The sequence below is a fragment of the Apis florea genome, unplaced genomic scaffold (assembly GCF_048593485.1).
Source record: "Apis florea isolate Af1SG1 unplaced genomic scaffold, ASM4859348v1 contig_3195_pilon, whole genome shotgun sequence".
NCBI classification, from domain to species: domain Eukaryota; kingdom Metazoa; phylum Arthropoda; class Insecta; order Hymenoptera; family Apidae; genus Apis; species Apis florea.
Window position 1 is genome coordinate 1 of NW_028256722.1, and position 144,179 is coordinate 144,179.

A 144,179-nucleotide genomic window follows, 5' to 3' on the forward strand; every position below is an offset into this window, starting at 1 on the left:
ACCCTTCTATCTATAAAAAAGTGAACGGCAGCAGAACGTGCCCCCCTCGAAACCAAGTGAGTTTTTATTCGAAACATTTTTTAATATCTCGAAAAATAAGCGAAATACATCGAAATATGTCGATCGATTGTGTGGATACTTCCGAAAAGTTTCAAGAATTTGACGTCAATTCCAAGAATTTTAGAGATAAACAGAACTAGACCCAAGTTCCAGGAATTTTAAAGATTCTGAGAACTCGACGTCATTTCCAAGAATTTCAGAGATTCCGAGAATTTGACGTCATTTCTAAGAATTGCCAAAATTATAGGAAATATTTCTCGAACTATCTCTTGTCATATTATGTTCTCCTAATACAAAATCGAATTTTTGGCCAAAATTTTTTTAGAATATATGTCGATAGAAGATAGGGTTTTTTAGTTTGTTTAAAAAATAATAAATTTTATAAAATTTTATATATTTTATACTTACCTCAAATTTTTACCATTTCTATACTTACGTATACTTGCCCCTGTCTATCTCTCTGTCTTTTTTTTTTGGTTTTCTATAATTTTTTTCAACAGTTTTCTTAATACTAAAGATTAGTTTGGTACTTACCTTTTTTACACTTACCTCTTAAAACAAATGTTGCTATCTTTCAATTTTAATTCTATGAAATTCTATGAAAATATTCTGAGTATCCCGTACAATTTTATGCCTGGAATATCTCGTTTGTTTTTTATAATGTTAAAAAATATGAAAATTGAATGGTTTCGACGAGGCTACTTTTGATGTTATCTAGTTTATCGTGAATAGACACATAAAGAATTTACGAAGAACAACTTTGCTTTTTTCAATAGTATCGTATGATTATTAATGCATATATCGATGTATCTTGGCATTCTCTAGAAGAAAGTAATAAGCCAATATATGTCAAAAATTTATTAATTTGGAAGATAATTTTATGTAATTAAATATCTACCAAACTAATAATTTTTAGCTATAAATAGCTTAGTAATTTCTTATAGAGAATAATAAATGCTGTATTTATTTCTGCATTAAAAAATATACGATTATATTTAAAAAAAGAAAGTTGTTCTTCATAAATTCTTTATAAATCCATTTATAAAGAAGATAAGTACATCATATTTCGCCCCTTCTGAAACCGATTAACAATTGTCTAAAACATTTTCTAACATTTTCAAAAACAAACGACATATTTCAATTAATAAAATTAAAGGGAAACTTTAAAATAGCCAATTTTTCTAAATTCTCTACAATTTTAAAATAATTATGACCTCTTGAAAAGTCACTGAAACAAAAGTATTTTGTTTATTTCACAAGAAAAAAAAATGGTAACATAATAAAGAATAAAACGTTAATTACCTCTTTTATGAAATAGCATTTTCAATCTTTCGAATCCAACAATCAATTTCAACTCCGCAATATCACTTTTGCAATAAAAATCTGTTTGCATTTGAAGATATTCCTCCATATTAATTTTAGTAGCTTCGATATTCGATTATCTTTCTCGAAAATCCCTGTCGAGGGACGAGGACGCTTTCCAACGATGGATGAATGTTCCTTTCCAAGATATTAAAAGGGATTGGCAGACAATTTTCGTTTCAACCTGAGAAATGCTAAGTTGCCAGGTTTCAATGCGGTTTCATTCATCATCGAGCAGGAAATTTAATCAATAGCCAAGTTCTAAGAAAAACAACTCGGTTGAAAAGCGAAACGGATAAGTCACGATGGAAGAGCAAATTATGCATATGGAATACCGGAGAGCAGAGGAAGAAAAAACCGTCCGTGCAATTGAATTAGAGGTTTAAATCGCGTGATTGTTAATATTATTTCGATAGATCAATGGAAAAGGAATTCTAATGGAATAAATGAAACAAGATTTTTGCTCGAGATATTGAAACGAAAGAATTTCGACGGAACGAGCTCGCGAAATTGATATCTCGAAGACTTGAAATATGAAATATGAGATTTCAAATTCGATAGAATTGGTACTATTGGTATATCGAAGAAATTTATCATCGTGTATCATATTCTCTTAAGTTATTGTTTAATTTTTGGATATATCGTTCGTATTCCTCGAATTTTTGTTGCGCTTCGTTGAATTTGAACTTGTAAATTTGTAATTTGATATTTTAAATTTGTTCGTGCATGGTATCAAAAGAAAATTTGCCTGCTTCGAGAATTCTGATTTTAATTAAAATTTGTGTACAAATTTTTTTAACAAATTGAATTCAATCTCTAAAGATTTTACTAGTTTATATTTTAAATATAATTTCATTCGAAAATATTTCGATATCTAAATTTTACAAAATAAAACAAAAATTAATTTCACATTTTACACAAAATTTAAAAACAAAAATTTTCGTTCATTTTAATAAAAAGAACTAATGAGATAAACTCACGTTACAAGATATATCCGATTATACTCTGTTCTTTTCCATTCTTCGACTGCTTCAAATTCCCTTCATGCAATCCTACAACCACACCAATCAAATATAAATCCATTTAAATTCCTTTAACCACGGAACCACATTCAAAACCACCACTCGATCATCATTCCCCCCCCCCCCCCATTAGAAAGAGAAAACTAAACCCAGAAAAGGTGGAAAAAAAGAAATCAAATTCCACCACTAACAAGAGAATACTACTGTTCGAACATTTAACTAAGGAACCAGACAAGATATACAAGAGATAGTACCAGAAACCAGATGATAGAGAGATGATCGAGTGTTTGGTAAACATTTCGTTCGAGGTAAATCGAAGAAAGGATCCGTGGAAAAAATGGATTTGGAGGGACGAACGAGTCGAGAGACAAAAGAGGTTTGGAACAGAGAAGGGAAACCAGGCTTCCATCTATGTTCGACGTGACGTTAATTAACCCTTAGCCGCGCGGGAGAATATCCTCTCCTCCTTTTCGACGAATTGAAGTAGAAAGGATGGGAGAATCGCGAGAAAAACGATCTCTATGCCTCTCGTTTACGAAAATATTCGCGTGAGACGTCGAAACAAAATGTCAAAGAAGTCAGAAAATCGATGTAAAAAGAATAATTGATGGATTCTAGGGATGATTTCAAGCAATTTTTTCCTTTGCAAGAATTTTCGTCTCGGTTTTGTTAACGAGTTATTAACGAGAAACACTGGCCAATTACAAATTATAAATATTTTGTCTGACGCTTCGATGGTATATATTCAGTGCTATTGAAGAAAATTTTTAGCCTTATTAACGAGTTGTTAAAGAGAAACACTAGCCAATCACAGAACGTGTGGATATGTTGCGATGTGACGATAGTGTTGGGTATGTGCCGCTCACGAGTCGTCAAGCTTGAACAAATAATTAATAATTGAAGCAATGTATCGGTAGTATATATTCAATGCTATTGAAGAAATTGTTTAGTCTTGTTAACGAATTATTAAAGAGAAACATTAGCCAATCACAGAACGTGTGGATGCGTTGCGATGTGACGATAGTGTTGGGTATGTACCGTTCACGAATCGTCGAGCTTGAACAAATAGTCGATACTCAATCGTTATCGAAAATTTTTTGCAAAGAAAGAAATTTGAAATCATTAATTAAATCTTATCGATTAATTTTTGGAATATTTTGTATATGCTGTGATTGTCAATTGCAATGCAATTAGGGCACGAAAAAATAAATTCAAGAATTCTAGAATTTAAAACATTTCTATTTCGAATAAAAAGTACTCAATTGTTCTTTGTGAAATATTACAGAATAATGAATAAATATGTGAAACTAATAACACAATTCTCTTTATATGTACAATCGGAATTTAACTTTATCCCTTGACATAGTTTGTTTTCTTACGATAGTTAGCGAAGGGTAACTGTGTTCCTGATACCTTGAAACTTCCCAATTTTTATTATTCCCGCGAACGTGCTCGCATTTCAGAATTCCTCGAGTTCTATGCACGTTGCACAATTGTGTGGATCTCAACGTGTCACTCTGTTCTGAACTGAAAGTTGGCAAGTTTTGAGATTCGACTGTATCAAAGAGATCGAAAATAAAACTTTCGTTTAAAGTGAAACAGATGAAATTTAAACCATGTGCGAAAGAATAATGAGTATTTTAATTCAATATGCTCTTGAAAATTCAAAAAAAAAAAAAGACTTGCAATTTTTCGATTGTAAATTAAATTGAATCGAAAAATAATTGAAAATCATAAATTACTTTTTTTTTAAATTTACATTTTCAATTACAGTTGATATATTAAAAGTGTAGAAGGAGCAATAAAAACAGGATTGCTCGTATCTTTATCCAACGATAAAATAAGTAATTTTCAATATTAAATCACGTCCAGCTTGAGAATATCTGTGAAAATTCAATATCCTTGTTCGAAAGTTTAATTCTCGATAGTTACGAGGGGGTTAGAACCGACTTTAGCTCCCTTCGAATATTTTTCCACGGCGATCATCCCTGTGAAGGGGTTGGAAAATGCGAATTTGTGGATGCAAGCAATTTCTGAACGCACCGATAATCCCTCCCGCGCCAAAAATTCAATTTCCACGCTACCTTCATTTTCTTAGAATAATCGGAATAGGAACGACGTTTGGAATTTCAAAATTTCCGAATATCCCGCTTCCCGATAATAATTCTTCGATTCCTATAGAAAAGTAGCGAATACGATTGCCAGTAAGTGTAGCTTTAAAAGTAAATTCAATTTTCTTCGCAAGTCGATTCTCCAAATTCACGAGAAAAAAAAGAATTCTAATTCAATTTTTAATTTCGTCAACGATATGTGAATAGATGAATAAGAAGAAACGCGAAATTTTAGAACATTAATGATTCCTCGAATCGATATAAAACAAAAGCCAAGAATTTATATCTCGATTATCGACGATGAATGAACGTCGATGAAAATATTCCTGAAGCGAGATATGTAAATGTTGCAAGGCAGAAAGAAGGAGTACAAGTCAATGATAATCGCACAAAGAAATCTCGTTTTTGAATCGAGTAAAATTTATTTTGAAACACAATATGAAAATTAAATTTCATTGCATCGCAATGATTTCTTGATGGAAAAAATACGTAATATAAAGAAATAAACTAAATAATTTTATCGATGAAAATAAAATTATATTTGTGTTTATTATTTTTGGACGAGATCGAAGAAATTTCGAAGGAACACGGAAAATACAAGGCTGTTGATGCAACAGTAACCCAGAATCGCCGGGGGATGCAGCTGGAATTTAATTTCCCTTTCCGCGTTAACTTCATTTCGTTGGAAGTTACCGGTCTCTAATTGCGTCATCTTTTCGATTCTTGCAACTTTTATCGTTTACCTTTTTATAAGCGTCGAAAAAAATCTTTCGACAATACAAAATTTTCGTAATTTTCCAAGTATATATACCGAATTTGATTTAATTTAGAAAAAAAGAATTTTAATATTTATATGAACGATTTCATATAATTATTCAATTATTCATACATACATTTGAAATTCATCGAGAGATAAAAATTATAATAACGAAAGGAATTGGTAATATTATCACGGATCGAATTAATTTGACGTGAGATTAATTTATGCATCCCCGATTACAAGAAGTCTACAAACACCTATAATGGTCGAATATTAACATGCAAATTGGATCATTTCTCAATCAGGAATTCCTTTTGGTCACGTAGATTTAAAAATTCATAAGAGCGATTTAATTCGTCCTAGTTCTCGTATATGTAAATAGGACGGTATACTTTTTAATACAAATGTCTATACGTTAAAAAAAAAAAGGAAAAACGCCTGAGTATATCTTCTATCGTGTAAATTAATTATTTAACATAGACGAGATATTTTCAACGGATATTTCAAACATTAAAATTTATATTTTTATTAAATCATTATGACGTATATAAAATCTTACGTGTTATGATTAAATATTAAAAAATCTGTTTACTCAATATTTAATGAATTATATAATTTTTCCATCTGACCTTATTGAAATTTATGAAACTACTAGTATCTAGTTTCTTTGAATTGTAACGATTTGTCCGCTGTAATACTCCTTTTTATTTCTATCCTTTTCAATTATTCAAATTTTGCCATATCTATAAAAAATTTGTCCAATTAATGTTAAGAATATACGCACACGTCAAGAAAAACTCCCTCATCCGTAAAAATCCATCTCTACCAATGTTATACCCAAAAAATAAGTTTCTTTCGAACGAATTTCTTCCAGACAATTGACCTTAATCCAGCATTTCTCTGGCCGCTCGAACATATCCATCTCCCAAGCTTACGAAAGAATCGCATTTTTCAAAGAGGGAGTTCTCAGAATCTTTATCGATGTACAAGAGCGTCCGTCGTAACGCCGTTAGGGCAAAATTATCTCCGTCGAAAATCAACAAGTGCGCCATCTCGAAATAAAATACGAAATAAAATACAATGGAATCTCAATTGCTGGAAATATCTTAAAATAACCGAAACGTTCTATTAACAAAATATCTTATTATCCGAACTGATACAATATTTGCAACAATGAACGCAAACAGATTTTTGTATTTTATTACGACAACAAATGGAAATGAAAATTAAATATTCATCGTTATGATCAATCGCGTATATATAAAATATTTTAAAAATCTTAACTGGATCTTAAGTGAGGATTGGTGAGATGATTTCAAACAACTTTTTCCTTTGCAAAAATTCTCGTCTCGCCTCTGTTGACGAGTTATTCGCGAAAAACATTGGCTAATCAAAGAGCGTCATGACTACGGTAGCGATGGGTATGAACCGTCGACCGTTTCGAACAAATAACCTTTTTTTCTTAATAATTTTTTCAAATTCAACAAATACGTAGCATGAATTAATTATAAAACTGTCATATCGTATATTTTTTTTCAAGAAATTTGTTCGTTCTATCCTCTTGAAAATTGAACATGGATTTTCCTTCGATCTCTGTATTTGGATATTTTTAAGAGTAATTGTGCACGCATTTGGCGTTACAATTACAGTTTATAACGTCGCTCGATTAACAGAATAATCGAAGCAGAATAATCGATCCGCTTCAAATCTTCGAAAACGCATTCGAACTCGAATGGTCGAGCAATTATGCGAAAATTGTCCTCGAATCTTTCCATCCGACACAGGGCAGAGCTAATTGCGCTGGATTGCCAATTATGGCAATTTCAAGGTAGTCGTTTCACCACGACAACGAGAACGACTGAGATTTCCCTTCGAGGGAATCGCGGCAGGGATGAATTTCGAAGGGGAAGGGAAAGCTTGGTAAATTGTCACTCGCTTAATGCTCACCAGGGTACGCTCTGATTGCGAATCTCAGTTAACAGGAGTTGGTTAATGCAACTATGCTGCATTAACATTGGCAATGAGAATCCCAGGTGCGCCTAAATGGCTTTGGAAACGCGTACAAGTGGATGAATTGATTCGGATTAGGCGTAGAATGATTTTTTGACACCTAAGATTGAGCTCACACAGAAAGAAAATTTGAGTGAAAACCGATGCATGAAATTTATCTTCATTGTATTAATTTTCGTTTTATTTTACGTAAAACAAGATATACAAATTTTTGGAGAAATAAATTTTTGTTAATGATATCATTTTAAGAATTTTGAAACAAATTTGAAAAAGTGTTGAATATATATGTGTTTGAAATGATTTGTATATAAATTGTGAGAAAAAAAATGAAAGTGTGTAAGAAAAAGTACATTCAAGTGGAACAATCAATTTTGAAATTTCTTTCCCACTTAACCCTTTCAACAAGATTGTCAGTTATAACAGACACCTGTCAAGCACACTAATCCCTATCAACAATACCTGATAGTTTAGAATAGTTGGACATATCAATTCAGCAAACTGGTCGTTGCTGCGTTGACATTTCTATTTAAGAGTCTCTCATAACATCAAAAACATTCAATTTTTTGAAAAAAACAACTTCTATAAAAATTTCGCGAATGAATTTGAAAAAAGATTTTTTTAAATAGAAATTCACGAAAATGTTGAATCGATCTTCTTGTTAAAAAAAATATATATATTAAACTCGATTTATCAAGGAAATTGTAAAATTGTTTAAAAATCGCAGTATACGATTTAATCTTTCCGTCGACTGTTCGTTGCTCGAGTTTGAATCACTTGTCCCCCGCGCAAGTGATTTATTACACGATTGGACAACTATAAATTTCTAGAGTAAAAGATAATCGTCGATTTCAGTCTTCTTTAAGCTTGGCGAGAAATACTTAATCTCTCTCTTGAATCAGAATTCAATTAGAGGATAAATATAAGAAAGAGAGAAAGTATGGAGGGAAAGAAATGTTTAATTGGAGAAGAGTATTATCGGTATTTGGAGTAATGGATTTTGGAGAAGAACGTTCCTTTAATTTCTTAATACGGTTATATTTCTCTGATCACTTGATTGAATTATATTTCAAACGAGGATTAAAAATTCTATTAAAGCATATTGGTTTTAAATATTAATTTTTCTTAAAATACTTTTCTACTTTTCGATAACACAATTTTTTCTTCTTCCTTTTCTTCTTCTTCTTCTTTTTTTATTTTCATGTTAATAAATATATAAACCAAATATAATCTGCTGATCACAGAGACACGAGGGTTCCATATCGATACATATATCGCAAAAGTGTCAAATACTCCGTTTCACTGCGAAATGAAAGGGATGTTAAGCTGAAAGAGAAGTAGCGAACAAGGTATCGATTTTCGAAATTAACGTAGCTTGTTACAACAGTGGTATCGAATTTTCTCCGTATCGGAGAAAGAAAAGAAACGAGATAGTGGAAGTCGTTGAATAGTTTTCACGGAAAAACCGATCCTCCTCTTTTCTCGGCTTGAAACAAGATAAGTGGATCACCTAACTAGAGAAAAAAAAAAAAAAAAAAAAAAAAAACAAATCGTTATATTCACGCGAAAGAAATTTCGATTTTCCATATATAAAAAAAAAACTTGAGAATAAACTAAAAATTTTATTTATATCTAAACCCGCTCAAGAAACAGAGGGAAACGCGCCATTGAAATCCTTTTTTGTTTTATCTCGATATCTCAATCCGTTGCCGAGATATAAAGGCTCAAAGTTTGCACAGTAACTTTAAGACAGCGCGGTGATTATGAACGGGCACGCGATCCACTGACCTACATTTTTTTCCTGGAAACACGCGTATTACACGAATTCCAAGAATCGCGTCTGTCGCTTGTCTGCAATTCGGGGTAGGTCAGTGAGACGAGGTGCGAACGAGAGGTGCTAGTAAACAATAAGGATGGAGATAATAAACGATTAGAAATTATCTTTTCTTTACACGACGATATCTCGGGAACCGGAAGTCGTATCGAGATAAACAAAAGTGCGTTTTAAAGGGGAAGGTTCAGCGATTCTAACGATCGTTCACTTGTCGACCGGAAGTAACTATTTTCGGAGTTACAGCTGTTCAAAATTCGTCTAATTTTAATAGGGTTTAATAGGATTTGAGCGTATGATTAAAAATTATCTTTTCTTTACACGATGGTATCTCGGGAACCGGAAGTCGTATCGAGATAAACAAAAGTGCGTTTTAAAGGGGAAGCTTCAGCGGTTCTAACGATCGTTCATTCGTCGACCGGAAGTAACTATTTTCGGAGTTACAGCTGTTCAAAATTCGCCTAATTTTAATAGAGTTTAATAGGATTTGAGCGAATGATTAAAAATTATCTTTTCTTTACACGATGGTATCTCGGGAACCGGAAGTCGTATCGAGATAAACAAAAGTGCGTTTTAAAGGGGAAGATTCCGCGGTTTTAACGATCGTTCACTCGTCGACCGGAAATCATTATCTTCGAAGTTATAGAGGTTCAAAGATTTTCTAATTTTAATCGCCTTTTTTAAAATTACATGATCGAATTCAGAGATACTTTTGCCGATTTTTCGACTCGAGAATAATTAAAAAAATCCAAGAAGATAAAACCAGAAACGATTATCTCGAAATCAGTGTGAACTCTCTAGACAAACGAAAAACGCGTGACAAAAGGGAAAGAGTTACAACACGAATAAGAATTTTCAAAGAGCAAGACGATTCGATATTGGCCAACACAATCAAAGAATTGTTCGCGAGTAAATAGAAGATTATGTATGGATATTACGTTCTGTGCGCGTCAATCAGAGCGTCGAGTACGATCAAAGCTGGACGAGGATAAGCCGAGCTTAAACTCGAGTCACTTCCAGATGCACTTGGGGCATGGAGTGTTCGCGTCTCGAACCGAGAATATCGAGAAAGAGAGAGAGAGAGAGAGAGAGAGTAGTATCGAGTATAGAATGTCTGACAGATTGTTGGCATTCACTCTCGCAAAATTTTTCTTTGATAAGATTCCTCGTGGTATAATCTTCGCGTGATTTACTCGTTATAATGGAAATATGATACGAGAACAGAATTAGATGATGTTATATGACTTGATTTTGAAAATGTACTATATGAGACTTCGATATATGATCGGTTTAAAATTGAGTATTATAAATGTATATTTTTATCTGGATATTTTTCATATCTTTTTGATTGCTTTTTTTAATTATTCCATGATTTGATTTATGAAATTTATGGAATTCTATCTGGAGTTTTAATTTAATGAGATGTTTCAAGAATAATTTTTTACTCTACTTTTATATTTTTCTCTAAATAGTAGAAATAGAGAAAGCATTACTGTTCATAGAAAAATTTAATTTAATTTTATGAAATAATATTTTTATTTACTTATCTAAAACGATATTTTATTTATATTAAAAATATCTGCAATAAATTACTTCTTTCGTCAAATTTCACTTATAGAGGGTTAATAAATATTGGTTGCATACAGACACATTTCTTTTTTACAATTTTTGCGTTTTACACGCACAGAGAATCGGGAGAGGAGGCCAAATAAGTAATTTGTTTTCATTTATTAGGCTACTTTTTTATATTACCCCATATTTCTCACCGTAATATCATAACTGAACTAATAATCTCGTAGAAATCACTTTTCTCTCGGAGAGAAAAATACGTGTGAATTGGTGGAACGTACGTTACAAATATTTTCTTCTTAATTCACTTAATTCGGCTTAGTTTTGAAAAAAAAAATTCCATCCGCATTTACATAAATTCACAATGATTCACAACTAGTTATTTTAATATATTCTTCAGAAGAATTCTCAACCCAAGGTACATTACTGAAGATATTCTTCCGAATGGATTAACAACATGGAACGATTATGACTATTTTTCAAGAGAATGTGCCAAGATCAATAATTTCCACATCCTTCCTCGCTCCATTATTCATGAGATTGCCATCGAGATTGAATCAAAGAAATAAACTTTATGGAATTCAATATTCCATAAAGATTTATCACCAAAAATTTTTTTCACATCCAGAAAATATTTATACAAATAACAATCATTATTTTTAAATTTACAATAGACAAACGAATGAATCAGAATTTTAAAATAAAGATCCTAATAATCCCTGTATCCTGTATATTTCGAAACTTCGAAAAATCTAATCTAAAATGGAAAATAATCCTTATATCTGTATATAAATTTACAAAAAAAAAAAAACCAAAAACCAAAAACTTAATAAACTTTCAAAAAAAAAAAAAAACTACTGCAAACTCCTCTTAAATTTTCATCCTAACTGATCCCAAAAATTTTATTAAACACCTTCGATCCAAATAACAAACAACGATAAATAACAAAAAATCGATAATCATTAAACAATATTTCCATTTCTCTTCCCCTCTCTGTCAATCGCAATATTGCCCACACAAAAGATCGTATCCGTATCGAGAAGTGACGTTCATCGATTTTCACGACAACGGCGAATCGCGACACACACGTGCGACTGCGCGATTATTATGATCTCGTTGCGCGCCCTCCGTGATCCCCCTCCCCTTATTTATACGAGCCACGATTAACCACGCGTGTTTAACCAATCGCGAGTTTGATCCCACCACCACCGCGTCAACCAAATGTTATTTACCTTGTGGAAACGTTTTATGTGCTAATTAAGTCGAATTGCTCTTCTATTTTTATTACGAGGTTGCATTTAATTTATTTTAAAAAAATTGGATAATTTAAAATTCGTCGTCGTCGTGAAATTCGTAAACATCGAATCGATTCACTTCGTTCAGTTTTGGCGAATTCTTTATCTTATCATTTTTATCATTGCAAACTGTTGTTCGGTTTTTTTTCCAGAGAGTAAATTTATTTATTTTATTATTATTATTCGAGAATTGATCGGTTTTATCATAAGTAATTAAATAACAAAAGTAAGTTTGATGGAATGAAATAAAATATTGTTGAATTGTATATGAAGTTTTATCAAAGCTTATATTACGATTTGAATATTATAAAGTGATATATTTATTTTTCTATCGATTACCTCCGATCGTTACAAAATAAATTCTTTTCGGGGCAAGTGGATCCGTATCTCAAATAAAATATTTAGAACACGAGAGGGATTTTATCCCTATTTGCCTGAATTCTCGTTATCGTTCTTTTTATACAAATGCGCGAAATAAAAACTTTTTCTTTTTTCTTTTTTTTTTATACACAATATACACGGCTCCGTGCATCCCTTTCTCTCTCGTTCAGACCTCATTTACGAAATTCTCAAGCACGAAAAAAAAAAAAAATAAAATAAAATAAAATAAAAATTTACGAATGAAACGAACTGCTCCACGTGTGCAAATATACACTCTTATTTTTATGCAAAGCTTCATTGTTCAAAACAATGAATATTACATAAAATTAAAATAATTATATTCCTTTCCATGCGTATATACGTTACTTCTCCTTTAACGTAAAATACAAAAAAAAAAAAAAAAAATCATCTTAAAATCCTGAAAATAAAAATTAATCCAAACGCTCGTTAAATTATTCCAATCACGTGCAACGAAACATTCCCACGAATATTATCAATAACATATTTTCAATTTTCAATGTTTCGCTTATCATAACATATCGTCCTTTCGACGATGATTTATCTTCTTAAAAATTATCCATTTTTCTCAGATCAATATAACTCTTATAAAATTGAAACTTCATCTATTTGTCCTGTAAAATATTCACCCCTTTGTAATCTCTATTCTCCGTTATCACTGTATGCTCGATTACTGGCAACCAATGCATCAAAGGCATCGGCTTTGGAGGAACGACAATGACAGATACACGCTCTGATCGATCGCATTTACGCGTAAACTTAAATTCGACGGGAGAAAATGTCCATTATCGAAGGACGAATCAATTTATCATTTAAACATTTTCCAACGCACTCTCGTAAAAATTTGATCCAAATTTTGGATATTCGAATAATCAAATCACTCTCACATTTCATTGAATTACTTTCGTACAGATATTCGTCCACAATAGGATTATCATCCACAATAGGAGTGCGAGGAATCATTTTCAATCCGCCGTTTTTAACCCTTTGCACTCAGGCGAATTCAACAACTTCAAACGATTTCCCATTCGTGAATTTCTAACTTAAAATGATTTCACGCATAAATTAACGCATAAAACTTTTATATTTTAATATCTTACGTACCTTTACGTATAAAGAAATTTGTCGAATATTAAAGTCTATATTGTTGTTTTGTGCGATATTTTAATAATGATGTAATTATCAAGATGCATCTTCGACTTGGTCAGGGCACGTGTCATAATAAAATGTCGTTTGATATAATAAAATTGTCTTTCATCTTTCTTATTTTATCGAGAACAAATCTTAGAATAACGTGCTCTCTCGCGTTCACTGTCTATTATTCTTATTTTTCATCCTCTTATACCACATCTCTATTTTCCCTCTCTCTAACGAACAGAAATAATTTCGTTATTCAATAACGAAAAATCAAATTCATGCTTATAAAACCCCAAAAACTTTAAAAATAATATTTCTAATGTTTGCCACTCGACTGTCAAACTCGAACTAACGCCGAAAATTCAATCACAATCTAATTTGAAATAAAAAAAAAATCTAACCATTTGATAGTATATTATTCTACACTTTTATAAGATTATACGTAAAGAGTTTAGGAATCTATTCACGATATTTAAAAAAAAAAAAACCAAACATAAATAAATATTGTCGCCGTTCGAATCGTCGATCTAAGTGGTGCCGTTCGAGCGCAAAGGGTTAATCAAAAATTGGCCAATTATTTTCAAATTCAGTGGCCCAAATGATAAATTATTTGGATCGTCGTGAATTGATTATTATACGAGAGCGGTTCGACGAAACCGAATTTTCGTTTCCGTGGTTAACCCTTTAACAGCGGTGTTAAAATATTCGTTGAATTGATTAACAGAGTTTGACTCTACTGGATGATCGAAGTAGCGTAGATTCATTCTTATTTAAATCTCTACCATACAGATATTCGCGCAACGTTTCATTATGCAATTTTCCGACTAAAAATTAATCTAAAGCCTCTTTGCGCCACGAGAACAAGACATCTCGCGCTGCAATATCGTTCCTCTCGTGCTGTACAACACGAGTGTACAACACAAATTTGAACTAAAAAAACGCAGAATATTTTTATCGAAGAATTTTATCGAGACGAGCGAGATTTAATCAAACACTGCATACAAAAATACTGGATAAAAATACACGATTATTTCTCGATTGTTTCCACGCACGACAAATTATCTCACGACGACGCCAAAGGCGACGCGAGACTAAATATCCTTCGACATTCGAAATAAGAATCGAATTAAAATCGACTTTCGTCGTGGTAAACAAAGTCGTGCGAAATTGCGTATCGATATTTTACCGCGAAATATCTCCTCTTTGATTGCAAAATTAGATAATAACAATTAATATTACGATTAATATTATTTAAATTTGATCAATCTTCTTTAGAATGATTAAATTCATTTCCACCATTAAAACATTCTCATGTGGAAATTCCATTATTAATTAAAAATCAAAATTTAAAATCAATCCTTTTAAAATTTCAATATGGCAGAATAGTGCGTTGAATTTAATCTTCAATTATAAAGTTTCAAAACTTTCATTGAAATTAATCAATTTAAATAGATAAATTTATTAATATTTCTACACGATTTATATTTATATTTCAAACTCATTTTATGCTGATAATTTAATTTCTTTTCACAATATAATAATTATTATTATAATTTCAACTTTAATTTCAATTTATATTATTTTAGATTATTATAAAAATTATAAAATTATTTGATCCACGATTATTCCTCCACGCACGAAATTGTCTCACGATATCAACGACGTCAAAGGTGACGCGAGACTAAATATCCTTCGAAATAAGAATCGAATTAACACAGTAAACAAAGAGAAAACGCGTATCGATCTCCTCTTTGATTGCAAAACCAGATAACTCGAAGATAACCTCGTCCAAAAAAATCGCGAATTAAATTTTTTCCACTCTTCTTTTCTTTCGACCAAACCACAATCACGCCCCTTTTTTAAAACAAAACGTAAAACCATTTCATTTCATTCTCCATCGAAAATTCACGACAACCACGCCATTCGTTTCTTTTATTTTTTTGTTTTTTATTAAAAAAAAGATGCACAGGTTGTTGGCAAGTCGTTCGTTCCCCGTGTAAGTTTACTCATTTCGGGAGGAAACCGCGTTACAAGGCGGAGCTGTTGGTTGCTCGAACGAGAAGCGGTTGCAGGGGAAAACTGGGAATTGTAATAATTTATCAAGTCGAGACAGTGACGCGAATGGGCTCGTATATAGTCGTTAAACTATTCGTTGGCGAGAAGCAAGTTTTAAGAGGCGAGGAGAAGAAGATGAAGAGAAATAAACTGGGGCGGAGAAACCGGTTTGAATAATTCAGAGAGAGAGAGAGAGAGAGGGAGAAGGTTAGAGAAGATGTGCAAAATGTATAACGAGCTTAATGAACGGGACGTCTATGGGAATTGGCTTTGGCGAGAATTCGAGGAAATTTCGTTTTACCACGGCGCTTTACGTTAAATCTCTCTTTCTACTGTTCTTTTATTTATTTATTTATTTTTTATCGCTATTAAATAGAATAACGAGTTTTTTGAATAATATTTGTCACGTTTGAGATTAGAAAATTTAGGGAGGGGATGGATGGAATATCGATGGGTATTAAGTTGTTATTTGCAAGAGGGAAGAGATGGATGGAAAATTTAAGAGAGATTTCAGAGAAGCTAAAACGATTAATTCTTCGAGTTTACAATCGATTCGTTTTAACGGATGAAGCCGAGATAAAACTTTCACTCTATCCCTCTATGTATCTCTGTATTTCATAAATTCACTTTCATTAATTTACCACTTTTCCACGTTTATCTTATCGTTTCATCGTTGTATTGCTAACAACTATTACTTCTCACTGTCAGTTTCCAGTTGAAAGTTTTTAAAAAAAAAAAAAGGAAACTGTAATCAATCACAAATCCTTATCTCTCATAAACGAGCAAATTCCATTTATAAAGAATTATGAAAAAAAAAGGGGAGGAGGGGAGAAAATATGGAAGAATAAAAATGATACAGCGGAAAGAGAACAGTGTTTAATTTACAAACAAAAATTTTCATAAATTAATTCCAGCTAATGGAGCTCGCAATTTCCACGTCCGTCGTAGACGTAATTTCAACGTTTCATCGCGTTTGTCACGAAGCGTTGTAAAACCGAGCACCGCGATGCAGGAATATGACAGCCGACATCGAGAGTTGATGAGTCAAAAAAGAAAGCCTAAACGCGGAAAGTTCATCCTTTTTTGCGATAAGCGACTTGAGAAACACACCTGTGTTTATTTTCATCAGATATCATCCTTCCATTTGAAATGAGAATAATTAAGAAAAATGAATTTATTCGAATATTCGAAAATAAGTTATAAGTAATAGGTTTAATTTAATATCGAAACAAATTAAAGAAATTTTTTTTATTTCAAAGGAAATGTGGATAGATGTGAAATTGTTACGTATTTTGAGAAATAAAAATTGTTCTCGAGAATTTTCGATTATGTATTAAACACAATTTTTCTTGTCAATCAATTGAAGTAATAATAAGAACGAAACGAGGAGGCGTTTAACGAGCAAGTTTGACAAGTTTTGTTGAAATTCTTGAATTTTTGGTATCTTTATTCGAGTGAAAAAAAATTGTATTTCTCGCGTGAAACGTAACGAGGAGGCGAGATCAAATCGTTTGTGAAAATTGATAGCTTTCGTTGGATTGTTTGAGAGTAAAAACGAAAAAATGCAGCAACAGGATATTCGAACAAGGCTATAGATTTTGTTCCTTTGTAACAAGGAAACGTTACACCATCTTTGTGAAAAACTTTTGGTGTTGCAGATTATAAGTATCACTACAAAGGAAAGGAAAATAAACGATTTCTTTCTTTCGTGGTATTAAAAATTCAAAACAAGATGTGCTTCTATAAACTATTTCCCAATTTTAAGAGTGAAAAATATTCTGTGCACTAATCTTTGTTTCCATATAAAATTCAATTCACATTTAAAGATGACAAATTGTGACAAACAAAAATAAGAAAGATGTAACAATGATAACAAAAAATTAAAATAAAGAAAATTAAGATGATAAATAAAAATAATGGAATAAACAAAAATAACATAAAAGATCGTGATAATTTACAACAACAAAAAAATTAATTCCTTCCTTGATTAATATTTTTACGAGACATCATTAATCTTCGATAAGAGACCGACACTAATTAATTAAATCCTATTGATATTCCTGCCTCAAGGCAAACACGAAAATTCCTTCAGATTCGATTCACCAGTGTCTTCATCTTCGACTAATTATACCTCTCAAATGAGATTGATCAGAGAGACGGCCAATTTTTCCGCGAGATAATATTCATTATGCAAATCTCGGTAACGAGACCATAATTCTATTTATTTTTCGAGCAACCATGATGATAGACCAAAGAAAATTGAAGAAGTTGGAATATAATAACAATCTAATGAACATGATTGTTAATATTCTCGCAACGAAGCAATGACGATGGTATAAAAATTATTTTCCTTTTGATACATCTTTGGAATTATAAAATATCGATGTACGTAAAAATATTGGAAACGATAAGAAATCGTGTTCAATCAAAAATTTATAGATTAAATGGTAAATTTGAAATTTATCAAGAATGAAATTTATTTCAAGATCTTTAACGTAGCAGTGTTCACGATTTATTTAAAAGTGCTATGCTATACGTTTGAATTAAAGAAAAAAAAAAAATTATTAAGTTATCTTTCGCAAGAAAGTGCCAACAAAAGTAGAACATTATTTTGTTTCGATAAGAGCTTCGAGCTTGTTGTAATATTATTATTCTCGAATTAAAAACTTCCTTTCGACTTTTCGTCTCGTATTACAAACCACTTTTTCTTTTGCTCAACCAAGTTAAAGCAACCTCGAATATCGAATTAAAAGAAGCAATGGATAATAAGTTTTAACGAGTTGTGTGATAAAAAATTGTAAAGAAAAAAAAAAAAAAAAAAAAACGTAACTCACGTGGAAGAAATGTAGAAACTTTGCTTGTTGCACTTTGCCCACTTACCTGAAACAGAAGGAAAATTTATGTAGTTAAAAATATCTTTTAATACCTAAAAAAAAAAAAAAATATACAATTTTTCAATTCGATTAGAAAAATCCAAATCGATTCAGAATTTTACACGAATCTACGTCGAAGAGAAACACGAACATTATTTTGCACGATTGCAAAAATCGAACGATCCAAAATCGATTCAAAATTTTACACGAATCTACATCGAAGAGAACATTATTTTGTAAAATGAAGAGAAAGAATGTCAGCGCAAAAAAGAAACGTCGTTTTCTCACGCAAACGTTCAAGGAAACTTTTCACGTGAAAAAAAGAGGCAGAGAATCGTTCGCCATTTAAAAAATTTGAATATCGTGATCTCATCTCGTTGCGTCTCGCCTTTTTGTCGCGTTTATGAAACGATGTGAAGCGGAGATTAAGAGGAGACGGGGATTATGAAAACGGATTAGAGATATATTTTCTCGCTTCGTGATGATATTGTAAAATAATATCTTCTGGGTGTATAAATTACATCTCCTGCACCCTGGCGGCAGTTAACTGAGATATTTAATACACAGAGAAAAGAGTGTGGAGCACATCCGTAATTACACTTGATATTTTAATATCTCAAACTCGTTTTTTCTTCGTCCCGATACGTAAATGTAACAATACTTGCGCCTCGTAAATTCTATTATGTTATTAAATTATAATGGTTGAAAATAAATAATTATTTATCGTGTATTAATGGAAAATAGATATCAACAGACAAATCATTATTCAAACATTCAAAAGATCTATATTAAGTACTTATTGTTACAATTATATGAATCCATTTATTGGCACACTTAATATATTATCTTCTTTGATTATCCCCTAATATAGAAAAAATACGATACGCTTCGTAAATTCCATTATGTCATTAATAATGGTTGAAAATAAATAATTATTAATCGTGTATTAAGAGATATCAACACCAGACAAATCATTATTCAAAAGATCTATATTAAATATACGTACTTGTTGTTACAATTGTATGAACTCATTTATTGGCACACTTAATATATTATCTCTTTCGATTATCCCCTATATAAAAAAAATAAAAAAAAATATATTAAAACACAAATTCACCTCTGTCAAACAAAAATTGAACTGTCTCTGTATTTCTCTTTAAATTCTCGTACTACTCTTCTTTTTTTTTTTTTTTTTTTTTGATCATCCTCTAATATAAAAAAAAAAAAAAGAAAATTTCACAAGTTTTTCAAAATTTATGTACCATATTTCACGTAAAAATTTCCTAAAAGGATTCGTCTGATATTTTATTTACAATTACTCTCAGATACACACACACACACTCTGGGTGAAAACGGGTGTCTCCTATTTCCACCCTCTCCGCTTCATTCGAAATAGGTTAAAAAAAATCTGTAAGCGGGTCGAAAGGGGAAAACTATCATTTTCCTTTGTTCGTAAATTGTCGAACGAGCCCACGAGATCTTCCCTGGGGCCGATTCATTGTCACCAAGTACAGACATGGAAACTGCATTACGTGGGGGCGGCTTTTCACGGAATAACGTGAATTTAAACGAGCGCAGCCACCCAAAAATATCTATGTGTCCCACGGATTTTCCAACGACATAGAGAATCGTTTACCAGTGTTGCGTACATCAAAATCTACGGGAATGAAAAAAAAAAAGAAAGAAAAGAAAGAAATTGATGATTGAATGGAAGAAGAGGATTTATTTCAATTAAAGAGAAGCGTTTTCTTTTCGAGCATTCAAATTTCTCTTTGAAAATATTGTCTCTTTCGTTTTTGATCCTATTTCAGTTTCCTGTTCATCGTATTTATATTTCTTCTATCGTATCGAATTAAAAATAGTAAGAATTTGAAACACGGTATCGTAATAAGCTTGAATTTATTTCGTCTGAGTCGAAGTAAAATCGATCGAAAAATTATTCGAGATTGATATCCTGATACCCTTTGTTAAATGTCTTTTAATAAAGATATTTAAAAGTTAAGATTTGTACTACAAATTTAAATACTACGATATGATACAACAATATGAAATTCGTATAATAATAAAACTTGTATATCGAAATTCAAACGACAATGACAGAACGAGAAAGAAGAAAGAAACGAGAAAACAATTAGAAAGTGGAAGAAACAAGAAAGAAGGAAGGAAGGGGAATGCAATCAAAATTCTATTATCAAAAGGAAGGATTGAAACATAGAATTTTTTTTTTCTCCAACAACTAACCCCTATAATTTCCTTTCTTTTCGAACGACTTCGTTCCAGTTCCTGGACGGACGGAAGATTAAAAAATTGCGCGGCTCACGGGCTCGCAATAACTGAAGAACGCCTTAAGCCGCGCAAAATAAAGTTTCATTATTCTAAGAATTAGACTCATAAACGTGTCTACTGGATCTACTTTTAACTGCCATCCTCGAGCAAACATTCGACGCGGATATTCTTTTCAAATTACGTGCGAGAAAGGATGAATTTGCCGTCGTCCACTTTTATCCTTGTCGAACCATCTAGCGTTTTAATCGCTGAATTTCTAACTCTGAATTTTATATTTACGTAGACGCATAAATAAAATAATTTTCATTAAACGTACGTATTTTTCACGTTCAAAAATCCGTGTAAATATATATATCGTGCAATTATATGTTTGTAAAAAAGTGAACACGAATTGAATAAAATTCCAATAACACCGATCATCACAATCTCATAGTACTTTTACTAATTTTGATTGTATCAACCACAATTTTCTCGTATCATTTTTCTTCATCTGTCCATATCACTTAGAAGAGAGAATAATCCAAAAAAAATTAGCCAAATCCAGTTCGAGATTCCATTTTCAAGGATTGGCGGAGCGAATAAAGGGAAAACACGAAAACGTGGAGGGGAAATAAAATAGAAAGCCGTGATATTTATTATTACGATCGACGCGGTATCCTTCTCCACACATCGAAACCTGATCTCATCCCAGCCTATCCAATTCCAGCCACTTGTTCAATTCTTTCTCCGCGAAATTCGTTCCGGGGCGATGATTAATGCCTGAAACGTGGAACGATATTACGATATGTTACGTGGCCCCGATTAATCCAATTTCTCGTCTCGAATTTGCCGACCAAGGATCGATTATTCAGCCCGAAGAGTTCGATCGAGAACTTGGCCACCAGGCTAATTGTAAGACGCGATTATTTAGTCGATGATACGAGGCTTGGGGGCCTTTCACTACGATTTTCACTTGGCTGGCGGCGATTAAGGGGCAATTTGTGATTATCAACTCGAGGAAATCGTGCAGTTTCCTTCTTCGGCTCAACTCGACGAAAACTCTCGAAATGATATATGTTTTACGTGATTTTGTTTAAAATTATTATTATTATCGATATTACAAACGATTGTGAATGTTTGTGGAAAATTTAATGAATAATTTAAAATCTACAGAACGAATAATAAAATATGCAAAGTGAGGTATTAAGATTTTTATTTTGCTTCTAAATTTTAATTTGCACGAATAATAGAATTGGGATAAGTTAATCGATTATTTTTCAGTAATTGAAAGTCTAGTGTCTTTTATCTAGCATTAAAATTTATGCAAATAATATTGAAAAATTAAAAATTTAAAAATTTGTATTAATTTCTCCTGGGAAGATCTTATTATTAAGGAATTATCGATAAGCCATTTTTAAAACAAAAACGTGAAAATTGATAGTATCGTTAAAATGAAAAATACACGATTCAAGTAAAACAAAAAGGTATATTATTTAGTCCGAACAATAACAAACAATAAACACGAAAAATAATTCCAATAATTCCATTTCATCTTTCGAAATTTCTTTGCATCATTCCGAAAAAAATATAAATATGCATTATTCCAACAAAGGCCAGCAATGAAAATATCGAATAAATACGCCAAATAAATGCTGAAGAGGGAATCGAAAGTAGAAGACATATTTTTGTTTACAGAAACAATATTTGCGACATGGATGCAGAGGCAAAATTTATTATATATACGATTTGCTGTATTTTGTTTTACATGATGGAGACAGGATCGAAAAATGGCATTACTTTGATTTTATTCCCAAGAATTTTAATGAACGTGGAAAGAAACAAGATGGAATAGAAGTAACTGGGACACCTGTGTGATTCGTAGATTTCTCATTAACGGCCCGAAACCGACACCTCTGTTCCAAAAAAAAATGATGATATAAAAATTTAAACGCGCGATACTTTTAAATTGGACACAAAAAAGAAATTTCATCTCTTTTAATTTAAGAAATATTAATCGTGGAGATAAATTATCGTTCCCCTTTTTTCAAAGTTATATTTTTTAATAATAATAATTTTAAACGAATGTATAACAAAATTTGTCGAATATATTCGAAATTTTATTCGATCGTCTAAGCGAAAAAAAGTTACGTTTAGAATGCGAGAAACGAGTTTACTTTGATAAAAATAAAATTCCTTTCTAGCGTAAAGAATTATCCAACGTTCATCTTTCTAAGATTATAATAATTGATTTTTGCACTCGAAAGGCATCGAGGCCAATAATTAAACGTCGAAAGCATAAAGAGCATCATATTTAAGCATCGAACTTCTGAAATTCTGAGTTTCAAAAATTATCAGGATTCTTCCAGAAAGGGTGGATCTACAATCTTCAAAGCGAGAAGCAAACAAGAAATTTCTCGAGAAGTCGATCGATTTCCTTTCACGAAAATCTGTTTTCGCGTAAAGAATTAATCTCGTGGCCTGCTAGCTTCTCGTTAATCTACGCGAATAAAAGGCCCGAGCTTCCTCGAGCACAACCATTTATTTCTCCTTTTTTTTTTTTTTTTTTTTTTTTTTTTACATTTCCCATCACAGCAACTGCTATCGAACTAGGAAATCGGTTGACCAAGTCTGAAAGGCAAGTTGGACCAAGTTTTATCTCGCAAGAAATGGAAATTTCCAAGAGAAGAATGCATCCTTTTTTTTTTTCTAAAGAAGAAATTTTCAAATTTGGTGTGTAAAATTAATTGTAAAATTCGATAAATCTAAGATCTAAATTCAAAAGAGCATAATATAGATACATTACATATCTATTTCTATCTGATTCTGATTCTTATATATTTAAAAAAAATCAGAAAATTTAAGTCAATATTATTAATATTGTCACAATATTAATGTGAAAAATATTATACAAATTAGAAAAGAAGAATTTTGTTATAAAATTTATATTCAATAAAGAATATATTTAGCTATTTTGAAATGATGGAAAAGTTTTGAACAATGCTATGTGAACATTGTGTCTTATCAAAGGAAACGAGACCTGTCCGATATTCGACCCCTTTTGTAGGGAGAAGAATGTAGAAGTGCATTGCATCGTGTTCGAATTCGCATTGAAAACTTATGAATTCGAGCTATCTTGGGTAGTAGATTCGATCGCAGTAAAATATTCGCATATAATACCAAGCACACGAAATGACTACCCTTTGATCTTATTTTTCATTTTTCATCGTGACGCCGGTTGGATATCGAGGTTAATTAACAATACAGATAATTAAGGTTAATGAGTGGATGCATTTAGTGGATTCGTGAAACGATAAAGCTTATTGTTCGTTTTATTCTCTGTTATTAATTCGTAATTAAACAGTAACAGATGTTATACGAAAAATTTTTTTCAAAAATTCACGGTTCGAGTGAGAAATTGCTTGAATTTCGAGTGTTAAAGATTATTATGAACAATTATAATCTGTTATATAAAAATGTGCATCAAACACGTTTGTGAAAATATTTTAAAAAACATAGAACATTTATAATTCTCCTAAAGATTTTTCCTTTTCGTCAACGACTTATTAAAACCAAAAAAAAAAAAAAAAAAAAAACTGATCAGAGTATTACATTAGTATTACAATATACCATATATCCATATTTCTATTCTACAGATCAATTCAAAATAAAATTTGTAAATTTGTCTGTACGAAATTTTGGAAAAAAGTAGTCTGCTGAAAGTACACAATTGAGAACACGAATGTAAAGATAAAATTATACGTAGATCAAGTTGTTGTAAGATAAAACAATCGAAGATCCATTGAGATGCATCTCGAGAAGAGGACAATTTTTTGGGCTAGGACACGTTGGATACGGGGAACAAAAATTTCCCTCGGAATGGAAAATAATATTTGCCTGGCAGACGTAGAGCTAGAATTTTCAAGTATCCCCCGACATTCCGGGGAAACAATAGCGACTCCACTCAACGTCCGGTTATTTTCCTTCGAGCTCGCGGCGGATGTCAGTAGCAGCTTTCCGCCTGTGTCATCTCGAGAGGGACCGGCATTAACGCGATGAGCTCGAGAACGAAATATTTAATTTTCGCGAATCTGCTTGGAAAACTTGGGAAACCCGCAATACAAAAATCGACGGCCCCCGAATGAGACACGCGTGAAAGTGCGAAATACAATTGTAAAACACAAATTGTATCAAAAATTATGTTAATAAAGAAAGAAATACAAAGATATTTGATTATTATTTTCGAGCCTTGATCATAGAGCGAAAGATTAACATTAATATGTTTGCACGTTTTTGAAACGAAGTTTCTCTAATTGAAAACTAAATTTTCCCCCTAAAGTTTCTGCTTGCTTGTGAAAATCTAACGAATTTTGTAATTAAAAATTTATGGAATTTAAATAGTGAAAATGTGGCGTACACATCGAAAGAACGCGGGGATTCGTAGAAAGCGGGAATATAATTGGCGGGAAAATCGATAGCGCGGGAACGCACATGTGCCATTAATGCAAATTTACGTCCGACTATTTTCCATTTCTCTGTTTAATCGGTGTCACGTAATTTTTCTTTCTCTCCTTGTTACGAGATCGAAAGGAATTCGAATGATTTTATCTGGAAAATTGTTTCGATAAAACATCGCAACATTCGTGAACATTACGTAAAAATATCCGAAATGTGCGTAATATATATATATAAAAAAAATATATATATGTATTTGCAATGAAAATCTATGATCTAACATTATAACATTATTCCAGTGCAATTTTCAAGAATAATGTCACCACAAATGAAACCATATAATACTCATTGATTTTCAATTATTATTACCAAATCTGATAATTTTTAAATTACATTTTATTTTAAAATTAATTTTAAATACATGAGAATTAGTAATAGAAATAATAGATAAAAGTAATCCAATCTTTTAATATACAACATTCACATTATTATTCGAACACTATTAATTAATTCAATACAGAATTATTTAACGTTCAATACATGTTTCGAGAGCTATTTTAGAATTTTCCAATTAAAGAAATAAAAAAACCTAACCTCAATTCATCGTTTACCATACGCACGAGAATAAAATAAAAGAAAAGTGCACAGTGGTGCCCTCTTAATTCCTCGCCGTTACTTATTCCTGAAATTGGCATGGAGGTTCCCTACATATAAATGGATATACGATATCGAGTATTATTTCTGTGGCTGGTTAAACCACAAATTGGACAGGAGAAGATAGTAACGAGGCAAACGATCGTTTCGTTATCGTTATAGAAATGAATGCGTGGTGGCGTTTCGTTTCTTCACACGTGCTTGTGATAAAGAAATTTGGAACAAATGACCGCGATTCCGATCACTTAATGAACTTGGATCCATCCCGATCTATTCTTATCGACCTTCAATAAAATGAATAATAAAATTTCATTTTCGTGCTCACCATTGATAACGCGTGTTTATAGTCTTGTATAATTTTGTAATAAAAATATGTAATTATTTGTATTTACGTGCACTTTATAAATTTATTATTCTGTGACGATTCGATGCATTTTCGAAGAAAGATGAAAAAGAATTTTTCACACAATGCACAATCTTCCATTTTGTTGCATTTCCAGATTTTCGATGCGATCTCGAATGCGTTAAAATTAATTAACTTTCCAATTTTTGCACCATTTCTTCCTTTTTTTCAAACGAAGAAAATCGAATGGAAGCATCGAATTCGCAGGAGATATTTCGAAATTTTAAACTCTATCGTGTCCTAAAATGTAATCATAGTTCAAATTAGACACGTGAATTATTCTATGGTCCAATAATTGTCCAGAATAAATAATCGTTCGAATGATCGGCGTTTCAATTAAGCAAAGTTTGGATAGTCAATATTTTAACACTGAATGAATTAAATGAAAGTTTTTGAAGTTAAATACATCTACCATAACGTCTGCCAATTTTATCCTCAATTTTTATAATTTCTAAATTATTTTTTTAACATTAAATATAATAATACAACGCTATTTCACAGTGTTATTTTTAAAAACAAATAACAAATTAAAGCATAACAAATAAATAACGAATTATTTCCCATTTATTTCCCACAGTTGTAAACGAAGAAAATAACTTCTTTAATGTCTAAGTTTATTTTCGATATAATTCTCAATCATAATTCAAAGGAAAAGAAAAAAAAAAATTATTCAGATAAATATGATATTATCGATATTTACTCGAAAGAATTAAAGTTTCATTATATTTCCCGATTTGATAAAGCATTATCTGCAAATCAAATATCATAAAATATTCAACAAAATCGACATCACGAAAATATTAAAGATTCCAATATTATTTCAATATTTTTAAAAATCACGCTGATAACTTCTTTTTTTTTTTATCAAAAAAGATGAAATTTTTCAATACGTACGAATTCTTATTTTTTTTTGAATAAAATCTTTCTTTTGAAGAATGAACTTTATCAAAGAACAAATAACACTTCAAAGAGTACGAGACAAAGACAAATTGAACAAGAGAGTTACACTCATACGACAAATGCAATCCAGTTTCGAGCTTCATTAATATGCTTGATTAATAATTTTCATCGTAATATTGATCTTATTCTACAAAGGACTTATTATTCGTATAAATACGATAAACCATATAATACATGTTGCATTAATCTTTTCAAAGCAGAAATTTATAAAAGTGAATGAATACAAATTTTCTAAATTTAATTAAAAAGAAAAAAAAAATACATCGCCTTTTATAAATTTGTCAGTAATCGTCAGAGAAGACGATTTGAAAACATATTTGAACAATTGCCAGTCACAAAAAAAGGAACAAAAATTCTTCAGCCCGGTGAAATATCATCGATTATTTACCATCATGCAATCCAGCATCCGGAAGAACGTTTCGCTTGCACATTTATCTTCACTATCATTTATCCGAATGATAAATTTACGTTCGCCAAAATGGAAGAAGAGATTTTCTATTGGATTATAAAATAATTAGAATTTATCATATCTATCTATCTCCCTTTCTCACTTTCCTTTTTTTTTTTTTCATTTTTGACGCTTTTAACTTCTCAATGTCGTTACAAAATTAATAGATTCGCGGTTAAGATGCACTCTCACTTAATCAATGTTGAAAATTAAAAGGAAAAATGCATCGTACTACAATAAGAATATTACTTGGAATAAATTTTTCAAAATTTATAAAGAAAAAAAAAAAGACGAACTTTATTTCGTTAATCATTTCCTCGAGTAGACTTAATAAAGCAATTAAACCACCATCTATTTTCCCCTCGTGTACCAATCGAAAATAATGGCGCGAATTTCGAAATTCGACATTTCGTTTAAACTAATAATCCGTTTATAATTACCGATGTAGGCCAGCAAAAAAATCGATATCTCTGGTCGATGATGTTCGAAGGAAAGCGAACAGTTGCGAAACACAATGGAAGCATCGATTGTATTTTGTTTCGTCGACTTTCAAAGTGCTCGTGACAATGGCTCTCGTGCAAATTTCGCGCGCGTACAGTTTATCGTCGAAACGAATCGAATATAGGGAGGGGAGTGTGGCGTACACAATTTTCACTGTACGAAATTTATTTATTTTGAAACACGAACGAGAGAGAGGCGCCGACAATATCACATTTCGCATCACATTTGAATACATATTTTTCTTTTTATCTCCCGCAAATGTGTCGATCCGTGCAGGCTACGTGCGGTAATTCTGATTCATGTGGATCATAAAAATTGCGATTATATATCCTGAATTAACCGGTGATGGTATTGTTCGACGTGAAAAAGATCTACGCGAAAAGTAAGAAACTTTGGCAGAAAATTATACGTGTCGAGAAAAATGCAAATGGGCACAACAGAGGGAAAGAGGCTGCACTTTGCCTTTTCGTCTATTATCTTGCTTATACTGTCTCATCGTCACCTAGCTCCCTTACATTTCTTCCGCCCTCTTTCTCTTCGCTGTTCATCTTTACCTCTTTTCACAAGTGCAACAGTCTGTTGATACTTTTCCCTCGTTTTTTCAGTTCTTTTTCTTCATAAAGTATTGTTCGAATCAGCGTGTCATCAACAAAAATTTATAAATTTGTAAGGAAAGTATATTTGTCGAAAAAATACCATAATTCTGTTTAATATCTATTATTTCTATCTAACATTTGAAATGCCCAAATATCCATTGCAATATTAGGCAAAAGATAAATAAAATAAAATATCGTACGTTAAAATATTCAGAATGATCAGGAAAGGGGAAAAGAATAAACCTGAACCGCGAGAAAGTGGAAAGAAACAACGAACGAGATACACGTTCGTGGCGTATATGAAATAATACTATTCCGAAATTTATGTATGAAATTCGATGGAATCGTGTTATTGGTAATATTTGAATATCAGTCGGGTTTCGATAGAAGTAAACTCGAACCTATCCGGGGAAACAGGGGATTTTTCTGCAACGTCTACTGATTTGCATAATAAAAGTGATGCGCCTGAGCTGTGCACGTATTCGTGTCGACGAACACACGGCTCGGCCGAAAATGAAAGCTCCCGGAAGCGAGGATGACGTTCGATCGAAGGATTCTTTTTTCTGTTTCTTACGAAATTTAAATTCTTTATACAATTTTTTAAAAAAAAAAGTTTCTTGCGAATTTCTCTCTCATCATCCCACGATAAGGGATCTTGCTTTAAGGATAAAAAAATTTGCTCATAAATTTTCTTTATTCAAGAAATGGAACAAAGTAAGAAAAGTTGAATTACATGTTTCTCGAAAAGATACCAATTTTCTGATAAGCAAAGGATTAAGAAACAATAATCCAAAATGACTATGCATACTAAAAAGAAATGCTTGATAAAATTTCCTTCGCGTTACGTACATTTTTCTAAAAATATTTGTGACGCGAATGGAGAAGACAGAAAACTTCCACAACATGTATGTTTGCGTTATCGAAAAGAAAAATTGACAAAAACCAACTTCGAACCACCGTATGTTAATTTATGTCGAAGAAAGAAACGAGTATTGTTTTTTTTTTTCTCAATATTTAATTCAACTCGTTAAATTAAAGTTGGAGAGTTTACGACGAGTTGAAAATTTCCAACTTTTATCATCACATCTCTAATAAAAATTATAAGATTTCATTAATTTTTCATTCCTCGAGGTTTCCAATTCCATTTCCAAGTCACTTCCACATTCAAAGATGAAACATGTTCGAATCGTGGACTATGAATACACGAATTCACTTTTTCATCCTCTTCGAGACAATGGAAAAAATATATTCCCATTTAAAGAAATATCCGAAAGGAAAATAACTCCGGATGGAATATTCCTTCTGCCTCTCCCTAACCATTTCCATAAATATAATCTCTCCTTGGAGGAATATTTTCACACAATATTTTGCCCCGAGAATATTGTTATTCATTGGCAAATTTCATTTATCGTATATAAATTTCGCCAAACTATTAAACGCATTCGATGAGATATAAATAATTCGGTAAATTTAGGCGAAACATGGAATAATCTAGATAAAAGATAACCTTCGATTACGGGGTAATTAAACACGTGTTGCGAATATTAAAACAAAGAACTCGGTTATGCGTGCGTTAATTTTGCATGAATTGTTTCGAAATTCATTTTATATTGCCTGCGATACGTGTTTACGAGTTACAATTTTCGAGGGAAGGTGTCAATGTTGTCGAACAATGAAGGTAAAAGATCAAAAAGAATTGAAAGAAATAAAAAAATTATTATAAATGAATTTTGTTATATTTTATGCATGATAATTAATAATAACTTTTTACAATGTATTTTTTTATTTTTTACAGAAAAATTTTGCTTGAAATTTAATAATTTATTAAAAATTTGTTTGCGTTGCGTAATGAAACCCAAACAAATTAATAAATATAATATCTTCGTTACATTCTCTCAATTTGAATTTCGTTTCAAATGAATTTTTCTTTCCAAAGAAAATAGATCATCGAAAATGTTTTCTTATCTTATTTATTCAACGTATTCAAAAGTATTAATACTTCTATGATTCACACCTTCGTAAGAAAAATATCATAAGTCGACAATTTTTAATTTCTATTGTATTCCGGGAATATTTTCTGCTCTACCATTCGGAAAAATGTCACATGTGAGGTTCAATACTACAAATGTCAAAAGTTGAAGTTGAAGTTGAAGTACTAGTGTCATGAAATGTTGCGTAAATAATCAATTTTCTGAAAAGTAATTTATTTTTTTTTTTTGTTTTCGATTCACGACACTTTTCTTACGCCAATACCAAAGTGCATCAACTTTTTTTGATATCCTAGTAAAAATTTGATATTTTGATCACCGAGAAACTAATTAAAAAAATACATTTAACACGTTTTAATCCATTCTTAAAATATAATCGTTTCCAAAAATATCCAAACACTGGTACAATTTGTATAGAGAAATTTATATTGAAGAAAAATAAATTTTAAATGTAAAAAAAAAAAAAAAATAATAAATATTCGACAAAAATGATAAAATCGTTTCAAACAGAAATAAAAAGTAGCTTGTTGAAACAAACGTAACACGAGTATCCAAATCGATTTAGTATTAACTTAATATGTTATTCCTTGAGCAAATGCATCGAGAACTTCAGAATGAACAGTTGCAATTATCATGAATATAGCATGTGTGCTAAGTACTCTCGGAGAAGATTAATGATTACTTAACCAACTCGAAGGAAAAATGGCTTCAAACAACCGTAAATGGTCATAAAGCTCGAATAAGGGAATTCATTAAGCAACAGAAAAAGAAAGAAAAAAAAAAAAAAAAGAAAAGAAAAACGTTGATGATACATATATCAACAAAACCTAGTCGTTTAGTTTGAATAAAAACTATAACATTTCCAATAGTAGCTTAATGATTTTTTAATTCGAAATTAAGACTTACATAATTAAGTTCTTTGGATTTTTTTTTTTTTCTTAACGAATGGAAGATTTGGAAGAAGATTTTGTTGATTTTGTAACAATCGAATAAATTATCACGTCGTTTGGAAAATACACGATGTTTTGATTTTTGAAAGTGTGTGGATTCGGTTAATCTTTCGTGGAAAATTAGTATGGATCTTTGTTAATATTCGTGACACGAGTTTAATTATCCGGTAATTGAAAAGCAAAAACGGGTTATATTTCCACGTCGGATTTTATTCAGGGAAATTTTGTTTGTCGCTTTTACGATTTGCATAATTGGACGAATTCAATATCGATTGCTTTTATCTATCTAGCATTGTTCTACGTTGTTTGTACATACAAATTCAAGAGTTTGAAAATTTTAAAATTGAATAGAATAATCGTATCGATGATTATTCCTTAATTTATTTCTATATTTTTATCGTTGATTGTTAAATTAGATTTTTGCGAAAATCAAATTGAATGATTTGTGAAGATTTAATATAAAGTAAAATAACAATTTTTCTTTTCCTTTGCAAAATATATATATATATATTTAAAACTAGATTTAAACAACTAAATGATATGATTTATGATTTTCTTTCTGAAATTCATTTGCTGGGAAGAATAACAATAACAATAATATTATATTTTCATGGAATCTTTAACGAGTTTGTTGTAAAATAATATGACAAATGATGGAGGATTAATAAATCGCATCCCAAAGTGAATAATCTGATTAATCACCTTATTATCTTATTGTAATGTCAGAAAGCAAAGATAATTTCTCCAATTTCCTTAAATTGATAAGTGCTCTTTTCCCCTTTCGTTTATGAAATTCATCTTCTTGATCATCGATGATCAATGACATCGACTCTGACGACAATTTTGATAATACGTATATGTTAATTAATTAAATAAACTAATACAATTGCTGTTAAGATTTTCGAGATCCACGATTAAGATTCATTTCTGTTTCAATTCGATCTTATAATTTTTTTTCCTTTTTTTTTCAAATTCGACGACACGCATAAACGTTGTTCCATCGTCCATTGTATTTCTCGGTGCAATATTTTACTGCTAACTCGATCATTCCGTGCTCGAAATTGCTGTGAATAAAGATGGATAGATGAGGGGAGATGAAAGGGGAAAGGACGAAACGAAACGAATGGTTCGTCCAACCGTTGAATTTCTATTCGTTTCCTAGAAATTATGGATTGTGCAAATAGACACGGTGCAAATACAGTTCCGCTTAACGACTGCGATATATCTCTGTTATCGACCACTTCCGGCTTGATTTTTGCCCGATAAAAAGAGGCCGGTGTAACAGTGGTTGCCAAATATTTGGGGACAGCCCAAATCTTTCTAATAATTCATTTAACCGAAATAACGATGGATGGACTCGATTATATCGAAAATGTTTGAAGAATTCATTCTACACAAATGAATTAAACAATTATTTAATTAATGCACACCTATTTGAATATAATATTTAGAACATCTCACTTCGATCCTTGGATTTAATTTAATATTATTATAGAAACTCTGGTCTGCGGCCATTTTGAATATATTCTTTTTATCATTTTAACAAAATAAATATTCTATTTGTATAGCTGTTAAGACAGTTTCCTTTCGTAATTTGTCACAAAGAATTTTGAATAAAATCTATTCTATTCTACGAAACCGTATTCGAAATGGATGTTATTTATGAAAGATGCGAGTAATCTTTAAAAAAGAAGAAAAAACATCCCCTTAAACTAAGAAAATTCGTCGACTAACTTCCTTATCCAAAGAATCGGGTTTCAAACGATCCATAATCGAAATCAATGGACACAATTTAACGAGGGAAAGAGGCGAAATAATCCAGTCACGATTCGCGGATCCCATTTAGCGGATAGAAATCGCCCTCGTCTCGCCAGAAATTAATTTACATTTATCCCCTGATTACCAGCGTTGATTAAAATCGGGCTTAGCTTAGGATCTTGTCCCTGCTTAAAATGTCCCTCTTCGACCGCTCCTCGCTGCATCACACAGGTCATCGATTTCCCCCATTTTTCGAGTCTATTTAACCCAGCGTTGTATCAACAACTCGAGTTCAACCGATTCATTCATCCCTTATCGACTCGAATTTCTCGCCTGAGGACTGAATAAATCTTGATGAATGAAACGGACGAGGGATTCTCATGGGTTGATTAAGATCAGACATCTAATCGAATATTGTTTAAATGCAGTGGGCCAAATTGACTTAAATCGAGTACTTCGCGGAAAATTAATTTGTTAATTTTTGATAAAAATATATATATAATTCGTACAATTATCCCTAATTTATCCTCGATTTAACGATTTCTACTCGAAAAGAGAGAGAATGTTAATTTAAAAATTTACGAAAAAACACAGAGAAAAGATCGACTGACTGTTTCGTATCATTAAAAGAGAATTATCTCGAGAAATATTTCGCCACGGAGTAAAAAATTCGTGTAAAATTTTGTACTCAATGATCCACGACTATCGCGAGATGCAAGGATGCCGACCATTCATCCTGCTCGACAGTCCATTCCGCGATACCACGAAGATCGATCGACTGTTTTCAATTAAGAGTTTCTACGGGGCCACTGATATCGATTGCCCGCCGTATCGAGATTCATTGACGAGCAAGAAGAATTCGAATGCACCCTGGAACGAAACCACGGGGAAGAAAAACTTTTTCTTCGAATTTGAAAACTCGAACGGAACGCGTGGATAATATAATTTGGAAATTTTTAACGTTGTTATGTAATTGTACAAGTAATTGTACAATGGAAATGTAAACGACTTGAGAATTTTAAGCAGTGGAATAACATGCGCTGTTTTACAATGAAATTATGCAAAATATTTCCTTTTTACGATTTTAAACTAAAAGAATTAATAAATATGGCAGTTACAAAGAAACTTGTGATAAATAATTCAACGATGATATGTAGAATTGTCAAATTTGATAAGAAGATAAATTTGGAATAAAATTTCTCGAAACCTCCATCAAACGTTCAAAATGAACTTGTAAAACAAATTCTGAAGAAGAATATAAAATAAACCACACGCAAAAATTATTATTTCAATCGAGCTTTAATTCATTAATAATTTTCATCGTACGAAAAATTAAATTTTATTTCCTGGAATCGTCCAATTAATTTTTTATCATCCCTCTGAAGGGATCAAAGTCAAGCACGAAAACGTCAATAATATATCATCCATCGCTCAACAATATGAAACAACCTATATCTGCCCGCAAACTCGAAAGATCGGAAGTGGATCGAAAGGAGAGGATTAATTCGACCCTCTAAAGTGAAACTTTGTGAAACAAATCCCTGGCGCGGGGGCTGGATTCGCCACCCTTTAACACGCTTGCACGCAATTCACTGAATAGAATAAGGGCGAGATAAACAAATCAGATATCCATTTTCCTAAACTCACTCCTTTTCTTTTCTCCTCGAGTGTTCAACTTCGAATTCCATCCCGCCAAATTCGATTCGATTATCAACCACAAGAATCCACATATCTGGAGAAAAACAAAGAATATTCGAACCAATAAATCCAATCGATATAAACATTTTCTATTTATTTATTTATTTATTAGAATTAATCCTTAATACTTACCTTCCAAACCAAGTTCCAACTTTCGCAACTAACTTTTTCCTTCTTTTTTTTTTTTTAATTCGAAAGAAAGCTATTCATTCCGATCCCCATTTCTCAAGGGTTGATCGATCGATCAACAGAGACGGGGCCGAACCCCGTCGCACGGATATAAATAAAAGCGATCGAGAAAATTGTCACGGTTTTTCCTTCGGCTCCACGATTTGAAAGGGGATCGCCGTTTGATCGATCCTTCTCCCCCTCTGCTCTGCTTAATAGAAAATGTCGGCGCAGATTAACCACCGGCGGCCTCCAGACCGCGAAAACTCCACCGTGAAATTGTCGAAACGAGAATGGGAACCGGACCAGGCCGGATATTGGACGAGTTAACGGCGGGATGAAAGCAACCTTCAATCCGTCAAATTCTGAGAGATGAAAAGGCGATCGATTGGGCCTTCGATCGTCGATCAGTGTATATACATATATATATATATATAGATGGTATAAATCGAGGTATTAAAAAAGTTTGGCGAGATTCAGTTGCACGAGGGGATGGAGAAAGGTTATTCGATGGAAAACAAACGCCTTCTCGCGTAAGGGGGAGAGGGGAGGGCGATGGAACAGGAAATTCGAGGAATTTTCGAGGGGATCGGGGAAATTTGAAAGAGATTCTGGCACGCCTTTGAGCTTGAGATACGGTTACAATGGGTGAAATTGAATTTATAAAAGTTGAGCGAGAATGGGGAATAAAGTGTTCGAGGAATACGATGTAGGAGGGGGGGAGGGGAGAGGGATATTCAGGTTGAAGATGGATGGAACAGATGAAGTGGAACGGTTCGAAGGATATTAATGAAGTTTAATTAATATTGGATTCGATGGTGTATCGGGGAAATTGTGAGATAAATTTTTGAAGAATATGGAAGAGCTGTGATTATCGTCCAACTTAAAATATTGGCGGAGTTATGGATTGGAAATATTTGAGGAATGCGAACGTTTAATAACGTTATTGAATAAAACGTGAAATGAAATGTGAGGGAGTTTAAATATTATTGATAAACCGATGAAATTATAAGAGAAATTATAATGTTTGAAGGAATTTATTTGTGTAAATGTAGTCTTTTTTTTTTTTTTTTTAGAAAAGTGAGGTGTGAAAAAAATTTCGTTATTTATCTTTGAAGAAGAGAAGTGTACGTGTGTGTATTATTTATTTTTAAGACAATTTGCAATTGCAAAATATATATATATATATATTTTAACTAACATGTGCAAGAGTGAATTGTACATATTATTTCATTTGTTTGTTCCATTTTATAAAATCCGATATCATTTACTGAAATTGCGAGTACATTTATTAAAAGTGAAAATATATACGCAAACATTCTGCCTACGTAATCATCATATTTACATTAAAAAAAAAATTAATGCATCGCGAATCATAGATTTCGTAAAGGAAATATGAATATGGATATATCGCTTTGTTTCGACAAAGAAGAAATTAATTCATCTTTCCTTAAGAAAACAAGATATAAAAAGATTAAGATATAAAAATCTTACTTCAAATAAAAAAAAGACGATAATAAATGAGTCGCGAAAAACGCAATAGAATGCAGTGCAATCAAACAGTTTTTTAATGCACAAAAGTTTTAGTAAGATTATTAATATAATAATGAGTTACCAACAAACCGAAATCACAAGAGAGAAGCTACTAAATGAATAACTTTCGGTCAATCTTTTGAAATTAAACAAAAAATGAAGAGAGACAGAGAGAGAGAAAGAGAGAGAAAGGAAATAAGATCATTTTCAATTCGAACGTAATCTCAGAAGATACAGCAATTTATCAATTCCTAATGGAACTCTGATAAGCTGATATCGAATTGATTAAAGTAAAATCGTCTCTCGAAGACCCTCTTCAGAGGAAGTACTTATGCAAGAGAAAAAATTATATATATGTATTCTAATATTTTCTTTTTTTTTTTTTTTTTAGATTTAAATTTAATTAAACGTAAATTCCATTCCGTGTACGATATCTTGAAAATCTTGTGTGTGCAGTTTAATTTGATTTGAATTTTGATCGAATAATCCAAAATTTAATTTATAATAACTTTAAAATTTTTTTTTATTATTACAGTAAAAAGGAAATACTTTAGCTTGAAAGTGCACTTTCTGAAGGTACTTGTTGAACGGCGTAGGAAAAAAATATTTAAACACTGCAAAAAAGTACGAAACATTAACACGATCTCAGAATAGTAATCACTTTAATAAGCTACGTTGCAAATCTTCTATTTTCGCAAAATCGATTAAGAAATTAATTGAAAAATCAACACCGATCTTTTAGAAATTACGATTTCGATAAAACTAAAATTTTAAGCAGTGTTTAGAAACAATATAAGCCTGCCTAATTTATCGAACAAATCAATACAGTTTGATAAAATCGCAAAAATAACATCAATTGCCGATTATTATTCGGATAAAAATTTAAGATAGCGAAAACAATGTTAAACATGAATTTAATGTAAAAGTATACGAGCACAAAACTATATGAACAATCCTATCATGAAAAAATTTAATAAAACAGAAATGTATTATGTTCAAATCAAAAGAAATTTGTCAAAATTAAAAGTATAACGATCAATAAAAAAAAGGAAAAAAAAATCATGATGATTCATATTAAAAATTTAAAGTTTAGAAGATTGGCAGGTTCAAAATTTTATCAATTTTTATTTTCCCTTCTTTTTCCAGGTATTTCTTCTTAGATATTTGCGCACACTATCATCGAAATAACTCTCATCGATATTATTAACCCCGTGAATCTAGGTTATTCCAGGAAGCCAGAAAACTTGCGGAAGGAACATCGATACTAAGCCTAGCCACCTCGAGGAATCCGCATTCCTCGACCTCGTATATTGACTTCCATGAGTTTAAGTATTCTTTTGTGGTACTCACCTGAACAGCAAGAATCCGAGGCCGGTGACCGCTGCTCGTCGAACATCGTCGTTCACATCAGAGACCTGGAACAACGTAACGTTTCACGTTATTATAATGAACATGTAAAGTAAATGGAATGTTCGAAAACAAACTTCAGCCTTTTTTTATAATTTGAATTTTATTCACACTTATTAAACCAGTGTCCTTCGATCGAAACCATGACGTAAATACATCTCAGATAATTCGTGGTTGAATGAAAGATAGATAAAAATTTTTATCTTGAAAATTATGGTATAGAAAAAAAAAATATATATATATATATAATTTTAAAATGAATGTAAATATGAATTGCTTTATGATATACATATGATATGGTATCTTGGTATCTTGTCACTAAATGATATTACTCTTTCTTATTTGTTAATTTTATAAAAAAAAAAGAAAAAGAAAAAAATACTCATCAATTTGTCGTTAGATAATTTTTGATCTGATGAATGAATTTTGAACAATTATGATATTAGATTTCTATATTAGTCTTTGAGGTAAATAGAATGTACTTGTACCTAGTTTATCTTATTTCATTTTTCAAGTTTCTGGTAGAACTGTAAAAATTATTAAAAATTAAAATTATCAATATCATAAGAATTACTTAAGAACGTAAATCATATAATAACAATTTGATAAGGTTGAATCAAGGTTTTTTTATATATTGAATTACATCAATTAAAACCGATGAAACGCAATTCCAATACAATTATCTTTAAAAAAAAAATATATATATATATATATGTTATTGCGTTAAAATACACAAATAAATCCTTTAACGATTAAAAATTTTAAAGCTTGATGGCATTATAAAATAATAAATCTAAAAAAACCACGCGATTAATAATAAAAAAAATATTACATGTTCAATCGTGATGAAATTGAAATTGATTAGAAGAAAAAGAGTTATTTTCCATTGCAAACAGCTCACGAGCGCATACATCACTATACGAAACGATAAAAATTATTGGAGTTTAGTTCAGAATGTTTTATCCCGATCTGACTTTTAATCGTTTCGTACGAATTTTCTCAATAAAAACATCGAAGCACACAAATGCAAATTTGAAAAAAAAAATGTTATAGCAAAGAAATATTTAGTTTATCCAAAATACTATTGCAAATCGAAAAACAAAAGAACAAAAAACAAAAAAACATTTGTAAATTAAAACATTCGATTAAATTCATTCGTCGTATAAAGTTGTCAAATATTTGATATTTCTATTTAAAAAAGAGAAACACGGATGATAAAAATAAAAGGAAAACGAAAAAAAAAAAAAATTCAACAAAGGAGTGTTTTTGAGCGTTCTTTAAAACTAAAATTCTTACAGCAACGTGCAGCAACTTCCTGATGGCCTGGTTGTTTCCGGTTCCACAATAGGCCATCGCCAACGTGTACATTCCACTTCTTCGTAGAATCGGATCCTTGTCGGCACAAAGGGAAGCGACCAAAGGATCGGCTTCCTCCAAACGGCCGTACATGGTAAACGCGATACCCACTGCCAATCCTCGAAGGATCTTTTCATGCTGGGTTTCTTGGGCATACTGAAAAAAAAAACGAAAAAATTATGTAATAAAAATTGTATGTATATATATAGTTTTGTACATGGAAGAAAATTATCTTTCTAATCAAATTATCGGTTTGAATTCGTTTTGATTTCAAATAATATTCTGTTTTCTTTTTAAGGGAAAAGCAAGTGTTTCGATTTTTCGATTTTCGTTCGAGAAGAATTTTTGTTTCGAAAATTGTTTAAATATTATATTTGTTATTCAGAATTCGAATGAGAAGTGAGGATGAACTAATTTCGTAATTTCGGAACGAGTGAAGATTTAGGGTAATGGGAAAAAGATAAAATAACTTCTCGAGATTGAAATTTTCAAGAGCAGATATGTATTTAAATTGATTCTATGAATGAGAATGAGAGGTTTTGAAAGGAATATGTATTTCGTGTATATCTGGAATGCACGCGTGTACAATTTTTCGAGTGCGCTTCAATGTGAAAAATAAGTGAATTAGCTGTAAAAAATCAAAAAAAAAAAAAAAAAATAGATATAAACTAAAAGAATAAAGATATTGAATGCACTGAGAACGTAAATTTGAATTCCTCTTCTTGTTTACTTCATCTTTAACAATGTCGATAATTTTCCAACAATTATATAAGAATTTATATTTCTAAAGAAACCTGTATTTTTATACACTCTCCATACCAACTATTAATTCATCGAATTTCCAAAGTTCCTTTCCAATATTACGTTACATCATACAAATCACATCATAACAACACTCGTGTTACTCTAAAAATCCAAATAACGCTAGATCATATATTGTAAAAAAAAAAAAAAAAAAAAAAAAACTATAATATGAAAAACATGTTATTCCATCATATTTCATCATCTTGCAAAAATATCTATCAACTTCTAGAGATTGACCAACCTTGAAGATACACAATCGAAAAGATGTCGAAATCGATGAAGAAACGTCATTTTGTCACCTGATTTAGATAGATATATATGTATACAAAGTGTTAAATACACATATATTACAATATATATTATTTCATCATCTTTAGAGATCAATTTTAGAAGCCAAAAAAAAAAAAAAAAAAAAAACCAAAATAAAATAAAATGCAAAAGTTGATATGCAAAAATACCGATCGAGGCTTATTCGGCTTAAATTATTAAACAATTTAATTTAAATGAAATGAGACGCGTGTATCTCGGTATAAATAATCGATATTTTTTATTATTTTTTATTATAACTTTTTGTTTCTTTCTTGGCTTCAAGAATCGAATATTTCAAACTTATCTCACGAACATAATTAACACGCGACATTACTGGATCGATATCTCCGCCCGAGAATCACATTTTTCTCTTTAATTTTTCGATAACGAGGCGAAAAACGAGGTGAACACGCGGGGGAAGGAAATCGTATTCTAATTTCGGTGGAAACGAAATTCATCGGAGGACAGGTGGAACAACCTTGACAAATCGATGCAGTTTGTTCCGCGCCTATTTTTCCGACCGACAGTAAGTGGATTTCGTTGTTGTACCCGGTGGGGAATCGCCAGGAAATACGACGCCACGTTATTTTGCGAACAAGAATCCCTGTTTCGCGAATAAATGGGCCGAGATTATGCGCGAAACACGCTCTCTTGGAAAACGTTCCTTTGCAATGGGGCAGAAATCGAGGGGTTAAATCATCGTTTCGTTCAAATATTTCGTGGTAACAAGGTCGTTGCTTCGTTGCCTCTCTTTATGAAAATGATAACATTATTACAATTGGGAAAATTTGTTTGAAAATTATATTTTACGACATCCGGATAAAAGAAACCATTAGGCTTAATGAATTATGAAAAAGATAGAATGTATATAAAGTATCTAACGTTGAGAAAATTTCAGAGATAAATAATGGATAATGACACGTTTGATACTAATTAGCTTATTGCTATGGAGTTATAAAAAAGTCATTTTGACCTTCGATATCAAAAAAGGAGTATTTCGTAATCTTTTTCAAATTATGATTTTTATAATAAGTTATATTATTTCTTGAAATTAAAATTTAGAAAAAATTGTGCAAAAAAAATACGTTTAAAAAATAACACAAAATTTCTATAACTCTTAAGAATCTATGTAATCATTCATCTCATATCCTTACATTCCTAAATACAGATTCCTGATCCAATTATTAAAAGATATAAAATCAGAAGAAAAACTAGAAAACGAGGTGATAACGAGAATTTAGATTAAAATGACTGAGATCAAGGCAAACCTGATGGAAAAATCATTTCATGAAGGGAAATAGAAAATTATAAATTTTTTTTTATCCCATTTATAAAATATTTCTAAATTTCAAAAGTATATGAGTTGTGCTATTCATAGACAAATGTTTGTGAGGGTTATAACTAAGTTGAAAATGAAAGACAAAATTTTTGCAAATATATTAGCAAAATTCTTGATATACTAAAATATTGTTGAATATCCATATTCAACAATATCTATTTTATTATGAAATAAATGATAATTTTATAAATATGATTCACGATTATATTGTTTTAACAATAGTTCATAAAGAAATAAACGATTAATATGAGTCTAATCTTTTGATCACGTTTAATCACGTACTATAAACAAGATAATAATTATTGTAACTTTCTTTAAAAATACGTAAAATGAAAAAAAATTATAATCACTATCAGGTTTTTAACAATCGATAATTATTTTTAAGAATAATCCTGGCGCCAATCCTATTCGTTCGAATAGATATTCGTTACATTTTTAAATCTTATAAATATGAAAACATCTAATTAATTAATTAATTACTTAAAAATTGAAAAAAAAAATAAAAAAACAAATGACTCATAAAATAGAAAAAATTGATTATTCGATTGCAATTGTTCATTTTTGAAGATAAATACAATAATCGTACAACAATCACAAATAATGCAACGTGATACTTGAAAGATGAAATATTAAAAAATATATTGAAAAATATTACAAAAATGATCATTCATCAAAAAAAATCTTCAAAATTCAAAATATAAACTAATATATTCCTAAATAAATAAACGATACGATAAAATCTGAACGATATTTAGAGTCAATATCTCAATGCGAATCAATATTAATTTTTGCCAAAAAGTGTGATAAAAACAATCGATCAGATCCCCGTCTCAATAATCAACACATATAAACGATTACATAAAATCGATCAAATCTCAATCTTAATCTCGATTAAAAATTAATTCCTCCGAAAGCACTTATATTATCGATAATATTTAAAATTATTTTAATGCTAATTCTATAATAATAAATGCTAATAATACGATTTGAAATTAATTACACGTAATTAATATTAAAATATAATGCCAAAAACCATACTACTTTTCAATTACGCGTGAGCGTGAATCGGCCATCAACAATCTTATTCATCGAATCACTTATCAACGTTATAATAATACTCGAGTGATGATTGTTTCCCTTAAGCCTATAAAAGAAGAGGCAGCTACGGATTTGGATTATAGTGCGGAGAAAATAGAAGCAAGCATGGTCGCCAACGCATCGTTAGCGCTAAGTTTGTACACGAGATATCACACTAGAACTGTGGAAATTAGAATAATTCGAGTGAGAATTCTTTTTTTTTTTTCTTTTTCAGTTGTTCCTTCGTTGCTACAAGCTTTGACAACTATCAATTATACGGTGTTCCCGGATGAAGATGGTGTTCCACATCTAATACATCTCGATAGCACCCCATTGTCGTTCGAGGAACTTCATCTTTTGGATGCCGATTTGAACACGATTACTTTCACGCTTTTCACACGGTCAGAATTATTTTTATATTCTTCTATTTCTTCTTTCTTTCTTTCGTATTTTCTTGTTATCTTATTATATTAATTTGATACACGGAATGTTATGGAACAATCTATTCGAAGATTGGTTTCAAAATAAATCGAAAATTGATATATCATATTAAAAATGTTCCTTCGCTTCGTCTAGATAGACTTTCGATCAGAGTTATCGGTCACGAAAAAAAAATAAATATAATTATTAAAAAATATATTTTCCATTTCAGAAATAACCGTATCGGCGAACGCTTGGTACTAAATGACGTGAATTCGATTAAAAGCAGTCATTTAAACTTGAAAAAAAACACGATCATAGTCACTCATGGTTGGAATAGTCGTGGTACCTCAAAATCTTGCGTACTTGTGCGCGATGGTAAATAATATTACAACTGAGGAAATTAATTTGATTTACGAATATAGATATAATTCGATCGATAATAGGATAAGATTGTAAAATTAACGAAACGCAAAATTATAAAATGTTTCGATCGTCGAAAAAAACAAAAAAAAAAAAAAACAAAAATATCAGCATCAAATTTATTATAATTTTGCTAAGTTAATAACTCTTAATTGGATTATATAATTCTAATCTTTTATTTGTTCGATTTAATAAATTTTCCTAATAATTTTTTAATCTTTCCTAAGCTTTTCTTGAAGTTTGGGACAGCAACGTCATTATCGTAGATTGGAGCACAATAGCACGTTACATTTATTCTTCCGCGGCAAACAGTGTGCCTAATGTGGCTTATTACATAGCTTCTTTTGTGAATTTCTTACACACAAATTTCAATTTACAAACGTCTAAATTGAAAATGATCGGACATTCTCTTGGAGCGCATGTCGTGAGTTTGGCTGCGAAGAGCATATCAGCAGATAGCAAAGTGGCAGAAGTTATAGGTAAATAACAATACATTATATCAATTGTTTTGTTTATCTAATTCGAAAATTCTAATAAAATTTTAATAAAAATCCTTTATATATGTAAGGTATAAATAATAAATAATAGATTACACGTGAAACGATTGTTTGTTTGAAGATCTTTTTAAAAAGATGAAATTAAAAAATGTATTAAAAATTAAAACAAAAAAAAAAAGATAGAAAAAGAATGATCTATTGTAAACAATAAAATAGATGAACTAAATTTTAAACGAGATATAAGTAACGATATTTTTCGATAAGTTGTGATGATATATTTAGATTATCACAGCATATTAAGAAAAGTATTTTGAAATTTATCGATCGATTGATTTTCGAACAATAATTCTGAAAAACAAGACCAAGATATTATCATGAAAGAAACAATAATCGATAAAAGTAAATGAAAATTCTATACTATTAAAAAATATGCAAACTTTGAAATTTTAAATATTAATTTTTTTTTTTTTTAATTACTTGATGTAATCAAATTTAATAAAATATTATTTAGAATTAAATTATAATTGCAGCCCTCGATCCTGCGAAACCATTGTTCGATAACAAAGATGCTAATGGCAGAGTGGATAAATCACATGCATCCAACGTTCAAGTGATTCACACGTGTTCTGGATTATTGGGTTTAGACAAATCAGTTGGCACTTCTGATTTCTATGCTAATGATGGAAGAAAACAACCGGGATGCAGTACCGACTTATTTGGTAAGAAATTTTGAAAATGAATTAAATTAAATTAACTTCTATTAACTTCTATTAATTCTATTAACTTCTAATTAACTTAAAATTATACTCGTGTGTGCGTATAATGTTAAAGATAAATTTTATTTAACAGGAGCTTGCGCACATGGACGCAGTTACGAATATTACAGCGAATCTATTACGAATCCAAAAGGTTTTCCTGGTATATCATTTTTTGATTTGACAACGGCATATATGGGTGGCAATGTTCTCGATCGAAAGTAAGTTTCATTTTATATTACTGTGATTAAATATATATTTGTTTTATTTTTTTATTTTAATTCAATTATCTATAATTATTATATATTATTAATTTATAGCGCTAAAGGAGACTACAATTTCAAAACTGGAAGTAAACCACCTTATGCGCTCGGGTAAAAATATTTTTTACTTTTTTATGTATTTTATATATGTGTTAAAATTTTTCCCTTTAATTCATTAAAAATTTTTACAAAATAACTATATTATTTATAAGACTTACCGCAACCATATCCTCGATTGCTTGGGTTGATTTCGATCCCAGCATGACCATACCCATAGCAATACCCGCTGCTTCACCAGTGACAGCATCATCTTGATAAAGATTGAATTTTAACTGTTCATACACGTCCTGCCTATGAGAGCCCATAGCAGCCAGACCCAGTCCTAAACAACCTCCATGACGAACCATCTGTGAACAAAAAAAATCATGATAAATTAGTATTAATAATATTAGTGGTTATATGATTTCAAACCCTATTTTATTGCTCGAATGATTTTATAACTGTATGTTTTTATGAATTATTAAGTAAGTACATACCTCATTCTGCGCGTCCTTCAACTGACCAAGTAAGTAATCTGTAATTGCTGCACCGTGATTTGCATGAATAAGTCCTAATGCATACAAACCACCTCCTTCGGAATAGCCAGCTCCCGCTCCTGAATCACGCGGAAGATAAGACTGCATTAAAGCTAAAGCTTCTTGTTCGTGACCCCTATGAATGACTCCTAAGGACGCTGTCGCTGTTAATTTCGCCCAGTTCGTGGCTCTGGCTAACCATTCTAAGTTATCTCTGAAATACGAATAAGAAAGAAAATAACGTAAAATAGTAAATTCTCAAAAATAATGAATAAAATCAATATGATTACCTTAAAAATTGATCGCTTGTAGTTCCAGAATGCATGTATGCATTCGCGATTACAGTGGCAGTATGACAAATAGATACGCGTATAGTATCTTTAGTGTTTTTCAATATCAGCATATCCGTATGATTACTACGAATTAGAAATTGGAGATGCAAATCGATCGAAATTTCACCGCCTAATATGCTTGATAAAGCGTCTACACGTTCTTGTTGTTCACGTTCTTCGGCATTCTAAATAAATAATACGATTAGATTAATAAACTATTAATATATATATATATTTTTTTTATTTACAAAACTTACCAAACTTTCAACACTACGTTGGGATTTCTCTTCAGGAACTGTTGTAGTACTTTCAGTTTCCATTACAGGTGTAGATTCAGAAGTAACAGCAGTTTCAGTAGATACTTTTGCGACTGGTTTTACAATTGGTTTAACCATAAGAGCTCCTGGAATGGGAGCTGTTGCCCTTAAAGCTTGTAAAACGCGTCCAAGAAATTGTTGAGTTGCTGATTCATATAAATCAAATGCAATTTGATAAGCCATAAGAACACAATCTTGAGAACCTTTGCTCAGTCTATCTAATAGTTCAGCAACAGCTAATGGATCATCGAGGAATATCAAGCATTGACACATATTGACATAGTCTGGCGTTCCCAAGTTACGATAAAGGCTCACTAGACAACGAAGAACAGTATTACGAAAACCACGATTCTGAATAAGGCTCATAACAACTTGGAAAGCATAAGACAACATGCCACTAACATCATCCTATAAAAAAATATTTATAACCTCAATTATAAATTAGTATTTTATTTTTTAATACATTTAAATTATTTACTAAGATTAAATTAAATATTTAAATTAAAATATTAAAAATTTACCGATTGCATAATTGCAGCTTCAAAAATATCCATTCGTCTTGTTTCAAGAGCAAGACCTAGAGCTTGACGATATTGATTATCATCTAAACATCTCTGAAACATTCTGTTTACAATTCCTTCTAATCTTGGATCAATTCCTTTACTAGTTGGCGGCAATTTTCCTTCAGCTTCCAATACACGTTGTTGAGTATAATAATCGATACATTTAGCTAAAATAATAGTAAAATAAGATAAATTGTCTAATAAAATTTAATATTACTAATAAAAAATTGCTAATACCTATGGTAGTATCAACATATTCATTGCGAGCATTAACATCAAAAAGTTCCCCAGCTCCCAAAGCATAAGTTAAAGAATCTTCAAAACTTCCTAAATGATAATAAACTTTACTAGCAACTAATGCAGCTAAGTCATGTTGGGGAAATGATTTATCTTCATGAAGAATTTCACTGAAATATATAAAAGGTTTCTGTCAAATATTATTATCTCATCAAAACTATATAAAAGATTAAATAATGATAAAGATATAAATTACATACATCTTTTCTATGGCCTCAGAAATTTCAGGCCAAAATTCATCTACTATCATATCCAATTTTTTTAAAGCAAACACCTTTAATTCTGGCATTGGTTCCTCAAGGAGAGAAATGATACCAGCTGAAAATAAAATAATAAAAATTAAAATTAATCAGTTAATTAAATTAAAAAATATAAAAGTTATAAAATAATTTAACACGTATTTTCATATCGACTGTATTTAATATTTCGAATATAAAGTTAGAGGTTATGGTCCATGAGATTTGCAAATCATTGCATGTATACTAATATAATATAAAAATTTACTAACAAAATTACAAATAAAAAAATTAAATATATATTATAATAATATATTTAAAATAAATAATTTACCTGCTGATGTAATATTCATATTGATTTTCATACAATATATATTCCTTCGGCAAAAATTCCACGACAGTTTTGATTGTAAGCTACAAGCCACAGACTCGTCAACTAAATTCAATTGAAATATACTACGTGCCGTTCTAGATGTAGCCATCTTGATAATGACGAAAAAACTATAAATCATGTAACAAAATTTTCAGATTTTCTTCAATTTTTTTTTTAATATAGTTATTTTTTAATAAAAAAAGAAAATTTTTTAAGAAAAAATTATGAAAATATTGTTAATAATTAAAAAATCTATAAATGACAAAATTTTAATCTTGCAAAACTTCGAACTTTATAGGTGGTAGCACTGCTTTCAATGGCATATACTTCATAATTTTCTGTCGAATTTTGATTAATAAAATTAATCAAAATCTGAAATACATGTGAGTTAAAAGTAATATACAAAGTATAAAAATAGTTGTAAGATTATTTTCTTAAAATGACGGAGAAGGCAAAAACTATGAGTCATGTAAAACATATTCCAAAAGATGCTCAAGTTATAATGTCAATTATGAAAGACATGGGTATTACAGATTATGAGCCAAAAGTTATAAATCAATTACTCGAATTCACATATCGTAAGTATTTGCAATTTATTTAATATATAAAATAAGATATATCATTATGTATGTTTATTCTTTTTTATTTTATTTTATAAATTATAAAATAATCATTATTTTAGGTTATGTTACTTGTATATTGGATGACAGTAGAATATATGCAAATCATGCTAAAAAGAAATTTATTGATTTGGATGATGTTAGATTAGCAGTTAAAATGCAATTAGAGCGTACTTTTACAAATCCACCACCAAGAGATGTGTTATTAGATGTTGCTAGAGCCAAAAATAATATACCTCTTCCATTTGTTAAACCAAGCAATGGTCTGAGATTACCACCTGACAGATATTGCCTAAATGCTACAAATTATAGACTTAAAAATGCAACAAAGAAAGTAGTTGGGAAACAATTACATTCTTTAGTTGGAAATAATATTCAAGGTGGTCAATCTAAAATCAAAGTAGAAAGTAATAAATCTGGTCTTTCTATTGTCAAAAGGCCAGGAACACTTGCAACTGTTGCTAGAACTCAAACTATTTCTATGCCAAAGCCTGTTTTAAAATTTTCAGCAGGTAAATATTACACAAAGCATTATAAATATGTTAAATATTAATTTCTTAATTATATTTTATTCCATAGATCCCTTCCGAGCTTTGCATTCCCAAACATCTATTCCCTCTATCCATATTTCATTAAGAACCCAAATATGTAAGACATAAAATAATTTAATTAATAATAATAAAATATATTATATTTTACTGTTATTAATATAATTTGCATTATTAGTTTGTATTAATCGTTTAACATTGTAGCAGGAGGAGGTGCTACTGTAAAAGCACAAGTATCTAAACCAAAAATACAAATTTCCTCAGGACAAACAATGCCTCCTGTAAAAGTGGAAGTTGAAGAACCTATGAAAAGGAAGAGAGAAGATGATGATTACGATGTACCATAATATTATTACATGTAAAATAAATATTAAATATTTATGTTTTTATTACATAAAATAATATAATATCAAAATAATTTGATTTCTTTATGCAATGTAATAATTTTTTATAATTTTATCTTTCTGTAATTAAAATTAAATTTAAAATAAAATTATATATTTTTATTAAAAGAATATCATAAAAATATATGACTATAATAATGAAACTTATGGATTTTATTACCCATACTAATAATTATATATATTAATAAATATTTATTATATATCACAATTTTTTGCATTTATCTTTTTCCTAAACAAAAATAAAATATCAATTTTCATTCATTATAAAATATCATTAAATAATATAAAATATACAAAAAAAAAATAATAAGATAAATATTTTAAATAAATTAATAGAATCTATTCAATTTCAACTTATTTACAATCAATTTTATTCAGATACTACTTTAAATCACACGAAAATAGACGTTTTATTCATTATATTTACATAAAATCAGAACTATTCACTATGGAATTGCATATTCTTCTTCATCGCCTGGCTCTTCCACCTCAGTTTCTTCTTCAGTAACGTATGCAGTAGGAATTATTTCAGCTTCAATTTCCTCAACTTCTTCGGCTTCAAATTCAGGTTCTACAGCTTCCTCCTCTTCTTCATCCTCCTCTCTTATTTCTCTTGGTTCTATTTCTGGGGGTATCTCTTCTACTAATTCTTCTGGTAACTCTTCAGGCTCCTCTTCCTCTTCTCGTTCCTCTTCTGGTACGCCTTCGAAAGGTGGTGGCTCTTCAATTTCGATTTCTTCCGGTGGTTTTTTCTTTTCTATTTCCTTCACATCCCTTTCTCGAATGCATTTCTTTCGATGAATTGGCAGGAAGAGTTTAAAATCTTCTGGCAATTCATCTTCGGAATATAATCTATTTGAGAAATATTAAATAAAATAAAGAAATAATAAATATTTTTTTCAATAATAGGCGAATTGAGTCACATTGATGCTAAAAAATTTACATATTTTCACGCTTGGATTTCATAAAATGAAAAGAATCATTAAAAATATGTCATTGATTACAAATATAATTAAAATTATTAGTTTATCAACCTAGAAGAAACTTAAGACACCTAAGATTAAATAAAAAAGAAAACTGAAAATCTTCTTAAAAACATTTAATTATAAATTATCAATAATATACACATATTACGTATAATTATTGCTATGGTCAGATTTTAATTTCGATTAACTCAATATTAAAAGAAGAAGATTAATTTCCTACCTGTCCGCAAAATAAATACGTCGAATCCTACAATTTGCGTGGATCTGTACTCGCGTAGTTTCCATATAATTTGTGCCATACGCTCTCCGCGTGAAATCTGACAGATTAAATTGAATTTGATTCCAACCGCCAGATAAACCGATCGGCATCGACGTGCAAAATGGTCGAACCCGAGTGGTGCTTTGAAAATTGCTCATTCGAAATCTTCTGTGCATATCTTTGTCATCGAGTATCTGTCGAATCGAAAACGATAATGCAAATTTGTTTTCTTTCTTTTTTCTTTTTTCTAATTCGAAGCAATTTTAATTTTATATCGAAATCATTTTTTTAAAAAGAAATATAATAAAAAAGCTATACGGAATTTTTTTCATGAAAAATTTACTGTTATTTCGAACGTGAAGTACTTCTTCATATTCTTGATAATCATGATTAAAAACGGAAGTTTAATGCCGAGGGAAGCTTTCCTGTTGCCACGAGGACAGTAGATGTAAGTTGTTGTGACATTGGTTCCGGCTAATTCCAAAGCTAAAGACTTCACCTCATCGTCCGTTACTCTTCGAATATAACCATTCTTCACCTATTCGCAATGATTTCACTTTTCAGCTCAGTTTTAATAACAAATAAAATACAATATATTTTTCCACATATATTTTTCTTTGCGCAATAAGAGGTTCCTTTTATCAAATTTTAATTTAACATAAGCAAAATTAAATATTTTCTTTATCCAGTGGTAAAAAATAAGATAAAAAGAAACTAATTTTATTATTTTAAAAGAATAGAAAACATCTCCGATTATTTCGCTAAAAAAAAAAAAAAGAAATTAATCCAACGTGATAGAATATTTTTTCCCCTACACTTTTCTCCATCACTCGTTAAAAACTTACATGCATATCCCATAATTCGAGCGGTGACGATCCACAGCTGTACAAAATGGACATAAGCCCGTGTTGATACTTGTTACGAAACATGATGTTCCTCTCCTCTCATTGAATGAATAAAAAAAAAATAATCGAAAATAACTCTTATATTTCCATCGTATCTTTATCTCGAGAAAACGTCACATTTAATCGTTTTAATATAACGCGAGAGTGTATTTCTTTGTTTCGTTCGTCGGATCGAATTTGTTTTCACTTCTAATTTCGCGTGAAAGCTCTGCACGCCTTTCAAACTCACGGACGAAGGAAGAAAATAGACTCGCCCACACTTTATTCAATGTAGAAACTCTAGGTTTATTCGATTGCACGTGTCGTTACATATCAAGCACAATGAACATTGGGAGGACAATATAACGAGGTGTTGTTTCGTTATTTGACACGGAGAAGTTCGTTGATGTGACGTCTCTCGTTCACGTTTAGCAAATCGGGGACAATCAATGTCTCCTGTGGCATTCCAAAGCTGAATACCCGGTCGATCCTGACGCTATCGATGGCGAACATCTGCATCATCGCGAAATGCATGATGTTGCGGTTCATTTGACGCCTGATCTGCCTCCTGGTCTTCTGTACACGGTGCCGGCACACCACGTAACTTTTAACAGATTAAACGTTTTATAAACACTGACAATTGGAATAATCGAAATTTTTTTTTTTTTTTTTAAAGAAGAAAATTTAACGTTCGAAATAAATTTCTTTTTGTTGTTCAGAGCAATGAAATGAATTTGAAAAATTTCAAATTTATTTCGAGAATTAGATTCTTCTCTAATATCTTTTTGATAACGTTTTTGAAACTTTTTAAAAGATATTAATCTATTATTTATATATGTGATTTCATTATATATTTTTTTAATATTAAAAAATTATAAAGAAAAATTGAAGAATTTGTCTTTTATTATATTTACTTACTTTTTAAAATATTTTAAAAAATTCCACTATTCAAAATTGAAAGAGAAAAAAATTTTGCTTAATTAATATTTTTTTCAGCAAGCAGCTATAAAATTCGTCTTAAAAATGAAATACAAAAAGTAAAAAAGATATGTTACACACTTTATTTACTTTTATGAATGAAATTATTCTTACTAAGGAAATTTTTTAAGAGTGGTGTAACTTGGATGTATGGAAACATCGCTTCTGTATAATTCCGGATACAATTTCATGTGTTTCGTTATATATCTCTTAACACGTGGTTTCGTTTCATTTTCCTTTTTGTGAACGTCATTCAATTTCTTATGATCGTTGTTATCTTCGGCAATCCCCTTCTGATCAATCATTCTGTCCTATAAACTACAAATAAACACAAAAATATCGATCCTCTATAAACGATTTATCCGTCAACGGGGCTCGATATTCTCATTTATTGATATTAATTTACAATCCAGTACGACAAATCAAAATAAAAATATTCCTCAACAATTTTCCAAAATATTTCTTAAATATTTTCCCATTATTCCCCCAAGATTAGATTGAAATTAATCACGATTTGATGTGTTACTCACGTAAGAAACGAAACTAAAATTTTGGAATGAAAAATGTCGAATGGACGAAACGTGATGATCGCGATAAACGCGAAACTTGGACTGGAGAATTTTTCGATTCGGCGAGTCTTGCTCTGTTGGATCCGACGAAAGTTGGCCGATCTGTAACGAAGTGAGCCCCTGTGCCTCGTACGGATATCGATTTGGTTTCCAGGTGAATCAATAGAGAGATTCGGTTCATTCTTATTGCGATAGGTTTGTCTGTAGATGTCGGACCATCGAATTCACCACACAAATCCATTAATCCGTGCTAATTAGCCGCTAGAAGATTATGTAACCTAAGGAATTTCCGGGATAAAGTTGTTCTCAACTCACCAACGATCTATGATTTGAATTACATTTATAAGATAGATCGTTCGTTAAGATATTTGTTTGGGTTAAGTAAATTCGATTACTTTGCGAGTGATATTTTTATTGTACGTGAAATTATATTTAATAATTGTAATTTTGATGAATGATTCTTTTTTTTTTAATTTTTAATCAATAATTATTATTAAATCACGAAAATCTTGTATATCGTAAAAAGTTTTAAGAAATATTGGTGCATGTTTAATATTTAATGGAGAAGGATTTTTTTAGAATAATTTTGTGAATTGCATTCCCAATTATTTTATACATAATTAGATGATCCTTAAGATGAATAAACCTTACTTTATTCTTTTCCATTCGTTTTCTGTACGACTGTTTGATACGATTACTTTAAAAATAATAAGAATCTTCTTTTATATTTTATATAATAAGTTATTTATGCAGCAATTCAATATGATTTCTCCATTCGCGTATGTGTAGTATATGATCAACTCCGGATCGATTTTCTTATTGTTAATATTTATATTGTTACATATTCATGAACCGAAGAATAAAGAAATCTGTTCTCAGTCAATCACACTTCACGTCACATGTCTTTATACAGGTTACAGATTCTCTAATGCAGTTAAAGAATAATCATAATCTTGCTTTACGATTGTGCAACCCCAAGAATTTCAAATGATTCGATTCCTTAAGATAATTTGATAAAAAAAAAACAAATGATCTACAATAGATTTTAAACTTACTTTTTACAAGAAAAAAGAAAGAAAGAAAGAAAAATGCAGATTGCCTTCGTTCTCTACATTCGAATTTCCACTTTTTTAAAATCAATTAATCAAAATTTAGATCAGAATCGTAGAATCTCTTCAAAAATTTCCACTTTCTTTCTCGAATTCCAGAAATCAACTCCACAATTTCCATTTCACCTCTACTTTTGTAAATAGTCACCACCTTTAACCAGAAAACAACGAATTTAATTAACCCATCATACAAGTCCATTGAAATTGCTTTCAAGAGCTACATCGCGTGCCATTGTTGGACGAAATAGACGGGGAGCACGAAGGATATTTATCGAAGGACTATCGAGTCCTCGAGAAAGGCCAATCACTTGGATGTTATTGCGGCCCGCTCTTGCCGGTGAAAATTCTATTGCAATTAACGTGGACATGTCGTTAACAACTTCGTTACCGCGTCGATTAAACGATGCATCTTCGGTAATCGGTGTGTGCAGCAATCGATAAACGTGCAAAACAACGCTCTTGGCTCGAACTCTTGCCCTTTCGTCTCCACGCGTTAAACGAAATTTCTTTGACGCCGCTCGGTAATTACTCGAAAACCGAGTACTCGAGTTAATCGAGAGACGTGGTTAGGAAATTGCGAGGAAAAATTAACTTACGGCCGAGTTAATCGGGGAACTTATTAAAGTTTTTTTTTTTTTTTTTTTTTTTTTAAGTAACGAGATATTCAAGAAGGCTAGAAGCAAGAGTATTATTGTAAAAGTTGTGTTGTGCTCCGTTTCACTTCGTGCAATGGAAATTTCATTTGATTATTAATATTGAATAAATAAGGATCGATATTTTTGGATTCTATAATCGATCTTTTGTTTTCAAAATTTATAAAAAGTTAGTATTTCAGGTAAAATCTAACATAAAATCTAAAGATATTAAGTAAGATAGTAAGTTTATATGTAGATAACTGGAATAACTACAATGAAACACTACAAACCATGGATCAATATTGTATGCTTTTCTTGCGGAAATTGCATTTCAATATAACATGGCAGAAGTTACTCGTTAAATTATCAAATATACATTTCAGATATTTAAAAAATTAATTACGATATAAAAATTTAGATCGTGCAAGAATCCATATATATTATTAATGTTTCTTGAATAGACATTATTAATTTACAATATCGAAATAACTCTCGAAACTTTCGAAACTACTTATTTTTCTTCTTTTTCTTCGTGTAAGCAATATTATTGAAGGAAAATTATTTACTTCTAATATTCTTCGATATAAAAAATTAAATTCCTTAATATCTATGTAACAATCTAAAACAATCTGATTCAAAACAACTTAATCTTACAAAATTCTTACAGCTCACGAGTTACAGGAAATAACGGAATAAGAATAAAGAATTATTCCAATTACCCGTAAAAGTTGCTTCCTTTTTTAAAAATTTCTAGCGCCATACATCTATTTTTCAATCCTCAAAAAAAAAATCCTAAAAAAAAAAAAAAAAAAAAATAAAAATAAAAAACAAAAATGAAGAAGCTTAATCCCACAACTCTGAAAATTCAAATGCGATCATCTCTCGTACTTAAATCCTGCGCATGCGTCGAGCAAATAACACGGTACGTCCACAAGTAAGGGCCGCAATAACCATGCTCCAACTTATTGATATTTTACGTACGTTTGAGAGCGCGACACGAGTGAGACAGTTGCACCGTGGACAGATTACGTTGTATACGTGTGGGAGTGGGATACGCATAGGGACAAGAGGATGCGCCAGAGACCTCGTCACGCCCGCATGCCCAACGTGTGCAGTGTCCGGGTGTACAGCTGATCGCCGAGTTCTGTGCATTCCCAACGCGACGAGAGCGCATTGATACATACGCGTTGATATAGCGCACATGTCGAGCGGCCAGGTTATCCATTGGGACGAATGAATCACGTTTGCGCCGATTAATCAATTCGAAATCGTGTCAATAGCAATCCTGTACGCAATGTTGCGGTGATAGCCAGGTGTGTACACGTTTCGAGTACGCGAAGGGACCTCTTTCACCCTCTCCCCACTTTTCGCCGCTCGCTCATCCGTGTGTCTGTTCACTGTATCGCCTTCTTTGTACCCTCCCTTCGTGGGATGTACGTGTGAGAAATTAATTATAATAAAGGAAGAGAGGAAGGCAACGATGTGGCGTGCATCAGCGCGTCTCGTGGACCTTTGATCCCTGTGTGGTCGGGTCGGTAGCGTGGTCGTTTAGAGAGGGTGGATCGAGAGGACGAGCAGATCCAGGGGAAGGCCAGTTTCGAGGATAGCACGGTTGGCCACGCTCGACAGGCTTGTTTATGATGGCCAACGAAAAGACACAGAGACCGTACAGGTGCGTGATCGTTTGCTCGTTTTAGGGATCAGAATAGTGGGGCTGATTGAATACTCGAATGAGGATTCCGGTTGCCGGTCACGAAGCCGATTTCTGCGAAGCACTTGAAGAGGATGATGAGCAGCGATAGACTTCGACCGATTGACGATCTTATTAAACGTCTCTGACAATTGTTGCTTGATCACCAAATGATTATTGGTTGGGTAGTTGGAAAGTATGAATATCGAGCGTGATGAATTATATTGTTCGTTTCATTCTGGAAAAATAATTTAAGATTTGTTATTACATTGTATGTTCAATATTGCTGCTAATATTACCTATTATGGAAAAATTGAATTTATATTTTTGACAGTATATTGGTAGTTATTTTTATTTTCAATTCTTAAATTCATAATAAAACTTATAAAGTATATTAAAAGTAATAATTAAAATTTGATAGTAATATTGTTGTTCCAATTTTGTCAATATATTATAATGAATGTCATTGAAATTATAGCAAAACTTTGATAATAATTTCAAAATTATTGATTATAATATTAGTTACGCAGTAACGAGTGTATATCTATTTTTAGAAAGTTTAATCTTTGGAGTTAACAAGTTATAACTTTATAACTATATTTTATCAAAGTTATCAATTTTAATCAAATATCATTAAAATAAAAGATCAACAAATATGGATTTGTCATCTTATTATTTTATAATCTACACTTTTTAAGATGTCACTTTCTTAAAATTTTTTAAATAACTGCGTTATAACAGCAAAGGGGTCGAATGTTTCTTGAATAAACATTGACTATAATTTTGATTGATTATAATCATCGAATTTTGGCCGATTATGGTTTCAAATGACGTAATTGACGACCATGTTCGGTCAGATTGTAGCTGATTTATTGATCCCGATTAAGTATTGTTACCAAAACAACTAGTTTATAGGGCAATCGATTAGGTTTTGCGCATTGCTCCATGTATACTTTTAATTTCTTATTTCTAAAATTGAGTAGGACTATCATTTTCCATTTTCTACCCTTTCTAAATAATCAATTCTAATCAAGAACTACTTTTACATTTTGAAAGATATAAATTCATTAAATTATATTATATCATTAATACTATTATTAAAAATTTGTTTACTTTCTAATAGTCTAATTAATAAGAAGAAATAATATTTTTATATTCAAAAATGAATATAAAATATACAACATGTGATTGAAACGATAAATTACTGGTCATTGAAATATAAGTATTATCAATATTCTTTTCTTTAATGTTGCTTGTTGAATTAATCAGATAATTAAGCAATCGAGTATTAAAAGTATCATTTTCTTTTTAAGAACAACGTTACCAGTGCCAGGTCACTCGGAAGTAAATCTATGCTCGGTGTTATCACTGGGCAAAGATCTTAGCAAGATCACTATGCCGGTCATCTTCAACGAACCGCTTTCTTTCCTTCAACGTGTAGCCGAATATATGGAATATGCTAAATTGCTTAAACAAGCTGCGCAAGAAGAAACTCCTATTAAAAGGTTACAGGTAAATTTTTTTTTTTTTTTAATTGAAAAATCTTTTTTTACCTTAGAGTGAAAACAATTTATTTGATCGATGATTACAGTACGTCGCTGCTTTTGCTGTAAGTGCTTTGGCTTCGAACTGGGAAAGACTTGGCAAACCCTTCAACCCGATACTTGGAGAAACGTACGAATTGGAACGTGAAGATTTTCGGTAAGTAATAATAAAGTTCAAGCCACTGGAAAATTCATGGTTCTAGTATGATATAAATATTAAAAATAATGATTTATTTTATAATGGATTTCGAAAATGAATGTAGATTTAGAAATATTATCAAAGTATTGATTTAGCAATTTGATAATTTTATTAAATAATAATAGTTTGATTTTATTATTTTCTTAAACTGTTAATTTATAATTTTTTCAAAAATGAATAAAAGAAGTTGAAAATCGCTACTTTGATAATTTTTTTGACTTTTAAAAATATGATCTAAAGGTATTAATAAATATAATTTCTTTATTCTTGAAAGAAATTCTTCAAAAATAAAATATTATATAATTTTTATGATTGAAGATTGCTTCTTTAGTGACAGTAAAGCAATTACCATGGATAGATAGGCACAAAAAGGGTCACAAACCAGCGGATCAATTTACCCCTCTTGTATTTAATCTTTGGAAAGGATTTCTAAGAATAGAAAATAAACTATAGACAAACAATGTAAAAATCGATATAATCGATTTGTTCATCAAATGCGAGTATTTGTGCAAGTATTTTCATTATAAATGCAGGATGTAAAGGACATATGAAGGTCAATTTTATTTTTCCAGAAAAGATTAATATTATATTATGTTGTACTATTTCGCAATATTTGTCTGTCAAGAATAACAAAATAAATTAATTATTACTTTCTTATAAAGAATAATAATAAATATCATTAATAAATGCAGATGCCAAATTCATCTTGTGCTAAGAATGCATTAAAAAATTAATGGAATATCAAAATTGCAATTATTATTTCAGAATAGTTTGCGAACAAGTATCGCATCACCCACCAGTATCCGCGTTCCATGCAGAAAGTGATGAATTTGTATTCCATGGCACCATACATCCGAAATTGAAATTCTGGGGCACATCTATAGAGATTCATCCGAAAGGCATTGTCACCGTCGAACTTCCAAAGTAAATATATTAATTTCTTAATGCTTATAATTCTTTTTTATGAAAATCAAAATTATTATTAACAAAACAAAAATTGAAATATAAAAAAAAGTATATAATTCTATCATCTTCTTCTCTATAAATATATTTAGAAAATTCTGTGTATATATATATATAAATAATATATTAATAAAAATATAAAAAATAATTAAGCATAAGAATTTTAAAAATATATGAGAAAAATTAAGAATTAATTGTAAACAATTATATTCAAATAATACAAAAACAAAAAAAGTAAGAATATTCAAATGGTCATACTAAAATCCTATCATATATAACTGTTTCACATATTGCACGCAGATGGAAGGAGGCATATACTTGGCAAAACATCAACTGTATACTGCATAACGTGCTCGTGGGTCAATTATGGATGGAACAGCTCGGTTCTTTGGAGATCAAACAAAATGGTGGAGCGAACTTGAAGGCAATTCTCTCCTTCAAGAGTGCCAGTTGCAATGGAAAGGATCTTCATCGCGTCGAAGGCTTTATAATGGATCAAGAGTAAGCTGGTAACAATTTATTATCACTTGAATTCAAAAATATAATAATGATGACTGTATCACGAATCGAATTGCATGTAAAAATATTATAAACACGATATGCATGAATTCTGATAATTTTAAAAATAAATTAGTAAACAATGTTTTAAATATTAAATATATTTTATGTCTAGAAAGAGAAAACTTCTGTTTCTTTATGGAAAATGGACAGATAGAATAAAGGTGTGCGATCCTTCCTTGTACGAGGAAGCGTTGGAGAAGGTGAAACGTGATGCGAAGAGTCCTCAAGGTAGTCCTGGTCACAAGAAGGTTCTTGCAAAACTGCACAGTCTTAAAGTTGGAGCTTTTAAACCTTCTCATCAGGTACTTGAAATATTAATTGACTTTAAAATAAAAATAAATAATAAAAATAATAAAAATAAAGATTAATTTTAATTTTGGTTCTTTTATATAGATAGAGAAAAAAAAGATAAATAAAATTTTAATAATTACAATTAAAACATGGAAAATAAATAAAATATTTCAATTTATATAATTGTTTCATCTGTTTGATTTTGTATATTATAAATTTGAGGTAAAAATTCCACTTTCCATTGATCTTTTTGTACCTTCAATTTTCAAGTGGTTGTTTTAAAAGTAAACTATATATAGAACTTTATATTTTATCCCTATTTATACCTACCTTCATTCATTAAAGCTTTGCATATTCAACAACTTCAACAAGTTTTCTTCATGAAAAAAAAAATTTCTTCATGAGAAAAATAGCAAATGTTTTACATAATTTATGAACGATCTTAGTATTATACTTTTCTTCTAAAATATATTAAAATTTTATAATCAAAGGAATAAAGATAAATAAAAAATTATATTGAAAATCTTTTTGTTAAAAATATCAGAAAAATATTTAAAATTTTATTTTTAATCAAATTAAAATTAAAAAATAAAAATACTTATAAAATTTTATTAAAATTATTTTTAAGAGAAATATTCGAAATTTTATTTTATAAAATTTTAATATTTCTTAATAAATAATTAATCCTAATTATATTTTTAGAATCTTAAAACTTTCTTTTTATTTTTTAAGGATGCAATTGATGATCCATCAGCAAGTATAGACGGAGATGAAACTCCAACGATCGATGATATTCCTGGATCAATTACTCTTTGGGAAGCTACTCCAAGGCCATCTAATAGTTCAGAAGTAAATAAGAATTTCTTTAATTATAATAATTATAATTTTATCAATATATAAGATTAATAATTAATATTTATTGAATCGATTTCCAGTATTATCAATTTACAACGTTTGCAATGTCTTTAAATGAATTGACATCGGAAATGGAAAAAGTGATATGCCCGACAGACTCGAGATTAAGACCGGATATTAGGAAATTGGAAAATGGTGATCAAGATGGAGCTGCGGCTGAAAAGATGAGACTTGAAGAAAAACAACGGGAAACGCGTAAATCTCGAAAGCATAAAAAAGGAGAAGAATGGACACCTAGGTAACAAATGATTAAAAATAATTGGTTTTTTATGAATTTCAATTTTTACCAATTAAATATTGAAAATCTATTTGAAATTATTTAAAACTTTTACAATATAATAATATATATATAATAATCCCTTATTTGCATATTCAGCTTATTATATTTGCATAACATATATAATAGCAATATTTTTATTTTGTCTCATAAATAATATTCATTATAATTTTTCTTCTTCAAGATACTACAGATATCGATTATCCGTTATGTAAACCTTTTATGTGCCACAGGTGGTTCCAATTATCCATGAATCCATATACAAATCAAATGGATTGGTTATATCGTGGAGATTATTGGGATCGTAACTATAGCAACATAGAAGACATATTTTAATAAATGTGGATCCTTATTCGAACGGAAAAACTAATAAGTAACGAAATATACTGTTCTCATAAGGAATATTTATACAAGCAGAATTAAATTGGTTGCTTTTTAACAATGATATCGCATGAATTTTGTATCGTTGGTCGATTTGTAATTCTCAAAACGATTTAAAGAAATGCTTGCTTATGTCATCGTTATAGCTATAAATAACAGAGAAACAAACAAATAGAAGATGTAAGCTAATACACGTGCTCTTCTAAAGATTCTTTTTATAAAGAATAGGAAGACAAAGCGAAATAAAAAAAGAAATGCTTTCTTTCTTGTGACATACAAGTACCATTGTGTTCCAGTGAGACAAGAAGTACAATCGATCAATGAGACGACAATGCGAGATGCGATACTTCAACACAAACAGATCTTCCACGAGGAGAAAAACTTTTGTACAATATGCAGCTTTACACAACATATATGTGTCTCCTCGATAGTGCAATCCTAATATATTGTACACACAAATATTTCTCAATACACAAACTTGTTCACGGATTCTTTCGAAGCGACAAAGAACACAAACTACGCCATAAAGAGACGAAAAACCATTAAATCTCTCAAATCCGATCTTTTCTCGAAGAATTGAACGAGCAAGCTTATACCTCGTAGAAAAATTCCGTATGCAGGTCGTACGTGCATAGTCTTTTTTAGATAATTAAATACGTACCCTGGTACTCGATCTGTGAGTGCCATAGTAGAGGTTAGGTAAAGAAACGAGTCAGATGAAACAATTTCTGCTGGTTGTTGTTCGCATGCGAAACTCATCGCTCTAATCGCGGCACCACGCTTAAATATGGAATATCGTGTAACTGCATTTTTGTAGATTTACAAACAACACTTAGAAATCAATGTCTATATGAAATGTCGCGCAGTAACGAACGAACTTTATCACCCAAGCGAAGTGACCGGATGGTTCGCCATGACACCTTGCATGGGAAGATGGTTTTCATGGCGCGAAAATTAAATTATAAAGTCCATCGTAGCATCGTTGCTATAATCGATATTTGCTGTATATATACTACAGTGAACAAATAACAAAATAATAATTTTTTTATAATACACAAAGAAGGTAAATATATATGTGACATGACAGTAAAGTTTCGAGAAAATAAATTCATTTAAAAATTATATATATCTTAAAAATTAGTAAAATATAAAAATATTTAAAATAATATTTATTCATACATGCATAGATATAATATTTTTTTCAAAGGAATTAATAAAATAATAAACTTTCTTTAGTATTAATGTAATGATTGAAATTGAAAATATAAATTAATAGAATAATAATAAGATTATAAAATATAATTTTTTATATTAAAAAACATTGAAAATTCTCAACATTCTCAACATTCTCGAAACTGAATTGTTACATATCACATAAACATACAAAATGCAACATACAAAAATCACTTCTGTTCGATTTCCAAAAGAGCCATTGGGAAATCGAAACCTTCTTTCTTATATACACGTTCGTTTTTATGAATTACGCGTAGCCACAAAATCACTTCTGAAACTATTTTTATAACAAAGAAAGAAAGGGATTAATAATCAAAAACCCCATCATCTTTCTTATATATATATATATATATATCGTTAGTGTGATTACTAGGTTTCTGTACATACAGTGACTGTACTATATACTTGTATCTAAAGATTAATGATTTAGAAAAATTTTGAACACGAGGTGAAGAATTTAGTAAATGAGTGGTTGCTTATATATAATAAATCAGCTCAAATAGTTAGTTCAAGTCTTCAAAAAAGCTTTGCAAAAACCACGCATCGAACGAGCAATAAATTAATAGTAATCGTTGATGTTTTTCGTATTGTTTATAGCTTTCGAATAGTTTTTTAGATTACCTGATTCAATTTAGAAACAATCTTTCTTTCATAATAATAGCCAATTATACATATATATAAAGATTTCTTTGAAGATTTTATTAATATTAATTAATATTTATTATTATTATTTATCACTTTTCTATAAAAATTGAGAGATGAATTATAAAATTAAAATTTGCTTGTATCATTTTCTAATTTGTTTAAAGGGAATTAAGAAAATGATAAACGAATAAAATCTAACTATAGAATTTTTTAATTAACATTATACTTATGTATGACTATGAAATAAAAACTGCAAAGAAACTTGTATACTTATAATTGGCTAAGCAATAACCTAGTATCTATAATTTGATTCACCATCTAGTTTAGATAGTTAGATTCAAAGCTTAGGAACAAAATAAATTAGATAATATTTGATACTCAATGGTGCCAATGTAGAAATATTATATGCTAATTATCCCAAAACTCCTCTACGGCATAAAGATTCTTTTTCTTGAATGAAATCAGTAACATTACAATTAATGAGCTATAGTTGGTTGCAATCCTTTCAACAGTCTGTATCATCTTCTGTAACATTTAACAGTTACCCATATATAACAAAATAATGAGCAACTGAAAGAAACAGACAATGTAATAATTAAGTAAAATTTAAAACTTACTCCAACTTATTTCAACAGTTCTTTGTCTTTTGTTCTCAGTTTTGTTCATACTTTATATCCATTTATATCCATAAAACAACTGAACACTACTGATCCATGATAAAGTCAAAAGGAAAAAAAATATTCCTTTTTTCAAAAATATAGGGTGTTTATTTGGAATCAAAAGAATTGTAGAAACACCAAACGTTGATCAATCAATGATAGAACAGAAATATTGGCCTCTCCATCGATAGATCACTGTAAACCAAAATAATATCATTAGTATGTATTTAAGCTTTTAAATTCATTGATAAGATCTTTAATTACCTTGTGAAAAGGTATTCAGGAAACGAAAGGCTCTTATATGATATATATAATGTACCATTATTTGATCTCGAAATCCATAAAACTTTTCCATTAGAAGACAATAGGCTGAAGACCCTCATGCACACCTAGACTTTAGCTCAGCTTAACATGTAAGTGTCGGCTCGTGTTAGTGACCGCCGTTTATTAACGATTCGTTTACACGAAACTATGTGGACATTTAGGCCAGTACGAGTTTAAAATACGCTTCTGAAATGTTCTGACATCCATCGAATCTTAAAGTTGTGAAATTGTCTAAATGTGTTGCTTTATAGGAAAATCCGTATCACGAGTAACTTTTCATGAAACATTTGTCATAAATTTAATACTAATCGATAGATGTACACGTGTATTTCGAATTATATGTATGTATTTCACGAAACGTTCAATCTAATCACGAATTCATTACATTATTTATCGATTTCGTATATCATGATCGATCATTCTTGTTTATGGATGAAATTTAAGATGATCGCAATATGATTGTAACTTGTTGAGAGAATGGTACACGAGAAAATTTGTAAATATATTGTTGCTTCGTGCAGAATTTAACTGCTATTAACTGTGTCTCATAGAATTTAATATTATCTCTCGGACGGTCGAACCTCGTAATTTATAACCCTTGTTAATGTATACTTCAAACATAGTCTCTATCTAAAATTGTATGGTATTATATAAAAGCGATATTAAAATTACTTGAAAAAAAAAAAAAAAAAAAAAAGGAACAGAAACAACCGTCTGAGAGTTAAGAGATTTCTTCGTATAATAGTAATTTATTATGCAATTAAAGAAATTTCTGGATATAATTTTAGGGTACACGACAAATATATGGTTATCTCTATATGTAAATTTAAGTTTGAAACATTGATACGTATTATTTTATAAAATTAGGTATCGTTAATATTGCGTTGAGAATGTTGAATGTTGAAATTTGTGATGATAATTAAAACAGTTTTTTAATCTTTTTTCCGCATAGAAAACGATGTACGAACAAGAACAAGTGAATTGATAAATATTTAAATAATAATATGTTTAAAAAAGAAGATGTGATATTTATAATAATTAATTTAGAAGTTAATTTTCGATCAAAAGTCAATTGTTCGATCATTCTCATTCAGAAGAAATACATTATTGATCAACATCAATAATATAAAGTTTTTACACCATAGCATACATAAATATGAATTTAATATCAGTTCAGTATTAAGCGAAACAAAAAGTGTTATGCATAAATTTTACAGATATGTATCATTGCGTAATAAACATCTCTACGCTTCTACATAACATTTCTGACGATTGTTCTAACCCATTTATCATGAAAGTCACTAAACATTAAGAACAAGAATGATAAGTATACTCTTTAAAAAATGCCAATAAGATTTAGAAGAGATATACCATCAGGCTCACGAGCTGTAGAATATTATTGTATTTATGTTGCATAGGCAAATGTATGTATCTGTACATAGATAAATAGATATTAGAAATAAATGTTGTAAAGAAAGATATAAGACGTTTCTTTCTATTATCACAAAAGCCTAAATATATTCTAATTTAAATTCAATACTAGAGATATGAACATATAATAAGATGACATTGCAAGAAAACGAATAGCAGATAAAAAATTACTATTTTTTATTCTTATAATTATATTGATATCATTCTTCAGATAATTTTTTCATATATTTAAAGTTTAAAAGAATTAATTTATCAAGCACTTTTAAATATTTTGAAATATAATTATGTTAATAATCAAAAATTTAACAGAAAAAATTTCTTCAAGACCTAAACTGTTTCATCAACTTTAATAGAAGCAATCTGTACTGAAACAATCGTGAGCTAGAATGACTGACAAAGCTCTTAAAAAATGTGGGTGAAGCAGACCCAGATTCCTAAAGAATTAATATGTACTAGGCGGAAACGATATATCACGGTTAGAAATTAAATTAAATGGAAAGATCCATTAATATTGTCGACTGACGAAATATTTTAAATCTTAGAAAATTATTTGTAATTTGATATTCTGCTCACAATTCATTATAAATACTATTAAAAATGAATTAAAAATATTTATTAAGTATCATAATATTTATTTTTAAAAGTATTATAAATTATATATTATTCTAAAAACATGTGAATTCTAACTCTTGATAAATTTAATTTTACAAATTTTATTTTAAATATCGTTTCTGTTCAATATAACCTAATATTTTATAAATACAATATATTATTACTTTTATTTATTTTTAAAATGTTACATAAACTCTACATAGATGTAGAAACTATTTTATTCATTATATGTATATTTCATTTTTATTTCTAATACGATTAGATCAGTATAATAAAGTATAGTTTAATATTGCAAAAATGCCGCCATAAATTCAAATTTAAGTCTACGGGCTTGTTAGTTCCACAAAAATCGTACACTATGGCGCCACTAGCCGGCTGTTTTCAATATGGCCGCGGTGCCGTTCGTCAGAAGCGATTCGGAAGGAATCGATCTCAGTTCGGTAGCACAGAACACGTCACAGTATCCATTTCGAAAGTTCTCGCGGAAAAACGTGTGCGTATTATTGTTTCGTTGATTATTCGCGAGTGGTGGTTTCGTGTGCGAGCGAGAGGGAGCATCAACGTAAGCGTATCGATTCGACAAAATGAGCAACGTACCAACAGGTGAGATCATTGACGCCACTTTTTCCGATACGCTTATTTTCCTCTGTAAGAATGTATTCCATATTTTCGGCATGACATGTCTCGTGTTCAAAATATATCTCTCGTTTAAAAAACGATAGCTCTAAAAAGAAGAACATAAATGATATAATTTATTTTTACTGTATATATTCTAACCTATTGTTATTTTTTTTAAAGTTTTAAAACCGTTTCTATCGTTCCACTTATCTCGTGAAATTATGTGTAATTGATCGTATCGATAATCGCAATATCGTTTGAAATTTTGTTCGTTAACTATGCGCTAATGTCGAAGATTTTTTTACTTAATACTTATCTACAAGCATTTTATACAATGTTTTCTTTATTTATTTCTACATTGTGTAAAAAATGTTCACAACTTTATAATAGAACGTTAATGACGCGTTTATATACAAAAGCCAATGCAGTCTTCGAGCAATTGTTGTCCTAACCTCTCCAATTATACGAGCAAATACATCACACATATGTATATATGCCGGTGTGTTATTCTCATCCTATGGCACACGTTAATCACGTTAACGTGATTAGAATTTGTCCAAGCTTTATTTTAAAGTCAGTCTTTAATGAGACGTTCAACCGAAAGTACGTGATTGATTTGTATTTAAAGGCTCCTTATTTACACATTCGTTATGTAAATGCTTCATTATCTAATACGTGGGAGTCAATGGAAAATTAAAATAAATTAAATATTTACTTAATGTGGCTATAAAACATTGTATCTTCATATTTTTTATTTACAAATTTTTTTTGTTATGTTAATGGATGTTACATTTTTCACAAATATTATTGAATGAAATGTTATATTATAATTTTCTACGTAACAAATACATATCCGTAAGTAGCTATAAAAGATAATGATATTTAAGTGATGATAGGTAAAGGTCATTCGCAATATCATGTATCATACGCGTAATAATACTGTTATCGCCATATAATATTGCTTTTTATCGCGAAAATCATTATCTCGATGATGTACAATATATATATATATATTATTTTTAATATTGGTTAGATTTATTTAATTATTGTTCATATTTATTAATTTTATTATATTAAAAATTATGGGAATTTTTTTAAATTATAATATTTTTTTTTTATTTTAATATTTGTTACTACAAAACTAGTAAATAAAATTATATAATTTATTAATATCTATGATTCAGTTAGCTTGAATGAATAATAAAAAAATAAATTTAATTTTTTTTTATAAAAATAATGATTATGATGTTTGTAATCATTTTAATTTAAAAATACAAATATATTTGTAATATCTAATATCTAATTTGTAATATCACGCAAAAAAAAAAATTATATTTTCATTAAGATATAAAGATTAAAATAATAGAATTAAATATATTAAATTTTATTTTTCTTTCATTTCATATTTTTCAAGTATCTTATATATAAAAATTTTATATATGAAGATATTGAAAGTATAAGAAAAAGGAAAATATATAAAATTTAATAGTAAAGATATATTTTAGAATAAATAAAATAATATTTTTATCGTTGGAAAAATAAAAATAGTTATATTCCTTTCATAATGTTTATTAATAGTGATTTTATAATGTGAGTGAATTATATTAGGGATAATATGAAAATGGTAAAGGCAGTAGAATAATACTGTATTACAAAGTGTTAGAAGCTCTAAGAATGTTCGTATATAAATATTTGCACGACATTAGATATATTAGTACTAATATTTACTTATTGTTAGAATACTTAACATCTCATTGCAAAGAGTTCTGAAGTTCTTTTACTTCCTACTGAAAGTTGCAAAAATATTATAAAATTGAAAATAGAATATTTAAAAGAAAAACTATGAGATTATATTAACTGTATTTAATGGAAATAAACAATTAATTATATTAATAATTAAATATATTTATATATAGAAATACATATTATATTTTATATTTCAATTTTATATAGTATATTTTTGTTAGTTATAACATGATGCTACAATAACTGTACATATACATGTCACTCATGAAAATTTTCAAGAATTCTATTAAGATAATATTCTAGGTATTATGATATATATGTTAGGTTTAGAATAAATATTTTATCCTTATCTTTATTAGTATATTAGTGTATATTAATGTATATATAACATATAGCATACACTAATTTATAAAAGGGCAAATGAAGATTTTTCTGAAAAAAGGATTATACGTTTAAAAAATTTATTTTGAAAAATGATATTTTAATTCTCATCATATATCCCATAGGATATAGGATGTTTTTTTCTTCCAATTATTATTACATCATATTACTTTCCTTCTTCATTATATTTAAAATATATTTAACACTTTTTTTCAAAAATAAAATTCTCTCATAATTATGCGAATACGATGGAAATTCAACACAATCGTAATAGCATATACGTGCGTGTACATAATTCATTCACTTTACCTAACATTTACGATTCATTCAATCCCATGAAAAATTAATGAATCGTGCAATCTAAACGATGAACAGTCTCTTAAAATTATTTCTGGTACAACTGAAAATTCTCTATTTCATTCGTCGTGTCTATTTTCGCGGCCCACGTCAAAGATTAACAAGGCCCACACTTCTGTGCACGTTTTTATCTTCCGTGTCCTAACGGAACAGCTCACATCTCCCTACCCCTTTCACATTAACGGCCTCCTTGTTTTCAGTGCAAATATTTCCCGTTCAACGTGCTCATAAACCCGCCGTGAGCGGAAGTATCGCGTCAATTGATTTACGCGAAACGTTCGCTTTTTTTTCCACGAATCAATCGGAAGGAGGATAGTTAACCTTTCCATCCGTATTGCTTATCGATGGATATGAGTCATCTATTTTCGAAAAACAAAGATCATGAGTTTTTTTAATTTTTCTTTTTTTTATTGTAAGGCGATTTCTTACATTTTCTTATATTTTTAATACCCTGAGATGAGATATTTTTAAAGTCACCTTGAAAACTTAAAGTAACAGGAAGAATTCATATAAGTTGCATAAAGGGGCTGTTAATATCCTGCCTACAATCAAGTCTGAGATTAATTTCTTTTTAATTTTGTTTTTTTTTTTTTTTACGATATTTTTGATATTTTGATAATTAAATAATTTGGACTAGTTCTAATATACTATATTATATAGTATTTTACGTCTCAAAAATTAGAATCCTTTGCAATTTTTTTAATTATTTTTCTAAAATTAATCTGCTTTAAATATAAACATAAAATTTCCTAAAATAAAATCATTATCCAGACAGATTAGACCATAATAAAATTTACCTAAATAATTTGACCTAAAATTTTGCCATTGATAATATTTATCAGATCATATCACTTATAATAATGAATTAAAGTTGAAAAAATTCATATATGCAATTTTGATATGATGATTTGTATTATCTGATATTTGTCGAAATCATTCTCATATCGTTTCGTGTCTTGAACAGATAATATAAACCAAGCATAATTCATTCGTTCCTCGACAGACAATCCCAAAGAGAAAGTTGTAAAAGCAGCCATGGTGTCGTATTCGCGGAAATCGCGTCGCGCTGTTCTGGTTGCAACGTAATATCATAACTTAAAAAAAAAAAAAAAATTTTTTGTACAGTTGCTTCACGAAGAATCGATTTTAAATTCGCTTTTCAATCTCGTTTCATATCGAACAAACGATTCAATTTTTCTTTTAATCACGGTTTGGATTGTTTCTCATGTTATGCTGTGTTCCTGTATAGGATATGTGGAAAAAAATTTATATAACAATTGCATAAGTGTTTTTATTTTATATATTATATTTTTATATTTTTGTTATATCTTATATTCTTGTATATTGTTTGTTGTTTGTTTGTTCAATTTTATAGATATGTTTTGTTTCTTGACGAAGGGAATAAAATTTGTAGATGATAGGATAGAATGAACAGAATAATTGGACTATAGAATTTTTTTTAATCTTTTCTTCTGATTCTTTCAAAGAAGCTTTATCTTGGAAGCTTTATCTATTGATACAAAGTAATGGATTCGTTTCTTTACTCTGGATATCAAAGAAAATGATATTTAAAAAAGAAAATACTTTATTATTCTTTACTTTTGCTACTGTTTCCTCAGAATAAGTTTTATTATTATCTTTTCAAAAGAATAAGATTATAAATTTTTCTCATAAAAATATGATATATAACTGATATATATTTTTTTTAAATTCATGAAAGAATCATTTCTTTATTCTTTTTTTTTTTTTTTTTTTTTGACTAAATCATATTTTCATATATTTCACAGAAGATAATAACTAAATTAATTCAATCTCTTGTTAATTCTATCTCTCCACTCGGTTAATTTAATAATCTGATTGAGTGAACTTGTTACTCCTATAAATTAATCTCTGAAAAACAGAATACTTTTGTTAGCCACTTTTCCATCTTATGAAATATTACAATATGTTACGTTATTTGATTATTTTACGCTTATGATATATAATCTCTCGTCTGTAAGCTTATCATATAAGCTTGGAATGTTATCATACAATTATTTCGTATCAAATTATCTAATTAAATTGCTTATAACGTAATAAATAATCGATATTTTTCTATATCAATTTTTATATTCATTATAACCTCTAGAATCGAATTTCTAAAAATATCTCGTGAATATATTAATATCCTTTATAATTATGAACCGTGGTAACGGAACATTGGCCATCATTGATTAGTTTTATAAAATATTTCTTTTTCCTTTTTTATTTCTATTCACTGTATAAATGGTGAAAGTGAAAGTCAACATTCATACTCTATAACGTAATTGTTTCAATCATGAATATTATAGAAAAAATTTTTGTTAAAAATAATTGGTGGTTAGCAAATTAATTATAATTTACAGACTTCTTCTCAACTTATATTTTATATAACGGTTTATTTGTTAAATTATCTAACTCGTTTATTCATTATTTTCCTATACAAATAAAAAAAATATGATAAATTAATTTATCATAATTAAAATTAATTTAGTTTATTTATCAATATTCGCACAAACATCTATTGTTTTTAACTTAACATTTATCTTCTTTTATTTTAATATTTTCCTTTCCCTCTAATTTTTTTACTTTAAAAGAAACAAAATTTTTAAATGTACTTATGTCTTTATAAGAAATAAACTTGTTGAAATTTTCTCAATTTCGAGTTTTAAATCAAAATGTAATAATTCAGATTCGGTGGATGCGCAAATATGTCTGTGCCCATTAGACTGTGAAACAAAAATTCTTAATGCTCGCTCAATGTTGCGGCGCCATTTTCGTACTTAACTCGCGATTTTACTCGATAGAAGTCCTCAACTCGATTAACATCTTCTATTTTCTAATCTTTTATCCATTCGGATATTTGTTATTTTCCTTTTCTTGAATTGTTTTATAAATTAAAAATTATACGATCGTTGTTTTTTTTTCTTCTTCTTCTTTTTGAATGTAAATAAGATAAAATCGAAGTCACGATGCTTCCTCCACTTGTACCGGAAATTAATTAAAGACAAAGGAAACGTTTTGCCAACAACGCGTGTACAGCGCTCGTTTAATACCTCACCTTTTGTCTGCTTTTCCCTTGCACGTTCAATAACCATTCCTTTGTCTTGCTAATATTGCTTTTATTGCTTGTCCGGCCACCATACGACTTCACGATGAATAAATTACTACATATTGCTAATTTCATGCATATAAATTGCGCGGCTGAAATTAAGAGGAAAATTTGTTTTTTTAATTAAAGTTGAAATAATTATAATAATTGAATTAATCTTATCGAATGATTTAATTCTAAGTTATCATGCACGGGTAGACTTAAAAATAAGAATATTCTAGTTTAAAAATACTTAGAAATTCCACTTTTAATTAGTGAATAATCGTTGATAATAATTTCTAAATTCAACGCGCTGTCAATTGTTTCTGCAATTAAATATATCTTTCGATTATTTAAAAAATATTGATTATCAGAACCTTTTAATTTTACATTTCGCAGAATGTATCAAACGATATTTTTGAAAAATTTACGATTTTAATTCAACAAGCTCAAGTATACTATATTCTCTTTTGTATTCCAAAAAAAAAAAAAAAAAAGTTAAAATCTACGAGGAAAGAAAATTTCTTATCTCATTTCTTTCTAATCCACAATTTTCAAACGTATAATTCCAGGTTTCTGTTTCATTACAACAAACGTTGTGTCATTAACAAACTATATATGTTAGAAAGTAAATCACACTTTGATTTCCACTTTCCTTTATCCTCTCCTCTTTTTTTCATTCCACTTTCACGTAAACGGAATCGTGTCTGAGATTCGATTCAAGCGAAATTTATCTGGAAAACAATTTATTATGAGCAACGTATGCCGATATCTGGCGAAACTTTATATACGTTCAGAAAGTTCACTTACCACCTTATCCAGGATGGCGAGAGCCGTTTGGCATTGTGAATACTTAGCACGGCAATTTTATCGATCTTCACCCAAACGAACGTCGGGGCCTGCCTCTTAATTCCGGAATCGCGTGTTTTCCAGAAACTTGAGAAGGTCCACGAATTGATCCCTCGATTTCCTAGAAATCACGTGCAATAATTTTATCAAACGTATATCGATAAGGTTCTTCGTTTTTATTTCTAATTTATAAAAGAAAAATTGTAAAATTAACGACTCGTCGATGGTCGAGATGGTAAAAATAGAATTGAAATTTAAAAATAATCGACAGTTTGACTGTCGTTGTTGCCACGTATGCGTGATTTTATGGAGTTATCAGCTGACATCACGTAAACATTTTGCTTGGGTAGGTATATATTTTTGTGGAAATTTGGTAATTATATGCAGGATAACGTGACCGTTTCAAATAATTCGTTGTTGTTTGCTTCTATAAAAATTATTTTGCGCAAAAGTTGAATTGGATATGGAAGAGAGTATAATTTTTTAATACGTTTTTATAGATGAATAAATAATGGATCTTTCATCTGCAAAAAGAAAAAAAAAGTTATAATAGTAATACCGTGTAATGTTTACATGAAACATATTTCAATGTTTTTATGATTATAATGTTATAGTGCAATAAATAATTACACGAGTTACACGGTATATGTTTTACATATGCTTATAATAATTTGTATTTAACTTATGATAGTGAAAGAGAGATAGCAAAGTAATGTTACAATTGCATAGAAAATTTTCTTTTTCTCCTCTTTTCTCATTTTATACGGGATAGATCTAGCTAATTGGTAATAGTTTATAATAAAATTAATGTAAACAATTATATTTTAGACAGTTATATTATAACTACTTAATTATAATTATAATTTAGATGATTTTTACAATGTTCATTTTATTTAATCAATTCATTCATAATATCGTTATCTATTTTCCATGGTCTGTTAGATCAAGGTTCATCATTGATTAAAATCTTCTGAATGAATCATTCTAAACTAATTTTATTGCGTGTTATATTTAGTTCTTATGCTATTTACTTAGTGTTTTAAACATGTTTCTTGAACACATTGCATTATCATTTCTACGACATTATTCACATTTTTTTTTTTTTTTCTTTTTTTCTTCTTCCACTTCACCTTTCTCCTTAAAGGGGAAATTACATCTTGTTTTCATATAGGTTTCTATTTATAGTAAGTGATCCCTTTTATTTCCTTGCAATATCTCAAATTTCTAATAAAATGGCGCAGAACGGTTTTCAATTTTATATATATTACAAGAACAATAGAAAGTTTAATGAAATTTTCTTTACTTACAAATATCCTTCCTTTAAAATCCTTTGATCTTTTGAAATCAAACATTTAATGAACTTGTAAAAATTATTAATAACTAGAAACGTATCTTTTGTAATTTTTTTTTTCTCACAAAAAGAACATAACTCACACAATTTGAAACAAATGTATTTATTACATAATTAAAATACTTTATCATATATAGAGCATGAAATTAATTATATCTTCTTCCACGAAGAAAAAAAAAATCTGCGCAAAGATTAAAAATAGTCAGATTTATTATTCCATTCTGGACTTGATCAAAAATACAGGATTTCAACTGACACGACGTTTTCTTTTGTGACCCACTTGAATAAGTCACGTTACCGGGGATGGAAAGCTCGATTCGTTCGGGTCGCGAGTCGATATCGAAATAATTACAGGATTACAGAATGGCGAAAGAATTTTTAACTAGCGTATTTTCAAACGATCGGTCATTTCATCCGTGGATTGTTACGACAGCCAGCAGTTAACCTTGAGGTTCCTGTTACCGAGGGAGGGCCGTATTTAGAACTTCATCGAACCGAAAGAAGCGGATGAACCGGTTCCACATAGATTCCGTTCTATCAACTTTATCCTCGTGTTCTCGATATTGTTATAAAATACGCTTACCCACCATTTATTATCACGTTTCTCATTTACCTTTTCCGCTATTTTGATAACCGGCACACTCGTGTTCTTTAAATAGAATTGTATCTACATTATTTAGTATATTATTAGTGTTGGATTGCGTGTTCATTCATTGTTAATACACGCATTGTATTTGTTATTCGATATGGATGATCATAATTATTTTAACTGTACGAGCGATTTTTGGAAAATTACAGTTTCATTCGTATAGCGTACAATACTAATTTGGTGCACGCAATTGCTTCATGTTACATCTAATTTTAGGCTTAACATGGAATTTAATAGGAGATGTAGGAGATTTAGAGATTTTCTCTCAGGAAAAAGTGATTGCTAGAAACGATGATTTATTGTAAAAATTAAGGAAAATATTTTAAAAATTAGTTAATAACGAATATTCTAGACAGTTTTTTGTCTAGTTTCTTTATATAAAATGCAAAACTAATGAAAAAAGTAATTATATAAGCATAGTTGGCTTTCTCTTATTATCTATACTGTCACTTTTACAATAACAATTTTTTAAGATATATATTTTAAGATATATATAGTTGGTAATATTACTTTTTATTCATATTTTTATACGTTGCAAGTGGAAATTTAATATGCGTCCAAAGTCAACGAACCGTCGAAGATTCCGTTCCATCATCTCCATCCAACAAGATCTTTCGCAAGAACAGGCGTATATTTTTTTCCCCAACTTTCAATCTACTTTTTTACCGTCGACAAATCTTCTTTTTGTCTTCCTCAAAGTGTGCATTGAGTCGATCTGTAATCACGGTAAAAAAAACATCGAGTTATAAAAGAGAAAAAAATTTGTGTTGATATCAGAATATGGTTTTCTTCTTTTTTAGCATCTTTCAATAACAATTCGTATTAAATTACAATACTATTATGCAACTATTATTAAGTGACGTAAAACAGAGAAAGGAAAATTTTACGATCGATTTACCGACCAACAGCAAAGTCGGCAGCTTCGTGCACGAAACGAATATATGTAAAAAGAAAAAAAAAAAAAATAACGATCGAAATCGAGAAAAATAAATCTCATTACTAAAATATAATCTTATTGAAATACAAATTCGATGCCATATTTCCAAGAGTAGATTTTTTTTTTTTATGTTTATTTATTAAGGATTAAAAGAAGACGGGCGCAAAGATGGTGGGGACCTTGGATCCCTTCCCCTTTCACCTTCGCGAAAGAGGAACGAGTGACTGGCCGCGATTTCTTTCCTTCTTGGATACGTGGCTGTACGATAGTGGCGCCACGATTGGTCAAAATCGGAACTGGCGATCTGTTCGCCTCGGGAAAACGAAGCATGATCATGCCAGCTGTGATCGTCGTCTGCACGCGGCGATCGATTCACGTGGTCATTTAGATCGTTTAGTGGTGGCCAATGGCACTCGTGGATCGTTGGATTTCACTTCGAAAAAATATATATGGCTGAAAGTGCCGATTTCCCGCGAAATATTCATTGCCCTATGCACCTAACTTCAACTTGGTTTGTTTACCCGCGTGACGCGTGACTGGCCACCGTGTCGTTTGCGAAAGTGAGACCAGTGATTTCAACGAATGAGTTTTAGTTTTGCTTGAAGATCGTTGTGAGAATCATCGTGTCTCGTCTGCGACGCATACATCGTGACATTTGCGCTCGTTTTAGCGTGGAACTGATGCAGTTACGGTAAACGGTTTCTGCGAGAAAACTAGTTTCACCGGTAGCCGAGAAACAAAGACGCGCCAAGCAGAGATTTTGTTTAATAACCTGGCGATGTCTGGATCATTTTTGACATATATATATATATCGAATATTACATTGTTTCACTTTATCCTTTCGTAATATTCTATTTTATACTTGTTCAATAAAAGTATTTAGTATAGTTTCATCGTAATTATAATTTTTTTTATAATAGTTTTTATAATTATAAAAAAAAAGTATATTCGTATAAGAAGTAGCAATAATAGTTTTCTACTAATATTTGCAAGTATAATTCTTTTTTTATATTTTTATATAATCATAAAATTGATTCAAACTATAGATTTATTTACGTAATCTATCGTAATATGTCTAGATAGATATTAATATGTTTATGGATATTCTTTTTAGAGGCCAAACAAACAAAAGCGTATAAAAATTTCGATTGAGATTCATTTATTAACTTATAAATGGAATGAGATAGCGGTGAAATAGAGATCTGTCTCATTTTATATGTTTCTTTTTGGCCTTTAGAGTTATAATATTTCTTTTTTTTTCAAATATTCTGCCAAATTGTATTAACACTCTGTATAAAGTGTCAAAATTGATCTAGCTATTCCAATTTCGATGTCTGAAGGTTAAGATGACAAGCATTTTATCAACGAACTTATCGAAACAATTAGCGGTAAAAAATACTTCACAATTTCACAGTATCGTGGAAATTGTAACATCGAATTTCAAAATTCAAATGAATTTGAACAAAGATTATTGATTTCGTGTTCACGAATCGATCTTATATATTCTGCAAGCATTGATGACAATTAACCTAACTTTTTTTCTATAACAAATTGTAATCGAAATTCTTCGAGCTTCGTGAAAAAAAAAAAGTGATTTTGACATGAAAACCGATATGCCGGACATTAAGCAAGGAGAGGTAAAAATTGAAAATCGCCGGGAACCGTCGAAACAAGGTTCGAGATCGAGAGTGTGTCAGGAGCATGATGAACAGGACTGTCTAAGTGAAAATGAACACGAGTTCGAATCGCTGGAGTACGAGGAGGATGTATATTATTCGAATTTAACGGCAACGCCGAGTTTCGATGACATTGACGAGCTCAGTGACGACGTGGACGAAATCGTTGTCCATTGTTGGCGGGATTCGAACGGTGATATAGACGAGATCGTAGTGGACGATGCAAATTTGTCCGTCGAGACGCAGTTTTTGACGAATGATGCCGAGGACGGCGCCACTAATCGAGACCAGAAGAAGAAGAAAAAATCAGTTCGAGTGATATTCCAGGATTTTTCGAAGCCGTACTTGGCCAAAATTAGCAACAGTCAAAATTACAAGAAGTTCCTCGAACTGGTAAAAGGTGCAGCATTATTAATTTTTATATATAAAATGATAACAATCTGATATTGCGTCTATGACTCGATCGAGTCTACCATCGATTTCGCCGATTGTTGATAAAACAGTGTTTTTTTTTTGTTTCATTTTTAATTACAATAGAGTTTTTTTTTTTTTTTTTTGCATTGATTGATACACCAACGTTCTTGATTCCTTCCTGTATGCCAATTTTATAATAGATAATGATGGATAAATTTATGAATGTTATAATTGCATTATTTATGGAGATATCGATCTCATTTAGATCGTGTCTTAATAGAGTGGCAGTCACGCGATACACTTGCAAAATTCCCTAGGTTCACACTTTTTCCCGCTGATTTATAATCCCCACATGTTCCAGACGTTCGATCAAAGTAAAGAAACGGACGCCATATTTTTTTTCCCCAAGGCAAGTTTAAGCACGTTTTATCGGTTTTATTTATCACTTTCGTATGAATCGAAATTTATACGTATAAACGTATCGTAAAGTAGAACAGTATTGCAAAATATGAAAGTGAGAAGTATATCGGCATTTCGTGTTGCCTCCACCGAATACTGGAGCGGCGTGCAACGGTATCTCAGAGTAACGTTACATTACCATTTTTGTAAGTAATGACAAGAAATGTTTCTTTTGTATTCTACTTGGAGAAACGATATTACTGCCGCGATAAATTTTGATATCGCGCACACTTATCGTAAAAAATATTGTAACACGTTGCGTCCAGCTTGGGGGGGGGGGGGAATTTAAAAATTTAATAATTGCGACTTTGATAAATTTATTCTTCGACAAAATAGTAATTAAGTTTAGATTTCTTCGAAGCTTCGATCGAAATCATTCTGCGTTTCGCTTCGTTGAACTCGCGAAAGTTCACGACTTCCACTTACTTTGTTAAATCGATGACATTCAGGATGTGCGCTCGTTTAGACAGAGATTAGTTATACGGCGTAGAAATGTTCGTCCTTAATCGCTCTAGGGAGCAAGAAAAAGCAATAATTAACTACTTACTGTACTTCCTTCTTTTGGTTAAAGCTATACGTATTCGATTATCGTTAAGCTATAATAGCGTTCCAGATTTTCTGTTTATGAGTAATCATTTTATCCTTAAATTTATCGAGTGCTATTTCACTTTCACTTATCGCGTAATTCTTTTCTTCTTCTTTTTTTTTTTTTTTTTTTTACGTAAAAACGCGGAATTTCTCGATATTAATACAAGTGAAATTTCAGATTTAACTTTTCGTTAATTAAATATTTTTAATTTGGTGTGATAGGAAATAATTTATACTTGTTCCACGTAAAGAGGAAGAAGTTACGTGAGGATTATTATTAGCACATGTTTTAGTTTCTTAAAATTGAAAGGATTCTTTCTTTTCAACTTTCAGAATATAATAGAAATTTTTTGAACGTGTTAAATGGTTTGATCTATTTTCAAATACAAATTGTATTTTAAAAAACGTAAAGATTTCTGGGGAAAAAATGATAAAATTTATGAAAAGGCAATTGTAAAAGTATAGAGCAATAGTTTGTGTAAAACGATACCAGCATCCGTGATTCGATCGGTTTATAAGTAGATGTAATATGATCGATAAAATGACAATGATCTGTCTTTCGATTGCGATAGTGGGTGTTTTTATTGAAATTGTTGATCTGTTGAAGCTTTAATTTTTGATGCTTGAAAATTTATTGTAGCTGTAATGCATTTCGTATTATTATAGTAAATTAATTTCTTCCACTTTATTATCTTCATTTTTATTTTCATTTTGATATTATTACGAACATCATTTTAGATGATTCTATACTTAAAATTTTTATCGTCCTAATTTTATGCAGAATAAATTATACATTCATAAAACGTGTTTTAAAATTGTAGAAAACATTTTACGTTGAAAGATGAAATTTTAAACGAGACATTACTCGATTATATTCATAAATAAGGAGGGAAAGATATAAAATATATGTCATGGAAAATGTATCAAGTTGGTAGTCAGAATCTAAAATTATAATTCGACAAAATTTTATATTTCACGCTTTTGAATGATTTAAAAGTTTTAGAAAAAATATTTTCTTTTTTTAAATATGTTAAATTATAATACAGGAAATTTAATTCTTCACTGCATTCAGATTGCAATTTGTATTTCAAAGACGAATACAATTATGTAAAATAAAGTAATATTAAATTATTAACCAATTATTTAAAAATTAAAATCATTAATTATTAATGGAAAGTGAAATTTCTAATGGAAATAAAATAAAGCTTCAAGTTTCAATAAAACAAAATTTCTTAAGAAATAATAGAAAAATTTAATTTTGCTTTAAATTAAAATTAAAAATTGCTTGACAAATTTAAAAAACATTAATAATTAAACTACCGATTTTTATATAGCTGAAATATGTTGAAATATTCAATTAATATTTAGAAAATATATTATATTATACAATTTTTTTTTTAATTTTAATAAAATTTGATCAATAAATGATTAAAAATTACCTTCTCTTTACACGATGATATTTCAGGAACTGAAAGTCACATTAAAATAAGTGAAAAGATATTTTAAAGACCAAGATTTCACGTTTTTTTAATTCTAAAATAATTTTCAATCATTGACCTTTTTTTTTTTTTTTTGTTCCAGGAGAAGACGCCAGTCTCCACTCAGCTGGTTATATTTCGCCAACATCAGATAACGTGGTGAACGAGTTGCAAGGACTTTCTTTGGAAGAACAAAATCGTCAGAAGGCGGAATGGAGCGCAGAATTAGCCAAAGTACATCTTATTATCCCTTTTTTCCATCCTGTAAAAAATATCGAACAGTTAGAATTGTGAAATATGACTCGAGAGAAATTCAGTGATCGTGAAATGTGGCACATTTATTTTGCTTTGTAAGGATAGTTCTACTTTGAACATATCCAAGATCCTTGCTGTCGAAATAATTATTCATTTGCGAAAGTAGATGGAAAGTGGAGTATTGAAAATCGTGAAAGTAGATTGTGGAAAGATATAGGCTTTTCAAATTCTTAAAAATTTAATTTATCAAATAATCAACGATTATAATTGGAAAGATCTAGAACTTGGATACTTTCATATAATTACTTCACAATGGAGTAATTATTTTTTTAATTATTTAGAAACTTATGAATTAAATTTTTCTTAAAAAAATCAATCTTCAAGAAAAATTCGAACACGAACGATTAAGTGTTTCACTGAAAAAGTCACGTTTCGTAGGTGGAGGAAGAGATTCAAACCCTGAGGCACGTGCTGGCGAACAAGATCAGAGTCTCTCAAGATTTGAAGAGGAAGCTGGGTATCAGCGTTTGGAAGGAGATCACTGATGATATGAATCAAGGGTTGAAAAACGTTAAGGAGAGTCAAGTGTACGTTTTTATTCAGTTCATACAAAGCACGCACTTTTCTATATATTTTTCACCCTCATCTTGCACGAATGGAGTCTTAGCTGAGTTTCGCTGGCGCTCTTGTGCGCAGGGTTTTCAACAGCATGATCCATTTTAATTTTTTAATCGTTCCCTTAATATCTTATTTATTATCGTATTCGTTAATATGGAGTTGGAATTATTTAATTCAACCGAAGAATAGTTAATTTATTACATTGAATACCAATGTATATAATTTATTTAGTTTTCGAGTTCATTATTTAAATATAAAACATTATATACAATACTTTATTATATGATACGATATATCAGAAGGAATATTTAATTATCACATTATACATCATCGAGCATTAATAAAACTCTTGAATAATACTTTGAATAATTAACAATAAAAGCAAATTAAAATGTTAATAGCCCAGGAATAAATACATTGCAAACAGTTAATTATTTAATCACATACACAGAAAATCAGAATTAATTAAGACTGAACTACGAAAGTAATATAAAGTAAATAATACTATACAATTATATGCAGAATTTTCTTATTGAACAAGCTCGTATTCGTAACATGCTGTTGAAATGCCCGAGACTCCAAATACAGTTACGAATGCCACACGCGAACAATTGTGCGGTTCAAGCTAGAGCTATAAAAGCTTGTTGCCATTATATAGAGATGTCGAGGTTGCTGTAATTATATTATTATCAGAAAACACGATTATTTGTCTCTTTGTGACGAAACATTCTCACTTTTTGCCCCAATGTAAGTAGACGTTCATTAAGAATCTTCAAATCTCTTTTTATTTTCGGCATTGTAAATTATGTATCTTTTTTTTTTTTTTTTCAAACGATCTATTGTACAGACATCGCGTTTCAAGCCGCGAGAAACGGTACGCATGCACAATACTCACCTTTTTTCTACATTTATATAAAAACTTACAATTTAGAAGTGTGCGGGTAGACAGGAATTATTTTGGGTGTCCAAAGTTTGGTTCGGGTGTCATCATGAAAGAATTTTCTGGAATCTTATCAAAAATTACATTTAAATAAATTTATGAAAATTAGATATAATTTAAATATTGGTATCAAAATTTCTCTAAGAATTTAAAGGTGATTAAAAAAAATATTCTATTAAAATTTCAAATTTTAAAAATGTATTTCTATGCAGGATAAACTACACATAAATACCAAGCCATATCTGTTTTTTTAGTTAAAAGTAGATTGCATTTTGTATACCAATTTTTGTATTTATTTTACCCTCTAAAATCAATCCTTCAAAAATATTCCATGAATATTATATCAGTGTCCTATATATGGCCAAATACAGTGCATACACATCCTGATATTATTATATTTGAGTAAAATTCTACGAATCCTGCATGCTCAACCATTTGCTATTTTATCCGTGACAAACGGATATGAATATTAATTAATTCCAAAGTATTTATATTAAAAATATAAATATCTCATCACATACTTATATAATATTTCTGGAATTTTAAGTCTAATTTTAATTAAAATTTTTGCTCGATCCAGACTTACCAAATATTCGCACACTTCTAAACAACGTTAATTTTTTTAATTTCGCGCAAGGTGACGGCTACCGGCCCTCCCATACCCTTTTCGTTTATTTTCTGCTACTTCTGCTCTTCAGACATGTAGAACACTTTTCTTTGACTTTTGGTTGGGTTCTCATTCAGTTATCAGAACGTCGGCGAGAAACTCGGTCAGATCACCAAGGCAGTCACCGACAACAGTTTGTAAGTACACACATGCAATCGTGTTATCCTTCAGATCCAACATTTCCATCATAATTTAATCATCGATTAAAATTATGTCGTCCCATGAATGATATCATTTTAGAAGCCATCTAAAATTAAAACAAGAAATATTATTATGACTGCGATTTATAATCGAAGATAAATCTCTTGTGATTTTGATAAATGAAACTATCGTATTAATAAATATTTCTCCGGCGTGTATCATCCATTTTGTCCGTCACAAAAATTTTCTGAAAAGGAGAATTAAAATTCGAGTAATATTTCGATTGAAAGTAATTTCTGAAAAAAAAAAAAATATTACAAATTAAACGTAAATATTATTTCCTTTCATCATACTTCTAAAATGAAATTACTTATGAAATAAATTTCTTTCTCTTGCGCGCATTCGATAGAAATTTTGGATCACAACGTACATAACATTTCTCGCCAATATAATCCCTTGCACGTTGTCACACTGCTCGCGTAAAATTCCAATATACGCTTAAGGTTCTTAATCGCGTTTTAAATTAAAAAAAAGAAAAAATGCGTATAGAGATTGAATTTCAACGGAATAGAATATTAAGTCAATCAAAAGCACGATACGCTAAAATCCAAATTGTAAAATCAGGTATATATATCGACCTCGAATCGTGGACGAGGCGCATTTCCTCATTATTTTTGCTTGCGTAAAAAAAAAAAAAAAAAAAAAAAAAAGCATAAGCTTTTATATAACTCTGATCTAGCGGAATGCTTGTGTGATTAATCCGTCACGAGGCTGTGTGTGAGTAAAAATGCATGTTTGTCCATCGGCTTGATTCATTATCCGAGTTGCCTAAGGCATCAGTGACCACGGACAACGTGACCTTGTCTGAAACAGGACAAGTCCCATGTTAAATGAATATTTATCGTCTCTTCGTCCACCCACAGATTCCAGAAGACGGAGTCTGTGTTCAAGACAACGGCTGAGAAGACGACCAGCATTCTTGGCGGCTTCGGCAGTGGATTATCCATGAAGCTTGGCCAGATGCGCAATTCAGACAGTTTTCGTTCATTGGAGGAACGAGTTGGGTCTGCCTATGAGAACATGAAGGTGATTAGATAGATGGATCAGATAAATTTGATCGTGGTTTTTTTTTTTTTTTTTTTTCTTAATCTAAACAGTCATAAAAGTCAGCATGATTTTATAAGAAATTTTATTTACTTAGATAGAATTTCTGATTTTAATTTTAATAAAAGTTATGTACAATTTTGTACGTGTACAGTGGCTCGAGAAAGAATTTGAACGTTATTTTATAGAGAATTTGATTTAACTTGAATATTCTTTTAATTTATTCTTTTAATGAAAGAGTATGTAGAATATAAGTTACACATGGAGCAGTTCGTCAAGAAGAAATCTCTTTATATGCTGGAAATTTACAGCAATTTTATTTTAAAAATTCTCATTTATAATTTTTTATTTTTTTTTTTAAGATGTGATTTTATTTAAGAATATTTTTTGGATAATAAATCTGAGTATCTTGTAATTAAAACTTTTGTTTTATATTGTATACATAAATACATCACACAATTTATTTTCCAGTAAAATTACCGTTTCTATGAGATTAAGTCTTATAACTTCCAACCACGTTGTCGTCCTATACAGCTAATTTAAAATCTGGGTAACTTATTTTGCTAGAAATTTTAGATTAGCAGAATAAAGTTACTCATATATTATATTAATTTAAAATCAGATTATATTTGTTGCCTTGGATATTGGATCTTGTTTCTTTTTTAAAAAGAGTTGAAATGTGATTCAAAAAAGACTGAGTTTTTATTAAAAAACTGTAATAAAGTTTTTTAACATGAAAGAAGGAATTAAGAATACACTATACAATTTTCAACGTAAAATTAAAATCAGGATTCTTATCAAATTTTATCTTCTCTTAAAATATCTTTAAATATTTTTATGAAAGAAACATCTCTTTACAAATTATTTATTTTGCATATAATTTATACGTACCTTATAATAATATTACATGAATAGAAAATTTTTGTATATTCAAGAAAACAGATATTTATTAATGCAAATTTTAAAATTGAAGCTGCTTTAAAAAAATAATTATACTTATAAAATTTAAGATAAATTGCAGACATTAGACTAACTTTAAAAATATTCATTTAAAATAATATTGATCTAACAATCAACTATTCGATTTTCTTCTTCTTACAAAAATTAAATTTGGAATTATAAACTCCATAAAATCAACTCTGATATTGTCGATTCTAATTGCTAAAACAATATCTTAACTTCAATTGCTTTCTAAACTTCGAAAAACTTTTGTGTCACTTTTTCAAAAGGCGAAACATATTTTTACAAAATTCCATTCAACCGGTTTTATGAATCGAAAATTTCATATTCTTCAAGTTTTAACGTGACAATAAAAAATTTCTTTTTTCTTCGAGATATTGAAATTTCTTCACAATTTTCTTTAAATTCTGTTATACACATAATAGAATACCAGATAATTATTGTAAAAATCTAACGAATTTTTCTTTATATTCTAGACGAAAGTTGTGCCTTCAAGATCCAACTCGATGCAGAGTTTCAACGAGATGCTTCGAGACACCGATTCGTTACGTTCTGCACCAACAGCAACCAGCCCGACCATTCCTGAAGATAAACTTCTGTCTTAGAGCTGGGCCTCTCGAGTCTACATCGATTTCTGCCTCTTCTCTGCGTAACATGCTGATGCGTCGATCCACGATGCCGGTTGTTTCGCTCTATGCTACTCACTATCACTTTCCACCTGCGTATTGCTATGCGATGTCATATAATCGATCATCTATTAAAAAAGAAAAGAAAAAAAAAAAAAAAAAAGAAAAGAAAAAAAAAATGAAATTGTGGAAAAGAGCAAAAAGAGTTGGCTTCGCGGAACTCGATTAATATGGTACAACTCGGATGATTCGTGTCATTTGGATGTCTCCTCGTGTGCACAAAATTGTGTAGGACATTGGACATTGATAATTGCAACTTGACGCTTCTTTAAAACTCAGTAAGTTGCACAATAAATCTATTAAAGCGAGAGATAATTTATTTTCTGATATATATTTATTTCTTTTTTTTTTTTTTTCTATTAATTCTTTTTGTTCTATTTCTATTTTTTTTCTTAAATATATATATATGTATAAATTAATTTTTAACGATTATGGAACTTGTGTGTAATTTTATAGACGTGAAATCTTGATGATTTTTTGACGTGTTTATTTTTTTTTTTTTTTTTTCTCGATTCGAAGAGAGGTGCAAGATTTTTGATTATTGATTAATTCATAGAGTTGATTTTTGTACGACGACAAGAGCTTGTATCAGAAATTTGCGTTTCCCCTAACGAAGATCATGTTACTCAAGAAGATGGCAATTAATTTCCTTATTTTATCGAACTTATTTGCACTATGGCGATTTTTTATAACGCATAATATATAATATATCGTTGATACGTACCTTAATGTTTCAACCTGTTTTTTGCACCACGAATTTGTGAATGTAGGGCACACACGCTTTGAAGATAGATATTTTACCTCGGTGGCGTTTCCTCCCGGACCTTATACACACTGGACCTCGATAATATTAAACATCTGAAATGGTATTACCTCGATGTATTCCTATGACATACGAATTCTGACTATCAATATTCTTCGATAAGACTCGTGCTTCGACAATACTATCTATTTTCGTGTGATAACAAGAGGATCCAATCTTCTTTAATTTTGAATTAGTGCGGTAATATTTTTAGATTATTCCTGGATTAATTTACACGGGACACAGGTAGCTGCCATTATCTTCTTAAGATTCTTAAATTTATCCTAAATGAAGAAAAAGAAAATATATATATATATATATACTTATCTTCATACGTTATTAAATGTCTTTATAATTATATCATAAAACATTTTATAACTCGTTACATTTAACGATAAAAACGATATCAATCGTAAAAAAAAATGATATTGCTATAGCAATTACGATCATGTTTTATTAGAATTGATATCTTTTATCGTTGTAAAAAATTAATTATAAATTCTAACTTGATATTGTTATTCAGTGCAAAATCAAATTCTTCGTCAATGTGCTTTAATATATATATATATATGTGTGTGTGTATTAACAAGAATTGTTTTCGTTTTGAAGAGTTTATGAAGAGTCTATGGATGGTTTAGAAGTAGTAGTCAATGGAAGAACGAGGCTCCCCGTGTTCCGTGATCATTGAGCCTTACAAACTGACTTTCAAAAAAAAGAAAAAAAATGAATAAATAAATAAATAAAAATAAAAGAATCGATTTAAATGCAAATTGACTAGGAAAGCGAAGAATATTTTTTATTACGCTCTAGAATGAAATTAAAATGGCGCGGATGCGCGATGACCAGAGCGCGTTTGTTTAACAGATGTGTTATAATTAATAAGGAATCGGATGCGATTATAAATATGGACACACTGATTACAAAGCATTTTTCACCATATTTAATTACGTTATCTATCATTGAAACTCGATTTAATCCTTATGAATCGTAAATCTGCGCTCACGTCGTCATCGACAACCTGCTACATGATACTACTTGTTCATTATGGTGAATAAATTATTTTAAAAAATGCTACATGTGAAGAGCGATTTTTCACCCACTGTATGGAATGTGATTTAAAATGCTTGTTAATTATTATATTAAAGATCTATGTGTGCTTTCTTAATTATATAAAACTTATTCGTACTTAATGGGAATTTAATAATATATTTTTTATGAAAATTTTAAAAGTTTCTATTTTTTTTACTAGTTTTAGTGGGATCTCTTCGATTCCTAGTTAATTAGATAAGATTATTCCATGAAAATGTTAATTTGCATTTTGACAACATTTTTTTTTTTTTTTTTTTTGGAATGTATATTTTGGTATCATGTAATTAATCATTTTTTAAATTTATAGAGCAGCATTTCTTCATCTTTACACAATTTATAAAATTGGGTCAGAATTTTGTTTCGTATAACACAATGTATCATTGGAATAATCTTGTATATTGTTTAAGTATATCTGTACTTTGTATTGATACTTTAAGATTACCGTCCTAATATAAGAGACAACAACTTTTTGGAAATTACTCCATCTTCGAGTATTCCAGTTTCCTGCTTATAATAAATGGACCACTTTATAGACTATCTTATCAATCATTTTAACTTTTTTTTTTTAAATAACCCTATCTATAATTAAATTTTTACATCTCTGAAATTTGAGAAGAAGAAACAAATTTTTATCTGAATATACTTTTACTGTTATTGCGATCTTGTTACTATTAAAAACAAAAAAATAAAGAATTATTAAGAAATTATCAAAAAAATATTTATGTTTAAATCGGCTAATTATTATAAAGTCTTTTCATTTAAAAAGATAACTTAATCTTTAAACATATTTTATTGAAATAAAATTAATCAATAAATTTGATGTTGAATTTTAGTTTATCATGGAGAGAAAATATACGAAGATATATGGTGATGTATGTGGAGGTACAAGAAGTAAAAATACGAAGGTGGAAATACAATTATATACACGGTGAATTAAAAAAAGGAATTGGTCAACTACTTTATTGCCATTCTTCACGTGGTACAAAACATAGTTCGGGTGCGTACGAGCACGCTTAAGTACAAAACAAAAAACGATCCTCTATAAGTAGTCTTCTCCAGCTGCATGGCGAGAGCAAACAAGTAGAAAGGTAAGAAACAGAGAATGAGAAAAGGATAAAACGGAAATAAAATAAGAGAGAAAAAGGAAAGAAATAGAAAAGGAGGGAAAGAGAAAGAGAGAGAGAGAGAGAGAGAGAGAGAGAGCTGTGTTAACATTATATGCAATTACATACATATCTGTGTATGTATGCGTATACATATTATATATATGTATATATATTCGTACATATATCTGTATATCTATATATGTATAGAAACATGTGTATATATTACGACTTCGTTAACAACATAAAATGTAATTATTCACATAACACAATAATCTGTGATCTATAATATTATAACGATTTTTTTTTGTACTGGATAGGCCAACACGTACAGTTTCCTATATATATATACATAGTCGAGATTCTTTATTAAATCTTTAATAACTTCTTCATTTATATAAACATAGAAAAAAGAATCTATCAATTTTTCTTAATTCTGATATGAGGCGCAAGCTTAGCTTGTCGCTTTTTCTTTCAGGCAACGTGCAGGCCTGTTTGAGTATTATTTAGTTTAATTATTTAATTACTTATTTATTTATATATAATCATCTCGTTGAAAATATCTCGTAACAGATATATTTTGTTACCATGGTAACCTTGAAATTGGGATCGCCATCTTAATAAACAGCATCGACGTTTAAAATTAGGCATCGTATTAACTAGGAAGATAAGGGTGTGAAAAGAAAAAAAATATATATATATATATATATTTATAATATATGTATATGTCTATAAACAAAAGGGAGGGAATTAAAAATGTTAAATTAAAAACGCAGTATAACATGATTGGAAGGGATCATTTTATAATACAACGGTACCTTGAGTATTATTCAACGTGAACAAATCGGCGTGACGGCTTTCTGAACGTCTGTCGTCGTTGAATCACGCGGTAACGATATAATTATGCTTACTATTAAGCGAATCACTAGTAACGATCGTAACGTTGATGAATCGCAGTTGTTGGCGGGAATCGATTTTGTGCCGAGAGGAAATTCGCTCGAGCCTCCATTGCTTATTCAAATCGTTAATATCCTTCGATTCTTTCAATTTCTTCAAGGAACAATTAGTAATATTTCTCTTTTTTTCTTTCTTTTCTATTACATATCTTGCAATATAATCATATTATATTCGAACAATTAGAATGTCATTTTCTCACGAACTTCAAGATTTTTGTTTGCACAAATGATAATATTTATAATACAATTCTTAAAAAGATTGCATCTTGTTAAAACTAATGCTATGTTCCATGCTGCATTTGTAGTTCGGAAATGTTACGAGAGAGGGCAAAACTTGTATGCGAACAACTTCACGCATACATCATGATTCGTTCCGTACCTAACAACTAGCGCTAAGATTTAGCGTGCGAGTGGTGCATAATTTCGCTAGGTTAACTTCCATTATTGTGTTTGACTTAATTTACATCGATTAAACTTTACTACGCGAGTTTAATGTAATGTAATGTAATATACATACCACGACTTTTGTGTAAATATCACGTTTCAAAGATCACATTTCTTTGTGTTCCGCATGGTATGTATTTCTGGACTGTTTCATAAATTTTTGCATAATTTGATTTACAAGTTGATAACAAGTTGACATTAATTTTGAGAGTTGGATAATATGTAAAAATATCTATTTTTACAAATGTTTATTAGAAATAATATTCTTATAAATTTTATCGAAATATTGAAAATAATAGAATTTTTTGAAATAAGTTGATAAATTCTTAATTGCACAATAATTATGATTTTTTTTCCCATAGTTAATATTAATCGAAAGAAAATTTGTGCTTGTTTCAAATGCAAATAGCATTATTCTATACAGTTGCACATTTTTCAAAGAGGCATGACATATAATGTGAATTGCTTTTAATTCTCACGAACAAGTTGGAAATTCAATAGCTTCGAATCACCCTATCTGGAATTGTTCAATTATTTGATGATTACAACAGCATAGATAAAGTTTACAAATATCAGATTATTAAAACACTATTAATACCGTTATACGATAACTACAACATAAAATATATGACATAAAATAAAATTAAGTACTTAAAAATTAACCTACTCCAATCTCTGTTATAATCATCTATCACCTGACAACACCATCCGAAGGGAATTTAACGAAAGTGACTACCAAACTTCCGAAAACAACTTACACAAATATTACACAACGTTACACAACAAAGAAATTCATGCAACTTATTTAACAAACCGTACACGTGCGTTTGCCCATGCATCGTCGAACAAAAATTTAATTTCTCTAGCAAAAATGTAGGAAACAGTCCGCGCCATCTAAAAAATACAATCTCATAATTGCACACAACGTTTACGAATAATTCGTAATATTCGAACAGCGAGAGACTTTCTTTCTTTCCTCCATGCACAACAGGCCTTCCTTCCTCACGATGCACAGAGATATCGCATGTTAGATGCGTCTAGGATGCGGCAAGCCTTCTTTTTCGCGGCAATAAAATTCACCTATGATAGTCGGGGGCCACGACATTATCCTCGTTTACCCGATTCAACCGTGGCGACCTTTGCACGTGAACGTTGCACCTTTCCGTGCAATCTCCCATCTACAGAGGCCATTGTTAGTATCTCTACCGCGGCTCTCTCGTGGTTCACGGCGAAAGAGGACGGGGGTGTGGCACACCTCCGTCCTACCTTCAGAAGGTTAACGCGCTGTAGCGGTATTAGTCGACCACAATGCGAATGTCGTTGAAAAATCTTGGGCCAACCGTGCGGTTGAATAAATCGTTGCGAGATTTCACGACGTTTCTGAATTTTTTTCCTTTTTTTTTCTCGATGGACAAAGATTTCTCGTGGATGTGCGTGTGTGCGTGTATGTGTCTATGTATATATATATATATATATATATATAGCAATGCATGCGGAAGGTGGTTTGGAGAATTTATCATACGAATTAACCCTTTCGTTGTTAGCAAATGTCGATAGACATTTATAGTTTATAGGTGGTAATTGAATTAGAAGATTCGTAAGAAATGTTGAAATTTTCATCGATGCAATATAAATAAAATTGAAGAAAGATTAGGTCACAGCGATCAAGGTAACTAATGATATAGGAGATATGTGTATATCTAGCATTCATGATCCATCTTGTTAACATGTTTCTCGAAAACATTATGATCGATGAATTGGTTAAATCATGTTTTCCTATTAGCCAGATAATTACAGATCCCTCCTCTCTACGACTCAACTTTCCTATTTAAAATTCCTTTCTCGAATATCCTCTACCTTCAATCTTCTTCTCAACAGATTATATGGAATATAGTTGAAGTTCAAAATCAATTATCAATCACCCTAATATATATATATATATATATTACCAAGGGTGAATCAATTTAAGATTTAAAAAGATGAAGACCACGTATGGACGTTTCACAATTTTCCAAAGTCTTTAAATAGATTTCTAGATAGAAAATTTAAGGGCAGTGTTTTAAAGCAAAATTAATTAATTTTCTACTTGTTTCGCCCGAATAACCTTGCTATTACAATTACTCTTATTACATTTACATTATACAGATGGATATTTTCAACGTTGATCATCATCAGGATCGAAACGAAAAGTGGATGAAAAAAAAAAAAAAAAGTCTCACAGATATAATTATTGGCTCATCCCGATACAATTAAAGGACCGACCTAATTAAAACGACATAATGACAGAGTAACGAATCACAGCCACTCGTCCTTCGTAGCAAGACGTTGCTATATATATATACGCGAAATCGAGGGATCGATTACCGGGCACACGATCGTTGGTTGTATAGTGAGCGGCGATTAGAAGCCGGGTGGGTCGCAATCTGACTTTAAATTGGTGAAAGCCGCGCCGCTAGTGACTTTAAACACCGGTTGTAACCCTTATATGGCGGCTCTCATCATATCGGATCCCAAGAAGTGTGCAGAGCTTGCCGTTGTGTGCAAGCTAACGCGATTTTAAAGAATAGCTGCGAAGGAAGAGGAAATTCATGGGCACACGCCGATTACTGGCTATCGATTCCACCTCTCGTGAATCTAGATCTAGATGGCGCCCTTTTTTCTGCAGAGGTCTCTGCCGGTCTATTAATTGGAGCACCGCTGATTCTATCTGTTCTTCGTTCTTCTCTTTGTTCTTGTTTTTCAACCAAGTTGGAAACGATTCGAAATGTGTTCGAGTTGTGTCTTTCGTTGGATGGTTATATCTCACAAGTATTTGGAAATAATTGTTGAAGGGATTTTAGTGATGAGTAAATTAAGAGTAATGGAAAAATATTTTTCTTTTTAAATATATAGAAAATTGATTATGATTTGTTGGAAATATTTTCGTGGGGCGAAAATATATTTATTATATAAATTTGTATTTGCTTATAATCTGATAAATAAGTTTATATATATTTGTATGTTTTTCGAACGTGTCTTAATTAAAATATGTAGACATGTTGAATACCCTGTGCATACTGGTAGAACCAGATAGAAATTTTAACATCACTTTTAATGATGAGTCAAGGATAATTTGAGAAGTGGAAAATTAAAGAGGAACCTGAAAGTATGCTTTGTGACATTGTAAATTGAATTTATGTGAAAGTTGGTTGAATTAAATTTATCTTCTATTAAATCTTCTCTGAAGATTGTTATGTTTATGTCCATATATAAAATTGTCGAGATTATTCAATGTCTGCTTATTCGAAACTTGAAGTCGATAGCAAATATATTAATACAACATAATACAATACAGTGTGATTGAATTTGAAACCTTTGAAAATTAAAAAAAAGAAAAAAAAACAGAAAAAAAAGGATGTAAATTTCACAATTGAGTAAAAAAAAAATATTTCAATTCAAAATCAAGTATGCTCAAAATATTTTCAGCGCATCGAACACTATCGATGAATTTTACATAAGACTGCTCCCTTCTAGTTCTTTATGCTGTTTGAAATGTCATAAGTCGGATCGTGTGCGGACAGTTTTCATTCCTGAATAATTAGAGCCGTTTCACTTTAATAATAAAACACGTAATGTAAGTACCTTAAAAATAACGTTGAAATTAATCGAAAGATTTTGTATCCTCGTTTCATCCCTTAAAGAAAAAGATCAGGAATTTAAAATTCTTACGAATCACTTAAATTGTCACGAGATTATATCTAAATCTCTTCAAAAATGCATAAATTCACGGACCGAGTATTGCACCTGCAAATAAATTTCCTTCTCTTTTTATTCTTCCAATATCCTGCTTTATATCATTCATAAATTTCCTTCTCTTTTTACATTCATTCTTCTAATATCCCACTTTATATTCATTCAAAACTGGAGGGAAGAAAAATTAACGATATAAATATCTTCTAACCTAATTCCAAGCCACTTAAATATCTTATACAATATTAATACCACACGTAGAATACCATTTCCACTTCCTCCCCCTTCCGCCATTTTCACTTAACCTTTAAGCGTCGAGATAATACTCGTTCCAAATGGCCTTCTGTCCGAGACTTTAATCCGGCAAACTTGCAAATGCACGAATTTGCAGTTTAACAGAACCGTTATCGGGCATCTACCCACTCAAATCGTATATAACATTCGTTTCTAAATTGTGTACACCGGTAATAGTCAAGAATGAGTCAATTAGGCGTGCTCTCTATGATCGAGTCGATCGGAATTGCGGCCTGTAAAGTAAGTAAGTAAGTTTTCCGACAGTCACTGTACCAGCTGGCCCGGCTTAATTAACGCGATAAAGAGATATCGAGACAAGATATTGTTGTCGTGATAACGTATGAATATACGGTTTCACCGTTTACCGATAATCCATCCTTTCGTTATTCGCTAATTATGCGCTTAATTAGAATATTTATGCGTTGGAAGGCTTTCCTGGAACTTCCACTCGGCACATCGAGATTTAATTCGACAAGAAATCATGTTGTACATAGTTTCTTTCTCGTAGTTGCACGATTTCTCCTTGTTTCGTTTCTTTTAATTTACTATTTTTTTTTTCTTTTGTTACGTTCTAAGTAAGTAAAAGTTTTGGGAATGCTTTTTTGTGTGTATATAATGAGTATTGAGGGATAAACGAGTATCGATTTTAGAAGTGGGAATGATGTTGCTGAAGAATCGTCTTGATTGTATGATTGTATCATTGAGCGTGGAATGGAAGACTTAGGAGAGAATTATACAATTAATTAGAATTTATAGAAAATTGAATCGTTGAAAAGTTATTTTCGTATTATTTTATTATCTTCTTTAGATTCTATTATCTATTATTTTGTAGTAGAAGAAATATTTAGAATTGTTATTTTATATACGAGGATAAAAGAAATATTGAATATGGAAATTTTTAATCTATGAAATACATTCGTATTTATAGGACTTTATCTGCTTCATCTTCAGAATATTTCTCTACAAGAAGGGTAATTTTATTTTTACTTAAGCTTCAAGATATGTAATATCGATTTCCTGGCAACAAAATATAAGTCGATTTTAAATATTTGTGAGACTTTAACTTCAATGTAAATCTGTCTTCTAATATCATTAACTTTATTATATCATATTTATCATTAATTGTTACCAAAGGCTCTCATATTTTTAATTCTTTCTCCATAAATCTTTCTAATGTTATGGACCATATCATAACTTTTTTTTTCTTTTTTACACATCATCTAATCAATAACTGACCATCCTAGCAGCCAATCTCCAAATTACGATTCGATAACGCTACCACGAGAGTCATCTGGCGGCCAATCAAGGTAATCGCTTTTCTTATCAATCTAATTCATGATTTGAGACTAGTTTCTTTCCATAAATTCGATGAAAGGATGGAAAGAAATTTCTCGTCGTTACTGAAACAAGATATCTCTAGAACCTAATAGATCCAACGTCTATACTTAATCCATCAGTAATCATCAACGTGGCCTCCAATGCTAAATTGGCTATGCATCATTAAGAATGGACTCTGGGAATTATCGCATCATCCTTCGAATGTTTACTAGTCGATCAACGAGAAACGAATTAGTCGTATTAAGTTAATGTTCAGCCACTGAATGTAAAATATCTTGAAGAAATATAGAGAGTATATAAGTCTGGCTTTACAATTAAGTGCCATAGATGATAATGTTTGTTTCACATTTTATTGATTTTATAGTGATTTGAGACGATCTTGGTGACAAATGATTATTAAATTGTAGCACTTTTTAGAGGAAGAATCCTAAATGCAATTGGGCAACTGTTGGAAACAAATTATATGAAAATTATCATTATTATTATTTTATGTAAAAAACACACTTCACAAAACAAATTGAGTTTTTTACCGAATGCAGAAACAAAAAAGCAACGTCTTGAAAATCGCTCGATCATAAACGGGTTAGCGATAGTCGGTTAATTATCGTTTTTAAAAATGTTATCTCGGAAACGAGTCGCGGCGAAAGTGATGGAAAGGATGAGATTAGGATGAGAGTCCAATGCTTATCCTCACCCATCAGCAATTACCTTGACACTATCCATCGGGAATCTGTACGGAGGATCGATGGGTAAAGCGTTATTGATAATATTTCGCGATGAGAAATTCGAGCGAGCGATTCGAATCTCTTCACGGATCGTTCGCGATCTGTGAAGGAAAGGGCGAGAGTCCGGTTTCGTATCGGTTTCCTCTCTGTCACAATTTATCCCATAAAACTGACTAATGATACCGGTAAAACGTAACAGAGGAGGAGACAGGCTGGGAAGATAGATGGAAATCCATCTGAAACTATACTTCAAACGCCACCGAGGCTGCGTTCTATTATCCTTGATAGCCTGTTCCTGACGAAGTTACGAGCAAAGATAGTATCGCGAGTGCACCTGCGAGAAAACGATACCTGGTCGGTCAGAAACTTTTTTTTGCGGAAACGGGTTACCAGTCACTGGTGGAAGTGAGGAGGGAGAGAAAAGAAATAAATAAAAAAAAAAAGAAAAGAAAAAAAAAAAGAAAAAATGAAAGGAAACCGTTGTGGAAGTTCTTTGTGATCTTGGATGGGCCGGAGAAGAGTGCATAGTCGATGGCTGAGTACCGCTAGATGGCAGGAGTGATATATCTGTCGGTAAATTTTCAATAATCGATAAAGTAGACCGGTTCCATTACACGCGAGATAAAATTCGTGATGTCTGAAGATTGGTGAAGCGGATGCAGGGTTATGAATCGTTTATAGTGGATGTTCCACTTGCGAATGTGGATCAGATTAGGGTAATTTGCCGGCGTGAAAGGCTGTTAGTGGTTGGAATAGGTGCCGTAATGGATCTTGGGTAGGTAGACGCAGGTGTTGGACGAAGATTGACTGTGTTTGGGGAGATTTGTAACTGTTGCGAGTGTGATAGCGAGATATCAAGGTGATATGGATGAAGTTGGAAGAATTTGTGGTTAGATTGGATGATGGAGTCAACATTTTCCCTTCCGTATTCGAAAACGATAAATATGACGAATTGTGAAATTTAATGAAATTGTAAATTTTATATAAAAATATATCTACATTTTTGCAAACGCAATTTCGCAGTCAATCGTTGACACTGTTTTATTTACCAACGCTATTTATCTAACGTTATGTATAAATCTATACGAAAAAAGAAAAAAAAAAATTTCAGAATTGCACCAATTTCACAACCACAACTGGAGCAGCTGTGAATAACATCGTCCTGTTGGTGTTCGTCAAATTGTTTGCTCAACCACAGCTGCTACCAGTTTTCCGCGACCGCAAGAGGAGTGACCACAAATAGAGCGACGTCCTTTGCAATACAAGAAATTTTTCCATACGACTCTTCTTCGAGATCGTTCGCCATATATATATATATATATATGACGTGGTAACCGGAAGTGAATGTTTATTAAAATACAAACTTGATCAGTCTCGAAACTTCAATCAACATTTAGCTATTGGAGTTTGAGGGAAAAAGTGTAGAGAAAACTTGAATGTTTACGAATCGCAATGGTAATAAAATAATTTTATAGAAATTGATAGACAAACTATGAATACTATTTACCTGATGATCACAAAAGAAAAGATGGTACGAATTTGATATTGGGAAATGTATAATGAAGATGTGTTTTTGCAATGAGAAATCATTTGTTTGAAAGTGCGAAGAACAAAGAAAAAGTAACAACTTTTTCTTTGAACAATTATATATTATTAAAGTATATAGAGTTTGAATATTTACTCGAGGATTTGTTGAACGAAAGTATGAATTGATATTTTGATCAAAATTTTTTATCATTATTTATGATTTTCAATCAATAAATATTAACGAAAATAATTTAAAATATGAACAATCTCTAAGAGAATATTTTAATTATACAGAATTATCATTCGATATTCAGAGGTATAAATATAATAATGAAACGATTAATTCTGTATAATATTTTAGATTATAAAAAGATTATAAAAACTTTGAGAATGATCATAGAGGAAACCAAGATAAAAATTAAATTTTCTTGATAATTTCACGAATGTTCGTAAAATTATCCAATCAAAAAATTCAATAAAATTTTAAAATACGACGAGAAATTCCTCGAAAGTCTCGCTCCAATTCATAAAACTTCATGAAATTCCTGCTACAATATCGTTTGCGTAACAGAAACAATCGTAAACTGCGTGGTAAAATTTTCTAAAAATCACCGTTTTTCTCTACCTTCGTAAGAGTTCGTAAAACTCGGAGTAATCGTTGAGCGTGATGTTAAATTGTAAAAATGATAGGTAAATTTTGTGAAAATTAACTAGATTTCGCAACAATCTTCGCGAAATCGTATCAATACAAATCTGTCCAAAATAATCCCTTCAAACGAATTTTCAGATCTTACCAAAGAGATTTTTTTTAGATTTATCCAGGAAACGAGGATGTTGAAAATTCGTTCATAGATAGATTCTTGTTACAACTATAGATAAAAAGTTTGATGAAAATTTTTCGAATTGTAAGAAATCTTTTACGGTTCAGTTTCGTGTAACGTTATGAAAGTATCTTATTAACCTGATTGCGAAAAAGGAAACGAAACTGGAATAATTGTAAAACGAGAATAGTTTCGTGTAGCGTCAATTTTCGAAACATTTGCAATTACTTTAATTCCGTGAGCATATGTAAGGTAGTTTACGACAATTTTGAGACTGGAGATGGAGCGAGACAGCTCTACCTTCATCGCAGCGCCATCTCTATTCCCATCTCTGTTCATCCAACAGAAATTTAAATTGCTCATAACTATAACCTAATAATCGAGCCTCAGAAGATTCCACGAATATTTTAACGTCTCCTGAATACCTACTGAATTTTTTCACGTTCGAAATCTTTCGAACCAAACCGATAACATTAAAAAATATATTTCAATTAATTTTTCAATAATCAATTGTTTTTAGAAAATTAAATAAATAATACTTCTTACATAAATTAGAAATGGTATCGTGAAAAAGATGGCCGTGATTCTTTTACCATTATCAATTACCCAATAAAAACTCGATTACATAAATATCCCTAAAATCTGTTGAATTATCGTTGCTCCATCGAGTGATGAGAAACGATAAAATCACACGGCGTGGAGCGGAATTTATCGTCCGCCGCAGGACATATCGTTTTTCTCGCGTAGTATGTGCGTAATGCATGCACGTAACGCAATATCGCGAACGTGTAATTACCTGGACGGTACTCGTAACAACCGTGGATTCTCTCTAAAACTCTCTGACCTCCGCGATGCAACGCTCGTTTCGCCGATGCTATCCTTTTTTCCCGCGGCTGTTACGCTTTGCCCGATCTTCCTACCCATTCTTGACGAGTTTTTACTTTCGTGAGATATTCGTTTTAGGAAATCGATTTTTTGAAAACGAAGGTGATTGGGTCATCGTTGATTCAATTTTTTTTTTTCAAAGTTTGATATACTTCTCTTATCCTCATATACATAACATAAAACTGTCCAAGAATAAATTATATACCTAATAAATATTTATACGTATATTCTCCCCATCCTCCGAAATACTTGTATTATCTTTCTTTTAATATCAATCTCACGTTCGAGCAATCGATCTTTCCCCATTACAAATGAAACTCATGAATCGAAAAGAATCGCAATCCCAGATTTAGCATGCACGATGTTGTTTATCTCCGACCGATCAGATACATGGTTTCTAGGAGTCCGTGTCTCGGCCGTAATTAGGCCGTAAAAATTTCATCGAACGAAAAACAGTTACCAAACAGTCACGAGAGTATTACGTAACCGCAATGTTCCAATATTAAATACCTCTATTATTTGTTGAAAAAAAAGAAATCTAAATAAACGAGATAAAATTACGATTCCCTGTACTTTAAAATCGATCTCACCAAAATTGTAATCAGACAAATACGTCTCCAATCGACATTGCCATGAACGAAAGGGTCAAATCTCCAACACCGATTTTCCATTTTATTTTCGATCCTCATCGATCATTCCCAGCAACAATCCGCTCACAGGTGTTCCTCGCGAAGAAACAGCGAAAGAAACTGAATTAGATCCCGTTCTGAAAAAAACGAGAAAAAAATGAAAAAAAAAAAAAAAGAAATAAGAGAAGGAAAAAAGAAATGAATTCCACGTCGATTTCTGTAATACCAATCGCGACGTCTATCTATCTATCTGTTCCCATCCCATGAATTGCGAAGAAGAAATTCACACCGTGGCTCTCGTCCTTGGATCGTGAGCGGCACATCGTTAATTGGAAATCGAAGTTTACGAGCGGAGATAAAACTCGATATGTACGAACGAAGACAGCCTCGTTTCTGGCATAGATCTCTCGTCACAATGGCGTGAGCGGAGGAGGGGAGTAGGAAGAAAAGCGGGAATATTCAAACGATGGATAGAGGGAGATAGGATGACCAGGATGAGTGGTAAGTTCTTGTCTGATTTGCTCGCTTTTATTGCCTCGTTTATGCTCGAAATTAAATCGCGGCAACTGCGATGGTTAATTGTTGATTGAACGATATAATAAAGGGGGCGTGTCAAGATTTTGTTGAATGAATGAAAAAAAAAAAAAAAGGAAAAAAAGAAAAACGCGTTCGTACATAATTTTGTACAATTAATCGAGCGATGAGCAACGTAACGTCGTATTTTAAACAGATCTTCGGGAGTATTAGGTAACAGAACAATTAATTTTGTTTATCCTGATGCACAAGGGATGCTGATATATTCGTATATTTCCACTTTGGAGAGTGGATATTGTGCATCAAACATAAAAAAGTACAAAAATCAAAATGTTTATCGAGGCTTTTGTTTATTAAATTATTAGCAAGTTGAAGTTTTCGATGATGAAGCGAGAGGGAGATAGAGCGAGACAATTGCGCCTCCACCGCAGCGCCATCTCTATCTCTGTCTCGCTTCAACTAACGCGAAACTTAAATCGCTCGCACTGAATAAGCCTGAATTAACATTTTCATATATTTTGTATACATTTACAAATCTTTTATAAATCTTCCAAATATATTCCATATTAACATTCTGTATAGTAACAATATGTATAGTTTATTATTAAAAATCCAGATTTTGTTCGAGGGCTTGTTTAAAAAAAGTTTGCAATATAATTTAGACCGCGGATAAATAAAATATAATCTATTTAAGGAGATATTTTTTGATGTAAAAGTTTTTATTCCTATATAACGTCTTCACGTATAAATTGGACAAGAACTTATTACTTGTACTGGTAGAGAACAGGATTCACGGCTGTGAACACGAAAGGACAATGAGCATCGCGACTTTGAACACTGAGGGAACCGCGCCGATTAACCGATCGTTAATTCTTCATTGTTTAAAACGATACGAGCAGGGAAATCCAGTCGTGGGAAACGATCGTTCAAAGGTCAAAGGCAGTTTCTAGCTTGAAAAAAATCCTTTTTCGACAACCTCGTTTCCTTTTTTCTTTTTTTTTTTTTTTTTTTGTCTTTCCTTTCAATCATTATATATATCTCTGAGCGATCGAGATGAGCAAAGAATCGACAAATCATCCAATTCTTTCGTAAATCGAAACGAGAAACCCATTAACGTTGAGCAAATTTGATCCATTGATTGAAAACTTCGTATGTTTTCCAAAATGTGGATGAAATAAAGGATAAAATAGAAAAAGTAGAAAGAAAAAGAAAAAAACGGCGCGGTTCTTTACATCGTGGAATCTCACAGGCAGTATTCGAACGACCCGCCAAAAATTGGCAGAGTATGGTGGAGAGAAAAAAAGGAACAGGCGACAGAGGGAGCCAGAGACTCGACGGAATCTGGCTGAAAGGGAAATTTCCATAGGATCCGAAGGAGGTTCGTGCATAACGATCCGGCTCTAACACTGTGTATCGAAGGTTAAATTCTTCGCAAAATCGTGCGTTTCAACGGTCTCGCTTTCACTCTCTTACGAATAACAGACGGCGTGACACGCGATCGCCTGTGAACCAGGGTCGATCGTGGCCCTCGCGCGTTGAGTATGTATCTAAATCACAGCTCGTGCTACTAATTATTTCTAAACATTATATATCTCTCTCTCTGATTACTTACCGATTCTACGTTACCTCCTCTAGTCTAACGTGTGTGTGTGTGTGTGTGTGCGTGTGTGTGTGCGTGTGTGTGTATGTGTATGTATACGTATGTATGCAAAGAAAAAAAGAGAGAGAGAGAGAAAAAAATATAACAAAGATAAGAAGAGAAGAGGAAGAAGAAGAAGAAGAAGAAGAAGAAGAAGAAGAAGAAAAAGAAGAAATGGAAAGAGCAAGAAGATGAGGAAGAATCTTCTTTGTAAAAATATCATCAACGTTAATATCTCGTAGCGGTATTAAATATCGATCAATTGTGCGCTATCATCGTCGACGTGGTCCCTCGTTTTGAAACAGCAATAAGTCGTCTTAGGAACAACAATTTCACCAAGTCTCGTATCGCGACCTGAATCGTATCGTGCACCCACTGTCGATCGACGATTCGATATATATACCTCGTCCGAAATCAATTGACCAGTTTGAAGGCAGTTCGCTACTTTCTTATCCCCCCTTCTTCCATTTTTTCACTTTCATTTGTTATTTATTTCTTTTTCTTCTTTTTTTTTTTAATCATTTTACTACTACTTTTATCACTTTCCTTCGAACGGCCTCGGCCAATTGACATCGAACGAGAAATAATTAATCACGAGAATAAAAAAATAAATGGCGATCTCTGCTCGCCTCCTTAACCTATAATATCATCGTGAACTTATCGACGGAACTTATCGATCGATCGTAACGATTTAATATCGATTTAATTCACTTTTCTCACGAGCATCGCCAATTCAAGTTTCCGACCGCGGCATAAACACGGGTCGGAATTAATATTGGCATCACAATCATAGAATAATATTACGGAAACTTGGACTGGCGATAGGAACAACAGCCATGCAACAAAGGTCATCCGAGAACCTCCTCCTTGCACTCCCATGGATAAATTCACGATAAACCGCGATCCGATCGCGATTCTACGGACGGTTTTCCGCGATTGATAAATCGCTCTTACGCGCAAGACAAGGGTACGATCGGGAACGCCCAGAAAAGAAAGCGTCCGAAGGAATGTTCTACAGTGTGGCTCGTTAAATTCTTCGTGGGATCTCTGCGGCTACCAGCGGTTACCAGCTCGCGCTTTCTCGCATAACTCGTGAGCACCGCTGCGTGCAACTCGTCCCAGACAGCACACGACGTCTAAAAGATGTCTATTCCACGCTCGTTTTAAACCTCGAACGTCTTAAAATTTTACAAATTTTTACCTGTTTTTACTTCGACAATGTTTCACGATATAATTATTTTTATTGTGTTATAAGAGAGAAAAAATGATAAATATGTCACTGCATTATTTTCTTCTACAAGAAACGTATGGAGTTCAAAGTTCTCGCTCGAATTGCACCGTTTAGAATTCCACGATTCGAACTATAATGAGATAGATATGAACAATTCTAAAACTTGAGAAATTACGTATAAATATTTTAGATAGAAAATGTTATTGATAATAATTTTTCACGGATAAACGTTTTTTGATTTTTAATTATTAAACTCTAATTTCTATCTTTATAAATTTTTCCAGACATCTTTCCAAACGCCCATAAAACGTCTCTGTGCTATCCGAGATGCAACTGAAATAAATATCCAGACCGGCGAAAGAACGGTCCTGATATTATCCTTCTAAGATGAGATCGCGAGATAATTTCCAAAAAAAAAAAAAAAAATTAATACTAATCGATACTTTAATCGATCTCATGATGCTCGACGTTAGTCATGGTTAGCTCTTTGCCGGGATCCTTCTTCAGTCGTCGTCAAATCATCCCGAATTCTCGAACCGAACGAAGATTCTGATCGATGGACGGAAATTATTAGAACAGAAGAAGAAGAAGAAGAAGAAGAAGAAAAACGGAGAGATATAAGCGAGAACAGAGAACAGAAATAGATATATATAGAGAGTGATAAAGGAGAGAGTGGGGAAAAAAAAAAAAGAAAAAAAAAAGGAAGACTCGCACGGTGTATCCTTTCGTTGACCATCACCATCACGTGCAAAATCGCCGATCCACTTTCCGCACCGTGCCACCGGGAATTAGAATAAATGGAGTAGCAAGGATTAACTGCAATCCAATTGGACGTTGGGAACCGGAAGTAGATTGTTTGGCCCATCCAACGCGACTAACTAGGTGGATTACAGGCGTTCCCCGCGGGATCGACCGACACCTGGTGCGACTGACTCCTGTTCGTCACGGTGCCCGTTGTCGTGCCGCTCGTCTCGCCAGATGGGCTTGGATTTCCGCTGTTCCCGTTGTTACTGGCGCCACTGCCGCTCGCTTGTTGCTGAACACTGGGCTTCTGCGTCACGTGGGTCTGGTAGTGCTTCGCCAAATGGGCCTTCTGCCGGAAACTCTTGCCGCACAGGGAGCAGGCGAACGGTTTCTCGCCTGTGTGCGTTCTGATGTGAACGTTCACGCTGTACTTGTCCTTGAAACCTTTGCTACAGATACTGCAATAATGCAACGAGCGCTCCTTCCGTTGAACGCTGCCCGGCGAGCCGCCCGAGCCACCCTGTTGCTGCCCACTCGTATTCCCACCTGTTTCAGAACCGCTGCTTCCATTGCTGGCCGCGTTCGCGTTGTTGCTATTCCTGTTGGTGCGTCGACAGTACTTTTTCGGGGCTTTCGTCGTGACGACTCTCGAGGGAGTTATTTGAAGCTGGTTGGTGGACTGTTGCTGCTCAACCTCCGTTCGAGGGGCGGCCTGTTGCTGGAGAACCTCCTGCTGAGCCGCTGTCACCACCGTAACCGTGCTCACTTGACCCAGATCCGCGGGCAGCGTGATCGTGCCGAGGCTACCACTGGTCGGGTCCAACGTGTACATAACCGTGGTCGTTGCAGACACGTTGCAAACCGGTTCCAGGCTGCAGTAAGACTCCACTACCTCGTTGGCTATGCTCTTTAGCTTCTCGTAATCTCCAGGACGATAGGTCGTTTGGTCCAGTTGGGAGAGTAACAAATCCTCATCGGTACATGTATGCATGGATTCGTCTTGTTGCGTCTGAGGTTGCTGCTGCTGTTGCTGTTGCTGCTGTTGCTGCTGCTGCTGCTGCTGCTGTTGGTCAGAGACTATCTGCAAGCCGGCGTTGCTCGTGACGGGCATCGATATAGCGGAGCCTTGAGTGGTCGGTGACGAGGATGACACCACTTGGGTCGGGCCGGTGTACAGTTTGCCTTGGAGAGCGCTCCTGAGAAGGCTCTCGGCAGAGTCGCCGGCGCCGACCGCGACAGCTGCCGCGGCAGCGGCTGCAGCCTCCTGTAGATTTTGGTCGGAAAGCTTCCAATCGTTGTTGTTGTCACCCCCGGCACAATTGCCGCCGCTGGACGCCCCTCGGCCGCAGAGCTCCTTGCTCTCGACGAAGCCGCTGTCGTCGGTGGCGTACTGCGACGATGCAACGGAGAAACGGTCCGGGTGAAACCTGTCGTTCACCGTCCGCGAAACCTCTGTCACGGTATTCGATTGGTCGTGTTCCTGCTCGGTGGAAGCTGGTTCCATGCTCAGTATAGCGTCCAGATCTAGGTTAGGTCTGAGCGACCAGGAGTCGCTGGACGTGGGCGCAGGACTCTTGCAACAGTCCAAGGCATCCATCGAGTTGGCCTCGTTGTTCAACACGGTGAGAGTGTATATCGCGCCGTCGGTGTTCTGTCTGTCGTTGGCCGAGCATCCTCGACCCACCCCTTGGTGATGCTCGTTCGAACCCTGGTGAACGTTCACGTTGTCGTTTCCGTGGCTCTGCGCGTTCGCGTGAGCCGACCAACAGTATTTGTTCAGATCTTCCAGGAGTATGTTACAGGTTTGCTCTTTGCTCTCGTCCGTGCCCCAATAGTCGCAGTCGGATTGGTCCATCGGTGTCTGCTCGTTGCTCTGTTGAACGTTGCAAGCGCTGTGATGCGTCCTCACGTGGTGGTGGTGATGATGGTGGCTGAGGGAGCCGGTGATAGTCGAGACAGGTGGTAAAGCTGTCAGTGTGTTGTTGTTGGTTTCTTTGATGAATGGGGAGCCATGGAGTTCCCGGCTGGTCTCGTGTTCCTCGTGACCTTGTTGAAGGTAGCCGATGCTTCGGCAGGTGGTGCGATGGAGGAAGCTTTCTTCGTCCGACACGCCATCTGCGGAGGCGCAGTGGGGAGGTGGAGAGACGACGAAGTCGAAGAAATCGGTCTTTGGCAGCTCCTCTCCACCCCCTCCCGGGGCGAATGCCTCGGTTAGATCCATGGGGTAGGTTTGGTGCTTCGTCCTGGTGATCGATTGCAACGCTTCGTTTCGATATCGATGATCTTACGCGGCTGGCAGTATTCGTTTTAAGGCGGTCAAGGGGTGGGTTTCAGTGATGGTGGATAATTTGTCTCCTCACCCACGGCATCCTTGAGTTCGGGGTTCGACCTGAAAAAAATATTGGATTCTTGGTAAGTAGCTGTTCTAAAATTTTATTCCTCTTAAACGAAAGAGACAGAAGGAAGAGAGAGGAGGAAAGATTCGATAAGATGAGATGGGGACAGAAAAGGAAATAAAGTAACAATTGTAAAGTGATACAAGAAAAAAAAATCAAGAAGAGAGATTTCACTTTCTTTTTATGTATAGTAGACTATCAAATAAAAATTTTTTAACAGAATTATAAATGCCTTAATCTTAACTGTCTTGAACCACTCGAAACATATTCGAAATACGACTGCAATCTTCCTCAGACATTTCCAAATGTTATAAAAATTTGTGTCGTAGTTGCAAGCAAATATAATGGATCACAAAAAACGAAAAAGAAAAAAGAAATTGAGAGAAATACCGAGTATTCTACGAAGCATTGTAGAAACAAGATTCTAAGAAATTTGCATAAACATCCGTAAATGCAAACGGAGAGGGAAACAAAACCGAGTAGTCACCGAGTAGAGCTCGATCGCCGAGCAAGGTTGCAAAAAACGCCAGAGGGCGACCAATGGAACCGGCTTAACCTAACCAAGATATCGAAACCTATAGAATCGCGGGACAATGGCGCATACCGCGACGCCGTGTCCCAGATTTTCCACCAGTTTTCTTAGGATCGGTACCATACGGGCATTAGGCCGAAGAGCCAGGTCTCTCTCGCGTGTACCAGGCGTGGGAACGCACCGTGGCCGTGTATAAATCCAGCTAGCCGTTGGTACACCGATCAGCCGCCACGTATAATACCGGAGACAGAGGGATCGAGAGGGAGAAGGAGAAACCGAACCGGCTGGGTAGAGATAGAACGAGGATGGAGAGATCGAGAGATAGACAGAGTGGCAGAGAGGGGAAGAATGTGGGGATCAGAGGCTTTGTTGCATGGACACTGTGTGTACATAAGGAGAGGCTGGGCTAGTTTAAGTGGTTTAATTTCTATAGAGTGATTTAAACGAAGAAGTGATAACTTTTTTTTTTTTTGAAGATTCAAGTTACGTATCTTTTTGAAGGAGGCACATCTTTCTTATTGCGATTGCTGTCGCGATTCTACCACGATCGTTCACCGCCTACGATTTATGAAAGTGAAAACATAACCTCAATCTGCGCTTTATAAATGAGTATTATTATAATACTCCTAGTTGATTTAAAGTAATTGAATGATGTAACATACGAATATTATATATTCACGTAATTATTTTATAGACAATTATTTTAACATGATTACTGATCCATAAAATAAATACGTACGTTGATTTTAATAAGAAAACATTTTTCTACGAATCGACGAACGATAGAACGATTTTTTCCTGTAAAAAAATTTCCTCGCGGAATTAAATCGTGAATGCAAAATTTCTTTCGTGCAAATATTAAAACAATATTAAAATATCTTTCTCTATTAAAATAACCTCACTTTTCATTCCTTCAGAACTTATTCGCGCGGATTCGTATTTTCAAAGTTTCTTATTCCACTTTGAATTTATTGTATTCGTCTTTTTCGTTTGTCATTTCAAAAAAAAAAAAAAAAATGAAAGATAAATCCAAACTTGGAAACAGATATTCGCAACCTAGTTAAAGCTGTAAGATCAGCCTGTACAGGCGCAGCGCTCGAGCGCATAAACAGCATAGGGTTGCGCAACTTCTTTTCCGTGAGCTATCCTACCGCAACGCACCGTACCAAATTAATGCGGCAACAGTGCAGACGCGAGTCGCGCGCGGCTAAATGCCAGCCACAGTGTATAACAATTGATCGAGACCCGTTCGCCACCCGGATGTCCGAGGACGGTCGATCCACGTTGCGAAACCGAGGCCTGGAATCGCACACATCAGATGCGATGGAAAAACCGAGCCCTCAAATTATGGATTACCTTCGAATTATGAGTATTTATAATTAATCACGCGTGTGGAAAATTGAAGCGATTTCTAATTTAGAAATTGTATATGGATCGTCGAAAATTCGGGTCTCTAATTATAGGTGTTTGTTTTATTATTTTTCAAATCGAATTGCGATACTTTTATATGGAAAATTTAATTGGGCCATTCGAATATGTGATTTTTATTGTTAAGTAAATGTGAGACGAAAATTTGTAGGTTGTTTGATGAGAGTTGTAATAAATTTTAAAGGGTTTGAAAGAAGATTTAAATTATGGGATTGTTTGGAAATGTGGGGAAGAAAATCGAAAACTCTCCGTTTCATCGATTCACTTTCGTTCAAAATTACCACGGCCAATTTTATCCCGTTACCACAGATGGCGAAAGTAGATCTTTATCTATGGTCACGCACGCGGGTAAGCTTACTTACTTCATAGAATTAGCACAACAATTGGTTGATTCTGAAATAAATCGGTAACCGAATATCGATTTACTTTCTCTGTCTGCTTTCTTTCCTGATAAAAATTACCATTAAAAATGAATCGTTACTATCATTAATCCTCACGAATATTTGTAACGATTAATCCTGTCGGAATTGGCAACACTTTTTTTTCATTTTTTGCCCGTACGAAACACGATGTATCATTTTGATTAATGTGCTACGGTTTCCTTGGTAATGATAAGTTAGACGAAAGGTGAATGTCGAGGCGAGGATTTTGGAGAATCTTTAACTTCGAAGCATCGAAGGATTATTTAATACTTTTAGTTAACGATAGAAAATAAAAGAAAATTATAATTATGATATTGAAATGAAATTTATATATGATAGTCAGTATGGAAAATAGTATGAGAAGATTTCTTTTAAAAATATGTAATCATTATTAAATAATGATAGATTAAAATATAGTCGATTTATTGCTAATCATATCCTTCGAACGTGTGAAATAATTAATATTAATTTTATGAATATTATTATGTCATTATTCCAGTGAAATAATTTTACGATTGTTTTCATAAATGTTCACCATATAACGTAATCGATAAATAGAAAACTCTAATAGAACGTGTATTATAAGATTCTTCATAGCATTCTTCGACTTCCTGAACACTTTATTATTAAAAGTTTTGCGAGATTGCATCAGATATAAAAACCTCGTCCAGCGAAATGCCAGAGAATAATTCAAGGATCCTTGTCCATCACTCAAATTTTTTACTCATCTTGGAAATGTGAAATTATAATTAAAATCCTCAACTCATTATATACTAACTAATGAAATGTTACATAATTGTTGTGTAACGTAATTGAAAAAAAAAAAAAACAAAAATCAAACAAAATAATTTACATGTGCAATCAATATCATAAAGGTAAAACAGAAAGAAATTTCCATGATTTGAAAAAAATATAATTTACGAACGAATAATATCTTGTTAAAATATAAATATTTTTTTTTCATTGATTATATAAAATCATAATGGAAACACAATGTTAGAAAATAAAACTCAATAATTACGATTGATTTAAACAAAAAAATTACAAATGAAATGTTACGAAACACGTGCAATAAAAATACAAATTTCTTTTCCACAAATGCAGCGATCAAAAAACCTACAGAATACAATCGAACAATTTATTTTATAACAATTTAATTATAACAATATTTCAATTGAATCGAATTCTATTTATAGTTATTGTTACAAATTCAAATAAGCTGGATCATTTCCGTTATCGATAATCCATTATCGAGGAACGCGTCAAAATGTCTCCATTAATTTGTGGCTGAGGAATGTCGGCGTAATCATCATCATATTGCACGATCAAACTCTCACTGTCTTTCGCATGCTTATTATCACTGTGCATTTATTACACAACGTATTTTTATATCTCATCTAATATACGCAGTGGCATCAATCTTGCTCTTTACTACAATGTAATTAAAATTCCATCGCCGCGCAAGGTGAGGCAATGGCGGTGATTGAAAACGCGCTAATAACCAAAAACGAAAAGTATAACAGGCAGTTGTGGAGTTGGTTTTGTTGGTTCGGTATGGAGAATTGGAAAATTTGAGCGTGGGGAGATGATAATTTGTATGCATCGTGGGGCATTTCATTGGATATTTATCATCCTGGATGGGATAAATTTGTTTCGAGATATAAGTATTACCGTGTGGAATACAAAAATGATGTATGACAAAAATATATTCGTGATTGTTGGATATTAGAGATTTAAATCGGGACTAATTTAAGGATGAAGACTAGTTAAGTGAATTAGATTTGTAAATAAGATTTGATATCTTCACTTTGTAATTTGTTCTTTCATTAAAAATCGATAAAATAATTTGGAAATTGTTATTGCACATTTTGAAATTTAAATCACTGTGAAAATCCATTTACATTACCTTATATTACTTCTCGATTAAAAAAATCATTATTTAATATTCAACTCTAATTATCTTCATTTCATTAATTACCTCCGATTGACTACCAAATCCGCGATTGACAAACCGTTTCACAAGAGTGAATAAAAAAGAAATTATAAAATTATATACACTTAAGCCAACTTAACGAAAAAACAGGAAGTCCAGTCCGCCAGTCGAAGAGCAAGAAAAGCGAAAACAGGTGTCGCTGGTCCCGCAAAAAGACCACGAATTCACGGAACGAACGATACTTATCGTTTCTGGTTACTCGATTTCGTCGTAGTTTGTTTCTCTGCGCTGGTGCAAGCCTCAGTTTCTTTTTTCTTCTTCTTCTTCTTCTTCTTCTTCTTCTTCTTCTTTTTCTCCTTTCTTCATCGTTGCAAGAGGTTAGGTTCGCGATTTGATCATCGGCCTCGGGCCGATCACACGAAATGGTCGTTGTTGTTGAAACATTAGGGTCCACGATGATTTTCTATCGACGAAACTGGATCAAGTTGCGCAAAATCACGCCGATAGAAAAACGAGTGGAGTCGAAGGTGTTGGTCGCGCGCGCGCCCTTTCATCGCTTCAGGGACGACGAGAGAAAGAGAAAGAGAGGAAGGAAGAGAGATAAAAGGGTGGAAGATCACGTTGAGGATGTTTGTTCGTTCGTTCACTGACATTGGTGCCGCCTAATTGTCGGTTCGTTGATCGATTTATGGCACCTTGGATTGCCTCGAAATCATAAATGCAACGAAATTTGAGGTTATGTCTCGAGTTTGGGGTTTTTACGATTATCGAAGGGGGATGATTTAAGGAAATGATAGGGGAGTTGCGGTTTTTCGAGAACGAGACGATTTGGAGAAATGAAGAATCGTGGCGTGAAAATGGGGATTTAAGATTTCAACCGATTAATTGATATGATTCTGATTAATGAATTAATCTAATGCAAATGATTATATCTTTATTATAAAAGTCGATTCTAAGAGAATAAATAAAAGTTAAAATAAACGTGAAAGTTGTTATATAAAAATGTCGATTGATGTTTATTTATTAAGTTACAACTTATAATTCAAGTTTGCGTTAGATGAAGAGAGATGGAGATAAAGTGAGACAGCTATTTCCGTCACAGCGCCATCTCTATTTCTATCTCGCTCAAATTCCTTCTATATAACTTAATAAGTAAGCCTCACTCGACATTTTTGTACATCAACTTTTCTATTTGTTTCGATATTTAGAATCGATTCTTCTTCGATATATATGAAAGAAAGATGAATATAATAATTGTAGAATGCACTTTCAGTAAAAAAAGTCGAGCGGTAAATCAGAAAACTTTGAAAGATAAATCGTCGAACGCAATTAAGAAACTTGGAGGCTCAATTTATCAAGGCAAACTCATTGATGGACACAATTCTAATATGACGGGAACAACTCTTAAAACTCTTGTGCATTCAACTTGAAACGAGTAATCGTGCGATTGTTTACGAACACAGCGTGGAAATATCAATGAATATTACTCATCGATACTAGCAGGGGTTCATAGTGTATAAAAGTTTAGTCGCTCGCAGCGCTGCGACGCAAAAAGTAAAAGAATAATTCAAACTATCCTTGACATTTAGCTGAGTTACCGAGTTACCAGCAGACCAATCTTCAAGTTTGCTATTGCCGCAATGCTCGTTCGTGAAAGATCGTTTCTATCGTATTTTTTTTACTCGCCTCGAGCCCCCAGCAATTTAACCACCCTTCGTAATATCATCGTTGCATTCGAGGCATTCTTTTTCTTCTAAATCATTGAAGTGTGATTGTGTACTGTATAATAATATTTAATCATCCATGGCAATATGTATTAATATCTTATTATGAATTCTATTCTAACCATAGAACTTTAATTGATTAAAACTTCGATTCGAAATAATGATTCAAACTAGGACTACAGCGCCCCAAGTAGCCATCTCTGGTACTAAATTAGACGTTTCTTCGAACAATATTCCTTTTTTAATAATTTCTTAATAACAAATTATACTTAAACTGTTACTTTCGAAGAACAATTTTATTTACTCGTTTCAAAAAGAATATTTCACCTTTTCGAAAGAACGATTTTACTCCAAAATTATTATCTTCAACGAATAATTTTAAAAAATCCAGAATCCAAGTATCTTCGAGGAAGTCAATGCTCCAAAACTTTTGACATTATTAAAATTAATAAAATATTACAAAAATCTTCGACCTATATCGTCTTTCAAAAGATGAATAATCCCTTTCGACTGAACGAGCAAATATATCTTTTCACGCTCTCGCGAAACGGGATCGAGGTGAAACGAAGGCCCAAAGGCACGCGCAAAGTGTCGAAAAAAGGAGGAGCGGATTCCCTCGAGTAAACGGGGTCAGTGTATCCATCGAAATCGTCGAACTCGCCAATTATAATGTTCTCGAATGCGATTCGAGGAGATAATCATCGTATCCGGTCTCTGTCGATTTCATTTCCGTCGAAACGACACCGTGGTGTCCATTTTTGGGCCCACAGGTGGGCCCATTCGGCCAAATTAGCCGGTTTCGGCATCCTGAATTACGTGATCTCGATTTCGAGATCGATCCGGATGTGCTTACGAGGTAGGATGATTGTCGGATCCATTTGAAAAATTATTCCAACTTCTGCGAGGGGATTAAGAAGTTTTTTTTTTTTTTTTTTTTTTTTTTTTAAATAATTATCAGGTCGGTATTGCATTCCTCGTGGATTGAATTTTCGTGGAATTTTTTTACCAAGTATAATTCTTCATTCAATATCAAGATAAGTAATTAAAATTGAATTTGTATCACTTTTTTTTTTTTATTAAGTTCGTCATTATTTCAATGTCGAATTTCTCGACCTCGTTTTAAGTTACCTATCACGAATTAAAGAGATAAAAAAAGGTGCACGTATCTAGATACAATTGGAGTGTGTAACCAGTTTACAAAAGAAAGAGTCACTCGTGTCATGTTCGCAGACAGTGAAATGGCCTTGAGCTACCAATCCACCTTAGACAAAGAATAATAGCTACATGATCGACCTATGGTGTAAGTCAAGGAAATCTCTCTGTGATATTCTGCGAGGTCATTTCTTTTAAAAAATGAACTTGCTCGTTTATTCAAAGAAAGTCTAACCTTCATCGTTAGAAAGAAATATGATTATTACAATACAATGGATTCATTATTGCCGTAATAATTATCTTTTCCAGAATATTATTCATTATCACATATGACATTTAAATTTCGTTTTAAAAATATAATTATTTAATGGCTTAATAATAAGATGTAAAAGTTACGTTAATAAAAAGATGTCATTTTCAATGCTTATCCTATGAAGAAGTTAATTATGCGTCGAGAAATCTTTTACTTGTTTTTATAATCTGATTAAAAATTAAACTTCAGAGATTTTTTTTTTTTTAAATATTTCACCCTTAATTTATATATTTTGCTTCCTTTTTTTTTTAAACTTATATTTAACCTTTCATTTGCATAATCAATTGCAATTTAATTAACTATTATGTTAATTTTATTTGACTTTTGACGCTTCGTATTATAATTTCCGATATTGAAAAAAAAAAAAAAATTAAAATAAAATGATATGTTAATTAAGAATGGAAAAAGATGCATTTGCATTATTATTATTATTATTATTATTATTATTATTTTTTTACTTATTCAATTTTTAATAATATACTACAGACCTTTTCTCTTTTCATCATTTTATTAATTTACTTTCGTCGTTTATTTTCCATGAATTTTCGATAAATATTACATCGATCGTGCAGATGGTCAAAGAAACTATATATAACTCCATATATAAACCTCATGTATTCATGACGCATATTATAGAATATACGATATCGATTAACAAATTTAATTCGAAACGAGTCCAGCCAGTTTAATCCAAGAGCCAAGAATCATCGTGTAATTAACACCTGGAGACGTTAATAAAAGCATACGCTTATTTATGAAATCATTATCATTTATCCAAGATCTTTTTTGAGGCCTTATTTGATATTGAAATCCGTCCTGTGCAGAATGCAGGTGATAAAATAAAAAAATAATAAAATATTTAAAGAATAAGTTACTCGTAACAAAGATATAGATCGAATTTCATTTCGGATATTTTATATACCTTTCCACTGGCAAACAATCACTTTCAAACAATTTCAAATTTTAAAGATTCAAAGGAGACGAAAAATACGAATTCTAATCGTTATCCTTGACACGTTGGACCGTGAAAGGATCAAGAATTTATCTCATTTAGTAATATCCTCACGATCATTCCGGCAAACAATAACCTTATTACAATGAAACGCAATCCCATTACGGATCTTGCACACAAGAATAATACATAACTCGATCTTTTAACAGAATTCCTCGACATGCATCTCTCGATCGTCGATCTTAATCGTCCACACTCCATTGTTCCTCTTGAAATCGATCGTGTGTCACGATTTTTCTCCCTTTTCTTTTTTCCTTTTTTTTTTTTTTTTTTTAAACATACAGGCATAAAGCCTAAGATTAGACACACTAATTGCGCTCCAACCCCAATGAACGAACGCCCCATTATCTCTTTTGCCTCGAAGTACTTTATTGCACAAGATTTATTTCTCACCTTCTTCCAACGATACGATCGAGAAACGGCCAGTTGATTTTATCCATTCCGCAAAAGAAGCACAGAAGGTCCGTCCTGGTGAATACGGTTTATTGCTGATAGCTCATGCGGAACCCACTTTCCTAACCTTCATACCTTTCCAATCTATTATAACAGGGACGATGAATGGTATTACTGATTGAATCGAATCTTTCAATTATTCCATCGTTCGGCCGATCGGGATAACGAGATTCGAAACGTAAATATTACGTTTCAACGATGCATTGATCATTTTTTTTTCTTTTCTTTTTTCGAATCGAGGTTTTGGAAAGAGTTTTAAACGAGCACGGAGTCTGAAATATTAGCATAATCAGCTAAACTGGTATTTGATGACACTTTACTTGGTAAAATTATAAGTATATATACATATGAACGAAATCAGCGTAAATACAAATATATTCGTTATATTAAATTTATGACAATTGTGAATTTAAATTAAGAAAAAAGCATTGCATATAATTTTGAACAAATGTGAGTGAAGAGTACAATTAGCACAATCTTGTATCTTAATTTTCTTCTTTCGTGATATAACGTCTACAAACTTTATGGTCGATTAATTGGGATGAAATTTAATATCCCCTCGAAGCCCACGTTAATAATAACCATCAAAAACGAGAATAAGATTTCAAGTCCATACTCGTTAATTATCCGCAATTTATCAGTTTTCTGCATAACGATTCAGTGCGTTAGATTCTCTTGAAACTATGCGAACCTTGGTATTTCCACATGCAGATGATGCAGTCGTTAAAACTTTCCTTTCAGCGTAAGTTATAGCACGAGGGAATAATGCGCTCTCCGAGGAAGAAGACTTTCAAAGATGCCTCCTGTTTCTTCGTAAATTAAGAGATACGTTTAATATCCCTGTAACGAGCCGGATGATGATGAACAGCTGGTTTCATACTACTCCGAATATTATCACGAGAAACCTCTCTATTGTATCTTCAACACCTTTTCTTTTTTCTACTTACCTTTACCTTCTTTTATTTTATATTTGTTGTTAATTTTAAACGATAAACAATTTTTAAGTACAATCGAAATCTTCAATATCTTCAGAAATTTAAAATCCTATCTTTTACTCGAATTCAAACTTCGTCAAACCAACACAAACACTCGATTCATCTATATATTTGTATTAGATAACATTCGATTTGAAAGATTTCATCGATTTCAAATCATTATTTTATTAATTGCACTCGAAATATCGGCGAGCAAACCTTGTCAAACATTAAACTTCGTTTACGTTACAAACTTCTTACCAAACATTTCCTTTTACCGATCAATTCAATCCAATTCATAACTCACATTTTCTTGCATACAATACTTTAAATGACTTCAAATCATTTTATCAATTGCACTCGAAATATTGGCGAGCAAACCTTGTCAAACATTAAACTTCGTTTACGTTACAAACATTTCCTTTTACCGATCAATTCAATCCAATTCATAACTCATATTTTCTTGCATACAATACTTTAAATGACTTCAAATGATTCGAAATATTGGCGAGCAAACTTTGTCAAACTTCGTTTACGTTACAAACTTCTTATCAAACATTTTGTTTTGCCAATTCAATCCAACTTTTTCTTGCACACAATTCCTACTTTAGACAGCTTTAAATAACTTCAAATGACTCGACTCGCTCAACGACACAAGAGAAATCTCTACCTCGCAAGCGAAAAAGCACGGTTAATGCCTTTCGAACGAGGGCATTTAATTCGAAAAACAGCGTCTCCGGTGTGACCTGATAATTGCCGTTCTCGAGCGCTCGACAAACCGTAGCAAACCGTGACAAACGCGGCGATCGCGACAAAACGCTTCAAAGGATGTGGGGCGTTCCGCGAATTCTTTCCAACGATTCTTTCTAACGGTCGGTTAGGAAGGATCATTCGCAAAAATCCCTCAACACGCGTTGGGTCACACTTAATTGCCTGGCAGCCCTAGAAGAACCGATTTTTTTCCTCCCTCATTTCTTTCATTGCCTCTCCAAGTTTCCTCGAGAGACCACAGCTGTGTCGGAATTTGTTTGCTCGGTTCTTCGCCTTTGTTTTTGCCGGTGGCGAAACGACACCGTTAGATTTTGATCTACATACAGCTATTTTCAGACTTTGTTTCATGGTGATGAATCATTCTCTCTGATCTGATTTCGTTGTATCACATTGTTGATCGATTGTTACTATTATTATTATTATTATTATTATTATTTTGTACAGGAACAAAATTGTCACTTCGTGTATTTTTTTTTTTTTTTTATTGAAATGGATTTTTTGATTTTTGAAATATGAGAGTAATTATTTTCTTAATAGAGGAATGATTAAAAAAAAAATTTATTTTTTATACATGATACACTTCTATAATGAAATATTTGTAATTATTTTAAATTACTCTTGTATCATTTAATAAAAATAATACAAAAATAATACGTCAAATCATTCAATCGTGTTGATAACAAGTTGTATAAATGTCATTAATTTATGCATTGATCTGAACAAACTGGTTTTCAGAATAAATACAGGTATATAGCAACTTCGAAAGATCTTATAAAAAACTTTTATTTAACGCTAAAACGAATCAAGCCTTCTAGAAATTGGAAACATTTTGTAAGGATTGAAACATGTAACTAAAATTGAAATATAATCCCACAATCAGAGCTGACGATCAACATCAGGTAATCACTGTAAATAAAGATCATATCTTTGAATGTTACGTCAGTTTGATGTAAAATCGATAACGATCTTTATAACGCGTTCCCATTATTTTTTTTTTTTTTTTTGTGAAGTGGATATGCCATAACAATTACAAATTAACAATTGTAAATTCGAGGGAAGAAGAAAGAAGTGAATTTCCATGGAAATAAAAATGAGTAATAAAAGTGAGAATGACAGCCATTTTCTCCCTCCTTTTTCGCCCTTGAGATATGGTTAGATCTTGATCTATGTATAAGCTTGGCCTCATGGATGAGTCTTACGGATGATATGGTTACTGACTCATCTCTAAACGTCACGGTTAAGAGAAATCATCGTGTGTGCGCAAGAATTATGTTTTCTCACGTTCAGTTTGGACAGAAATTAATAGATCGACTGTTATGAACATGGAAACTACGATTACGAAAAGTAATCTTAAGAGAATGGATTTAGTTCGAAGGACAATAATACTTGAATTGGGTTAAAGATGAGAGTAAACAAGAAGAGTAAAGAGTTTCTTGTTTCGTCAATATTTTTTTGTATAGTAACTTTTTTGTCTTTGTTTCAGCTTCTAGAATTGTCCCACGAATATATTGGCACCTTGTTTCATAAGTAAACGTGTGGAGATCTTGAACTTCATTTTTTATTAACAATAAATGGAGAAAAAACATATATATGTATACACTTTACATAATTAACCGTGTGATAAATATTGTGTAAGGAATATTTGTAACAGAACGATCATTTTACTCATTTTAATATACGAAAGTGTATAAATATATTCGTGATATTTCAGAGGCTGAAACAAAAATATCCAATTTGTACTTATTCATTAAATTTTAATCAATCATCCTCGTTTCCTTTCACCTGTTGCAAAAATTAAACCTTCCCACTTAATTGTTTCACCACTTTCCTACAAATATAAAAAATCTCACACATCACAACTTTCCATCTTAAATTATCATAACTCTTTAATTAATTCCAATAGAGTACTACTAGTGACCTCTATGGAGCCACTGTCGAACCTTGCTATCGGAGACCTCTGCGGCCATCCAACGGTGTTAAACATCCGAATGTATATTTTACTTACGTACTTTAAATCGTGCAACAGTGCATCGAATGCCAAAACGTTTACTTTCCTCCTCCCGGAGCAGGTTCAACGTTACACGAGGAAGCGTGTTTGTAAAGGGAAAAAAAAAAAAAAAAAAAAGAAGAAAAAGAAGAAAAGAAAAAAGAAAGAAAAAAAAAAGAAAAGAGACGTCAAACTGTCCGTAAACGCGGCACGAGCGCACGATCTAATTTATCGCTACAAGGTAGCGTTATGTCGCGCGTTACAAACGCGTTCCACGGGGTCAAAGGACTTCGGAACAAGGTGAAATCGAAGTCGGCGGTGAAACATACACGGAACGCCTTTCCCATCCTTTATGCGTGCGTGCACACGCTTGTACACCAGCGTTTACTCTTCTGGAAAGTCATCTGCTTTTAGAAGACTTTTGCGTGTACGGATACGTATGCATATCATATATATATATATATATACATAGCATATGTGGTTCGATCATCTTTTTTTTTCTGCGCTCTGCTTTCTTTTTAAAAGTTGTCCCGATTTTGAGACGCGTGTTATTAATGGGAATAAATTCTTTTTTCATTTTTCTTTCTTTTTTTTTTTTTTTTTTTGTAATTTCGTATCGTGGGAACGAAAGTTAAATAAATCGATTTGTAACGAACGTGGCAAAATTTGGATATCGAAATTTCGTTGCGCTGCAAATATTGCGAAGATAAAAATTTATTTGGGGATCGTAAATTGGAGGGATTTCAAAATTTTACGACTGATACACTGATACGTGTTATAATTTTTTAAGTTAGGAAAATTTTTCGAAGATAATAAATTGATTTAAAAAAAAAAAACCGTGAATGAAGAGAAGATAAATCAAAGACGACTGACTTCCTTTCTTCTTCGGGTTTCCTTCGTCCCGTTACACCAAAGGGCCCAAGAATCGGCAAATTTTTACGAGCCACTTTATACTCTGTAATAACACGTTCACGAAGGTCCCTATGGCTTCATTCTCGATTTCACCTGATCGAATGACTTTAACTCTTTTATTCTTTGCATTTTTCCATTACATTTTTTTTCTCCCTCCCTCTCTTTCTCCGTTTGTTTTCGATTCCGGATTTTTATATAATTTGATTGATTCGACAGATAAGAAACTATGGATAAGAACTATAAACAGTCACGTTCGAATTATTCATCAAGGTTATCGTAGTCACGTTCGACGTGATTTTATAGAAATTTGAAATTTTGTTTTTCAAGTCCTTTCATTCCTCTTGAAATTCCATCGAAGAATTACTTTTTTTTTTTTTTGGCAAGAATGGATCTAGATTGATTTCTTCTGTCCAACATTTTCTCTCATTGAGGATTAATCGAGTGTGGAAGAAAAGAAGAAAGCTAAAGATACAAAGAGATAAAGGAAAGGTTACAAAAGTAAGAGAAAAAAAATTAATATAACACTGGTGTCCAAGATTGCCTCGCGAATAACAAATCACTGGAGAAAGAAACACTGGAGTAGTAACCTGTCATGAAAAATCATCATCTTAAATACCTACTTACTTTCTACCTGGTCGTAAATAATACACGCGTCGCCAATTAAGGATTAATCACTTTTTTTTTTTTGCTTAACTCCTTAACTTAATCAAATCAATTTCCTGTGGAATAACGATCCTCACCACATTTTATAGGATTCTAAGAATTTCTGTCCTTCTTCCTGAAGATCCTTATGCAGCTAAATACCAGATATGATATTCCTCGAAGTTGATTAAGCGGCAACTTTCTCCCTCTGAGAAGGAACAAAAATTTGTACCGTTCAAGTTCCTTTATCTTTAAGATCTCTAGAAATCGACCTGCAGATCGTTACCTTATAGATCGACGATCTGTAACACAGGTCTTGCCATGTTTGCAACCTCGTCGTTTCGCTCTGCCTCTCTACTTTCCTTCCCTTCCTCCATGATTTTCTCGATTCAAAACATCTCTATTTTCCTCTTCTTGGGATTAAAATCGTAAATGGAGCAATCTTCGCCGCTTATTCTTCGTCTAATCAAAAGAAATTAACTTTCCTTTGATTAGATTTTTTTTTTCTTGAGAGAGTTTGCTCTTTGTCGAGATGCGATCACGAGGCCAGTCAAAGGTCACTTTCACTGGGATGTTGAACTTGGGTGTTGAGTAAAAGGCAGCGATGATGATCGTGGTCCTCGATATTGGCATTTCGCTTCGAGGTGTGTTTGTTAGGAAGATTTATTGCACGAGTTAATAGTTTCGCATCCCTGTTGATATCATAATATATCATAATAACTTCGTAGAAAAGATGATTTTTAAATTTCTTCTTTATATTAGACGATTCAGTATTTTAAGATTGTTAATACTTTATAATTTTTCAAAAATTATATCTCCTCCATTGATCTTCTTATATTTATTTTCTATGATATAAATACAAGTAATTTCCTCTTCATTTATTCATTCCTGTATTCTATTTATACGAATTAACTATATTATTTGCATCTAGATTATCTTTCCAACAATTTTGAGCAATATCTTCATCATTAAATTAACATTTCAATAATTGCAATGTAAAGTTTCTTTCCAATAAATAAACAGAAATTTCCACGTTCTCAAGAGACTCGAATATCTTCGATTGAAATGACAATACAACAAATTACAACCTCGCGGTTTCTTCCTCAAAATGAGCCTCTGAGAAGAAGAAGAAGAAGAAGAAGAAAAAAAAGAACTATTGTATCGTCACCTTTCATTTATCCAACCATTCAAAAACAACTTTTGTCCATCGTTTCAGCACACTTCCTTCTTCGATTATTCTCTCCTTGAACAAAAACGTTGCAATTCTCTCTTTTTCTCTCTCTCTCCCTCTATCCACATTATTTTCTCGTAGACGTCGTTCAAGGTATTCGATTGCGTGAAAAAAGAAAAAAAAAGGGAGGGGCAGGAGGGGGGAAAAAAAGAACTCTCACGGCATATTTCGAGCGATCCTGACGGATCTGACTTTGAAATCGCGACGTGTGTCAATGTCAACGTTGTCTAGCTGGCAGTCAGTGTCAGTGACGCAACGCGACGCCTGTAAAGGCCAGCCTGTTAATTACGTGTAAACCGTTCCTTGGATATGGTCGTTGATTGTTGATAAACAACAAATATACATTGTATATCGCAGAAGATTTCTCTTCTCCGCCTCGATTAAACTACGAACACGTGCATTCTTGCCGAGTGCAATTTTTTTCGCCCAGCCTGATGTATTTCTGAGTATATTTCCTTTATACTTCTTCTCGTTCGTTTGTTTCCTCTTCTTCTCTTTCGAAAGAATTTTAGGATTTTTTCGAGATAATTTCTTTCGTGATAATATTAGCTTTATTGTTTTTAAACAAGTAAAGAGATAAATCGTTTCAAAATTTTCCACTGATATATATATATATATATATTTTCATTCTCTATAATAGAGTTGGTAGAACGTTTGGAGATAATGGAAAATTGGAGGTCGATTGGAAAATTAAAATGGTTAAGTCTTCGCTGCTCGATTGTCTGGTATTAGTTTGTTATTCGAATATTTTATCCATCACGTTTTCTATCACCTGTACCAACGAACAAAAGGTCGCATTCAGGAAATAAAATATGTAAGGTTAGATACAAGTTCGTTATGCAACTTACTCGTTTCGTATAATGATATCATTTATTCCCTTTACAACTTAATAAATGCAAACGAAATGAAAATTAATAAAGAAATGCGGTAGATTATGTTGCACGAGAATAAATTGCAGAAAGAAGGATGATGGATAGAAAGAATGGTGAAAGGAAGAAAAACGAAGGTCGCGTTGATGTTGGACAGAGTGTGGATAGGGTAAAAAAAAAAAAAGAAAAAGAAAAAAAGAAACGAGTGTCACGGTTGATGTGATACTCGCTCAAAGAAGTGGCCTTAAAAGGTTGAAATTTTTCACTCCGACTGAATATTTTAATTATCGTTTCTTACATACAGAGAAACAAGAAAATCAATCTATCGGAATAGAAACATCTATCTTTCATCGTTTAAACGCGATTTCGATTAATTTTGAACAATTATTAACTCAAATATCTAATGATACATTCAATATACCGTAATTATAGTATAACTGCATCGGTATACATGCAGTGTTGCGAAAAATTGCAACATTCGAACTCTGATTAACATTTAAAGATCGATTAATTCTCGTTAGCAATCGAAACGTTACATTTTCTTTCATCTTAATTACAGTCTCGATAGATCTTGGATAGATTAAAGTGTAACTCGTCCTTAACACAATTTGAAACGAAAATCCACTTTCATTTTTCCTTTTCTTTTTTTTTTTTTCTCTCTCCCTGTTACAAATGACTATTCATAATATATATATACATACATATTGTAAAGCATTGATTAAATAGAAAATGCTTGCTTTTTCGTTTTTTATTACCAAGAGGATAAAAATGATCTGTAAAAAAAGAAGTTGTGTTACAACCTTTCGAAATCGTATCTCGATTCTCGAACGTGTCAGATGATTTATTTTATCGAGGCGAATAAAACATACATCCAAGATGATAATAGCGATAGTGTTACGATCTCGTTAAATATTTTATCGGTTTAAAGATAGCTATTACGATTGTGACACTTAAAGGAAAAGAAAAAATTAAATGGCAGATCGAGTAATTTAATCGAAGCGATCGTTTTACGAGAGTCGAGAGAGATCCGGATTCGAAGTTTCCTTGTTCGATTATTGCCTGATCTATATAATATATTTATAGAAGCTAAAATTATGAATGAGATATAACGATAAAAATTTTACATGTTAAACATTTTATTTCAAACATTTTCAATAATTTAATGAATTATTTACAAACCGGAATTAATAAAATTTATTTATTCATCTTAACAAGGGGATTGTTAAAAAATATTTTCATGTCGTTGAATTTTTTAAATTGAAACTAAGTGTCGATAAAATTTGATACCTTTATCAATTCTTACCTTTTTAACATGCATTTATCTTTTAACGAATATAACGAATCGAATCAGAAGAATAGTAGTAACTCTGCTATCTATCCTATCTATAAATTATCAAAAGACATCTTATGCAATCTTTGTACGAATCATCTTTTTATAAAACTTATCCTGCATCACTTGTAACAGAAGCATTTAAATTCTTAGAATTAAAAATAACTCTCTAAAATTGCCTGCACAATATATTAATTTATCCCGCGACAAATACTTTTAAGAAGCGCAATAAATATAAAATCGAAGGAGAGAACTCTCTATAACTACCCTCCCTGCAAAAAATTCGGAGACCACTTATTTTAATGATCGAGCAACCGAGCTAATTAATCCGCCATTAAATGTGACAGTATTTCAATCTCGATCGTCCATCTACCTACTTACTTCTTCCCAAAAAAAAAAAAAAAAAATCTTGCAAAAAACGCATATTCGTAACCGGATGTGCCGGTCTGATTCGACAGAAAAAGAAGGGGAAAAAGGTGGGCTCGGAATAAAATTTGGATCGATCGTTGTCACCTTGACCGACATGGACCGTGACGCGTAGAAGACAGAAAAGTTTCCTCGTAGCTTGATTCATGAACATTAAGCTTCTTCCTTTTTCGCTTCGAATTCTTCGTATTTCGATTCTTCACAGACGTAATTTCAACCCATGGTCGGTAATTACTAATTGCACTGCTTCGACTGCTTCCTCTCGCCTTTCATCTCTTCTCTTCTTCGTTTCTTAGGTTCTTTCTTTGCGAGGTATGCTTTCTGCTTCGATTGTTCGTCATTGTTGCGAAGAATTTTTTTTCTCTTCTGCGACGATAGAGTTTCTATCTTCGAATTCTCGTCGAATGATCTTCTGTGAAGATGAGTTGGTTAGGCTGTGTTCTTCGATGAATGTGAGATTTGATGATAGTTCGATTCGTTGTCGCTAGGTGTCCCATTCTTCGTTATCTTTCTCGCAAGCGATTACGTGTTCTTGTACTTTTCTATTTTTTTTTTTTTTTTTTTTTAATAAATAAAAGTAACTTTTCGATTTTAAAATTTCAAGTCTTCAGTTCTTCGAATAAAAAGATATTGTAGCCAATTTTGTATTTGGTGGCTAATATTTATCGAAACTAAGATTTAACTGTTTTTCAAAAGAATATTCTATTTTTTATAGCAATTATCGTTTAACAATACTCGAAAATTATCGAACGATCGAAACGAAGGAATAAGAGGAAGAATGAGAAGAAAATAATTCCTCGAAATTCTTCTATCCATCAATCAACGAGACTAAAGAGAAAATGGAAGAAGAAAAAAGGACACAAAGAGAAGTACATAACGCGGGATAGCTTTCTCGGTGCACGTGTGTAATTAAAGGAACTCCGGTTCCCTCAATTAAAAAAATGATAAAACTGGTGGCAATTAAGCCGCAGACCCCTTAACCCACTTGCCACTTAACAATTGGACACGTCGTCCGCAGGGTGAAGCGGCTTTAAACGTAACTGCGTCCAGACGAAATATCAATCCAGCTTTCGCGAACTGAGTTACTCGCCTCGTTTTGCTTCTCGTTTAAAAGGAAGGAGAAACGAAGCTTTTTGTTCCTCATCGAGTCGAATCGTTTCGATTTTTTGACTTGAATCCAGAGGAAAAAGTATTTGATCGAAAGAATTGAATTATTTGTTAAATTTTCTTCTATTTTCTAACTACTCTATTGATAAAAATATAATGAACCTATAAAAGAAATATATAATTCCTTTTAAAAGAAGAAAATGTATTTACATTTGATTCATGGGTGTTAAAATAAAACTCATAAAAATATAAACTTGTGCAAAAATAAACTCTCTTACATTTTTCAAATTATTTTCTCTTTTTCCACTTATCATTCTCGAGATAAATCATCCCAATTGCGAGTTATCCCACCCTCTATATATAATATCAAACAACAAATATAAATTTTAAAAGATATTATTAAAAAAAATAAAGATTACAATTCATCGTTAATTCATTCGATTTTATAATTTTACCTTTCCCTACGATTTTTATGTTTATCGGGTGACTCGAGTTGACAGAGAGATAACATAAAACACGATATCGCGACAAATGGAAGAAAGGACAGATTGTTTATAGTAATACATTTATATCAATTACAAAAAAACGATTATTTTTTGTCGAACAGTGTCTTATAAGTAAAAGCAGGAAGGATGGATCGTCAAAGGAAGACTAACCAAAAATGGATAATTGGCCAGGATAAGGTAGTCTTCGCAGGCAAGATCGAGGCAATTGAATTTAAACGGGACAATTCGGTTGATTCAAGATGGTCGTAAAGCGGTCGATGAATTGGGGACGACGTCGCAAGAAAAATCTTCTGTACGACAAGGAGCCAGGGAAAAAAGCGATGAGCTTGCTCATTATTAACAGCCGATAATATGGTTTGGCGTTTAATGAGATCGAAACGTGAGATCTAGCTTCTTTTTACTGTATGAGGTAAAAAACTGAAGACAGATTTGTTAAAACTGGTAAAAAATTGTATTGAATATTAAATGGTGTAATGCATTATAATGTTCGAAATATTTTTGTTAAGATAGGAGTATAAGTTTATGAATATTTTTCAAAGGTTTAATTAAAGATGTGTTAAATGTTACACATCAATATAAATATATTTTAAAAAAATTAAAAAAAAATGTTAAATAGAAAACATTTTTTGTTGTAGTAATTTGCACTTACATTAGAGGAAGAAAGATGGAAGTAATAGAAGGAGATAACTCTATTGCAGCGCCATCTCTATCTCCATCTTACTTCATCTAACGCTAACTTAAATTTTATATATAATTTAATAAGTAAACCTGAATTAATATTTTTGTGTAAACTTTTGCGTCTGTTTTAATCCCTGGAATTATTTCTCTGATGTTCCAGGAATATATTAATATGCTATTGCACCGAAAGATTGAATGAGACTGAAAAACACTTCCAGGAAGCAGAAGCTATTTCTGGTAAGATAGATCAATAAGATACATACATACAACAAAGTGCCAATGCTTGGATTTCTAACCATCAATCTTAACATTACATCATCTCTTCAAAAAAAAAAAAAAAAGAAAAAAGAAAAAAAAGAAATTACATCATAAGAGAAATTTCTAAAAATACAAAAATATTTTCCTAATATACGATAATGCATCAATTTACTCTTATGCAATCTGGCAAGCGGCAAAAAAAGGAAGTCTTGGCTTCTGGTTTCTTAAACTCTCAACATTCATGTTGCTCTATTAACCATTCGATCGTCTCGATCGTTTCGAACTCCATTACGAGCAAACAACGATTTTCACGTTACGTTCTTACAATAACCAAGAAATAGAAAAGGAAAGAAATTAGAAATCCATCATCATTTCCAGGTATACGAATATATCTATAATATGATAAATTTATTCCTTACTAATTTTATTCTTATTTATTTTTTACTAAGGTGGCTATCACTGATTAATAAGTTTAAATATTATTAGCTTAGTTTCTTATTCTCCATTTGCACTAAATTGCATCAATTAAATCAAAACACTCAATAACCAAAACATATCCAACACAATTTTTTGATTCACGCCCTACATTATACAAATAATATTAATATAATAAAAACGTTTCACGGGGAGGAAACGGATACTCGGCCCAATTCCTGCGGCGCATGCGCGTAAAACATGTTGGAACACTTCGCGATCGCCACGCTACACTTACGAAATCGGCGGCATTGTATACTATTAAAACGAAGAAAAAACCAGGCTCTCCGACCCGAGAGATACGATAGGTATGCAGGATGCGACCGTGACGGACACGTTGCTTAGCCGTATGCAGATTATACTCGGATAAATCGGTCGTTTGCTGTTTTCTGCACTGCTTTTGGATATGCAAGTTCTTTTTTCCCTCGAATAATATCTCCTCACATGTGACTGGTTACTGGATTTGGAAAGATCCAGTTGAAAGAATAATATTTATATGTTTATATATTTTTTTATTTGATTTTTCGGTTAAAATTTAATATAATACTCGATTGTTGTTCGATTGTTTCTTTGTAATCAAGTAGTTTTTATTTATTTTAAGGCTACATTTATTTTTTTCTTGAAAAGAAAATCAGAAGATGATCGAAAGAAGATATTTAGTTTAAAAATTGTATTCAAGAAATGAGACTAATTATATATGTAAGGATTTTCTTTAATTCACAACTTATAATTCTTAATTCAAACTGTTTACTGTCTATACATGTAAGATATAAAGTTTTAAAAGAAAATGGTGAAAAGAATTTGTTTATAATCTACGAATAACTCAGGTACTTTAGTAGATACATAAGTTCTTGAATTTAAATTTGACTTCCATTACTGTAAAACACTACATTGTAGAAATCCTAATGAATGCTATGTTCTCGAGAATATCAAACAATCGTTTCCAACGTTAAATTTTCTATTTTCTCTTATAGAACATATACACATAATTTACATTCTATTCTAGTTTCTCGAAACATTTACCCGATATATGCAAAAGATCCCAATTTCACAATCCTATTTCACAAATTTTACACCGTCCATTCCATTCTAGAATTTCGATCTGGGGAAAAAATTTTCCTGCTTCGTGTGATCCTGATTTTCATCGACGATCACATTTGATTTATCTTACAGTGATTTATCCCAGTCATTTGACACGGTGCATTATGCATTACAGCATCGGGAATATCAGGATAACGTGAATTTCATGGAAAATAGGTGGACGTAAGTGTGCACCAGTTGAAAGGCTTAAAATCATGATTTACTCACGATTTTTTTTAAATACATTGAACACAAAAAACTTAAATTGCTATTCAAATGATTTTTATTTTAAATAATTTATTTGAAAACAGAGAAATAAAGATGATATCTCACTCTATCTTTAACTGACATCACATTTGTTTGTTTTATTAACCTCTAAAATTGATTTTCCACGAATTATTAACACCTTGTGTAAAAAATTTAAGACTTTCATTATCTTCGAATTAAAATATTTTCAATTCTGTTTACTATTTTTACACTCCAAATTTAGTATGTTAAGTAATTTGTTATTAATGAGGATTGAAACTGAGATGATTGTTGATAATTTTGATTTGAAGGAAACATATCATAATTTTAAGAATCCATGAGAATCATTAAAATTTGAAGAAATATCACTATACCTATTATATTATATTAATAACATTATATTAATCCCAACTTTTATCCAATGACTAAAATTTATGGAACAATCTTATGCCATGTACCATAACCTCTAAAAGAGGCAACATCGACCAATAACGGCGTCCACTTTTCCCACACGTTTTCTCGTGCACCAAAAACGCGAATCACGATCTATGGTTGCCACCATTCCTTCTAATTTATCCGCGGAACGCAATCGATCCGATTCATCTAACGCGGTGCATTATGCAGCGAGAGGATCGCGAAATTTCATGGAAAATAGGTGGAGAAATCCCGTTACAAACATACAACGGCCAGATATGGAACGATTTGGCGAAACGGCCGCAACGTTTATCCTCGCGTTGCGCATTTTCAGAGGCGATGTTTCAATCCTTTGCCAGTGTTTATGCGCCGTCGTGTTCACGACTGATGGCCGGTGGATAGAGAGAGAGAGAAAAGTGGAGAGAGAGTGGTCGTGAAATTCGAGACGCGAAACACGAAATTTATCGGAAGCTAGAAAGGCGTGCAAAGCCTGTTCGAGTTTCGACGTGACTGTTTTGCATTCAATTCCGCTTAAAAAGACGAAGAGGTTTCGTTTCTTTGGACAAATTTAAATTGGAGTGTGTGAAGGTGAATTTATGGGACAGATTGTTGGAAGAGGAAATTTTCTCTGGATTTGAGCAGAAGGAAAGAAATGTTCTTTAATTTTTTTTTTTGTAATTGCATTTTGAATGACAGGAAATCTTTAAGAATTAAATTTTAGAATTTTTTTTTAAATTCTTTTGACTTTTAAATTATAATTCATTCCTCGAAATTTATGCAAATTATATTATACACGATTACAGTCCAAGATGGTTTATAACACGTCGAATTTATCTAGAAATAAATGATTACTCGTTCAAGGAAACTACGTCTCACAGGAACCAATTCAATCGCATAACTTCAGAAATTCACATCATGGTTCTCTTATCGTCCCCGTTCCATCGTCTGCAAAAACTCGAAACCCACTCATCCTTCTCGCCAACCTCCGCAATTCAATACCCGTATCACCGCCGGAAACTCCACTCCACAACATTGACATTACAAATTTCTCGAACGGTTTGGGAAAAAGAGCGGCTGGAGTGAACGTTATTCGAGCCGATTTCCACGGAACACCCTCCAGGTCGTTACAACTAAGCAAGAACAGGAATCTATCCTCGAGCTTTGTCAGAAATTTGCATCTCGTCCCGTTAGGGGACACCGATCCCAGATGCGCCGTGTCTACACAGAGTGAAACGCCTACAACGAGATGGCGGTAATCTCTTCACGATGCATACGCACCTTGGAAGAAAGAGAGAGAGAGAGAGAAAGAGAGAGAATGGAGAAAAATAGTTTCTCGTACGAATATGGAAATGACGGCGTATGAGAAGAGAATTTGGTTCTGCGCGTTGCCACGTGAAGAAATAATAAATGTGTGGGATGATGTTGAGAGGATGATGTTTTCGAATCTTTTTCAGAGGAGATCGAAGATTTTTATAGATAAATTGTGACTAATAACAAATGATTCTCGAAAATTTTCAATATAAAAAATTAATCGTGAAAATTATTTTGCGAATCTTTTTGAAAATCTATTGATATGGTAACTCATTTTAGGAGATAAAGATTCAAGATGATGTGAGTGAGTTATGGATTTCTAACAGAAACATATTTAGTCCAGCTCAAAATAAATAATTTATATTACTTATATATCAAATTAAAAATATTCCTCTCGATTTATAATTAATTCCAATAATCAAACATTCTACTGCATACATAATACATCCTACAATGTGGTGCCGAGACACGATTCGATCGACTTGGAATCTATAATAGAAATTCTAACCGGTTCAAGAAAGAAAGCAAGCGGATAGTTCCAACAAGCGTTCCCAAAACGATCGCGAATGTCCTATCCCATAAATCATCTCGGCGAAACAGTTTTTCCTCGAGCGCATGCGCACAAAAGGAGAAGAAGAAGAAGAAGAAGAAAAAAGAAATTAACGAGTTGCGCTTCAGGAGTGCGATAAATAACGCGGTTTTATCGAGCATCCCCCTTATGCCTGTACTCGGCAAATCCTGTCCTCCGGATAAATGATCGTACGTCATTGCTCGAGCTTCGGTGGCCGCCGTATGCGCCATTTATCCCCTCCTCTCCCTTGCGACCCCTTTGTCCGCGCTCACTAAATATCTGTGGGACACGTGTATGGAAGCCGTGGATGGAAGCGTGTCGGCCGATGTTCCTTGCTGAACGACACGCGGTCTGAGATAGCCGGCGATTTGTCACTCGATGAATCTTCCTCGTCCCGCTTTCATTCGTTCCACGAGCTTTCTTTTCCTTTTTACAGAGAAGGGAGACGAGAATTTGGGAAAAAAGGGATTTTTCCAAGATTTTCCATTGTTTCTCCGGAAGAGTTTTAAAAAAGAGTTGCACACGGGGCAAAAAGAAGAATTTTCATTTTCGAATGAATCGAAGGGAATGGGATAGTTTAATAATTCCACTTGGATGCAGGATATTTATATCTTACATGATTATTCGTTGAAGATGCAACAAGGAACGTGGACAATTTATTTTATTCGAAAAGAACCTCTCAAGATATTTATGTAATTATCACGGCAATTTATATTTTCAATACTTGAATTAAAATTATACCATCTGTCGTTTGTATTTTTAAATAAAATTTCGCTCAAAATTCGATATAAATAAAAAAAGAAACTGACTGATTTACTAAAGGGATCGAATTCCTCTCATCACGAGGCCCGTAAACAATGTTTCAGAAAGATCTGGTGGATACGTTACAGCAACCGTGCGACCACGAACAACCGCTCGAAATCGCGGAACGATCGATTGCATAATGATCCAATCCGAGGCAAGTGGATCTGTGCCGAGGTGTGAGATTATACGTGTGTACACGTAGCTGTGTGTATATCTGCACCGTGAGGATCGACATTAATTCAAAGAGATCCCAGCTGCGTATTCACGATTAATTCTATAAACATCGCTCGTTTGAATTCTGCAAATCGGATAAATCTGATCGTTGATCAATTTTTTGAGAACCGTGAAAATAAAGTAGAATCTGTATAAACTTTTAGATAACAAAATTATTTTTTATTCATTACAGATAAAAAACAAGAAAAGGGAAGAAACTGTTATCGAGTAGAACAGGTTTTTAAATTACGATTCTTTTTTCGTAAATAATTCTTTATTCTTAAGACAAGAAAAATTGAAGAAATTATGGTGCCCTAATGTTACAGTAACAGAAGTAAGTACTCTGGAAATCTCAACTTGAATTTTAGAATTGATTTTTTTAGATTGACCAAAGTTGAATTCTAATTGGAGAAATTTGTTCTCGAAACGTTGATGTGAATAATAAAAAAATTAAATAAATAAGTGTAAAACTGACACCAAGTTTTTCAATAAATCCTTCATAACGATAATCAAACATGATTTCCGATTAGTAAAGTATCGTTTCGATATTTCGATAAAATACTCGGTGTCTGAAAATAATATATTAACACATTATGTGCAACCATTCAGCCTCTTGCCTTTTCGCGATGGATCATTGTTGTTTCAATCCAACCATGTCTTTCGATCATTTCATTTTTATCGTATCGAATTCACGAATGACAGCATTAGAAAATGGTAATAGATAGATAAATCACGATAAGCCCTAGTTTGCCTGTTGCATTACACTTAATAGGTAGACAAATACCGATTACACGTTGGCAGCGATAGATCGAGAGATAAAGTGTCAATCAATGAATGAAACCTTAAGCTAAGGAAAGAATATCTTTGATATATATACTGGATTTAAGATCTTGAAGAATCTAACAAGACAGAGTGATGATAAAGGTTTCAATTGATTAAATGCTGTTAAATTTATCGCTTTGAAAACCAGGAAGGCAAAAAATTGAAAATTTTCTGTTTGTATGCAGCGAAGAATGATTTGAAACAGTATGAATTTTATTATTGATATTATTAGCATCATGTTAAAGAATGAATTTAGAGATTTTTTTTATTTCAATAATTTTTATAATTGAGAATCGAAACTTCTAAGAAATTTTACGAAAGTCGTTGGAAATAATAGCATTAGCCGAGTAATTGGAAAATTAAACTTGAATAATCTAATACTAGTTAAGTAAATTCATTATTCATGTTTGAATAATTTCTGATTTAGATCTAAGAAATCTTGATAATTTTAAAATTCTGCTTGTTAACAGTTCAGAGGAATAAATAGAGACAAGTTTGAGAAACAAATCAGCTTGGAACTTTACTATAACTCTATTACTTTGATCAATATCTATTAGTCACCTTAATCAATCTTCGATATTTCTAATTTCCATATATAAGCAGTTATATTTACAGATAGGAGACGATTATCTCGCGCGAAAATTAATGCGTCATAAAAAAAAAAAAATGTCAAAATTATGAATATATAAGTTTCTTTAATTAAAATTATTCTATCTAATATTTTCTTTGCCCTATCAATTAATGTTTACGTTTCTACATTCCAAGTTAATAAATAAATTAAAAAAAGAAAACGCATGGAAACTTGCACTCTATATTACCGTGGTATACCATTTAAACAAATGATCTGGCAATCGCAGACCTCACGTTAATCGATAACCCTACGGACGTGCCACTAGCTCGACCCGGTCATCAATTAGTATTCCAACGATTCGCAAGAGAACGGGACCCTGGCGGCTGTTGGAAAGGCTAGATATTATACTCTCGCGATCTCGTGGCCAAGCCATTTCTGATCCAATCGAATTAGTGGTTGAAGATACAGATAAGATACATTAAACATCGAACAACTATCTTTCCATTATGAAAATGTGCCCCTATACCTGTATACATAATCAACTATTAGACGAATAATTCTCTTGGTCGACGTATACGTATATTTTAACTCCCTTTCCTCCTTTCCTTTCTATTTTCCACGTTCAACAAGACCAAACCAAAGAGAAACAAACTTTTAGAATCTATATTAGTTTCCATTCAAGTTAGATTAGATTAGCCGAAGTACTCGCTGTGGATAGATCGCACAGATACGGATATTGTACGTTATTACCGTTGAAATTCATCCCGCGCCCGTATTCGATCCTAATTTTCTAATATTTATCCGTAACTGCCCCATCGAGTGACATCGAGGGTTAATACCTGTCGAAGGATCCGCCATTACGTCACGTGACGGAAAAATAATGGCGACGATGCGCAAAAATGCTGCGCAAACGAACGTATTGAGCAATAGATCGCCTCGATCCGAATCGCGCGCCCTCTCGCGTGATTCGTGGGTGTATATACACGGTTTGCCGACAAGCAACAGGTATTAACATTATATACGTCTGTATGTACGTTATATAGGAGCACGAGCACGCTCGTGAAACCAGTATTTACTAGCGGCTTGGCCGAGAGACGTGGCTGAATACTCTTGGCTGTATGCAGGTCGAACGCTGGTAAATCTAGCACGGTATCGCGTGAAGCAACTGGCAAGTACACGAGCACCTAGATACACGTATAAATATCGGTACTATCGGATAGGAGAGGCAGCCAGCGCGCAGCTGCACCGGTAGTTTGCAACAGATACTCCGGAGGAGCTACTGAATAAGCTTGCGGTAGGCCACCTCGAAGACGAACAAGCGTACGCCTACCGGTTGGGAAGGCATTTTGATGCGTGCTGTTTGATCCAACGCGAGAACGGTGTACCGTTGTTACACAATCGCGACCGATTCCCGCGATAGATTGTTAGGTTAGGTTCCATAGGATGCTAGCTATGGGTGATACACGTACGAGATACGAGGCTTTTAATAGGCTGTTGCGTCGTTCGCAAACTATGGCAAAACTAATGAAATTATGGATTTGAGGGAATTCAAGGATCTATCTAAGATGTTGGTTGAGAACGTTTTCGATATATTGGACTTTGAGAAGGAAAATTTCGACGCGGTTTTATTATTTCTATTAATAATTGCGGTGTCTGCGAAATCATGAGAGATTTCTTAACGATAATTCAAGAATGATTATTTCAATGATCTTGTTGCAAGAACTTGTGATGGATTCGTGCGTAGGCTGCACTGTGAATGAATTTTCATTGACGCAATAATAATGCATTTTAGAAAAAAATTACGATTTCACAATTGCGACCGATTTTCGCGAGAGAAATTGTTAGGTTAGATTTTTTACAGAGTACACCATGGACATTTACGATGGAGCGTTCATGATATACGTACGAGATATGGAATCTTTAATAAGATGTTGCCGCAATAGTGATAAAACTAAAAAATTATTGTTTTGAACGGTGTTGCGGTTGTTGCACAATTCCGACCAATTCCCGCGATAAGTTGTTAGGTTAACCTATGGTTTTCATGATGTTGCGCGAGATATAAGATTTTTTTAATAGGTTATCGTAATAAACGTCAGTTTGACATAAATAATATTAATTAAAGGTCTGAGAATCAGGAAATGAAAACTGTTTAGAACAAGTCAATTTTCTTAAAATATCCTCACGATTCTCCAAAGAGTTTCGTAATATGTTCAAAATCTTTTTTTCTTTTTGAAAATTCGTACTATTATCGCCCTTTTAAAATTTAATCAATCATTCTACTTATTTTCAACAAATTGCAAATTTAAACGAAGGTAAAGTTACATACCCGAGTGGCAGGAAAACAAGTCAGCTCCGATACAGCTCGTCTGAAACAAAAAAAAAAGATTTTTTTTACGTTAGTAAAAATTAGTAAAAATATTACAAATATTCAACGCCTATCAAAATTATTTACCCCATTTATTCGTCACGATTCGTTGCAAAAAAAAAAAAAAATTTCAACGTTGAACTTTCGCGATAATTTCGTACGAATTTCGCATACGTTACTCCGCTCCTTCGATCCTTTTTTGAAAAATCGAGTTACGTTAGTCGAGTTAAGCCGAAAGTGAGTCGAACGTGAGCGATACATAATAATTCGTTTGGCTCAAACAAATCTCTTCCTCGTTTCGCAATCGAAACACGTATACAACGCAACAATTGCCTTCTTTTTCTTTTTTTTTTTTTGCACGATGATTCAATTAGCGCAAGCTGTCGATATGCTTCCGCGATCCCGATTTACCGCAAATTCGCGTCTCAAGGTGGAGAATAATCGAACGAAAAAAAAAATAAAAAAACGATAATCTAGGAACTGAAAGTACGATTTCTAATGATCTAATCGTGGCTCGATCCTCGATACTACATATTTTCTCGTATTTATTAGAGGAAATGTACCCACTAGAACGGAACGAAACGTGGCTGGTAAAATTCCTTTTTTTTTTTTTAATCGTATTATCTCTCTCTTTATCTTTATTAAAATTTATCAAGATATTCTTTCTTTCTGTATTATATGAAATGATTTTTTTTTTTTTTGTTAATGCTACCTTCTAATTTTTTTTAAATTTTCATCTTTCGGTTAAGAATGCTGGAATTAAAACCATAGCAGATGTAATTCTTTTATATCCTTTAAATAAACTGTTAATAATTTCTTTTCGAAGAAAATTATTTCCATCCACGTATCTTCTCAAAAATTAAAATAAATTAACTGAATATTACAGATATCAGAATCCAATAAAAATTATCTTTAAAAATATCGAAAATAAAAGAAAAATAAATTAAATTTTAATAATCATTTTAATCACAACCTCATGGAATCTTTCTTACGAAAGATCGATCAACGTTCAATTAATCGATCAACTACTCTCCTAAGCTAAAAAGAGTGAGAGAAAAAACCGACAAAAGAACAAAAAGAAAAAAAAAAGAAGAAGCATCATCTTAATATATTTCCAAATTGCTACCAGAATTATGGCGAATATCCGGTGTCCGGCAATTAATTAACCGAGGCAGTTTTGAGAATGCTGTCGAACGAGAAAGCTAATTGGATACAGCCAACCCTACCGAGTAACAACCGTGCTTTTTGCCTGCATGTTTGCCAGATACGAGACACGTAAATACGTGTTCGATTCGATTTTAACCGATCTCGCGGCACGGTGATACAAACGAATAAAGACTGTCTCCCTGTGTTAGCTGTAAATGAATCGCACAGAAGTAGTAACATCGAGTAACATATTAATTTTACCACTTCTATTACGATCTAATTGAGTTAGGAAAACGGGGGGGTATCGCATTAAAATCGAAATTCTACGACTATCTTTTTCAGCTTTACAAAAGAAAATTATCATCTACAATTAATATTGCATTTCAACTATTTCGAGAATCAAATATTTCCTTCGTTCTAACAACTTCGATTCTAATTCATTTTCTACGTAATTACTTTTCAATGCATCTATCAGCGTGCTCGAGCTTCACACCATACAAATTCAAGATCAATCTCAAGGATAGTTGAAAAGTAGAAAACTTGATATTTCGAATTGATAAAAGTTTCTTTCCCGAATTAATTCGATGAATCTGTTCGATATCAAATCGATATTCGAACAACTTAGCCATTAATAAGATTCACTTTTTTCCACCACGATAAAACTGCGATAAATCGTTATTCCAATCGTTACAGCGATAAAATTCGATATATTCCTGGAATAAAATTCGCAAAATGCAACCCGGCAAAAAGCATAAATTCCAAATACCGGTATCCCGGTGCACATAAATGCAACCAGTTTTCCTTCATCGATAATGCAACATTTCTTTCAGCATCAGAATTTCTATCGCATACTTCTAAAACGCCACGCTTTCACATTCTCATGCCTTCCGACTTCCCATCGGCCAACCGTGTCCGCCATTTTTTTTTTGCCGACAAATTTTCTTTTTTTTCCACGCGATGAGTCGGTGACAAATTCGCTCGAAGGGATAACTGTCGAATCAGCCGGCGAGATCGGCCTTATCGATCCCTCCAAAGCGAATTTATCCGTCTATTAAAACGCACGAAACGTTTCCGCTATCTATTTGGCCCGATGTTTCTTTCGTATGTTCCGTGTTATTTATTGCGAGTCGAGCATTCAAAGGGTTTCGCGTTATCTGTCTCGACTCGAGACGTTTAAAGCGTTTCGCGTTATCTGTTACAAGCTGGACAACCTTAAGAAGTTTCGTTGAGAAAACACGCGAGCCTAAACCTGTGGCAATATCCGCTGTGTAATATTAAAAAAAGAAAAAAAGGGAGAAAAGAAAGAAAGAAAGAAAGAAAGAAAGAAAAAGGGGGGGAAAAAAGAAGGAAAAGGAAAGAAAAAAAGAAAAATGTCTTTCGAGTTAGTCTTTGGAAAGTTACAAAAGTTTCCGTGAAATATGAAACGAATATGATTTATTAGCTAGTTTCCTAGGATTTTAAGAGTTTTTTTTATCGATTTTTATCTTTCGTTCTAATAGAGGTGTTTGGCCTTCCACGTTTCTCTCCATTAAACATTTTTACACCTCGATTTGTTTCTTCCATTTCTTGTTAGATTACGGTGAACTTTTGGTCAAATGGCAAAGTTTAGTATGTCACTATTGTCGTCAAATTTGAAATTATTATACTCTTTTCGAAATGTGTTTCTAAAGGAATGGATCGTATTATTTTGTAAAAATATTGGGACTTTTTTTTTTTTTTTTTTTACAAGCGATTTCTCATTGGATTTCAAGAGGAAGCTCCTCTTGAATCTTGTTTCGTGTCTGATTTGTAGCTTTCAAATCCTCGCCATATTCTATTTTTTTTTTTTTTTTTTTTTTTTTTTTACGATTCCTCATTTAGCCATTTATTTATCTATACCACGTATATCTTTCATACTAGAAATACAAACAATGTTACGTAAGAAATAATAATAGGTATAGATAAAACATGCATTGAAAAATCAATTATCAGCAAAATATAAAATCGTCTAAATTAAATAATATTCCGCCTGAATTCCTTTTATTTAAAGATCGAATCAATATAATTGCAAAAATCACAAGCTCGAACGACAAAATTTGAATAAACAATTATCTGGGAAGTATAAATATTATGTTTCATAATTTCATTCCCGTAAATCTATTTACATTACGTACGCGCAAGACAATAACGTACGACGAGCACCGATCTAAGACAAGATCCTGTTCCATCTCGTATTCGAATTATAATTATAATGAATTTTACGTTTTCAACCGACCATATCTGGTTACTACCACCTCAAAATGACCACCTTCTGCCCGATCTTGCAAACATCTTGTCAACATCTTATTCTCACAATTACTCCCCTCGCGCTCTCAATTTGTTATTCTAATTCGTTGGAAGCCCTGTTCGGTATCAGTTGGAGCTAGCTTCACTCGCCGAATCAGCCATTGCAACACGAGAAAACTCAAATACGATGTAAAACAAGATGTATGTTGTACCGTTCATATTACTTATTCGACCGATTTCGATTTGGAATGTTGTCTTCGACGATTTAGATTAGAGTCGTGTAAAGCAGAGGGGAAAAAAGTAAAGAAAAAGATTTATATTCTATAAAAATAATTAAAATAGTTAAAACTGCGCCGTGTTCATTTTCGAACGAAGATAAATCTCTATATTTTTAGAGAAGAAGTAGAACTTTTATTTCTTCTCTCATGATTAATCTTTCGTTCACTGAACGATTTTAATTATTTTAAATTAAATATATATATATTGATTTTATTTCATGTATAAATTATATTATAATGTATAATTGTATTGTATATAATATAAGTTTAAAGATTATGTCGGATCTAAATTCTTTTAGTTTCCTGTTCTACGTGGGCATTTCATTTAATTTAATTTTTTGCAGTGTTAACAGAAGAAACATATACTTTTATGATGTACCTTAATTTAAGAGTAATAGGTGTCTCAACATGGATGGATACGTTGGTTGAAAAATATGAAAGTTAACATTAAAATGATGGGCAACTTCTGATAATGACTCATTAACTATAAGTAAATATCTATCGTTAAATGAATATTGCTAATATAAAATCAAAGAAATTGTTGAATATAAAAGCTTAAATACAATATGAGAATATTAACTGCCCAGAATGCAATAAAAGAATCTTGTATGCTAACAATAGTATAGGAATTTACTATTTCCTCTATTGCGTTAGATAGGTTAATTTGCAATAATAATTAAAATGTATCTTAACCTTTGCCTCTTAATAATTACAGAAGACAATATTTGAAATAATTAGTGCACATAAAGTGACATTTCTATTTTAAAAAAATGATAATTATCATTTTTTAAAATAGTATACTTTACTTATATCCGCAGTATTATTTTATTTCAATAATTATTTCCAATATTTTTTTAAATAAACCTGTTAATGACTCCAAACATTTATACACCAATAATCATTTAATTAGAAGAACTCTGTTGATTCAATAATTTTCAATAACAGTGTTATCTTATCTTCGTAAGAACACTTTTATCACTCACAACCGTTCAATTCTACCTTAAACTAGATTCCAAACAAATTTTTCACATTTCATCTTTTCTTTTATTCGACCACGTAGCGCGTGACTGCGGTCAACGCGCGCCATTTTGTCTACGCGCTCGGCCATTCCGCGGACCACATTTTTTAGCCCGCGTGATTTAAAAAAAAAAAAAAAAACAAAAGGTAAAACTTAATCGAAAGAAAAACCTTTATCTATCGAATAATTTCCCTCAACAATATTATTATTATTACGTTCACGAACACGATTTTATCACTCGCGATCATCGATTCGTATTTCAAAACAGATTCCATCAATTATCTAGACACTCCTTGAGCAATGTGGCTCACTAACGACTACTAATTTCCTACGAGACTGTATATATTCGTTTGCCCAAGGGGCGAAGAAAACAGGCTGATCCTCAAGAAAAGCCATAATTACTATTAATAAAGCGGGCAACGTGCTCAAAGGCACGTAACACGTGGCGACACTTAGGGGCTTGTCCAGGTTCCAGGACGATTAGGTTGGAACGCGATGATCTCAGCGAGCCGCTGCCCTAGAAAACTAACTCGTGCTCGATCCGAGTCTAATTGTTAATTACTAATTAGTAGCGACGAAGATTGTGCTGTGAACTATCGCAATAACAATTTCATGAATGAGATTAAAAAAATTTAAATAGACATTTGCCCTATCCTTATAAATACAACGCTATGACGAATATACTTTGAAGGTTTTTTTGCACATCACGTTGCATAAATATCCCTATTTTTATCGAGTGATAAATATATCAACGAAGAATACTTGTTTGAATTACAATAAATGGAATGATTAATCAATCAAACAAAAATCGATGTCCATTCGTTCGCGGTTACATTTCCACCTATCTTTCGAACCAACTCGTTCTATTACCGACTCTTCTCTTTTCTTTTTCGGGAGAAAGATCTCTTCCACCGACCGACTCGAAAAAAGGATGAGAGATAAAGACAACGATGGCTACGGTCAAAGAGGCGCGGCGAAACGTCCGAGGCGCGGTGGAGGACAATGCGAGGAGGAAGAAAAAAGGGAAGAGAGAAACAGAGGCGGTACGCGGGATGCATTTAAACTCGTCTCAACATCCGTTCATCCTCCCCTCCCCTCTCCTTTATCTCCACAATGCTTCCTGCACAGAGAGGCGGAAAAAGAAGAATTCGTGTTCTTTCTTCGGCATACGAAATCCCGGGTGTACGTGAAAGAACGCGCTGCCGATTATCTCTCCTCTTCTATTCCTCCTTTTTTCCCTTTTTTTTTTCGACTGCCTGGCGCGTGACGGTGGCCAACGCCCGCCATTTTGTCCACGCGCTCCACCATTCCGTGGCGCGCCCTTGTTAACTCGCGCGATTTTTCGAGAGCACCAATTTGGCTCGCGGTCGGACGTTTTCGGATCTTCGGATGTACCGTTAACCGTTGCGATTCAACCTGCTTGACGCGAGATAATGGCGAATTTACGACTGAATTACGCTTTCTTCCTCTTTCCATTTTTTATTTTGCACGCTTGATCCGAGGCTCGATTGCGCGGATGGGCCCAATTTTGTCTTCGTCGCTTTCCACGAGGAGGAGAAAGGAGGAAAGAAGGACGCCTCGAATTTTCGTTAACGGGCTTTATGCTACCGGAAACGGTGGCTGGGAATACGAGACAATCTGATGATTGAATAATTGCTGCAGTGGATAGATATTTTTGATTCGAGACTGAATTTTGGGAAGGATTGGGAGGAGATTCGAATGAAGAGAAATGGAAATTTAAACGTTTAGATGAGTATTCTAAGAATTATTAACTGCTGTTAAATTTCTTATCTTATCTTATCATTTGTCTCGTCGTCCCCCTAACGAGAAGAAAAGAGAATCCTATACGTTATAGCTCGTGGATCATATGATCCTGTCCCATCGAAGTTAGAAAAATATGCACGTGTGTGGTGACTAAGAAGGTATTCTCGAAGGACCACCCTCGTATATAATAAAGAAGGGAGGGGAGGGGGGAAGAAGTTTGTGACGCTGTTAGAATTTCTACGAGACGTTAATATATTCGTGGAGCACGTCGTTCGACACTTATTCACTAGATTAAAATTTTAAATATAAAAATTCTTCCATCCCACTCGTGACCTCTAGCGCCATTATCCCGTACTGAAAACTTTCCTAGACCGTTTTTTCGCGTCGCACGGA

General features: G+C 32.0%; 8 protein-coding genes and 3 long non-coding RNA genes across 20 annotated transcripts in view; 5 read left to right on the top strand and 6 right to left on the bottom strand.

Moving 5' to 3' along the window:
• Nucleotides 1-1,634: 1,634 nt before the first annotated feature.
• Nucleotides 1,635-48,313, bottom strand: LOC100870006 (Regulatory particle non-ATPase 2). Of its 3 annotated transcripts, none has more exons than XM_086910694.1 (11): nucleotides 48,160-48,313; nucleotides 47,790-47,907; nucleotides 47,530-47,699; nucleotides 47,251-47,459; nucleotides 46,670-47,137; nucleotides 46,371-46,597; nucleotides 46,042-46,294; nucleotides 45,724-45,912; nucleotides 39,559-39,774; nucleotides 38,206-38,270; nucleotides 1,635-1,683 (listed from the first exon to the last, which is right to left on the bottom strand). In XM_086910694.1, exons 1-11 carry the CDS (start codon nucleotides 48,305-48,307, stop codon nucleotides 1,650-1,652), a joined length of 2,097 nt encoding a protein of 698 aa, XP_086766820.1. In that variant the 5' UTR covers nucleotides 48,308-48,313; the 3' UTR covers nucleotides 1,635-1,649. The 3 variants fall into 3 exon arrangements, with proteins under 3 accessions (XP_086766820.1, XP_086766821.1, XP_086766822.1); XM_086910695.1 differs by lacking the exon at nucleotides 1,635-1,683 and adding an exon at nucleotides 2,450-2,474; XM_086910696.1 differs by lacking the exon at nucleotides 1,635-1,683 and adding an exon at nucleotides 37,354-37,469.
• LOC116415217 (phospholipase A1) lies at nucleotides 43,236-45,701 on the top strand. Its single transcript, XM_031919691.2, has 7 exons — nucleotides 43,236-43,301; nucleotides 43,383-43,548; nucleotides 43,800-43,945; nucleotides 44,218-44,469; nucleotides 45,018-45,206; nucleotides 45,337-45,463; nucleotides 45,563-45,701. Exons 1-7 carry the CDS (start codon nucleotides 43,274-43,276, stop codon nucleotides 45,618-45,620), a joined length of 966 nt encoding a protein of 321 aa, XP_031775551.2. The 5' UTR covers nucleotides 43,236-43,273; the 3' UTR covers nucleotides 45,621-45,701.
• A 15-nt stretch (nucleotides 48,314-48,328) lies between the features above and the next one.
• On the top strand, nucleotides 48,329-49,913 carry Taf9 (TBP-associated factor 9). The gene is made up of 3 exons (XM_003698236.4): nucleotides 48,329-48,776; nucleotides 48,881-49,330; nucleotides 49,571-49,913. The coding sequence occupies exons 1-3, from the start codon at nucleotides 48,638-48,640 to the stop codon at nucleotides 49,711-49,713; spliced, it is 732 nt and encodes a 243-aa protein (XP_003698284.1). The 5' UTR covers nucleotides 48,329-48,637; the 3' UTR covers nucleotides 49,714-49,913.
• Nucleotides 49,914-50,117: 204 nt separating this feature from the next.
• LOC100870524 (cilia- and flagella-associated protein 20) lies at nucleotides 50,118-52,159 on the bottom strand. The gene is made up of 4 exons (XM_003698242.3): nucleotides 51,861-52,159; nucleotides 51,359-51,553; nucleotides 50,977-51,209; nucleotides 50,118-50,622 (listed from the first exon to the last, which is right to left on the bottom strand). Exons 1-4 carry the CDS (start codon nucleotides 51,942-51,944, stop codon nucleotides 50,217-50,219), a joined length of 918 nt encoding a protein of 305 aa, XP_003698290.1. The 5' UTR covers nucleotides 51,945-52,159; the 3' UTR covers nucleotides 50,118-50,216.
• A 21-nt stretch (nucleotides 52,160-52,180) lies between these two features.
• Nucleotides 52,181-53,721, bottom strand: LOC100870886 (uncharacterized). The gene is made up of 3 exons (XM_003698245.4): nucleotides 53,408-53,721; nucleotides 52,992-53,195; nucleotides 52,181-52,503 (listed from the first exon to the last, which is right to left on the bottom strand). The coding sequence occupies exons 2-3, from the start codon at nucleotides 53,180-53,182 to the stop codon at nucleotides 52,281-52,283; spliced, it is 414 nt and encodes a 137-aa protein (XP_003698293.1). The 5' UTR covers nucleotides 53,183-53,195; nucleotides 53,408-53,721; the 3' UTR covers nucleotides 52,181-52,280.
• LOC147657285 (uncharacterized) lies at nucleotides 53,369-54,109 on the top strand. Its single transcript, XR_015292714.1, has 2 exons — nucleotides 53,369-53,558; nucleotides 53,642-54,109. It is a non-coding gene; the product is annotated as an uncharacterized LOC147657285 (long non-coding RNA).
• Nucleotides 54,110-56,329: 2,220 nt separating this feature from the next.
• Nucleotides 56,330-62,111, top strand: LOC100870407 (oxysterol-binding protein-related protein 2). Its single transcript, XM_003698241.4, has 9 exons — nucleotides 56,330-56,862; nucleotides 58,194-58,392; nucleotides 58,472-58,581; nucleotides 59,389-59,547; nucleotides 59,887-60,087; nucleotides 60,260-60,449; nucleotides 61,171-61,287; nucleotides 61,374-61,591; nucleotides 61,864-62,111. Exons 1-9 carry the CDS (start codon nucleotides 56,828-56,830, stop codon nucleotides 61,964-61,966), a joined length of 1,332 nt encoding a protein of 443 aa, XP_003698289.3. The 5' UTR covers nucleotides 56,330-56,827; the 3' UTR covers nucleotides 61,967-62,111.
• Nucleotides 60,089-62,953, bottom strand: LOC147657286 (uncharacterized). Its single transcript, XR_015292713.1, has 2 exons — nucleotides 62,673-62,953; nucleotides 60,089-61,938 (listed from the first exon to the last, which is right to left on the bottom strand). It is a non-coding gene; the product is annotated as an uncharacterized LOC147657286 (long non-coding RNA).
• Nucleotides 62,954-73,299: 10,346 nt separating this feature from the next.
• On the bottom strand, nucleotides 73,300-74,499 carry LOC116415219 (uncharacterized). The gene is made up of 2 exons (XR_004225802.2): nucleotides 73,937-74,499; nucleotides 73,300-73,860 (listed from the first exon to the last, which is right to left on the bottom strand). It is a non-coding gene; the product is annotated as an uncharacterized LOC116415219 (long non-coding RNA).
• Nucleotides 74,500-77,218: 2,719 nt separating this feature from the next.
• Nucleotides 77,219-89,326, top strand: LOC100870637 (uncharacterized). Of its 7 annotated transcripts, none has more exons than XM_086910629.1 (7): nucleotides 77,219-77,603; nucleotides 78,229-78,988; nucleotides 81,631-81,761; nucleotides 82,221-82,369; nucleotides 84,085-84,144; nucleotides 85,072-85,234; nucleotides 86,689-89,326. In XM_086910629.1, the coding sequence occupies exons 2-7, from the start codon at nucleotides 78,514-78,516 to the stop codon at nucleotides 86,815-86,817; spliced, it is 1,107 nt and encodes a 368-aa protein (XP_086766755.1). In that variant the 5' UTR covers nucleotides 77,219-77,603; nucleotides 78,229-78,513; the 3' UTR covers nucleotides 86,818-89,326. The 7 variants fall into 7 exon arrangements, with proteins under 7 accessions (XP_086766755.1, XP_086766758.1, XP_086766759.1 ...); XM_003698243.4 differs by having other exon boundaries at nucleotides 77,409-77,692; nucleotides 78,253-78,988; XM_086910630.1 differs by having other exon boundaries at nucleotides 77,423-77,603; nucleotides 78,253-78,988.
• Nucleotides 89,327-105,487: 16,161 nt separating this feature from the next.
• Nucleotides 105,488-144,179, bottom strand: part of LOC100870761 (uncharacterized) — a 124,439-nt gene continuing 85,747 nt past the window's right edge. For both annotated transcript variants that reach the window (XM_012493099.3, XM_012493100.3), the window contains 2 exons: nucleotides 137,277-137,316; nucleotides 105,488-107,777 (listed from right to left, as the gene is read on the bottom strand). In XM_012493099.3, the coding sequence (XP_012348553.2) occupies nucleotides 105,519-107,609 (2,091 nt within the window). In that variant the 5' untranslated portion in view covers nucleotides 107,610-107,777; nucleotides 137,277-137,316 and the 3' untranslated portion in view covers nucleotides 105,488-105,518. The remainder of the gene's footprint in view (nucleotides 107,778-137,276; nucleotides 137,317-144,179) is intronic.

Coding starts and splice junctions, on each gene's coding strand:
- Taf9 (XM_003698236.4), top strand. CDS start 48,638: ATGACGGAGAAGGCAAAAACTATGAGTCATGTAAAACATATTCCAAAA. Junction 48,777..48,880: donor ATTACTCGAATTCACATATC/GTAAGTATTTGC, acceptor TCATTATTTTAG/GTTATGTTACTTGTATATTG. Junction 49,331..49,570: donor TGTTTTAAAATTTTCAGCAG/GTAAATATTACA, acceptor TTAACATTGTAG/CAGGAGGAGGTGCTACTGTA.
- LOC100870886 (XM_003698245.4), bottom strand. CDS start 53,182: ATGATTGATCAGAAGGGGATTGCCGAAGATAACAACGATCATAAGAAA. Junction 52,504..52,991: donor ACTCTTAAAAAATTTCCTTA/GTAAGAATAATT, acceptor ATCTGTTAAAAG/TTACGTGGTGTGCCGGCACC.
- LOC100870407 (XM_003698241.4), top strand. CDS start 56,828: ATGATGGCCAACGAAAAGACACAGAGACCGTACAG. Junction 58,393..58,471: donor CTCCTATTAAAAGGTTACAG/GTAAATTTTTTT, acceptor CGATGATTACAG/TACGTCGCTGCTTTTGCTGT. Junction 61,288..61,373: donor GGCCATCTAATAGTTCAGAA/GTAAATAAGAAT, acceptor ATCGATTTCCAG/TATTATCAATTTACAACGTT.
- LOC100870006 (XM_086910694.1), bottom strand. CDS start 48,307: ATGGCTACATCTAGAACGGCACGTAGTATATTTCAATTGAATTTAGTT. Junction 47,700..47,789: donor TCTGAGGCCATAGAAAAGAT/GTATGTAATTTA, acceptor TATATATTTCAG/TGAAATTCTTCATGAAGATA. Junction 1,684..38,205: donor CTCGGATTCTTGCTGTTCAG/GTGAGTACCACA, acceptor TGTTTTTCTTAG/AACTTGGCTATTGATTAAAT.
- LOC116415217 (XM_031919691.2), top strand. CDS start 43,274: ATGGTCGCCAACGCATCGTTAGCGCTAA. Junction 43,302..43,382: donor CAACGCATCGTTAGCGCTAA/GTTTGTACACGA, acceptor TTTCTTTTTCAG/TTGTTCCTTCGTTGCTACAA. Junction 45,464..45,562: donor GGCAATGTTCTCGATCGAAA/GTAAGTTTCATT, acceptor ATTAATTTATAG/CGCTAAAGGAGACTACAATT.
- LOC100870637 (XM_086910629.1), top strand. CDS start 78,514: ATGAAAACCGATATGCCGGACATTAAGCAAGGAGAGGTAAAAATTGAA. Junction 82,370..84,084: donor AACGTTAAGGAGAGTCAAGT/GTACGTTTTTAT, acceptor GTTCTCATTCAG/TTATCAGAACGTCGGCGAGA. Junction 84,145..85,071: donor GCAGTCACCGACAACAGTTT/GTAAGTACACAC, acceptor GTCCACCCACAG/ATTCCAGAAGACGGAGTCTG.
- LOC100870524 (XM_003698242.3), bottom strand. CDS start 51,944: ATGTTTCGTAACAAGTATCAACACGGGCTTATGTCCATTTTGTACAGC. Junction 51,210..51,358: donor ACTTCACGTTCGAAATAACA/GTAAATTTTTCA, acceptor TCGATTCGACAG/ATACTCGATGACAAAGATAT. Junction 50,623..50,976: donor CGTATTTATTTTGCGGACAG/GTAGGAAATTAA, acceptor TTTCTCAAATAG/ATTATATTCCGAAGATGAAT.